We start from the raw sequence: 144,179 nt of genomic DNA on the forward strand, positions 1-144,179 counted from the left end.
AAAGTATGAACTATGATCTCGATTCTTAGGTATAACAATATCCAAATTGTATTAATGTCTACTCAATATTAGAGGGAAATTCATTAATTTATTTATTCAAACATTACTATATACTTTAGGGCTTTGTTGGAAGCTTTTTCACCCCATGCCTTGCTTAATACAATGTGTGTGTGTATTCATTTCCAAGGAAATAATGTGTGCTCTCCTATTGCTTCTAACTAAGACATTGTTGTTATAATATGATATTCTATTATATCAATGGTGACTAGGTTGTTAATCCGAATGCAGCTACACCACTACCATGCTGAGCTGGAAACAAGCATTCAGGGGTAGAGCATACCTCCTTGGTTTGATATTTAGGTCCAAAACTCCATCATCATCATTACCATCCATGACAATTTTCCAAAACATAATTAATTCCAACTCTAGAAGCTCCTTCTGTCTACCCACAAATCTTGCATTTATTGAAAATGGATACTCATCACCTTCGATCCCAACCTTCCTTAACTTCTCTCTCTTTGTGAAACTCCTCCTCCCTAGCATGGTGCCCAATAGGATAACTGTCCTCATAACACAAAGCCTCCAATTCCCAGTATGTGCTTCCAATTCGTACTCATCAACGACCCTGGTTAGCCCCTCCACAACCTCCTTCCATTCCTTCTTATCTCTGCCATACAACATCAATATATCACCCCCTTGATTCTCCCAAACCTCTCCTCTCTTCTCAATTATATCTCTGCCTAAGCAATCTCTGGGACCCAGGTCAACTAACAAAGGAACCAAATTCTTCTTATCCAAAAAAGTTTTCAACTCCACTATACTATATTGATTTGCAAAATAATTTATTCTCGGATAGGGAAGTAACCTGAATACAATTGTTCAAAGTATGAAGAGGTTTTCTTACATAAACAATTTTTTTGTAAGGTAATGAAGTCAATCAACATGGTACAATTTTTGTCTTCGTGTCTGCTCATAAAAAAAAAAAAAAACATAGTGCTGGAAAAATTAAATAACACATGGAGGGAAGGAATGGAAGAGGCAATATGATGTAGTATATTTTAGTTATTCCATTTTCCAAAATAGATAAAAATAAATAAATTAATTAAAAAAATGGAGGACTATGGAACCCATAAACAGACTACCTATGGCCTACACAAACGTCAGATGACACAAGAAGAGAGGATCCTCTTCTCTGTTTCACTGGTCTTTTATTTCAATTTTCTCCAAGAACAAAGTTGTTTTTAAAGACAAGCAAGTCAAACCTAGGTGTAGCACAATTAACACAAGAAATATGTTACCTAAATCATCTCTAAGCCATCAATAGAATATCTTGGGAACTCAAAATCTAAATCCAAATGAGGTTGAGTTCCAACAATTTCATATTCTTATTAAAATGTTTCAAGGAACAAATGGAAAGGAAATTTCAAAACTAAGTTAGCAACTTCAATTGTCTAAGCTAGAATTTTATCATTGGTGACTAGCTCAATAGTGATGCATATTATTTTTTGATGACACATTGAAAGGAAATCCCAATACTTCTAGCACAAGAGGGATCCTCTAAGATCCATATGGGCAAAACAATTTTTTTAATTCTTAGAGCATTGGTTTCTGCCTTTGCTACAATCACTGAAATTAGCGAGAGCTTATGCTAACAACTACACACTTGCTTGATTGTTTTAAAGAGTAAACCAAAAGGTAGCTCTTTTCCAAAATACAAAATTTGTCTCAAAATTTTGGCACTAATCAATCAAATAACAAAACTATAAAGGAAAAATATGAGGTGTTAAGCATAATGCATCAATAATTTAGAAATCTATTCGATATAAATTTGGTCCACTTTCCATTTCCATATTGTTCTATGGAATCCCAGGTGCATCAAAAAATAATCTCAATATCAGAGGTTGCCTTCATCACTATAAAATCCAAGGAAACAACATCAAATGTTGAAGAGCTTAAAACCATGCCAGTGGTGTCATGACTTCTAGGGTCTATGTAATGAGCCTTGTCAAAAAAAAATCAACCAATCTCATGCATCTCTAGCTCTGCACGAAGCTGTGAGGTGAAGAAAATAAGAGACACCTTTTGTCCATGCGTTACATTGTACACATCACAACTCCTAAGCCTTCCAAAGGATGACAAAGAGGTCGAGGTCCTTGTAAATGAAATATTCTTTGATGGGTTTCTTGTGTTCAATATAATTTTATGGACTGCAACATTGTCGAGGTATATTGGGCACCTGTCATTATGTGATACCAAATTGCTTTGTGAATTGTTCGATGAAGACTCCTTGTATAATGACCCAAAGTTTTGAGTATCATCCAACTGCTTTACTTTGATGAATGAAGGGCCATAGGACAAACTTGGTATGCCATTACTGATGTTTAATAATGAATTCTGAGGTAGAGATGAAATTGATGTTTGTGAAAATTTCTAATATTCAAGGGATGGGAGTCACTGTTGGAGGAACTCTGCATATCAGATTTGGTGTACTCAATTAACAAAGTGGAATGAGACTCATTGATTGTTTGAAGGAATATGAGGAGATTTTGGAGAATAAAATGGGACTAAGAGGTTGAAACAAATGTTGATACCTCTTTAGCCACTTTCCCATCCTCAACAGAGAATTGTTGCTGAATATATATCTTATTTTGTGAACTTCAAAGCTTGTTCCTTGTCTCTAATGGCTAGTGTCACTTTAGAGAAGATGGAAAACCATTTTAATGTTATCCAAATAAATGGAAATATATTTCAATTAAGTTGAAACAAATGACATCAATTTCAATCAAACAAAATAGATTTTTAGTGAAATCCAAAGAAATGAATGGATATCACTCAATTTGCCATTAAATATATAAGGACCATTCTTTTAAAAATAGGGGTAGGGCCAAACCTGCCAAACCCCAACCTATATATAGTATAGGACAAGATAAATCAAAATAGTCTAATAAAAACATTTTATAATGCTCTGCATAGGATTTTTTATAATTAGCATAGTAAGTTCTTACTTCCAGAACCCTCGGTCCTCATGGGAACCTCAGAGGCTAAGTGATTCAAGTAATAAAAAAATAAAGGTTGAACTATAATGATTTGAAAATGGGGCACTTAGGCTTCTTGTCCAACTTACAAGAACCTCTCCCACTTTCAAAGCTTAAATATTCCCAAGTCTTATTGATTAACTAATGCGGAATTAAGAAATGCTTGAAAATATAGGTGTATGCTGGTATTTGTTTTTAACTAATTATATGATTTAATTTCTGTTGTTGTGCTATAAGTTGATGTGATGAAATTGATATATAAATACATACAACAGTAAATAATGTAGTAGTAAAACAAGCATATAAGACAACAATTTAATTTGGAGTTCATCCAAAAATCTTGGGCTGCGTCTCCTTGAGCTCTAGTCAACTTGACCAGGCTCTCTGGGATTATGGCAGGTCCTTTTTACAAGCTCTGGGCTCAACTCCTACTATTTTTCATAGAATCAGTGGGTTCAGACACCATTTTATCCCCTGGCTCTTGAAGCTCTGGCTCTTGGCTCTGACTCTGGATCTTCAACTCTGGCTCTGGCTCTTGCTCGTTGGCTCTGGCTCCTTTCTTCTTTCTGCTCGGTTTCAACAACAACTCCAACAACAACCTCAGCAACCAACACCTTCTGTCTCTGTCGTTCTGTGGCTTTTAAGCCAAATCGGCGCTGTCAGTTCATTTTCCCTCTCGGGCTCCCTGTCTTCCGGCTTTTTTCTGCTCAAATCCCTTCTCTGAGCTTTATCAATCATTGCTAAATGCCCTCAGGGATGGTGGCCACCTATTCTGTAACGCGATGGCCTTTGAAATCCCCAAATTTTGGCACTCTCGGCTTACACAGGAAAATACACTAACACGGGAAAAATCCGTAGAGAACATTGTTCACCGAACTTGAAATCTTCATAAATGCGCACTATATCCCTGTCGGGTCCGCCTGAAATCGCTTATCGCAAGTCGCAATGCCCATTCCGTGGCTTCCCTTTGTATTTTTTTAATACGTTATAAACATTGAAAATATTACAAAAATGGCTTTATGCGGACTTGAGATAATATACATTTGTATTTAGGAACCCCTTCGGGTCTGGATTCATCGCGTTGGCGCATTCCTTCGCTTTTCGTTTATTAAACGAAATATGCGAAATTACATAGAAAATGCCTTTGGGCGGATTTTTAAAATATATCAATTACCGCTTATAGCCCCATCGGGTCTAGCTATCGCATAGCATATATATATATATATATATATATATATATATATATATATATATATATATATATATATATCCTCGCGCTGTTGCGTAACTTCGATGCGATATTGCGATGCGAGTTGTCGCAATTTCATATCGCATATACCTCAGCCATTTAATGTGCACTCCACTATAACCGCCAATTGCGATATCGCGATCGCACTAATCATATAACATGTTTCGATATTCGCTGACTGCCACCACCGATTGTGATTTTCCGATCGGATCTAGACCATTGATCGGCCAGAGCCGACAACTCCTGTTCATTGCTCTGTTGACCACCAATAGGCCCATTTTTCAATGTTTTCTCTATGGTTTTGCCTTCCGATAGTGTAATTCGATATTTCCAAAGCTTCTCCTTTTGCGATGGTTTTTTTTTTGGATTTTTTTTGAAGACTTTGAAGACTTAGAGGGTTATCCAGGATCCATTTTTGGATCACGCCTTCCCATTAAGAGAACTTCCGGTCTCCAAAAGACTGATATACTGATCTGAACAATAAATGAGAGTGACTCACCCTCTTATTTCAGCCTCCCTACACTTGCCTTTACATAGTGCCTCTGAACCAAAGTTTCTGACCACTTCCCTTCTTGGATGGGCAGGTCTTCCTGGGAAGAACTGTCTTCCTCCTTGCCTTCCTGCAGAACTCCTGCTGAAATGGTTATAGAAGGTAGTTTGAGCTTCTCTTCTTTGATCATTGATCCAAGGTGGCTCAACAAATGTGAAGTACATCTGCTCCACAAAACTTCCATTTGTACCTGTTTGAGAAGCTGCCAACAACATTTGTTAACAACAACAGGCATACAGATAACAACTGGATGGACTAAATTCCTGCTTCAACAAAGAAACAGATTTCACATCTTATGAACACCTCCATGTCTTACATTTGCATACAAATGATGGACTACACAACAAGCCCACAAAACATGCCTTTAAAACAAATGACCCTTCCAGTCAAGCATGTAGAAAAGGACCATTAGGACTCTTTTCAAAAGGTGAACATTTCATCACTATCTCCATCTTGGAGACTAAATCGAATTTTCTAAAGTCAATATTACATCACATGCATGTTTACAACAAAGCAATCAACCCTTTAAGTTAATTACTCATGCATGTTCAACATCCTTGTGTTCATGCACATCATGCTTATGCATGCATTTCATCCTTCAACTTTCACTTAAGCACACTGTACTTTTCAAGCTGAAATGAAATATAATGTTGTAGCAACAAAGTGAGTCTCCCACTCAATCTTTTCCATTCACCATCTTGGTAGAAACCTGCAACTTGCATCTCATCAACAAGAAATGAAAATAGATGCACCAATAGACATGCAATCCTTAATTGGGAAAGAACTCTAACCATTTCTTACCAATCCAGTCCAAAGGTCTTTCCTTTGTCTACACATCAGCATCAACATGTGAATCATTCTGGAGCACATCATTCATGGAAACTTCCTTTCCATTTTCTACCATCTTCCCTTTCCACTTTCTTCAGCTTTGGTGGAAGCATTGTTGGATTCAGAGTCCAACACCTTTTAGCAAGATGCCCTTGCTTATGGTAGTAAGTGCAAAACATGTGCATCCTCTTGACATCATGATTTGCCTTGTCCAATGGACCTTTAGCTGCTTGCTTCTTTTCCTTCAAAAGTTTCCTGTATGTGGCCATTCTCTTCCAACATCTAGAAACATGATGGTTATCCAAACCACAAAAAGGACATGCAATTCTTTTCCCATGCTTATGTGGAAATTTACCATGCTTTGCAAAATCAAAAGGAATATGATTAGAACTAGATTTATACCTTTCTCTTTCACCTTTATTGCCTTCATGAGGAAGTGAAGCAAATGAAGAAGTGGCTCCCTTTGGAACACCATCAATATTTTCAAGGCTGTTAGGGTTTCCACAACTCTCTGGTTCAAGTGTGTGCTTTTGAACACCTGCATCTTGAAAATGACGTTTCAAGCCATTACATTCCTCTTGAATACAACCTTCACATTCTGCAATGCAACCCCTTCTTGGAGCTGTTTCAATGGCCTTCATGGCAGCTTTTGAACTCTCTCCATAATACTGTCCATAATCAAGACCCAAATACTTAGGCCTTTCTTCAACCATTATTGGTTCAACAATACCTTGTGCATGCTTTCCCAAGCCCTTTCCTTCATAAGCCATCTTAGACATTAGCTTGGAACCTATGCCTCTAGTATGTTTTTCAAAAGAACCAATATAAGCATTCTTAGAAGAATTTGAAGACAAAATGGAATGGTTTACCTCTTCTTCAAGCTGATACTTGACCAAGGCTTCTTCGACAACAAAGAGTTGTGACTCCAACTTATGCATCCTCTTCATGTTCATATTTGCAATATGAAGTTGCCTCTCCAATTTCCTGCAATTTGTCAGAAAGCATCTGCTTCTCTTCCTTCATGGAATTCAATTGCTCTCTAAGTATGTTGCTCTTTTTTCCATCCTCATACATCTCTCTCACCTTGTCCATCATGATGAACAAGTCCTGCTTCAAGTCTCCATCAAAAAATCTTGTGATGAAGAAGGAAGAATTCGAGGATACACTTGAGGAAGTTGTCATTATGCTAATGAACAAAGAACTTCAAACAAGATTAACAAAGAGCTTATTTCAGCAACCTTTTGCAACAAACCTCTTATGCTTTAAGGATTGCCTTGAGGTCCTTGGGATAGAAGAATGCCTTCAGCCCTTCTTCCTATTTGTCCTTCTCAGACTGAGCTATCAGTAGCTTTCCCTTTACCTCCGCAAACTCAGAAAATAGTCAGTCTGCAAAACAAGCATACAATCAGCCTCTTACTGTTCAAACACCTTTCAGACAAGCAATCTTTGCTTTGTCAATCAAGCATTCTGATATAACCTTCTTTGAAGGTGGGTTTAATCAAACTTAGGCTCTGATACCACCTGATTTGAAAATGGGGCACTTAGGCTTCTTGTCCAACTTACAAGAACCTCTCCCACTTTCAAAGCTTAAATATTCCCAAGTCTTATTGATTAACCAATGCGGAATTAGGAAATGCTTGAAAATATTAGTGTATGCTGGTATTTGTTTTTAACAGATTATATTCTTTAATTGCTGTTGTTGTGATGTAAGTTAATGTGCTGAAACTGATAAATACATACAACAATAAATAATGCAGCGGTAAAACAAGCACATAAGACAGCAATTTAATTTGGAGTTCACCCAAAACTCTTGGGCTACGTCTCCTTAAGCTCTAGTCAACTTTACTAGGCTCTCTGGGATTATGGCAGGTCCTTTTTACAAGCTCTGGGCTCAACTCCTACTATTTGTCACAGAAATAGTGGGTTCAGACACCATTTTATCCCCTGGCTCTTGAAGCTCTGGCTCTTGGCTCTGGCTCTTGACTCTTGGTTCTGGTTCTTGGCTCTGACTCTGGCTTTTCGGCTTTGGCTCTGGCTCTTGCTCTTCGGCTCTAGCTCCTTTCTGCTTTCTGCTCGGTTTCATCAACAACTCCAACAACAACCTCAGCAACCAACACCTTTTGTCTCTATCGTTCTGTGGCTTTTAAGCCAAATCGGCGTTGTCGGTTCATTTTCCCTCCCAGGCTACCTATCTTCCAGCCTTTGTCCACTCAAATCCCTTCTCTGAGCGTTAGCAATCATTGCTAAATGCCCTCAGGATGGTGGCCACCTATTCTGTAATGGAAGGGGCCATTGGGCCTTTGAAATCCACAAATTTTGGCATTCTCGGCTTACATAGGAAAATACACTAACACAGAAAAAAATCCACAGAGAACACTATTCACTGAACTTCAAATATTCATAAATGCGCACTATATCCCTATCAGGTCCGCTTGAAAACGCTTATCGCAAGTCGCAATGCCCATCCCGTGGCTTCCCTTTTTATTTTTCTAATACGTTAAAAACATTGAAAATATCGCAAAAATGGCTTTATGCGGACTTGAGATAATATACATTTGTATTTAGGAACCCCTTCGGGTCCGAATTCATTGCATCGGTGCATTCCTTCGCTTTTCGTTTATTAAACGAAATATGCGAAATTACATAGAAAATGCCTTTGGGTTGATTTTTAAAATATATCAATTACCACTTATAGCCCCGTCGGGTCCGGCTATCACATCGCATATATATATATATATATATATATATATATATATATATATATATATATATATATATATATATATATATATATATATATATATATATACCTGCGTCGTTGCGTAACTCCGATGCGATATTGCGATCGACTTATCGGAATCGCATATCGCACATACCTTGGCCATTTAATGTGCGCTCCACTGTAACCGCCGGTTGCGATATCGCGATCGCACTAATCATATAACATGTTCCGATGTTCGCCGATTGCGATTTGCCAATCGGATCTGGACCGTTGATCATCCAGATCCGACGACTCCTGTTCATTGCTCTGTTGACTGCTGATAGGCCCATTTTCAATGTTTTCTCTATGGTTTTGCCTTCCGATAGTGTAATCCGATATTTCCAAAGCTTCTCCTTTTGCGATGGTTTTTTTTTTTGGATTTTTTTTAAAGATTTTGAAGACTTAGAGGGTTATCGAGGATCCATTTTTGGATCATATAAGCCAAGACAAAAATAAAAAAAACCAATTTCTTTATCCAAACAATTTTCCCAACCCAAAATTTTATTTTAAATAAAATAATTGATATTAATTTAAATATTCAATTAAATCACATAACATATCAAATCTTATTTCTTCTTTGCTACTCTTTCCTATGCTATCGCCTTACGAAGTTTCCTTTGCAACATCTCGTGAATTTGCTAGTAACTAATATATTTCAATATGAACTCTCTCTCTAGACATAAAGCGTGTGTGTCTATATATATATATATATATATATATATATATGTGTGTGTCTTAATGTTACCTTAGTAAAATATATTCTAAAAAGAGATTTGCATATAATGAGATTTGAACCCTCTCACTCTTGGTAGATCCTTGTTAATATAAATTTATACCGTTATTAAAATAAATTAATTAACGATATTAAAATGATTTATTAACATATCCAATTGAAATATGAAAATATGAATGATATCAACCTTATTTATTTTTTGTTTTAATCACTTTAAAAGAATTTTAAAAGTTATAAAATTATCTTACTTGAAATTCTATATTAATAAGAATTTAATAATTAGTTAACGATATTAAAATGATTTATTTACATATCCAATTGAAATATAAAAATATAAATGATATCAATTTTATTTTTATTTTAGTTTTAATCACTTTAAAATAATTTTAAAATTATCTTACTTGAAATGCTATATTAACAAAAAATTAATAATTAATTAATGATATTAAAAAGATTTATTTACATATTCAATTGAAATATGAAAATATAAATAATATCATTTTTTGTTTTTGTTTTTGTTTTAATTGCTTTAAAAGAATTTTAAAATTATCTTACTTAAAATGCTATATTAATAAGAATTTTATTTTTCAATTACTTTATAGGATGTAGACATTTATTTATTATTATTATTATTATTATTAGATGTAAATTGTTAACATTGAAATCATTTAATTAACATGACCAAACTTCATCTATGATGACATTGTCTACATTAAAATTTTTGTTTTTTATTAATATATTTTTAAATGCATTTCCATATTATTTTCAATCTTTTTATTTTTAATCACTTCTTATATTTGCGCATTGAAATATTTTATTGGGTTCATATATATATGTTTATATATTTTTTTCTAAAGTTGATATTAAAATAAATTAGTTAACATGGATATTAAAATGGTTTAGTTACTTATCTAATTTATCTAAATTAGTTTTTTTGTTTTAATTACTATAAATTTTTTAAAAGTTGATATAAAATTATCTTATTTAATATTAACATGGAAATATTTTATTTATAAAGGAGAGTAAGACATATCTCCTTTGTATTGGGTTGTAATATTAACAACCAATAAAGCAAGCATAGTTTACAACCAATAAAGCAAACATAGTTAGAATGAGACTACATTTTATAATACTTTTAGATAAAACTAACCAAATATGTATATTCATATTTTATTTTGAGTATAACCTATATTATTTTTAATGTAAAGAATAATTTATTTTTATTTTAAAAGAGACACTTGTCAACCCCAAGTTGAGCACATACGGAATTACACATTACCTTCTTATTGGGCTATAAAACTAGTATAGATCCATGGTTAGACCAAGAGGGATGAAATATCTTGAGGTGCAAACCTTTTTATAGTTCAATATAGTGCAAATCTTAAAAAAGTTGAGCGTCCAAATATCACATCCCTCTATATAATTTTTCATTTTTTAAATTCTATTTTTGAATGCATAAATGGTTTCTACCCCTTGAATACATAGAATAAATTAGGTTAAACATGCAATTCCAACAATTATTTGCTCCATTCAAAATTAACATTGAATAAAAAACATCAAGGTGTAAAATAATGATACTTGAAATGCTATGACAATAAGAATTTAATATTTCAATTACTTTATATTATGTATAGACGTTATTATTACTATTATTATTATTATTATAAACCATATATAATATACAAATTATTGACATTGAAATAATTTAGTTAACATTAATATTGAGATATTAGTTATAGATTACATTGTTCACATTAAAGTTTTTTTTCTTTTAATATATTTTTAAATACATTTCAACATTACTTAATTTTATATATTGAAATATTTTATTTATAATTAGCATTGAATTTTTAATTACTATTAATATTTTTTAAATATGACATCCATTTTATATTAAGAATTGAATTAATTACATATTTTTTATTATTATTGTTATAAAGAATTGAATCTATGTTTTTGTTTTAATTATTTGAAAAGTTGATATAATATCATTTTATTTGATATGGAAATGGAAATGTATTGAATGGGCAGGCCTTTTTTTTTAATCTAAGTAGATTTACATTAAAAATACAGCTGTCCAAATTAATCAATTAAGAATGGAGTTGTCTTGGAGATTTCGGTGACGGAATCCGGCGGAAGAAATTGAGGTTAAATCTTGATTTCTTGCAGTTAAAATGGTTTTTTCACTGCATATTTGGATTCAGCACCCTCGAAAACCCTGCGACGCTTTCATTGTGCAGAAACTAGCTATCAAACTTCGATTCCAATAAATTCCTGCCGGATTTCGACCGGAAAAACCCGCGGGAAAGACTTTCAAAAAGTTGCGTTATAGACTACACCTGGGAAGTATGCTCCAAACGGGTTTCCCCGTGAGGTTCGCGATGTGATCGATTCCCAAATAATCGAGCTCGTAAAACGTATTAATAAGTATTCCCCGTACCTCCATGCTCTGGTTAAGCTCCTCCTTGAAGAACCCCCACAGAGGATGAGAGTCCGGATCCCGCCACGCCACAGCCATGTCCGATTTGCGCAGCTTGAAGGTGAAGCTGAGATTGGGGACCTCGAAGAACTCCTCGTCTCCCTCCACACTTTTCTGCGGCGTGTGGTTAAAGATGGAGAGCATGACAGACATGCTGAAGGCCCCTGTCGTGTAGAAAACCACCGTGGGGATCCCGAACTTGGCTCCGGATGTTTGAGCCCATTCCGTACACATGTCGGTGATGATGCATGACACTGGAAGAGGAGTCGAAGGAGTGAAATTCTGAGCGCCCTCCTCATTATGACTACCCATCTGCTGATCCAGCCATTCTTTGAACACCCCAGACATCTTGTGGGATGAAGCAAAGAGTGCGTGGATAACATTGACGGGGGCATTGTCAGTGCTTTCAATTCCCGTGGGCACTCCCTCTATGGGAGGCAAAGGTAGAGACACCAGCCGGATGTCCAGATTCGAGCACTCGACCTGAGGATTGAGCCTTTTGGCGTTCCGCGGAGTCGTGACATATGAAACCGCCAGGCCCTGCGAGGCTAGTAGCTTGGCCAGTTCCAGAAATGGAATGAGATGGCCCTGCCCCAAGGATGGGACGAGTACCATATGGCCTTTGGTTTCTCCCATACGTAGAAGTGCAATAATAATAACTAGAACCAAATAACTGATGAAATTGATGCTCAGAACCTACCTGACCAGAGCCGGATCGGGTTCTCTGTATCGCTAACAACGATGACACAGAATTGTGGGGGAGGCATGTACGGAGGTGGAGAGGCGAGAATTGCGGGAAGAACTATAAATGTTTGGAATCTGGGTAATTTTTTTTTTTTTAAAACAGTGTTTCAATAGTATTTTTGATGGTGAAAATGGATTCAATACCATAAAAACATCTAAAATATTTTTAAATTTCTTTGAATTTACAAAAATTTTTACCTAATTTCCTTTAAAAAAATAGAAATTTCCATAACTTGGAAGACAATTTCTCATGCTGATTAGACTAATACCATTTAAATCCAAAAGCAGATCCTCCACAGAAATCAAATCAAATCCCGAGGATGGGATGAAGATCAAATTCCTACCGCAAATTCAAAGGCACATCATAGGCACTCAACTAAAGTCATTTCAAATATTATGAAATGTGGCTTCCTCAGAGTGGTCGTTGTATTTGTCGTAAGGTTTGGGCAATGTTGGTAATAAAATACACTAGCAAGAATTGTGTTATTCATGTGACATATAGCGAGACTGGTTACGAAGATAGAATATGAAATTTGGTTTGGTAAGGTAGGGTATGTATATATATATGGTAATGAAAGATATTTTTATATAGATTGTAAATTTTGAAAATATTTAGTTAGTAAAAGTTAATTATTTAATATTTTATTAATTATAAATTTATAATAGTTTAATTAGTAATAAAATATATAATAAAATGTATTAAAATCAAATTGTTGCTGCCTGTATGACATGACCTGTCAATCAAATTAATAATTCATTTATTATTATTATTATTTTAATTCATGTGTGATGTTTCAAAAATTTAACTGACTATATGACATGATCAGCGAATCAAATTTATAATTTATTTATTATTAATTTTCTTTGTTTAATTTCTGATTGATGTTTCAAAAATTTATGGGACTGTATTATTATTATTATTATTAAATTTCTGATTGATGTTTCAAAAGTTTTATTCCTTAAACATCACATTCCATTCCAAACTTACAATATACTCACATTATTATGCAACATTTAACATTACAGAAAGTGATATATAAGAAATCAGATTCCAGAGCCATTAAAATCTGACAAACTATATACCACTTACGCAGCGTGAATATTCAATACCAAAGGCCAGTAGCAAGAATTGCGTGACTTATTAGAAATATAGCAAATTTGATTACCTTTATTCGTACTGCAAAGTTCGAGGAACAGTCTGATAATTGACTTTCCAAGATACCATGAGATTGGAGCTTTACAACCATAAATACAATAGTTGCTTGCAGTTTAAAATTTCTGGTTTTTAACAAGTTGTGCCCCCTCCAAACTTCGTCCATAAGTGCCACCCCTAAACACGTGTCAACCACTCAATGAAAAGATGGATTACAGATCTCTTCAAGATGCCAATGACCATATTACGCATACCTCGTTTACTGTTGGCAGGCTAAAGGTGCTTAGGTCGAGTCTTCTTGGCTTCCCGACAGGAATGGCTAGCTAGATTGGTCGTCTATAAAGTCTCCTGATCACAGCTGGATTGACTCTGATCTTCTTGCCAGGATGGGACACAGTTATTTTAGAGGAGTCGGTTTGTTATCCCTATTATATAATACGTAACTGACTTCAATTAACTTTAGCTATTTTTAATTGGAGAAAACACACAAAAAAAAAAAATGTGTTTGTATGAAGATATTTTGATACATATTAAGGAATTTGAATTTTTTTTTGCCACTTAGTCCACAAAATGTGTTTGTAGGAAGATATTTTTGATACATATTAAGAATTTTGAATCATTTTTTTGCCACTTATTCCACAAACTGTGTTTGTAGAAGATAATTTTGGTACAAATTGAGATTTTTGAACCATCTTTGGCCACTTACAAATAAATTGTTGAAATTAAGAAGGAATTAATTATCTATATCTTTTTCTTCAAACCTCTATGCTCTTAAATCCCAAGTAAAATCCAAGATAGTGTTTTGATCCCCATACGCTGATAATTGCCATTGTTGTCATGGTCCCTAAAGCATTGAAACCTTCCAACTAACTTTGCAAGAATTTGCAGGCCCGCCCTATTTTGAACGCATTACCTATCAAAATCTACAAATAGATCATCTTATTTTACTCGTCACAATAGGTTGCACAACTACGAGGATAGAAGTAATGTGAACACATTACTTATCAAAATCTATAGGTACATCATCTTATTTTACACTTGTCACAATAGGTCACATAAATTGAGAGAGAAAATATATGATAATAATAAGAATATAATATTTTGGGTTAATGAACATGGGTGTGTACCTTAAAATGATAGTTAAAAGTAATATTGGGTACACTTTGTAATCTAGGCAATAGTCAAGGTTTCAATTTCTCTAAATGAAATTTATAAACAATAATTGGTCAATTTATTTGAATGTTTAAATTATTAAAAATGTCTATCAATCTATATGACATGACTATTAGATCCACAAGTATTTATCTTTGCTATTGTCCCTTGTGGCCAACTTCCTTTTGAAAGCTACTTGCACTTTAAACACAAGAAGCAATGGACTCGCTTGGACTTTATGATATTTAGAAATCATAAATTTTAAATATCATAAATAGAATTATGAGCATGGTCTTTCAAATTCAAAGGTGTTTACATATAATTCCTTCCAATTTAAAAATGTATAGGGATTCCCTATGACTAGTATGTGGAACCTTCACACAATTGATGAAATAAGCTCATACGGAGTTATTTGAGTTTATTCTCGTTATTTTTCATTTTTTATACCCTGTCATCTAGACAAGTTCAATGGTAAAGACTCTATGGTAGCTAAATATGCAACAACATTAGAAGCTACAAAAATGAGATTTCAAGTTATTCGTGAAGCATATTCAAGTATTAATTCCGAATCATTGGCAAATAAACATTATATTTTCAATAATTATTTATTTTTTCTTTTTAATCAATTGTGTTATAATCATGCATATTTACTTGCAATCTCTAGAAAATTAATAATGAAGGCTTAGATGATTGGTGAAGCTAAACAAATAGATACATGGAAATTTTCTTCCCATCAAGTTTAGGCGTTAGTTAAACCTAATTTACCATTGATTGTAGTGCAATGCAAAGATATTGACACAAATTTCTATGTTTTCGAGTTAACTAAAACTCATAGTATGAAACACGCAATCTTAGGAATTTCAATTGTGCTTTGGAGTGGGATTGTGAGATATGCATAGTTTACTTTTGTGAAGGGTAGTGGTCATAGTTTACTTTTGTGAAGGATTAGAAAAGACAAATTGTAAATGTCAAATTTGCAATATCTATGTTTACTACATTTGATGTGGAGGTGAAAAGAAACATGTGAAGGTAAAATTAAACTAGAAGAAGGACCAAGGATACAAAAACTAATTGCCTTTGGTGAAGACAAGCTAAAACTTGGAATTCTATACTAGGGGCTTTTCCTTCAGCTATTGAGATGCTCAAATTTGGCGTTCTATACTCAGTAATAATCCAATCTATATCTTTCCAGTGTGGATTGATCCAACGAGTCTTCTAAAATGCAAACATTATATACACAAGAATAATCTAGTCAATATTTTGAAACACAAACACTATACTTGGGGTTGATCTATTTTTTTTATACCTATGCTTCATTGATCTGGTCTATCCTCTGAAGGACACACATTCTATACTCACACCTTTAAACTTCACGACCTGCAATGGACACATAAAACCTGTGATGGTCTCCCTTCACGATTTTTGAAAAATCGTAAGTCTTCTTCCCTCTTCTTGATAGCTATATTGGCTCCTCAGATCTTGTAATCCTTCCTCGGCTTTGATACCAATCTGTTGGAAAGGCACAAAATTTCACACACACAAAACACATGAGTTTCGATTCTTTTATTGCTCACATACAACTTGATGATTACAATGCCCGGTGAGGGGTATTTAACCTTTTTCAACTAGCAACTCACTCAATATAGCTTCAACATGCACACACTCCAAATTTGACTTTGTCAAAATAAGATTGAACTCAAACGCAATCACACTTGACTCAGTCAATTGGCACTCTAAATTTAGACAACTTTGCATTGGGGAGTAATTAGCTATCTTTAACAAAACCAAATAACTGCTAAAATTGATGCTCAAATTAGACAACTCTGCGTTGGGGAGTAATTAGCTATCTTTAACAGAACCAAATAACTTATAAAATTGATGCTCAAATCTACCTGATCAGAGCCGGATTCGGGTTTCTCTATATCGCTAACAACGACCACGCTAAGATAAAATCAAGATCAAACTCCTTTGCTTCCACTAAAATAAAATCTGAGGATAAGATACAAGATCAAACTCCTATGAATCCAAAGGCATTTTATAAATACTCCACTAGAATCATTTCAAGTATGAAAGGTAGCTTTCTCAGACTAGTAAATGTATGTTTCGTAAGGTTAGGAAATGACGGTCATAAAATACAGTAACAAGAATTGTGTTATTCATTATAGCGAGCCTTGGTAGAAAAATAGAGTATGAAATTTGACTTCCTCTGACTGGTCATTGTTATTGTATGTTTTGTATGTGTGGTGGAGATGACAGGTATTAAAAACCATAGTGAAGAGGCTTGGAATTTCAAATTTGACTAAGTGTCTGAGAGATCAACGATGACGATGGTTTGCTTTTCATGTTTTTCATTTTAAGTTTTATGCCAAGGTTTATGAGTGTAAAATCCTTTTCTTTTGTTATATATAAGTCACATATAACAATATTCAATACTAAATATAATTGCAATAAAGTGAAAGATATCCATATCCATTTTTCTTGAAAATTTATCATTGCTTTTATTTTAACAATTTTTAAAATTCCAATTCTAAATAACATTAAGAATTTTTTTTTGAGAATGAAGTATAAGAAACAAAATATAATTGAAGATTCACTCATAAAATTTTTAGATTGATAGATAGAATAGTTGCTTCTAATTTCAATGACAATTAACTAAAAACATAATAAACCATTTTGAAGGAACTACTTCTTGTCATAACTAAAAATAATACTGTTAAACACACATGGGCAACCAGAAATATAAAAGATAAAACATGCAAGTACAATTTTTATTAACATGAGATATACATTTATAGTACAATACGTGACTCTTGGGTTTCAGATCCCAAGGTCTCTTGGACTGCTTTGGTCTATTCGGCTTCCACACTAACCCATTTAGGATTAGGTGTCCAACATTCCCCCCCCTAATCCGAAGGGTTATGTATGAGTCCAAGAAGAGAGCTGGAATACAAAATGTGCAAAAAATGCATGGCAGCACTAGGCTGAATGTGCTCTATGAAATGTTGGTATAAAGGGCAGTGGTTTAAGGATGACCACCAACACTGGAACGCTTAGTGCAGTTCCCGGAACTCTTCCAAAACTGGCAAGAAACTGAAGTTTTCTGCTAGAGGAAGTGATCCTATTGTTTTAAAGAGGGAAACCTTCAACCATAAAAGGGAGGTCCCACCCCGCATAAAAGGTAAAACTTCAACCTGAAAAGGGAAGTCTCAACCTGTGATGGTTTAAGGATAACCAACAACTCTGGAATGCTTAATGCAATTCCTGAAACTCTTCCAAAGCTGGCAAGAAGCTGGCGTCTTCTGCTAGAGGAAGTGTTCTCAATTGTGTTCCTGGAATTCTTCCAAAGCTGGCAAGAAGCTGAAGTCTTCTGCTAGAGGAAGTGTCTCAGATTGCCAACTGAAGGCATGTTCAGGCATCTTTGTCGCTGGCTACAACTCTGAAACTGGTGTGGCAGGTTGTGGCTCAGGCTCGCTTGATGTGACTTTGAAGCTTGTAGATGACCATCATTTCCCCCCCTGTCAGATACAAGGTGAGAAGATGGAGAAAACTCAACTGCAAGACTGTTCAATATTCTGGAACAAGTTCTGACATGTGTTTGGAATATCTTCTTGGCTGTTGATGCCCATTTCCAAGAAGCGATCCATCCAAGATGAATCTTTGTTCTTGCAGGACGTTTGTTTCTGAAGCATCTGTGTGAAGAATGGCTGGTTTTATGACAGTGCTTACATGGATGAAGATCAAAACAGTGATCTTTCAAATGGCCAACTCGGTCACAGTGTTGGCATTTCACGATCTATTGTTGTTGTTGTGGAAGAGGGGCAGAGTCTGGAACAACTAAAGCTGAACTGTCATGAAGAGCAAGTGAACTGTCATGAATGAATCCAGCACTCTGAAACTGAATGGGCTTGGCATAGTCTGGAATATGAAAGGACAAGTCCTTGTCATATCCAAGACCAGTTCTGTGCTTGTTGTGGACAAGCTGTTCCCAAGATCTGATGATGGGCTTGGGAAGTGCAGACTGAGTTTCTGCATCTGCATGTACAACTGCTGCTTTATTGGATTCTGGATCTGATTCAACCTCAATCTTACTAATTTCACCACTTGCTGGTTTAACCTTGAACAACATATTGTTTTGAGCAGAAAAAAATTTGGAATGACAAATCTGTTGGAGCTCATCTTGCTGGAACTGAGATTCTAGTTGCAAAAAATCAATCTTTTCTTGTGCATCATGCAGGCAGGTCTGAATGTCACAAAGAGTGTCTTTGCTAACATTTACCTTCCCACCAATAGTGGAGTGTATTAGTGTATTCAGTAACTCTAATACATCATCAAATCTAGCCATTGTCTCAACAAAGAAATGAACACTCAACAATCCTAGTGGAGACTATAGCAAGTCTAGACAAACCCCAGCTATTGAAGATTTCAAAAATTAAGAATACCAGTTTGAAAAATACATTGTCCAATACCAGACTTTCAGAGATTCTGTTCTTTAAATTCTGTAGAAATTTCACATCTGACTAGACTTTTTAAATTAAGTTGCGTAGCTGATTCCTTCAAACTTTATAGAACTTGCCTCTATATCCCTTCTGGAAGCTCAGGAATGCAAAAAGAATAAAAAATCCGCGAATACCCGCAATGGAGACCTCTTCCTTCAATAATAAATCCAAGAATCTCAACCCCCTTTTTTTTATTGGAAATGACCCCAATGATGTAAAAAACTTCACTGAAGGTATTCAAAAGGCACTCAACTAATTCCAGCTAAGAATTTAGCCAATCACTAATAGATTTGTGTCCAGCAAGAATGAGAGGCTCAAAGTCCTTCCAACACAGATACAATAGATATGTTTCACCCTTAAAATGCTCAGGTATACCAAGATACGCTTTGTATGGATGCACAACTAAATGACTTCTTCCTTCTTTGAAATTCGAACTTCAACTACAGGAATGGATTACATATACCTATGATATATCAACTCTAATAATAACAGAGATCTGAAGTAGAATATACCAACAAATGTTAGGAAGAACAGTGGCTGTAGATAAGTGTTATAACATCAAAGAAGCTCCATCATTACAGAGAAAACACCACAGTGGTAATATATGCAATGTATTCAGCTCCAAGACAGAGAAATAAATATGGAGTGTCTTCCATATATATACAACCACACATCCAGTGATATGAGAAAGTTTGAGACCCTCTACAGCAGAGGTACATCACCAAACATCACTTCCAATAGTCTATACTCATTAAGATTTCAAGCACAGGTACAACTGAAACAACCACAGAAAATACAAGTTTGTAGCCTCGTGTTCAATGCGAAGGGTTCAAGCCCAAGAGCATGTTGTTGCCAGAGGGCAAGTAGACCACATTAGGGCTCCGAGAAAGGTTGGAAGCAATCTCCTTGGCAGCCTCGATACGCCTGAGTCAAAGGGCAATAAATTTCTGTTGCTTCTCTCTCGATATCACCGACGATCACCACAACTTCATTACCAATTCCATTTTGCACAGTAACTCTCCACTCGCTCTTGGCATATTTAAAGAGAGATAGTGGGCACCTTTGCCTTTTGGCAAAGTCTGGTAGTCTTATATTCGTAAATTGGCATGTACTCCTTAGTCAACTTAACAAGTATGTCCGAAGTGATGGCGAAGAAATTCTCGTACAAAGAAATTAGGACAATTACAAGAAGTTTTGGTAAGGTCCTGGGATCCGGCGGGTTCGGAACAGTGTATGAGGGCGTGCTTGAAGATGGGACTATGGTAGCAGTCAAGAGGCTCGAGATCGCTAGGCAAGGTGAGAAGGAATTTTACTCAGAGATTGCGATATTGGGCACAATCCATCACTGGAATTTGGTGCAACTCTTGGGTTTCTGCTCGCAGGGATCTCACAAGATCCTCATCTACGAACACATGCCCAATAGCTCCTTGGACCGATGGCTTTTCGACGAGAGTAAGATAAGCTTCCTGACTTGGCCCATTAGATTCAATATCGTATTGGGCACTGCTCGTGGCCTGGCTTACTTACATCAGGAATGCCGGTATAAGATCATTCATTTGGATGTAAAGCCTCAGAACATTCTTCTCGACGAGAATTTCGTGGCCAAGGTCTCTGACTTCGGGTTGGCTACGCTCATGAGCCGAAAAGATAGCGGCGTGGTGACCACCATGAGAGGCACTCCCGGTTACCTTGCCCCGGAGTGGCTTCTGGAATGCGCCATCACTGAGAAGAGCGATGTGTACAGCTTCGGAATGGTGGTTCTCGAGATTGTCGCAGGGCGCAAGAACTACACGAAGGTTGCTGATTCTGATAAGTGTTACTTCCCTGCTTGGGCGCTTTCAATGGCTGTTAATTGCAGAGAGATGGGTTCGAGTTCGCCTGCAAGGAGCACGCAGCAGCAGACTTATGGTGGATGAGCACAAAAGAATGTTAAGAAAAGAGTCCCTCGATGATGAAATCCTTGCTATTCCTGCTTGCGGTTATGATAGGCGGTGTGCTGTTGTTGATGCTCAGCACCGATGGAATGAACAACATCCATGGAATGAACAGCGTTCAGTTTCAATCGTTCTCATGTATAATTGTCAGACAACGTTCAAATGTCAGACAACGTTCCTTTCAAGACAGTAAGGGTAGCGCTGGACAGCGTTCCTTTCAGGACAGTAAGGGTAGCGCTGGACAGCGTTCAATGTCAGACAGCATTCCTTTCAGGACAGTAAGGGCAGCGCTGGACAACGTTCAATGGAATGAACACACAACGTTGAAGGGTATAATGGAATGAACAGGCCAACGCTTAAACGTTTCAAACCAGGTCAGGACAGTAAAAGACAGAGGGCGCATGTAAAGAATGGCACAAATAGCGCTAGGTGAAGGAGCGTTTCGTATGCGGAGAGAAACGTATTAAATGCAGGTGGAGCAGCTACAGGAGCAGCGTAATTATCATGAAACGCTTGGCAGTCAGGATAGCCAATAATAGTAAATCGCAGATGGATCAGCGCTTTTAAATGGGGCATTTATGGACAGAGCGCAGTGGTGACAGAGGCGTTATAAGGCAGCGCTTGAAAAGAATATGGCAGAGGGCCAGGACTGCTCACAACAGAGGAATGGCAGCGCTGATAGAGGTAACATCCTCTATTCTAAGAAATGCTCAGAAAAATATAATCAAGAGGAGAGCATTAGTTTACAAAGGCCACAGAAATAGGTGGCTCACAATGGAGCAGGGTAGGAGATCGCCCACTCTGATACCATGTTAAACACACATGGGCAACCAGAAATATAAAAGATAAAACATGCAAGTACAATTTTTATTAACATGAGATATATTTATAGTACAATACGTGACTCTTGGGTTTCAGATCCCAAGGTCTCTTGGACTGCTTTGGTCTATTCGGCTTCCACACTAACCCATTTAGGATTAGGTGTCCAACAAATACTTTGCTTGGTTACAAAAAAAATTGTTTTTATCTAAAATCAACTCAATTAAACCTATACATTTATAATTAACCATTAAAATATTTTAATTAAATATATACAATCAAATTTATCAAATTCCAACCCTAATTGTGAGAAATATTCACATTACTATGGGACATTTAATGTTGCCAGAAGTGATATATAAAATATCAGAGTCTAGAGGAATTAAAATATTACAACTATATACGAGGCCGCTTGAATATTGAATACCAAAAACCATAGCAAGAATTGCGTGATTTATGAAAAATATAAAAAATTTGGCTACCTTGATTTTGTATTCCAAATTTCCAGCTGATAATTCACTTTCCAAGATACAATGAGATTGGAGCTACTCGTCGTCGGGGCTCCCATAGCAAGGTCTAATCCAAGAGGCTAGGTACCTCAAGGATCCTGCCCCTATTTCAGCCTTCTTGGGACTATCACTTCACATCGCCCCACCTCTCACCTAGAGGTATGGCTACATGTGATCCCTCAACCCACTTGGCTCGAAATTTCCCCTACTTGAGGTCTCTGCATGAGTGGATGCCTCCACTCTATCTCCTCTCGGCTTCCCCAGTTGTGGCTGCTCCACAACCTCTTGAAGTTGCTTCACCAATCGTGGCTCCTCCACAATCGTCTGAGACTTCTCTTGTGGCTGCATGTTAAGACGTAATGTACTCTCCCTTTTAACCACCAAGTCTCTAACAGTTTCCTTGCTCCTCAAGGCTTTGCATGCATCTTGAACCTCAAGAGCATACAGGTTCTTGACTCGTGAACCAATCTTCTTCACCTGTCTAGTGGTGATGTGTCGAAGGAAAACTTTTCCCTTAATGAAGACTACATCATAACCTTTGTCTTCCAAAATTGCGATCGACACCAAATTTCTCCTCAGTCCTGGTACATACTTGACATCAGTCAAGGTAATGCGAGCTCCATGTTCCCTCTGAAAAACAACCATGCCTACACTTGAGACACTATATTTTTCATCATTACCCATCGCTATGGGTATATGGAGATCTTTCTCCTCCAAGGTGCTGAACAAACTCTTGTCGTCGGTCATGTGGAAAGAAGCTCCATTGTCAAGAAACCAACCACATCCCACCATGGATGAAACCATGCATGCGAAGAGAGTGAAATCCAACTCGAACTGTGAGGCCAATGCCTCACCTTCAGATCATTCCTTGGATCCCATCTTGGATTTCTTCAGTGGGAAATTTGTAGCAAAATGGCCCACCTCATGACTATGAAAGCATCGCACTTTCGATTTGTCAAACTTCTTCCCACCATGGGAAGAACTCGATTTGGGATGAGAATCCTTCTCCTTCCCTTTCTTCGCCTTACTCTCTAAGGCGCAATTTTCTTCATCCTCCTTAGATGAAGAACCATCTTTGGTGCTTCTTCTTATCTCCTCCTACATAAGATCCAACCAAAGTCGTTCCTAATCTGGCAGTTTTTCTCTTCCATTTACCGAGTCTTAGTAGCTATGCCAGCTCTTAGGAAGACCGAGGAGCACAAGACTCACCATGTCATCATCGATTGTCGTGATCCCTACGCTTCCAAGCTCATCCCTGCAGGTGGTGAGCTTGTTCAGATATGTAGAGATCGTGTTGCCCTTTTCACACTTGATTTTCCGAAGCTTGTCTTTCAGCGCCAGCTTCCTCTGATCGCTGTTGTTCTGATATAGATCTTTCAATGTTTTCCACATCGAAAACGGTGTCTCCTTCCCATGGAGACTTGAGACTATGTGGTCTCGAACTCCCTCCAGAAGGATTCTCCTTGCTCTAGCCACACATTTCTTCCATTCTGCCAATTCTGTAGCATTAGCCGCTGTGGGCTTGGGGACTTCTTGATCAATGAAGTCCTTTAGACCGTTATCCTCTAATACTGCTTCCATGCGATCCTTCCAGGCTATATAATTCAAGCTGCCATCAAGGGCATACTCGAGTCTTAAACCGTTGAATGACATTGGTGAAATTGAGATGTGATAAGAACTCGATTTCTATATTCAGGAATTCCTTTGATCACCTTTGCTCCAATACCATGTATAAATTCCCACTGGAGATCAACAAATTATGCAATATACTAAAGCAAAATACAAGATCTACTTCTACAACAAACTTGCGGAAGCTTAATCGATTATGAGCAAGATCAAATAGAGCACATATAACTAAGAATGAGAAAGAAATCACACATGAACACAAAATAATACTCTGGGGAAAGCCTCAGCTAAAAACCCCGATCTCTATAATATCATACAAGTGGAAATATGTTCGGATTATAGAAAGCTTTAGCTCACAAGCTATCCAGCTCTCAGTACAATCTTACCATGTTGCTCATAAATAATCAAAGGCCTCTCACAAACCTTCTCCTCTGCCCTCTAAGCCTCCTATTTCCTTGCGCAATTTTTCCTGGGGTTCAATGCTTCCACTTGTGTGAATTCCCACCTCACAGTGCTCACTTGGCTCAGTAGTAACTATGCAATCCTGAAGGATATAATTCCTTCTACATGGATGAGTTTCTTATATAGGAAAATTTCTCCAATTGATAGTACATTGTCCCTTCCTTTGATTTCAACTGGGTCTCTGACTAAACTGACATGCATGCGTTATTTATGAGAGAATATTCAGTTATCTGGAGAGCAGCAGTTACATTCATGCAAGCATTAATTAACTAAACTCACAATTAATTCTACAAACTGTTAGAACTAATCTAACTGGACTTAACTCAGTTAACTGAGCTAACTAATTACAACTCGACCTGATCTCCTTTAATCAAGGGATAACTTCCTCAATCATTGGAGAAACTGTTGCATGTCTTCACATAGACTTCATGTTTGATTTCCTACAACTAATTAACTTAAGATGAATTAATTAATTATTAATCAAATAGCTGCTAAGAACAAATTCGAATTTTACTTCTCAATTCTAGTTCAGGGACTAACTAAAGTTGGAATCCACCCCGAGATGCTATTTATAGAAATTCTATTTTTAGCACTTCCATTTTTCATTCCTTATTGCTATGTTCAACACTGGTACCCGAATTTCTATTTATAGCAATTCTATTTTTAGTATTTCTATTTTTAGCATTTCTTGTTGCAATTTTCAACACTAAGCATTAATAAGAAAAGAAACAAGTGGAAAAGCCATAACACATGGCTATCTAGGAAACAAAAAGGCAAGTCTAAAACCACAGTCAATGCATACATATATCCATGCTAATGACAACACATAACCAGAGAATCACATGTATATACTATGCATCTAGAAATCAACAAGGAAAATCACACATGCAACCTATTACCTGCAAAGAAATCTAGCTATAGCTGTCGATCCAATTGTTTCATTGCACTTTCTTACTTTCCCTTTCCTTCTTTCTCCAATCCAAATGAATACTAGAGTGCTCCAAGAATTCTATAAGTGTGCAAGAGTATGAGACTATGAGAGAATGAAATGACAGCTCCAAAACTGAACTAACAAAAGCTGACCAAAAAAATTTGTGAACTGATACTCAAAAGTATTTTTATCATTGAGGCCTCTATTTTCTTCATTTTCCTCCGTTTTCCCTCTAATTTCCTTAGCATGAAAATTTGTGTCCCTTCACCTTCCTTTTCTCCTATTCATCAAATAAGTCGTTGATTTCCTTTAGTTGGCAATGGTAAGGAGTCTCCATAACAATCTCACTAAAGTCTCAAAGGAATCTCGATATGGGATTTGGTCCCAAGTTAGATTAATTATTATGCCACGTTGATGACCGTTTAATTGACTGATACATGCTAATATTTTCTTTGATAAAAAGGATTTGTGATTTATTTCATATGGCTTATCTCATGAAAAGGAGAGAAAATATATATTTTTTATAAATAAGTTTATTTTATGGAAAATCAAATTGAGTTGAAGTTAAAAATGGCATATTGTTTCAATCATAAAGTCAAAAGAATTAAATTTTTACGTTTAAATAAAATATGTTATATGTTTGTTGGATTAATTTTTGGAATAGGTTAGAAAAATTAAAACATTATTTTGAGTTAAGAATTTTTTCCTTAAATTTTATGTTATTTTTAAATTTATAAGCATCTAGATTTGGTAGGAAGAAATTAATTGCAATTTAGGAGTCAAATTATGATGTTTTCTTTCTCTTACTGTTTTTCGCATATACATTGACAACTTAGATTCTTGTTTAGTAAAATAATTTGTATTGGCCTGAATTTCTATTTTGTAGCCACCATCCTTCTTTTCATGCTAATGATATTGCTCTTATGATGGTGAGTCCCTATGATTTTGATACTACAAGTATAACTCTTAAGAGTGAGAAAATGGAGGTTATGATTAAATCTAAAATGATCATTTATGCTAACTTTGTGTATGACAATGATAGCTTGGAGAGAGTGACTTTATAAAAGTTTCTCATAATTGATCTAGTTCACAAGCTTAACTAAAACAATAACATTGAGAAATGGTTAAGTGGAGACTAGAAAGCATATTATGGACTTGAGAACAAGTGTAAGTAAGTGGACCATTGACTATATGAGTTAAGAAAAAACTTTTGTTTAGGACCCTCATCACTCCTTTTATCTTATATGTTTGTTAAATTAGTAATTGTAACATCTCTAGATAATCACAAAGAAATATAAAACAAATCCAATTTTTATATGTTATAATATCAAAATTAAAGGCAATACATCCTATACTATCCTCCTCATAGAAGGAAGCCTTAGGTATGTAATGTAGAAGAACAAGATAAACAACCTTAAAGACAAGAGGCTTCCTAATATTGCTTATAGTGAAAACTACTTGTGACTGAAGCAAAGTTGGCCTAAATATGTCAAGTCTTACCTAAATATTTAGGGAATAAGGGAAGAGGTCAATCTACATAACAACAATAATATTAACGCTGATATTGCATCCAAATTTTAAGGATAAATTGTTGAGTGGTAAAGAATTAAGGGATACAGAAATAAGATATTAAAAGGAGATGATCAACCCAATGTAGAAGAACAAAATTACCTTTCTATTTTGATTAGCAAAGAAAGCAAATCAACAATTTTTAATAGAAGAATAAACATATATGAGCTCCATAATGAAAGAAGGCAAGTCGGCATCAGATGTGGCTTCTGGTTAATGTTTTAAGCTCAGGGGGTTTGGATTGACGGTGAATGGGTACACTGTTAAGACACTCCTTGCAATAGGTCACTGGTTCAAATCCCCGTGGGTGCTTACCTACCCAAAAAAAAATTATTTAAAAGAGCCCGCAGAGGTTTGGTCTCATGGCCAGCAGACGATCTATTAAGTCGTTTGTGCCACTGTGCAGGTCACGAGTTTGAGTCTCATCTTACCCGAGGGTCGTACTTGCGTGCTGGGCAATTCCTCCTAGAGGTTATAGTGGCAGCTGATGGGATTCGACCCCGTGTAACGCGAGTACGATACCACCACCATTGCCGATTCCGCTAGTCAACAAAAAAAGAAGAAGAAAGAAGGCGTTAGACAATTCCTAAAATGTCATGAATAGAAAGAGTTTGTCATCTTTATAAAACTAGAAAAATCAAAATTGGGAAAGATGCTCTTATAATATTCTATATACACCCACATTAAATCACAATCTCTAAATATTTGTTAACACTAACCTTACTAACCTTTTAATTCATCAAATTATTGAGTTTTACAAAACCACCTCTTAAACCATTTAAAACACATAAATAGATTTTGAAAAAAAATTAATATATCCTTATATTCCTAAATGTTTGATGAACCAATTTGATTTCAAACCATATTAACAATCCTCATCATTATCTCAATGAGTTTAATAAACATTAAAAATTGTTTTTAAAATAATTAAAAATATTTATAACTATATATACCAATTATAATATCCAATTGTTTTTAAGTAATGATGATGATGGTGATTATTAACATCCACTAAGACTAATGCGGTCTATAGAACTTCAAGAAAAGAAAAAAAATCTAATTGTGATTCTTCAAAATCTTGTTTCTGTGATAAAAAAAAAGAAAAAAGAAAAAGATTTCCAATTCATCGTCATTATAAAACATATTTTATTAAAAATAAATAAATTTTAAATTTAATACTATATATTTCAAATTTATAAAATATTTTATTATGATATTTTTAAAAATATTTAACATACTTTAAAGTTTGATTTTTTTAATATTGAAATTTCAATTTGTATTTTAATTTTATTTAACTAATATCAAAGTTATAATTTACATTGTAACATTAAATTAATTTTTATATTTTTAATTTAATTTATAATATATGGTAAGGATTTATTGAAGGGTTTTTTAATTTGAACAAGTTTCCACATAAGAGATAAAAAGAAATATAACATATTTGTTATAGCATATTAAATTTTGTAGAATAAGTTTTTATTTATAATAGAATGGTGTTTTTGATGGGATTATTTGATTGAATATGTCATTTTACTAACTAGGAAAGTTTATCTCATTTTTCAACTCAAGAAATCTTTACGGGTTCTCTAGTCTTCCAAACCAAGATCCAAACTGTCATAATGTGCTTGAGATTCTTGTACCCAACACCCCTCCAGTGTCCGACACCAAAATCTACCTCTCTTTCATTGCCAAAACTTCACACTCCTAAGTGCTAAAACCAAAATTCCACCCCAAATCCCCACAAAATTGAATCAACTAAAAGTTCCCTATAAGAATTCCCTCTCTCCCAAGCTTCTCACACTTATCCCTGCCCCTCAAGTCAATGCCACCCACCCCACCATTAATGTCACCAATTTCCATTCCTTTCCTTGAGCCACTCCCACCTATCCTCTTATCTAAGAGCCCACCTATCCTCTTATACAACACTAATTTTGAGGAAGACATAATAATCTTGCTCAAAATTGTTTTGAGTGATTTTAACATATATATATATATATATATATATATATATATATATATATATATTTTCATCTATTAGTTAAACTATGCCATATTAATAAGTCCATCGAGCTAGGGTGGACACCCCACACATTTTCCAACCAATATAGGGACCCAAACACGTTCTAAACTTAGTTCACATATATAAAGAGATGACTTGTGGGTGGTCGTGCTAGATCAAAAGTATAGTAGTAATCTCACTGACTGAATCCCAAGTCTCCTCAGTGAGAAGCGACATGTATATAGATTCTAATAATAATAATAATAATATCATTTTTAACGTTAGTTAACTTTATAGATTCATAAAAATTTTATTAATTTAAATATTAAATAATGACATTCAAATATAATTTATTAATAATAAATTAAGATTAAAAATTAACCAATCACTAATTATAATTAACTTAATCAAACTTAAAATTAATTATAAACTTAACCATTAATCAAAATTAAAATTAATTTTAACTTATTTATTTTATCAAATTTGATTATTTATCTAGCATAATAAATTATAAAACACTAGCATATTCTTGCAAGTTAGGGATATCTAACTAACACCAACATACATACTTTGTATGTATACTAATATTATCTATAAAAATCAAGAACATAAATTAATCACTCAATATATATGTTAATAACATAATATGAAATAATAAGGTTGAGGAGGAAACATTACACAAAACTCCAATAATAAATTTAATTTTCTAAAATTTATTTAATTTTATTATTATTTAGTAAAAAAATTAAATACATTTAACAACAATTTTATATAAGCAAAATTAATAAAACAATAAAAAAATTAATATTTTTAAATATAATTGAAAATATTAAATAATATAATATTTAATAAATTTAATTTTAAAATAAAGGTTTTAATTAATATTAAAAACCATTTTTATTTATTATTATTTGAGTGGTCTAATTAATAGATAAAATAATTTTTTTCTAAGTATTTTTTGGTTAATCTTTCTCAAAACTTGGTAGAGTAAGAATAATAAGTTTAAATTGTTTGACTTGCAATTTTTTTAAGGACCTAAATTTATTTATACATTGAAAAGTGCATTTTATATAACAAGAAATCATAATATGACTTTATATAAATATTTTCGGAAAAAATCACATCATAAAATCTTTGTGGACGCATTTGGGACCAACGACAAAGATTTTATGAGGTGATTTTTTCTAAAATTATTTCTCTAAATTCAGATTATGGATCATAGAAGCTTAAATTCAAATAAGAAATCATAATGTTGCTCAAAATTAGTTATGGCCAAGAAGTCATTTCATCTATTAGTTGAAGTGGGCTATTATTAATGCTTCTCTATTGGAATAAGACTTCCAAATTTTTGGTAATTTAACTATCAATATATTAGGTGGATGGTAGGAATTAATCTCCATGGAATATTCTAAATTTTTCTCAATAATAATAACAGATTAAAAATTAAAATTTATTTCAAACATAGTTACACAATTTATGCATTTTAAATTGATTAATTAAACAAAAATATTATACAAAAAAACTATAATATTATAACAAAATCTAAATATATAGATATACTATAAAATATATTAAAAATTAATACTTACCAATATTTATCAACTATTAAATTTATATCAATAACATAATAGTAACTAAACAACCAACCAAACTTATAACAACTAAATTTAACTCAGCTAAGAAAGAAAAATAGAATAAAGGAAGTTTAGATTCCAAAATTTGAGAATCCAAGGGACCCGCAAAGTCAATGGAGGCTAAGCGCGCTGGACGACATGGGCACCTTGTCATGGAAAGCGAATTGGATTGTGAAAATGCCAACTTCTAAATCCCCATTTCTTAATAACTAGTTTACCGAGCGGAGGGCAATGCCGGAGGAATTGCTCAGAAAGTTATGGAAATTCTTGTTATATTAAAAGAAAATTTGGCAAGGATTTTTGTAAATCTAAGTTATAGTTGTTAAACTTCAAAATTTTTGGTGTTTTAGATGTTTTTGATGGTGCTGAATTCATTTCCACCATCAAAAACACGATTCAAACACGGCCTCTACAAGATTTTTTGAAATTTTTTTGCTCAGATTCCGACTACTTTTAACCATCTGGGCACTTCCTCGGCCTCGATAGAAACCTCCTTTCTTAATAGAGTAGAGAATCTCATAGATTCCCATATAAATTTTTGAATGAAAATTATAATCTAATTTTTAAATAAAACTCACCATCATCGGAAGGAACTATTCAAAGTTTCAAACCTATAGAGTTCAGGTTTCCTAATTTCCTCTGCCCCACACTGACTTTTCATCCATGTTTAAACTTTAAATGTGCATTAAACAATTTTGGGAATTAATGAACATTCTCGGTGCAACACATAAATATTAAGATGTTAATAGTCTATATCTCGATTTGGAGTCTGAAAATCACAAATGAGATGGATTCCGTATATTCCGGGATATGCCAGTCAGACAAATTCCCGACCATGGGAATTTGTATTTATATTTATATTTATATTTGACCATGGGAATTTGTATTTATATTTATATTTATATTTGACCATGGGAATTTGTATTTATATTTGACCATAGGAACACACAAATACTTAGGAAATATTTTGATGGGAAAGAAATGATGTAGATCTGAACTTTATTCAAAGATGGGACGACTACAACATGGGGGCTTTGTTTTCTCCCATATGCAGAAGTGCAATGACGAGCATCTTCATGTCGATTGTAGATTTATTGAGAGGAGAGGAGTGGAGTCTCGTGACCATCGAATTTTGGGAATATGTAATTGACATAAATTCAATTAACAATGATAAGTATTAAAAACTAAATTACAATTAAGAAGTTGAGGAATTTTAAATTTTTGAATATGCAATCGAAAGGAATTTCAAATTTTTGAATATGCAATCGAAATAGATTTAACTTATGAGAGGCTTCAAATTTCAAATTCGTTTCACCAGTTTGAGAGGAAAAATTTGATGATGGTAGTTTGTTTTTTATGTCTTTCATTTTAAGTTTTATGTAGTCATATCACTATCAAATTTTTTTCTTTTGTTGCGGTATATAAGTGACCTATGATAATATCCAATTTTAAACATAGTTGATTAATGATATTTAATTTTAAACATATTTGTGATTAAGTGAATCATGTTCATTTGTTTGAGATTCATCATTATTTTGATTTTTAAAAATTTCCAAGTTTTAGACTTACAACAACTTTAACAAATTTTCAAGAGAATAAAGCATAAGAAACTAAATATAGTTTAAGATTATCAAATGAGAAATTTTAGTAGATAAACACGATAACTTTGCCATTAATATATATGAGATCTGCTTCTCGCCTTTTAGTGGTGATTGATGAGTGACATAATAAGCTATTACAATTAGCCATTAAAATTTATGATGACTAAATATTTTTAATATTGTTATCATAATACATAAAAAGTTATTTTTTTGAAACTATTATGGAAACTACTATATGTATAAATGAAATTTTAATATTTATTATCTAGATTTGAAATGAAGTTGAAATGGGTGTAGTGATATGAAATATTTGAATCATTTCAATGATGCCCAAAAACCCATTAGGTTATTTCCACCATGTTTATAGTAATCCTGTGTATCTCAATGTCAATTGAAATCTTCACTACTTCACTTTCTCTTCGAAACTTGTTCCCTATTATCTCTCACCCACATAATGTTTTATCAAATTAAGAGTAGCATCTCATAAATGACTACAAATTTTTGAGGTGATGACCTTATCATGCAATTTGGAGCATGGATCTCATATGAACTAATATTTTATAGTCTATAATTGAGTTGTTCCAATTACTAGTCAAAATGCTCTGATAAATAACAACAACCTTCACTTCCTTTGTCCCAATAAACATTTGGAAAATAAAAACACCAATTAAAATTTATTTAGTGATAAACAAGAATTTCATAATCCCAATCACATCCTCTCATCATGTATGTTTACATTTAGTAGAATACCTTTCATGATACTCATTTTCCATTTAAAAAAAATCTTAATTTTTGAACAATATAACCACTCTTATTCACTTCAGAGTTTCCCTTTACTTATTTAAGGGTATGCTTGTGTGTATAACTAAAAAGTAATTTATAATTCCTTTTTAAAGTCACTTTAATAAAGAAACTATATATTAATGACACATCAAGATTAATAGTGGATAGTGAACACAATTAAGGATCACCATCCATTAATAATAAACAAATTGAAAATAGATTAAAAGTAATGTATTGTAAAGGTCAAAATTTCAATATCTATGTTTATTAAATTGCATGTGTAAGTGAAAATAAATTGTAAAAATAAAATTAAACTAAATAAAGACCGAGTATATGAAGTCTAATTATCTTTCGTGAATACAAGCTATATCATTTTATACTTGGAATTCTATACTAAGGAATACTCCAATATATCTTTTTTCAGTTTACGCTGATCTAATCCATTTTCTGAAATGTAAACATTATAATCCAATATATCTTTTTTCAGTGTAGGTTGACCTAATCCATTTTCTGAAATGTAAACATTCTATACTTGAGGATAATCGAGTCTATCTTTTGAAACAAAGACACTCTATACTAGTGTTTGATTTAGATTTTTCTTGCATATGCTAGGTTGATCTCATCTATTCCTTAAAGGCAAGCAATCCATATGGCAAGATGATCCAATCCATCTTCTATAATTTAAGGTACAATCTATATTACCCGATGATCCAATCCATTTTCTATAATTTACTTACCTTAATAAATGAAGTTAAAAATTGAACAAAATTATGTAAGCATTATAATTTGTTTAAGTTTTAAACGTAATGTAATAGAATAAAAATCTTAAATAAAACATGGATATGTGTTTGCATTTCTCAATGGTAAGAAACAACATGCACATAACATAGTTTACAAATAAAATTCACATATATGAAAATAATTAAATTTTTATATTTATGAAATAAATTAAACAAAGTCACATCTAGATTCTAAAATAAAAATAAATTAAACAGAGTTACATCTAGATTCTAAAAGCAACCTTTAGCAACCTTTATTGCGCACAAAAAGATTATAGCCCTAAAAGACTATGGTAGATAAATCCAAGCAAGAAACAAATGGATTAAAAAGGCTTATTCTATATGCAATTGTTCATCCTCTATGAACAACAAGAAAAGGATTCAACCATGTCAAATTCACTAATGCCAATTATTAAAACAAAAAAAATCAACCATGCCAAATTCACTAATGCCATTTATTAAATAATAATTTCAATAAATAAGTAATACATACATCTATGAACTCCATAAATAAAAAAATGGTGTAAAAAATATCATAATTCTTTTTTTAAACTAATATGATAAAGAGAAAAAATCTAACATTATTTTTTCATTGTGAAATAAAAATGATTAATAATTATATATCTAAAAAAGAAAATTAATACAACATTTTATAGAAATTTCTTTTACCCTTCAAATAAAAAACAAGAAGTGATTTTTAATATTAATTTTAATTTGATGACCCACTGAAAAGTTTTTGAAAAATATTGAACATTTCAATTTTGATTTGATCCTTGATCCCATCTCTTAATTAAATAAAAAATATGAATAATTTTTTGAAATAAAAACTATAATCTAATTTTTAAATAAAACTCACCATCATTCACATAACACTAATCATAACACTAAGCTAAGGTTTTCTGAATTCCTTCGTTCCATCTTGATTTGATTTTACAAAAGTGAGGTTATTTCATCATGTTTAAACTTCACATGCCAAGTGCGTTGAACTTTTTTTGTTTTTGTGAATTAGAGTCTTTTAATTTAACTGAAGTTTTCGTCACAACGCATACTTGAGTTAGTCAAGATACTAAAAGGTAATAGTTTGACTTCTTGATAGTCTCTTGATTTTAAGGTGGTCCATAGGGTGTTTATCCAGTAAAATAGGTGATCTTATCTGGATTTGCAAGTAGAGCGGCAAAAATGAGACAGATCTCAGATATTCCTATAAATGCAAGTTAGACAGATGCCAGGTATTCTAGTAAATGCAATTGAAATAAAGATGCCCCAAATATAATCGAAATAAGGAAAAAGAAATGATGTAGATCTGAACTCTATATACATACATAAATCTCCCATCAAGGAGATTAGTTTTGCATCCATCTGTGAGGTGTAAAATGTGGTCTATAATGTTCAGAATCCTTCAAAATCTGTCACCCCAACTCTACTCTTGTGCAGCCGTTGCACATAATCAACAAAATCCTGCAAGTTCTTATAAGAAGATCCTTCTTTACTCACAACCATTTTTGCAAGCTTCCTCAGCTCCTGAGCTTTCTTTCTCATGGCTTCTCCTGCTTCCTCAACCAAAAGCATAGTGACTGCTCTTCTCACTTGCTCTTCATCGAGCACACCATTCACATCCACACATATACTTATTGCCATGCCTAGGCGTTCCACCAGGAGATTCGAGTTAAAAGGCTGATCTCCCATCATGGGTGTAAGGCCTTTAGAGATGTGCGACGCGGTTGGGTGCCAGGCGACCGGGCGCGCGCACATCGGCGTGTGTTGGAGGTGCGACGGGCGGTCGTGCACGACCGAACGATGGTGCGACAACCGGTTATGCGATGCGACGGAGGACCTTGCGACGATTTGCGACAAAGACTTGCGAACACTTGGTGAACGACAAGTGTGGAGCGTGGTTTATACCCATGATTGGAGGCTTTGCGATGGGGGTTGGCCGACATGCCATGGAGGGCGGGGCCGACTTAAACAATCGTTCAAAGGACATGTGTATGGCGTGTGTGGGCGGTCGGCTGGGCAGCCCACCCACATGCCATGGTGCATATATATGTGGAGCGTTGGGCGTTCAAACATCAACAACTTCGCTCATTCGATCATACACACTTCGCTCTAAGGGAAGAGCTGTCTTGTGCGCAGTTTTGAGGAGAGCTAAGGCACATAGCTCATGCGCTCTCCTTGGTAAATCGCACTTGGAGAAAACGCTCACGGTGAAGGGTGAAGACGTTGGGCAAGGCATGCCCGGGGTGATCGTGCGGAGGTGTCATTTGTGCGACGACTTGGCGTGGGTGTCTTGGCGACTCAGGAGAGCGCCCGCCCATCGTGCAAGTGTGCACGAAGACTTGTTGGAGTGTTGGTTTGTGAACAGAGGTGTGTCTCGGTTGGAGGCGCCCGTGTGTGGCGACTTGGAGGCACACCCAAGTTGGGCAAACGACACGAGAGTGCGACGAGGTGAACGAAGGGTTGGAGAGTCGTGTAGCAACTGTGCATAGGTGCCGACGAGCTAAGCAACTTAGTTTGCCGAAGTTGTGAAAATTAACTAAGTGTAAATTTGGGGTTTCCCAAGATTTAGCTTGTACATTGTAAAAGTGAAGATTATATAATATATTGATTTGGGCAGACTCATTGTTCAGGGAGTTGCCCCTCCCTTTATACTGTGCAATTGTGTTCTTGTTATAATTGCTGTTGATAATGAATGAGTATGGGTGTTCATTGGTATAAAGGCTAAACATAATAATACTTGGTTGCGAAACACAAACTAAGTAGGAGGAAGTGAATTAGGCGTAGTCCACGAACACAAGTATTGGTGAAAAGAAAGTGTTTGGTGGTGCCGCACCTCGCTATAAGCGGTTGAAAGACTACCGCAGGTGTAGGGGCGTGATAGTTGGTATCAGAGCTGGTACGTGATGGAGTGTAGGTGTGGATGCACTTGACAGTTGATGACAATGGAAGCAGGTACTTGCAGGTGAAGGAAGCTAGTTTCACATACAAGTGGAACAAGGGTTGGTTCATGATTGTAGGGGCCTTGGTGAAGCTGGTGAATGAAGCAGGTTTAGCAGGGGTGAAGCTTAGTGCTTGGGCCAAGCTGAACGACAAGACATGGCAGGTTTGGAAGAATGCGAAGGGAAGCTCTTGCTTACCTTATACAAGTTGAAGAGGTTGAAAGAAGAGAATCCTCAGATTCGAAATGAACTTGAAGTCTTAGAAAAGAATGTTGAAGACGAACTTCTTCAACTTGGTTGGAAAATGGAGCAAGGTGAAGTTGTAGGTTGTGCTATCAAGGAAGAGGAAGCCGTGATGACCGAGGATGTTGCAGATGTGACAACGATGGAGGATGAACTTGAGATTGATCAAGTTGGACCAGGATCGTGCAGTTTGCAGACATGGATGGATGAGGATACGCATATGGAGGAACCTCATGATGGTGATGTAAGTACTATTGGTACTTGTGTTTCACTTAAGCATTTGGTAGATGGACTGTATGCAGGGAAAGGTAAAATCAGTTTGTCGGTGCTAGGAGGGATCTTACCATGGATGTCTATGACGAGACCTTTTATGGAGAAGCAAGGATCGTTGATTGTTGCAGAACTTGTTGGGGTTGTTTGTGACCTTATGGTAGAAGGTGCAAAGGCCCGTGACAAGGGAGGAACATGATGATCGTTGTGGATGAATGGGTCATGCTTTAGCCACATTGGCTAAGTGCCTGGCATGAATCATGGATAGATTGAAGGGCACACACTTGAGGTACGATGATGCTTGGGTGGACTTCTCATGGCCGAGACCAAGAGTAAGTCTTGGTGGAACCTTCAGTGGTGGAGCTATGATGGAAGGGACTTGTGATGATGATGATATGGTTGGGTGACCAAGTTCACTAGACTGAAGATTGCAGACTTGGATGAGGATGATCGATTGTTGTGATGAGTCTACTTGGTTGGACTACATGGGCAACTTAGTCATGGACATCAGGTTGGAGACATGGAGCATGGCAGTATTATGCAGGAGCACTTGTAGAGGTGTCACTTATGGGCATCCAATGAGGAGTGCCAAGGCAGGGATGTTATGCAGGCAGATTTGTGTTTAGTCAATTTAGTGTTATCTAAATTGCTAGTATTTATTGTCAACCCGGGGCTCGTAAGCTGATGAAGTGAGGGTGTACTATATGTACTTAAGTAACCTCTTAGAGTTTTTCTTATCGTTGGGGGTGTTGTTGTGGTTAATTATGTTCCTAAGATGGAGTGAGAATTTATAAACAAGTGAGTGATGGTGTGTGTGTAGAGTGAATCCTAAATGAGTGAAAGTGTGTGTTGAGTGATCTCTAACTATTTGCTTGAAAGGAAATGCTTGAAAAGAAGAAGTGAACTGAAATGACTTGAAATAAACTTGAAAGCAAATGACCACTACCAATGGCACTAGACACCGTTCAAGTTGCTGCTAATAAAAGAAAAGAGAGTCACTTTTAAAACCCAAGAATAAAGATTATCTCTCTCTAACTCGATACTTCAAAGCACATGTACTGTGTAAAGCACGGAAAGAAAGTAGCTTAAGTGGAATTAGAAAAGTGAGAAAAATATGCTTGAAAGACTAATGATAATGATTTGCTATTTCTAATTCTCTACTTCAGCCATATGTACTATGGAAAGCATGATTAGAAAGTAGTGAGGAAATAGTCTAGGAAGCACTTTAAAATCAAAACTTCTACTTTAAAGACTAGTGGTAATGATTTACTCTTTCTAACTCGATGCTTCAAAGCACATGTACTGTGTAAAGCACGGATAGAAAGTAGTGAAAGAACAGTCCAAAAAGCACCCAAACTAGCTGCAAATTAGTGATATTTTGATCTTAAAAGATAATAGTTTATGATGAAGATCATTCATATATGTTAACAGCTCTTTGAGAAATAAGATTAAAAATCAACTATAAAGACAAAGGCAGCACTTGAATTGTCAACTTCAAATACCATTAGCTTGTAAAGCAAATACACACATATAAAAATAAATCCCGGGCTAAAAGAAACCTGCAAAGAAATAACACTGATCAGCTTGAAAGAAAGGAAAACAAGTAAATGAAACTATACATGCTTAAGGAAATAAATAAGAAAATAACGAAATACTGCACATAAAATACTTTACAAAGGCTGAGATGAGCAGGGGCCCTCTGTTCATTCAGCCACAAGAAAACTCAGAGATCTGGAAACTTCAAAACGGTGCTATGTCTATTCCTCCATTTGCAAAAAGTATACAAAACAGAGTGCTGGAATAGCACTAGAAAACAGAGTTCACAAAGCTCTTAAATTCAACACAAGTTCAGAAAATTACAACTAATAAAAAGTTCTTTGAGCGTACGCAGACGCAGCAATTTATAGGAGTTTCTAAGATAGCCTACTCGTACAGCTAATTAACAGAAAAACAATAAACAGTCATGCGTATTTATGGTCCCTTGACACATCACGGCTGCGTGGACGAGTTTAGTGGTTCTGTCGTCATGGATAATAAATCCCATGTTGGATTGCGTCCCCTGCCACCTGTAGAACATGGACAAATCACCATTTAAGATGACGTGACCAAGCAGCTCTCAATCACCGTTTAAACAGCCTTGAGTTGACCGTAACTTAACCAGCTTTGACCATGGGTGAAGATGACGTGGATGGCTGGAACAATGGGACAGGAACCTCGAGCACGTTGATACCTGAGTGCCCATGTGGCTCATCTAGCAAACCGACACGTGGATCATTGTGTTTAACAAAAAGGCTGCAGGATCTTCAGATAGCTGCGGGATCATCAGATAGCTGCGGGATTCCTGCAAGTAAGTCAAAATCTAAACAAATAGTCATCCATTAGCAAAACTTGCTTGATCATGCTTATTGACACCTAATGTAATGATCTGAGAGGTTTTATGGTGAAAATGAGGCAAAAGTGAAGGAAAGATAAGGAAGAACTGAGGAAAATGGTAGACAAGTAGGTGTAGAATAGAGGCTCTACATACCCCCACTCCGAGGGTATTGCATGTCCTCATGCAATGAAAACACAATTCAGTCCATCTGCTGGGATGCCTCAGCTAGGACATCCAATCTCCTTCTCTTCCTTTGTGTAGAAACATTAACCTTTGGCCTCTTGAACATGCATCTGAATTTCAAATTGATTAAGGCTCTGTTCAGCCTTCTACATCTCTTCTTGAGTCTGCTGTGTTTCTTCTGCCACATGCTCATGTGAAGAAAGGTGTTATCTTGGATTGCTTTGGCAATTTCAGCTTGCTGCTTCATTTCTTCATTTCTCTGTTTAATGTGACGGTTTAACACTTCAAGTTCATAGATTTCTTGTTTAAGTAAATCTATTTGCTGCTCATGAGGTATGACATTACTTGGGCCAGCAGTGTTTTGCTCCAATGTTTCAAAATAGTTGTACACCTCTTGTTGAATTGGGTCAACAATTGGTGACTTCCTTGGACTATATTCATGCTCAATTTCAGTTTCAAACTCCGGCTGAAATGGACTGTCTTCTCTTGGAGGAGTAGCTGCCTCACGTGATGGACTATCCTCAAGGTCTGCTTTTGTAGCACCCTTCTCAGGTGTGCTAAGATCAACGAAGAGTGTCCTTGTGGCTTTCCTTTTATTCTGCAATCTACTACTCCTTCTTACAGTGGCAGCACTCTGTGTTTCTTTTTGTGCCTTTTCCCTTGGTTTTTGAACTTTTACTTTCTCAGAGAGGGCAGTTTTCTCATGGAGTTTAGCTACCCTTTGTGCTAAGGGCTGGTTATCCCTTTCTTCATCACTAGAATGCTCTGGGGTCTGATCAGTTTCTTGGATTATAGATTTTCCCTTGTCTTGTTTTTGTTTCTTTTTGTCTTCTCTTCTCTTCTTGGTAGCTTCCTTGGCAAGTTCAGCGAGGGTTTCTGAGATGACCTCTTGAGCACTGTCTTCAGTGGGTTCAATCTCAGGTTCAGGATGATGGACTTCTATTTCCTCTACAGTTTGTCTTTGAACAGTTTCCTCTAAGATGTCAGTCTCAGAGATACTTTCTTTTCTCTTCCTTCTGCTTTTTCTAGGTATAGAAGATTCTCCAGGTTCTGCAAAATGATTCCTTACAAGGAATTTCTCCCATGTGTCTTGTTTTTCTTTTAACTGTTCTTCTATCAATAACTTTACAAGACCATGGTGACAGAGGTAAGCTTCTACGTTTCGTGGATTTCGTTGAGCCATGGAACACATTTTCCTAAGGCTTTGGAATAGAAAGTAAGGAAGATTTATATCATGTTCTCCTTGAAATTGCAGCATAATTTTACCATGATAAACGTACAACACTCCAAATCTCCCTTCACACGTGAAAAATTTTTGCACTAACAACAATAGAATTTTCCATTCTTCTTTAACATGGGAGATTGGAATTCCTTTGGTGAAAACACTTGTGTCCATACCTGGGTTTTTAAAAATCCGCTTCCATTGTTGATCCTGGACTGCCCGGTTTTTGAACCAACGTTCACCGGTTTGTGGAAGAGAGGTAGCCCTTGCTATGCTTCCTTCGCTGACTGTAAATGTTAAATCACCCACTTCTGCTTGACTGTCTTTGTCCTTAAATGATCTTGCAAAGGCTTTTGTTACTTCTTTGTGGTAGCCCTTAAACTTCCTGATGCACTGTAGCCAATTAGCTTTTTGTAATGCTTCCTCAACCTGAGGGTATGCCTCCAAGAATTTCGAACCTTCTGGTTCAGCCCTTAAAAGCTTTCCCATCGACTCCTCAGCTCTGTTTAAAACACGAATTTGATGGTGACCTTACACAGTAACCCCGTCACTTTACACAGTAACTCCTCGGTTCCTGTTCAGACTTTGTGGAACAGAGGGTATACGGTGCATCAACAGCCTCAGACACCGAGAATTCACGGCTTGAATTAGAGTTAAGCGGAGGATAACAGCGTGGACACAGTGAAACGGTGACTAACAGTCGTAATACGACTGTATCACAGGTTTACTGGCTATACGGCAGAGGGAAAACAGAGGATGGTTTATGGAGGTAATCGTAGTGAGTGAAACGGAATAAGGGAGATGATAGCGAGGAATGGAGTGTTATGAGCATAGAGAGTTTCGAAATGATGAATGGAACGGCTATATTCTCCGATTCGGCTGTGGATTGACACATGGCTGCGGGACGAGAACTGAGAGACGTAATACGGTAGGTTACGTCATTAGGGTACAAGACCTTAATGACAGAAACAGCCATATGTGATTTCAAAAATCGTGGTTATTATGAGCTGGTAGACGTGGAGGATTCGTAGATTTGTGGTCGCATGGGAAAAGAAAATGGGTAATCATTACGATTAGTGGCCAACAAAACATAACCCAGAAAATTCCGCATAATGAAATAACCATAGGTTTAGAGTTTTAAACATACCTCGGATCCGCATTTGATTTGGCTTCTGATGATTTGCTACTAACCTTTTGTTAACTTTATTGCTAGCACATGATTTTTCCTCCTTGTCTTTGATGATTTTGAACTGTAAATATTTTCTTCAGACAAACTGTGTTTCTTGTGCAGGTGCAGAAGGCTGCAGGAAGGCTAAACAGCTGCAGAATTGTTAAATAGCTGCAGGAACTGTAATGAAGTCTTCCAGCTGCATAAAGTACTTTAGTTGCCTAAAAAAACTTTATTAATGAAGTGAAATGGAATGAAGGAATGAATGAATGAGTGAGTGGAAAGCAGTGAGGTGAAGTGAGGATGGTAAGATGGAAGGAAATGGTGAGATGGAATAAATGAGATGAAAATGAAAGAGAGAGATTTTTTTTTTTTTTTTTTTTGGAAAACATGAGGTGTCAGGTGACCCTGATTTTCACCTTATGTTTTCTGCATGAGACTGCCAATCAGAGATTGGTTTTCAGGCTCATACATTTATTCATTTTTTCCTTTTTTTTTTTTTTTTTTTTTTTTTTTTTTTTTTTTTTTTTATTGAAATTGAAAGAAACAGAGATTAGGCTGATGGAGGAGAAGAATTCTTCTCCACCAGCCTCATTTCAGAATCGCCTTGGAATAACTTAACAAACTCCTCTTTTGAGAGTGGCTTGTGGTAGACTTTTAACCGGTGGCCATTCACAATAAAGGGAGTTTGAAGTTCATCAATAGTCTTCACTCTAACTGCTCCATTATTAAAGACTTCATCAATCTCATATGGCCCAAGCCAATGAGTTTGAAATTTTCCTTTGAAGTCCTTAAATTTTGAATCAAACAAGAGTGTCCAATCACCCTTTTGAAACTTCTTTTCTTTGATATGTCGATCATGCCATTTGCTTCTTTGGTGCTGAACTAGATCGGTTCTTAGAATTGCATCTTGTCTCATTTCATCTAGTTCATTTAACTGGTCCATTCTGTGCTTCTGGGCTTCTGATAAGCTCATCCCCAATTGAACTGCTGTCTTGAAGGTCTTGATTTGGAACTCAATGGGGAACAGGACTTCCTTCCCATAAACAAGTTCATAGGGAGAATGTCCTGTAGTGTTCCTCCATGTAGTTCTATAGGCCCATAAGGCTTCAGGAAGCCTTTCTGCCCAATCTCTTCTATGAAGATGAACAGTCTTTGTGATGATGCTTTCAAGAACTTTATTTGTAGATTCTACTTGACCATTCGCTTGCGGATGGTATGGAGTAGATGTTCTATGCTTAATCTTATATTCCTCCATCAGCTTTTCCACCATCCTTGATGTAAATTGGCTTCCCTGATCTGTTACAATTTCTCTTGGGACACCAAAACGAGTGAAAATATCCTTGAAAAGAAATTGAACAACTGAATTTTCAGTAGCAGAAGTTAATGCTATAGCTTCTACCCACTTGGTAACATAATCAGTACAAACCAGTATATATCTATTTTGCTTGGATGGCGGATTAATTGGTCCAACAAAATCTAGAGCCCATTTCTCGAAAGGTTCGATGCATACCTGTGGCTGTAGTGGCATTTCATTTGAAAGAGTTGGTCTCCCAGTTCTTTGACAACTGTCACACCTTTTAACATATTGCTTTGCATCCTTAAAGAGAGAAGGCCAATAATATCCTGATGAAAGGATTTTATAGGCAGTCCTCTTATCAGAAAAATGTCCGCCACAAGGTTCGTCATGACATGCCTTAAGGATGTCAGGCATCTCATCCTCCCGTACACATCTTCTGATCATCAAATCTGGCCCTGTTCTGAACAATTCATTAGAAATCCAAGAATAAAGTGAACTATCCTGAATGATTTTCCTTTTCTCATTAGGAAATAAATGTAAAGGTAATTTTCCAGTAACTAAATAATTAGCAATATCAGCATACCAAGGGGTTTTGGTAGTTACTGCAAACAAATACTCATCTGGAAATTTATCCTCTACCGGAGAGTCCTCATTAGTGTTTTGGATTCTAGACAAGAAGTCAGCTACTGTGTTCTGTTTACCTGGTCGATCTAACACAGTTATGTTGAATTCTTGTAAAAGCAAAAGCCATCTTGTAACTCTACCATTAGTGACTGGTTTGTTCATGAGGTATCTAATGGCAGAGTGATCAGTGTGGACAAAGGTTTCATAGCCGGTTATATAGTGTCTAAACTTGTTTATAGCATGAACAACGGCTAGAAACTCCTTTTCAGTAACAGTATAATTTAACTCAGTAGGAGTCAAATTCTTACTCGTGTAATAAATGGCATAAGGGATCAAATCCTTTTGTCCCAAAACAGCTCCTAAAGCTGTATCTGAAGCATCAGTAGAAATGTGGAAAGGGAGTTTCCAATTTGGACCCCTTAAAATGGGTGCTTCAGATATTCTAGTCTTTAAAGCTTCAAAGGCAGATTGACATTCAGGATCCCACTTAAATTCACAATCTTTAGTAAGTAATTTGAAAAGAGGGGATGCTATCTTAGTGAAGTTTTCAATGAATCTCCTGTAATAACCAGTAAACCCAAGAAAACTTCTAACATCTCTTTGACAATTTGGAACAGGTAACTTAGAGATGACTTCTACTTTAGATCTATCAACTTTGATTCCATCTCCTGAAATATGATGTCCCAAAACAATCCCTTCAGTAAACATCATAAAACACTTTTCATGACTTAAAGAAAGATTTGTTTCCTTACATCTTACCAGTACTTTTTCCAAATTTGCCAAAGCTTCTTCAAATGTATTACCATAGACTGTGAAATCTTCCATGTATACCTCTACACAATCATGAATCAGATCTGAGAAGATTCCTAGTACAGCCCTTTGAAATGTAGCTGGTGCATTGCACAAACCAAAAGGGAGTACTCGATAGGCAAAAGTTCCCCAAGGACAAGTAAAGGTGGTTTTGTCTTGATCTTCAGGTGCTACCTGAATCTGATTGTAACCACTAAAACCATCCAAGAATGAGAAATACTTTTTACCTGCTAAAGTGTCTAATACCTGATCAATAAAAGGTAGAGGAAAATGATCCTTTAAGGTTGCCTTGTTCAATTCTCGATAGTCAATGCAAACTCTCCATTTACCATTCTTTTTGGGCACTATAACCAAGGGAGAAACCCATTGGCTATCTGAAATGGGGTAAATGAAGTTTACCTTGAGCAATTTCTGAAGTTCTTCTTTCACAATTTCCCTAAGATTTGGATTCATCCGTCTTTGTGGCTGCCTAATAGGTCTGCTGTTTTCTTCAATATAAATATGATGAATACAAGTCTTAGGGTCGATTCCTTTCATGTCAGTATATTCCCATGCAAAGGCAGTGGAATGTTTTTGCAACAGTTTAGTTAATTCTTCTTGTTGTAGTCTTTCCAAGTTTTTATTAATGTTTAATGTTTTTCCTGGAAAGATTTCAACTGTAGAACTACCAAACTCTTCCATTGAGAAGAGAGACATCTGTCTAGAGGAGAGATATTCAATATCTGCATCTAACTGGAACTGTGAAGAGTCATATTCTGAGGATACCTCAAAATTTTCTAATGTATTTAGAATTTGACTGTCCTCACTGATTTCAGAGATGGTTAGAACAGGTTGAAGAGTATCCTCATCATTAATCCACTCATCTTCTCCTATTTCTGTTATTGCCTTTGCGGGAGGATACAAGTTGAATTTCTTGGTAGAATTACCATCTGATATATACATGTCTCCCGACCTACAACTTATGAAAGCATCAGCTGTGGCCAGCCAAGGTCTTCCTAGAATAAGAGGATGTCCTCCTAGATTGTTCTTGGGAGTTAAAATCATAAAATCAACTGGATATTCCCAAGAGTCTAGTGAGACTGGAATGTCTTCCAATACACCATCAGGTTTAATGATTGATCTGTCTGCAAGTTGCAGCAAAGTAGGTGTAAAGAGAAGGTTAGGAAGTTTTAACTGATCCATGGTCTGTCTACTCATAATGTTGATAGCGGCTCCTAAGTCAATCAAGGTATTTGGGATTTCAACCCCATTAATATGAGTTTTAACAATAGGGCTACCGGGATCTACATATTTTTGCATGGTAATTTTACCCATCATAATGTCTGCAATTTTTCCAACTAGATGTATCCTTTTGGTGTCTCTGGTTCTTTTTATTGTTTTTTTCAAACTCATCTCCTTTATTGTCTTTGCTAGAATGGGAATCTCCTTAATGGCTGTTAACAAGGGAATCTTGATACAGACATTTTTCAATTCATCTAGAAAGCTATAGTCAGGCAACCAAATCTGCTTCTCCACTCCTTTATCAATTTGCAATCTTTCAGGAAAAGGAGGAATAGCTGAAGATGTGGGTTGCTCTACTAAGGGAGTTGATTCTTTTTCTTTTTCTTTAATGCTTGGGTTTTGAAGGGATACTTCAGAACCCTTATTGGCTTTGAGAGATTCTTCCTCAGAAATGCTTGGTTGTTGAGCACTTGTAGAAGGTTGGTCTAAGATTCTACCTGATCTGAGTTGGACCTCATTGAGAGGGACAACCATATAGGTAGGGAATGGTTGACCTTCCATAAGTGGTTGACCTTCCATCACATAAGCACTTTGAGGATTCCTATTATTGGGGTTTGGTTGAGGTTGAGAGGGAAGTTGATTTGGCCTCTGCTGAGATTGTAACAAGAGTTGAGAATTTTGATTTTGTGGAAGAGGTTGTTGTTGTTGAGGGAATGGTAATGACAATTGTTGACCTTGATTTGGAAGTTGGGGAGCTTGCTGATTCTGAAAGGATTGAGGATATTGATAGAATTGGGCAAATCTCCCATAAGGATTTTGCATTTGCATGCTTTGCAACCATGCTTGGAAAGGATTTTGTGGTTGTGACCAAGGTTGTTGCCAAGGATTCCAATTTGGTGGGGGCTGAAAATTCATAGAGTTATTAAACCCTTGATTTTGCTGCCCCTGCCAAGGTCTTCTTGCAACAAAACAAAGGGATTCAAGCGTACTTGGATCTTCTTGAAAGACTGCTTTGAGGCCAGGGATTGAAGGACATTCCTTGGTCTCATGGGTTTCTGAGCAAATTACACAGGTTTCCACAACTTGTGCTTCCAAGGGACATTCCCTTAAAGCATGCTTCTTTCTACACTTCGGGCAAAAGATGGTCATAGCCTCGGCTTCTGCTTTTTGTTTATTCTGAATCTTAAGGGTATCAATTTGTTCACTAAGACTCCCTAAGATGTCAGTTTTAAATTCATCTAGCATATTACCGATTTCAGCCCTACTCACTGATCCTGTTGCAGATTTATTTGCCCTAAGGAGAGAAGGATCTCTAGGCCCTTTTTGAGTTTTTGATTTGCCCCTTGAGAGATGGATACAAAGTTCTGCTATATCATTGAGAGAAAGTTGAGAAATATCCCCTTTCCCCATCATGTTTAAGATATCTATCCATTCATCCTTAATGGCTTTTAATAAGAGGGCTTTTAAGGTCTCTTCATCCAAGGTACTCATTTTTGCTCTTTTTAAATTATATTGAAATCTCTCAAGTAAATCTTCTAGGCTCTCATCTTCTTTTTGCATCATTTTAAAAACCTCATCCTTATGATTAGTAGGCATACAATAGTCCAAATACCTATCCAAAAAGGTCTGTTTCATTTCATCCCAGGTCCTAATGGACTGAGTAAGTAACCCCATGAACCATTTCAAAGCTTGATCTTTTAACGTTGATGGGAACAGTTTGAGTTTCTGAGTATCATCCAGATAGTCATAAGTTCGACACACAACTTCAAATTCAAACAAGAATGTTTCAGGGTCCTCAGTTCTTAATCCATGAAAATTTGGGAGGACGGATGGTGATATGTTTTTCATGGTGGCTCGGGAGTCCTCATCAACAATGGGAAACCCAAATGTGTTATCCCCATCTCTATTTCCTCCAATGGGACCTCTACCTCCTCCATTGTTATTGTTATTTCCTCCTCCTCCTCTACCTCTACCTCTACCGCCTCCTTCTTCCTCTGCCATGATGATTCTCCTAGGGATTTCAAAATCTTCTGGTTCTTCTACAAAGGGTGAATGAGAAGAGATTTCTCCTTCCTCTTCAGGTGAGTCTATTTCCTCAATTACAATTGGTTTTCTGGTAGGAGAAAGAGAAGAGTCTCTTCCTAGTTCAAACTCAATAGAAGGTATAGGAGAGTCAACTCTTGGCTCTTGAATTTCAGGACTAGGAGTTTCGGTTGGAGATAAGGGAGGTGTCTCTTGTCTATCTCTTGAAGCAGATGGACTTGTAAAAATTGAACTTCGAGCTCTAGCTAAAAACCTTCCCCTAGAATCTCTAGCTCTATGCATGTCATTTTTATTTTATCTTCAAGTTAAGTTAAATAGTTCTTTTTCTGATCTTCCAGTTCACTCTAGGTGCAAGAAGAGAGCATACTCAAGAAACTATTAAATCAATAACTTTCTCCTTTCTGATCCTCCAGATCACTTCAAAGTGCAAGAGGAGAGCATACTTAGATAGGTTATTAACTTCTTTTCTTGAAGTTTTTTTTTTTTATATTTTTTTTTCTTCTAAGAAGATGGCTACTTAATTTCACTTCCCCGGCAACGGCGCCAAAATGTTTAGTCAATTTAGTGTTATCTAAATTGCTAGTATTTATTGTCAACCCGGGGCTCGTAAGCTGATGAAGTGAGGGTGTACTATATGTACTTAAGTAACCTCTTAGAGTTTTTCTTATCGTTGGGGGTGTTGTTGTGGTTAATTATGTTCCTAAGATGGAGTGAGAATTTATAAACAAGTGAGTGATGGTGTGTGTGTAGAGTGAATCCTAAATGAGTGAAAGTGTGTGTTGAGTGATCTCTAACTATTTGCTTGAAAGGAAATGCTTGAAAAGAAGAAGTGAACTGAAATGACTTGAAATAAACTTGAAAGCAAATGACCACTACCAATGGCACTAGACACCGTTCAAGTTGCTGCTAATAAAAGAAAAGAGAGTCACTTTTAAAACCCAAGAATAAAGATTATCTCTCTCTAACTCGATACTTCAAAGCACATGTACTGTGTAAAGCACGGAAAGAAAGTAGCTTAAGTGGAATTAGAAAAGTGAGAAAAATATGCTTGAAAGACTAATGATAATGATTTGCTATTTCTAATTCTCTACTTCAGCCATATGTACTATGGAAAGCATGATTAGAAAGTAGTGAGGAAATAGTCTAGGAAGCACTTTAAAATCAAAACTTCTACTTTAAAGACTAGTGGTAATGATTTACTCTTTCTAACTCGATGCTTCAAAGCACATGTACTGTGTAAAGCACGGATAGAAAGTAGTGAAAGAACAGTCCAAAAAGCACCCAAACTAGCTGCAAATTAGTGATATTTTGATCTTAAAAGATAATAGTTTATGATGAAGATCATTCATATATGTTAACAGCTCTTTGAGAAATAAGATTAAAAATCAACTATAAAGACAAAGGCAGCACTTGAATTGTCAACTTCAAATACCATTAGCTTGTAAAGCAAATACACACATATAAAAATAAATCCCGGGCTAAAAGAAACCTGCAAAGAAATAACACTGATCAGCTTGAAAGAAAGGAAAACAAGTAAATGAAACTATACATGCTTAAGGAAATAAATAAGAAAATAACGAAATACTGCACATAAAATACTTTACAAAGGCTGAGATGAGCAGGGGCCCTCTGTTCATTCAGCCACAAGAAAACTCAGAGATCTGGAAACTTCAAAACGGTGCTATGTCTATTCCTCCATTTGCAAAAAGTATACAAAACAGAGTGCTGGAATAGCACTAGAAAACAGAGTTCACAAAGCTCTTAAATTCAACACAAGTTCAGAAAATTACAACTAATAAAAAGTTCTTTGAGCGTACGCAGACGCAGCAATTTATAGGAGTTTCTAAGATAGCCTACTCGTACAGCTAATTAACAGAAAAACAATAAACAGTCATGCGTATTTATGGTCCCTTGACACATCACGGCTGCGTGGACGAGTTTAGTGGTTCTGTCGTCATGGATAATAAATCCCATGTTGGATTGCGTCCCCTGCCACCTGTAGAACATGGACAAATCACCATTTAAGATGACGTGACCAAGCAGCTCTCAATCACCGTTTAAACAGCCTTGAGTTGACCGTAACTTAACCAGCTTTGACCATGGGTGAAGATGACGTGGATGGCTGGAACAATGGGACAGGAACCTCGAGCACGTTGATACCTGAGTGCCCATGTGGCTCATCTAGCAAACCGACACGTGGATCATTGTGTTTAACAAAAAGGCTGCAGGATCTTCAGATAGCTGCGGGATCATCAGATAGCTGCGGGATTCCTGCAAGTAAGTCAAAATCTAAACAAATAGTCATCCATTAGCAAAACTTGCTTGATCATGCTTATTGACACCTAATGTAATGATCTGAGAGGTTTTATGGTGAAAATGAGGCAAAAGTGAAGGAAAGATAAGGAAGAACTGAGGAAAATGGTAGACAAGTAGGTGTAGAATAGAGGCTCTACATACCCCCACTCCGAGGGTATTGCATGTCCTCATGCAATGAAAACACAATTCAGTCCATCTGCTGGGATGCCTCAGCTAGGACATCCAATCTCCTTCTCTTCCTTTGTGTAGAAACATTAACCTTTGGCCTCTTGAACATGCATCTGAATTTCAAATTGATTAAGGCTCTGTTCAGCCTTCTACATCTCTTCTTGAGTCTGCTGTGTTTCTTCTGCCACATGCTCATGTGAAGAAAGGTGTTATCTTGGATTGCTTTGGCAATTTCAGCTTGCTGCTTCATTTCTTCATTTCTCTGTTTAATGTGACGGTTTAACACTTCAAGTTCATAGATTTCTTGTTTAAGTAAATCTATTTGCTGCTCATGAGGTATGACATTACTTGGGCCAGCAGTGTTTTGCTCCAATGTTTCAAAATAGTTGTACACCTCTTGTTGAATTGGGTCAACAATTGGTGACTTCCTTGGACTATATTCATGCTCAATTTCAGTTTCAAACTCCGGCTGAAATGGACTGTCTTCTCTTGGAGGAGTAGCTGCCTCACGTGATGGACTATCCTCAAGGTCTGCTTTTGTAGCACCCTTCTCAGGTGTGCTAAGATCAACGAAGAGTGTCCTTGTGGCTTTCCTTTTATTCTGCAATCTACTACTCCTTCTTACAGTGGCAGCACTCTGTGTTTCTTTTTGTGCCTTTTCCCTTGGTTTTTGAACTTTTACTTTCTCAGAGAGGGCAGTTTTCTCATGGAGTTTAGCTACCCTTTGTGCTAAGGGCTGGTTATCCCTTTCTTCATCACTAGAATGCTCTGGGGTCTGATCAGTTTCTTGGATTATAGATTTTCCCTTGTCTTGTTTTTGTTTCTTTTTGTCTTCTCTTCTCTTCTTGGTAGCTTCCTTGGCAAGTTCAGCGAGGGTTTCTGAGATGACCTCTTGAGCACTGTCTTCAGTGGGTTCAATCTCAGGTTCAGGATGATGGACTTCTATTTCCTCTACAGTTTGTCTTTGAACAGTTTCCTCTAAGATGTCAGTCTCAGAGATACTTTCTTTTCTCTTCCTTCTGCTTTTTCTAGGTATAGAAGATTCTCCAGGTTCTGCAAAATGATTCCTTACAAGGAATTTCTCCCATGTGTCTTGTTTTTCTTTTAACTGTTCTTCTATCAATAACTTTACAAGACCATGGTGACAGAGGTAAGCTTCTACGTTTCGTGGATTTCGTTGAGCCATGGAACACATTTTCCTAAGGCTTTGGAATAGAAAGTAAGGAAGATTTATATCATGTTCTCCTTGAAATTGCAGCATAATTTTACCATGATAAACGTACAACACTCCAAATCTCCCTTCACACGTGAAAAATTTTTGCACTAACAACAATAGAATTTTCCATTCTTCTTTAACATGGGAGATTGGAATTCCTTTGGTGAAAACACTTGTGTCCATACCTGGGTTTTTAAAAATCCGCTTCCATTGTTGATCCTGGACTGCCCGGTTTTTGAACCAACGTTCACCGGTTTGTGGAAGAGAGGTAGCCCTTGCTATGCTTCCTTCGCTGACTGTAAATGTTAAATCACCCACTTCTGCTTGACTGTCTTTGTCCTTAAATGATCTTGCAAAGGCTTTTGTTACTTCTTTGTGGTAGCCCTTAAACTTCCTGATGCACTGTAGCCAATTAGCTTTTTGTAATGCTTCCTCAACCTGAGGGTATGCCTCCAAGAATTTCGAACCTTCTGGTTCAGCCCTTAAAAGCTTTCCCATCGACTCCTCAGCTCTGTTTAAAACACGAATTTGATGGTGACCTTACACAGTAACCCCGTCACTTTACACAGTAACTCCTCGGTTCCTGTTCAGACTTTGTGGAACAGAGGGTATACGGTGCATCAACAGCCTCAGACACCGAGAATTCACGGCTTGAATTAGAGTTAAGCGGAGGATAACAGCGTGGACACAGTGAAACGGTGACTAACAGTCGTAATACGACTGTATCACAGGTTTACTGGCTATACGGCAGAGGGAAAACAGAGGATGGTTTATGGAGGTAATCGTAGTGAGTGAAACGGAATAAGGGAGATGATAGCGAGGAATGGAGTGTTATGAGCATAGAGAGTTTCGAAATGATGAATGGAACGGCTATATTCTCCGATTCCGGCTGTGGATTGACACATGGCTGCGGGACGAGAACTGAGAGACGTAATACGGTAGGTTACGTCATTAGGGTACAAGACCTTAATGACAGAAACAGCCATATGTGATTTCAAAAATCGTGGTTATTATGAGCTGGTAGACGTGGAGGATTCGTAGATTTGTGGTCGCATGGGAAAAGAAAATGGGTAATCATTACGATTAGTGGCCAACAAAACATAACCCAGAAAATTCCGCATAATGAAATAACCATAGGTTTAGAGTTTTAAACATACCTCGGATCCGCATTTGATTTGGCTTCTGATGATTTGCTACTAACCTTTTGTTAACTTTATTGCTAGCACATGATTTTTCCTCCTTGTCTTTGATGATTTTGAACTGTAAATATTTTCTTCAGACAAACTGTGTTTCTTGTGCAGGTGCAGAAGGCTGCAGGAAGGCTAAACAGCTGCAGAATTGTTAAATAGCTGCAGGAACTGTAATGAAGTCTTCCAGCTGCATAAAGTACTTTAGTTGCCTAAAAAAACTTTATTAATGAAGTGAAATGGAATGAAGGAATGAATGAATGAGTGAGTGGAAAGCAGTGAGGTGAAGTGAGGATGGTAAGATGGAAGGAAATGGTGAGATGGAATAAATGAGATGAAAATGAAAGAGAGAGATTTTTTTTTTTTTTTTTTTTTGGAAAACATGAGGTGTCAGGTGACCCTGATTTTCACCTTATGTTTTCTGCATGAGACTGCCAATCAGAGATTGGTTTTCAGGCTCATACATTTATTCATTTTTCCTTTTTTTTTTTTCTTTTTTTTTTTTTTTTTTTTTTTTTTTTTTTTATTGAAATTGAAAGAAACAGAGATTAGGCTGATGGAGGAGAAGAATTCTTCTCCACCAGCCTCATTTCAGAATCGCCTTGGAATAACTTAACAAACTCCTCTTTTGAGAGTGGCTTGTGGTAGACTTTTAACCGGTGGCCATTCACAATAAAGGGAGTTTGAAGTTCATCAATAGTCTTCACTCTAACTGCTCCATTATTAAAGACTTCATCAATCTCATATGGCCCAAGCCAATGAGTTTGAAATTTTCCTTTGAAGTCCTTAAATTTTGAATCAAACAAGAGTGTCCAATCACCCTTTTGAAACTTCTTTTCTTTGATATGTCGATCATGCCATTTGCTTCTTTGGTGCTGAACTAGATCGGTTCTTAGAATTGCATCTTGTCTCATTTCATCTAGTTCATTTAACTGGTCCATTCTGTGCTTCTGGGCTTCTGATAAGCTCATCCCCAATTGAACTGCTGTCTTGAAGGTCTTGATTTGGAACTCAATGGGGAACAGGACTTCCTTCCCATAAACAAGTTCATAGGGAGAATGTCCTGTAGTGTTCCTCCATGTAGTTCTATAGGCCCATAAGGCTTCAGGAAGCCTTTCTGCCCAATCTCTTCTATGAAGATGAACAGTCTTTGTGATGATGCTTTCAAGAACTTTATTTGTAGATTCTACTTGACCATTCGCTTGCGGATGGTATGGAGTAGATGTTCTATGCTTAATCTTATATTCCTCCATCAGCTTTTCCACCATCCTTGATGTAAATTGGCTTCCCTGATCTGTTACAATTTCTCTTGGGACACCAAAACGAGTGAAAATATCCTTGAAAAGAAATTGAACAACTGAATTTTCAGTAGCAGAAGTTAATGCTATAGCTTCTACCCACTTGGTAACATAATCAGTACAAACCAGTATATATCTATTTTGCTTGGATGGCGGATTAATTGGTCCAACAAAATCTAGAGCCCATTTCTCGAAAGGTTCGATGCATACCTGTGGCTGTAGTGGCATTTCATTTGAAAGAGTTGGTCTCCCAGTTCTTTGACAACTGTCACACCTTTTAACATATTGCTTTGCATCCTTAAAGAGAGAAGGCCAATAATATCCTGATGAAAGGATTTTATAGGCAGTCCTCTTATCAGAAAAATGTCCGCCACAAGGTTCGTCATGACATGCCTTAAGGATGTCAGGCATCTCATCCTCCCGTACACATCTTCTGATCATCAAATCTGGCCCTGTTCTGAACAATTCATTAGAAATCCAAGAATAAAGTGAACTATCCTGAATGATTTTCCTTTTCTCATTAGGAAATAAATGTAAAGGTAATTTTCCAGTAACTAAATAATTAGCAATATCAGCATACCAAGGGGTTTTGGTAGTTACTGCAAACAAATACTCATCTGGAAATTTATCCTCTACCGGAGAGTCCTCATTAGTGTTTTGGATTCTAGACAAGAAGTCAGCTACTGTGTTCTGTTTACCTGGTCGATCTAACACAGTTATGTTGAATTCTTGTAAAAGCAAAAGCCATCTTGTAACTCTACCATTAGTGACTGGTTTGTTCATGAGGTATCTAATGGCAGAGTGATCAGTGTGGACAAAGGTTTCATAGCCGGTTATATAGTGTCTAAACTTGTTTATAGCATGAACAACGGCTAGAAACTCCTTTTCAGTAACAGTATAATTTAACTCAGTAGGAGTCAAATTCTTACTCGTGTAATAAATGGCATAAGGGATCAAATCCTTTTGTCCCAAAACAGCTCCTAAAGCTGTATCTGAAGCATCAGTAGAAATGTGGAAAGGGAGTTTCCAATTTGGACCCCTTAAAATGGGTGCTTCAGATATTCTAGTCTTTAAAGCTTCAAAGGCAGATTGACATTCAGGATCCCACTTAAATTCACAATCTTTAGTAAGTAATTTGAAAAGAGGGGATGCTATCTTAGTGAAGTTTTCAATGAATCTCCTGTAATAACCAGTAAACCCAAGAAAACTTCTAACATCTCTTTGACAATTTGGAACAGGTAACTTAGAGATGACTTCTACTTTAGATCTATCAACTTTGATTCCATCTCCTGAAATATGATGTCCCAAAACAATCCCTTCAGTAAACATCATAAAACACTTTTCATGACTTAAAGAAAGATTTGTTTCCTTACATCTTACCAGTACTTTTTCCAAATTTGCCAAAGCTTCTTCAAATGTATTACCATAGACTGTGAAATCGTCCATGTATACCTCTACACAATCATGAATCAGATCTGAGAAGATTCCTAGTACAGCCCTTTGAAATGTAGCTGGTGCATTGCACAAACCAAAAGGGAGTACTCGATAGGCAAAAGTTCCCCAAGGACAAGTAAAGGTGGTTTTGTCTTGATCTTCAGGTGCTACCTGAATCTGATTGTAACCACTAAAACCATCCAAGAATGAGAAATACTTTTTACCTGCTAAAGTGTCTAATACCTGATCAATAAAAGGTAGAGGAAAATGATCCTTTAAGGTTGCCTTGTTCAATTCTCGATAGTCAATGCAAACTCTCCATTTACCATTCTTTTTGGGCACTATAACCAAGGGAGAAACCCATTGGCTATCTGAAATGGGGTAAATGAAGTTTACCTTGAGCAATTTCTGAAGTTCTTCTTTCACAATTTCCCTAAGATTTGGATTCATCCGTCTTTGTGGCTGCCTAATAGGTCTGCTGTTTTCTTCAATATAAATATGATGAATACAAGTCTTAGGGTCGATTCCTTTCATGTCAGTATATTCCCATGCAAAGGCAGTGGAATGTTTTTGCAACAGTTTAGTTAATTCTTCTTGTTGTAGTCTTTCCAAGTTTTTATTAATGTTTAATGTTTTTCCTGGAAAGATTTCAACTGTAGAACTACCAAACTCTTCCATTGAGAAGAGAGACATCTGTCTAGAGGAGAGATATTCAATATCTGCATCTAACTGGAACTGTGAAGAGTCATATTCTGAGGATACCTCAAAATTTTCTAATGTATTTAGAATTTGACTGTCCTCACTGATTTCAGAGATGGTTAGAACAGGTTGAAGAGTATCCTCATCATTAATCCACTCATCTTCTCCTATTTCTGTTATTGCCTTTGCGGGAGGATACAAGTTGAATTTCTTGGTAGAATTACCATCTGATATATACATGTCTCCCGACCTACAACTTATGAAAGCATCAGCTGTGGCCAGCCAAGGTCTTCCTAGAATAAGAGGATGTCCTCCTAGATTGTTCTTGGGAGTTAAAATCATAAAATCAACTGGATATTCCCAAGAGTCTAGTGAGACTGGAATGTCTTCCAATACACCATCAGGTTTAATGATTGATCTGTCTGCAAGTTGCAGCAAAGTAGGTGTAAAGAGAAGGTTAGGAAGTTTTAACTGATCCATGGTCTGTCTACTCATAATGTTGATAGCGGCTCCTAAGTCAATCAAGGTATTTGGGATTTCAACCCCATTAATATGAGTTTTAACAATAGGGCTACCGGGATCTACATATTTTTGCATGGTAATTTTACCCATCATAATGTCTGCAATTTTTCCAACTAGATGTATCCTTTTGGTGTCTCTGGTTCTTTTTATTGTTTTTTTCAAACTCATCTCCTTTATTGTCTTTGCTAGAATGGGAATCTCCTTAATGGCTGTTAACAAGGGAATCTTGATACAGACATTTTTCAATTCATCTAGAAAGCTATAGTCAGGCAACCAAATCTGCTTCTCCACTCCTTTATCAATTTGCAATCTTTCAGGAAAAGGAGGAATAGCTGAAGATGTGGGTTGCTCTACTAAGGGAGTTGATTCTTTTTCTTTTTCTTTAATGCTTGGGTTTTGAAGGGATACTTCAGAACCCTTATTGGCTTTGAGAGATTCTTCCTCAGAAATGCTTGGTTGTTGAGCACTTGTAGAAGGTTGGTCTAAGATTCTACCTGATCTGAGTTGGACCTCATTGAGAGGGACAACCATATAGGTAGGGAATGGTTGACCTTCCATCACATAAGCACTTTGAGGATTCCTATTATTGGGGTTTGGTTGAGGTTGAGAGGGAAGTTGATTTGGCCTCTGCTGAGATTGTAACAAGAGTTGAGAATTTTGATTTTGTGGAAGAGGTTGTTGTTGTTGAGGGAATGGTAATGACAATTGTTGACCTTGATTTGGAAGTTGGGGAGCTTGCTGATTCTGAAAGGATTGAGGATATTGATAGAATTGGGCAAATCTCCCATAAGGATTTTGCATTTGCATGCTTTGCAACCATGCTTGGAAAGGATTTTGTGGTTGTGACCAAGGTTGTTGCCAAGGATTCCAATTTGGTGGGGGCTGAAAATTCATAGAGTTATTAAACCCTTGATTTTGCTGCCCCTGCCAAGGTCTTCTTGCAACAAAACAAAGGGATTCAAGCGTACTTGGATCTTCTTGAAAGACTGCTTTGAGGCCAGGGATTGAAGGACATTCCTTGGTCTCATGGGTTTCTGAGCAAATTACACAGGTTTCCACAACTTGTGCTTCCAAGGGACATTCCCTTAAAGCATGCTTCTTTCTACACTTCGGGCAAAAGATGGTCATAGCCTCGGCTTCTGCTTTTTGTTTATTCTGAATCTTAAGGGTATCAATTTGTTCACTAAGACTCCCTAAGATGTCAGTTTTAAATTCATCTAGCATATTACCGATTTCAGCCCTACTCACTGATCCTGTTGCAGATTTATTTGCCCTAAGGAGAGAAGGATCTCTAGGCCCTTTTTGAGTTTTTGATTTGCCCCTTGAGAGATGGATACAAAGTTCTGCTATATCATTGAGAGAAAGTTGAGAAATATCCCCTTTCCCCATCATGTTTAAGATATCTATCCATTCATCCTTAATGGCTTTTAATAAGAGGGCTTTTAAGGTCTCTTCATCCAAGGTACTCATTTTTGCTCTTTTTAAATTATATTGAAATCTCTCAAGTAAATCTTCTAGGCTCTCATCTTCTTTTTGCATCATTTTAAAAACCTCATCCTTATGATTAGTAGGCATACAATAGTCCAAATACCTATCCAAAAAGGTCTGTTTCATTTCATCCCAGGTCCTAATGGACTGAGTAAGTAACCCCATGAACCATTTCAAAGCTTGATCTTTTAACGTTGATGGGAACAGTTTGAGTTTCTGAGTATCATCCAGATAGTCATAAGTTCGACACACAACTTCAAATTCAAACAAGAATGTTTCAGGGTCCTCAGTTCTTAATCCATGAAAATTTGGGAGGACGGATGGTGATATGTTTTTCATGGTGGCTCGGGAGTCCTCATCAACAATGGGAAACCCAAATGTGTTATCCCCATCTCTATTTCCTCCAATGGGACCTCTACCTCCTCCATTGTTATTGTTATTTCCTCCTCCTCCTCTACCTCTACCTCTACCGCCTCCTTCTTCCTCTGCCATGATGATTCTCCTAGGGATTTCAAAATCTTCTGGTTCTTCTACAAAGGGTGAATGAGAAGAGATTTCTCCTTCCTCTTCAGGTGAGTCTATTTCCTCAATTACAATTGGTTTTCTGGTAGGAGAAAGAGAAGAGTCTCTTCCTAGTTCAAACTCAATAGAAGGTATAGGAGAGTCAACTCTTGGCTCTTGAATTTCAGGACTAGGAGTTTCGGTTGGAGATAAGGGAGGTGTCTCTTGTCTATCTCTTGAAGCAGATGGACTTGTAAAAATTGAACTTCGAGCTCTAGCTAAAAACCTTCCCCTAGAATCTCTAGCTCTATGCATGTCATTTTTATTTTATCTTCAAGTTAAGTTAAATAGTTCTTTTTCTGATCTTCCAGTTCACTCTAGGTGCAAGAAGAGAGCATACTCAAGAAACTATTAAATCAATAACTTTCTCCTTTCTGATCCTCCAGATCACTTCAAAGTGCAAGAGGAGAGCATACTTAGATAGGTTATTAACTTCTTTTCTTGAAGTTTTTTTTTTTTTATATTTTTTTTTCTTCTAAGAAGATGGCTACTTAATTTCACTTCCCCGGCAACGGCGCCAAAATGTTTAGTCAATTTAGTGTTATCTAAATTGCTAGTATTTATTGTCAACCCGGGGCTCGTAAGCTGATGAAGTGAGGGTGTACTATATGTACTTAAGTAACCTCTTAGAGTTTTTCTTATCGTTGGGGGTGTTGTTGTGGTTAATTATGTTCCTAAGATGGAGTGAGAATTTATAAACAAGTGAGTGATGGTGTGTGTGTAGAGTGAATCCTAAATGAGTGAAAGTGTGTGTTGAGTGATCTCTAACTATTTGCTTGAAAGGAAATGCTTGAAAAGAAGAAGTGAACTGAAATGACTTGAAATAAACTTGAAAGCAAATGACCACTACCAATGGCACTAGACACCGTTCAAGTTGCTGCTAATAAAAGAAAAGAGAGTCACTTTTAAAACCCAAGAATAAAGATTATCTCTCTCTAACTCGATACTTCAAAGCACATGTACTGTGTAAAGCACGGAAAGAAAGTAGCTTAAGTGGAATTAGAAAAGTGAGAAAAATATGCTTGAAAGACTAATGATAATGATTTGCTATTTCTAATTCTCTACTTCAGCCATATGTACTATGGAAAGCATGATTAGAAAGTAGTGAGGAAATAGTCTAGGAAGCACTTTAAAATCAAAACTTCTACTTTAAAGACTAGTGGTAATGATTTACTCTTTCTAACTCGATGCTTCAAAGCACATGTACTGTGTAAAGCACGGATAGAAAGTAGTGAAAGAACAGTCCAAAAAGCACCCAAACTAGCTGCAAATTAGTGATATTTTGATCTTAAAAGATAATAGTTTATGATGAAGATCATTCATATATGTTAACAGCTCTTTGAGAAATAAGATTAAAAATCAACTATAAAGACAAAGGCAGCACTTGAATTGTCAACTTCAAATACCATTAGCTTGTAAAGAAAATACACACATATAAAAATAAATCCCGGGCTAAAAGAAACCTGCAAAGAAATAACACTGATCAGCTTGAAAGAAAGGAAAACAAGTAAATGAAACTATACATGCTTAAGGAAATAAATAAGAAAATAACGAAATACTGCACATAAAATACTTTACAAAGGCTGAGATGAGCAGGGGCCCTCTGTTCATTCAGCCACAAGAAAACTCAGAGATCTGGAAACTTCAAAACGGTGCTATGTCTATTCCTCCATTTGCAAAAAGTATACAAAACAGAGTGCTGGAATAGCACTAGAAAACAGAGTTCACAAAGCTCTTAAATTCAACACAAGTTCAGAAAATTACAACTAATAAAAAGTTCTTTGAGCGTACGCAGACGCAGAAATTTATAGGAGTTTCTAAGATAGCCTACTCGTACAGCTAATTAACAGAAAAACAATAAACAGTCATGCGTATTTATGGTCCCTTGACACATCACGGCTGCGTGGACGAGTTTAGTGGTTCTGTCGTCATGGATAATAAATCCCATGTTGGATTGCGTCCCCTGCCACCTGTAGAACATGGACAAATCACCATTTAAGATGACGTGACCAAGCAGCTCTCAATCACCGTTTAAACAGCCTTGAGTTGACCGTAACTTAACCAGCTTTGACCATGGGTGAAGATGACGTGGATGGCTGGAACAATGGGACAGGAACCTCGAGCACGTTGATACCTGAGTGCCCATGTGGCTCATCTAGCAAACCGACACGTGGATCATTGTGTTTAACAAAAAGGCTGCAGGATCTTCAGATAGCTGCGGGATCATCAGATAGCTGCGGGATTCCTGCAAGTAAGTCAAAATCTAAACAAATAGTCATCCATTAGCAAAACTTGCTTGATCATGCTTATTGACACCTAATGTAATGATCTGAGAGGTTTTATGGTGAAAATGAGGCAAAAGTGAAGGAAAGATAAGGAAGAACTGAGGAAAATGGTAGACAAGTAGGTGTAGAATAGAGGCTCTACAATTTGCTGGTGTGACATGGAGATGTATTACTTATGAGCCGATGGAGAGGTTGTGCACTCTTGTACAAAAAGACCATGGACTTGGATAGAGTTGTGAGTAGACTATGGAGCATTCCTACTACATGGAGAGCTGAGGCATCTTGCAGAGACCTTTGGGCCGAGACTTGTATGCTTGCCGAGATGTTGGTTGGAGATGACTCATGGAGCTCATGATGACATGAGGTTGTGACTTTTGGGGACTTCATGTATGGTGGACTTGGAGGATCTGATGCATTGAGGAGCTGAGGTCAGAGACTTTGATGTAGGATGGGGTGCATACTTTCAAGTACATGTATAAGAATGGCTTGAAAGAGTGACTTGATGTGGAGGATCGATACGAGACACTTTGGAGTGATGGAGTTACAACGATGATGATGCCTTGGTGGCAACACTTAGGCATGGGTTGAGCCGAGACTCAACTACTTTGACACATGGGAGCTGATTGACCTATGATCATGGGTAGCACATGGATATATGAGACAGGTGCATACTTGTTTCTATGGCAGACTTTAGGGATGACACATTGCAGATATGATGGAGGTTGCTTCATGGACCTGGATGTGGCACATTGAGAGTTAGAGATTGATGAGATGATCTCTTCATATGGAGGAGATACACATATGGATGATGTTGGGATATATGTGGCTGATTTCATGTAGCACATTAACACCAAACATCATCAACAGCATGTTGCAGATGAGATGAGGATTACTTCATGGACCTGAGCATGGCTTACACTCGTATGGAGATGGATTCTTGATCGAGTTGAGGATGTGACGGGATGTTCTGAGAAACAACTGATGGTGGCATGAGGATGTTCACTCTCATGATTTGAGCATGACAGTTGGACTGATCACCCGACTAGTTCAGACATGGGGGCATGCAGTGAGCAGAGATGTGTTAGCATTGTGTTGAAGTATCATGGCAGCAGTTCACATGATGACACATGATGAGGTCGACACGAGATGTTGCAGTGGGCATGTAGCTTGGATGGAGGGGCCAACCTTCCATGATGGATAGCAGCATGTGGAGATTGTGACAGGGTGATCGATGGTCATGGATTGAGATGATCTCTGATGTATGACATACTGATGAGGTGTATACCTTGGTATGGTTATCTTGGTGACGGATGGTTGCTGAGGTGAGACATGGTGGAGATGGTAGTTCTACATATGATGCAGAGATGTTTGCAGTATGTGGAGGAGTTGACATCATGGATATTGATGATCTTGGTGGATGGCTACCAGGATGATATGTTGTCGAGGACGACAACGACTTCAGGTGGAGGAGGATGTAAGGCCTTCGGAGATGTGCGATGCGGTTGGGCGTCGAGCGACTATGCGCGTGCACACGGGCGCGTGTTGGAGGTGCGACGGGCGGTCGTGCACGACCGAACGACGGTGCGACAGACGGTTATGCGATGCGACAGAGGACCTTGCGATGATTTGCGACAAAGACTTGGAACACTTGGTGAACGACAAGTGTGGAGCGTGGTTTATACCCATGATTGGAGGCTTTGCGATGGGGGTTGGCCGACATGCCATGGAGGGCGGGGCTGACTTAAACAAGCATTCAAAGGACGCGTGTATGGCGTGTGTGGGCGGTCGGCTGGGCAGCCCACCCACATGCCATGGTGCATATATATGTGGAGCGTTGGGCGTTCAAACATCAACAAATTCGCTCATTCGATCATACGCACTTCGCTCTAAGGGAAGAGCTGTCTTGTGCGCAGTTTTGAGGAGAGCTAAGGCACATAGCTCATGCGCTCTCCTTGGTAAATCGCACTTGGAGAAAACGCTCATGGTGAAGGGTGAAGACGTTGGGCAAGGCGTGCCCGGGGTGATCGTGTGAAGGTGTCATTTGTGCGACGACTTGGCGTGGGTGCCTTGGCGACTCTGGAGAGCGCCCGCCCATTGTGCAAGTTTGCACGAAGACTTGTTGGAGTGTTGGTTTGTGAACGAAGGTATGTCTCATTTGGAGGCACCCGTGTGTGGCGACTTGGAGGCGCGCCCAAGTTGGGCAAACGACACGAGAGTGCGACGAGGTGAACGAAGGGTTGGAGAGTCGTGCGGTGACCGTGCGGAGGTGTCAACGAGCTAGGCAATCGAGTTTGCCGAAGTTGCAAAAATTAACTAAGTGTGAATTTGGGGTTTCCCAAGATTTAGCTTTTACATTGTAAAAGTGAAGATTATATAATATATTGATTCGGGCAGACTCATTGTTCAGGGAGTTTCCCCTCCCTTTATACTGTGCAATTGTGTTCTTGTTATAATTGCTGTTGATAATGAATGAGTATGGGTGTTCATTGGTATAAAGGCTAAACATAATAATACTTGGTTGCGAAACAAAAACTACGTAGGAGGAAGCGAATTAGGCGTAGTCCACGAACATAAGTATTGGTGAAAAGAAAGTGTTCGGTGGTGCCGCACCTCGCTATAAGAGGTTGAAAGACTATCGCAGGTGTAGGGGCGTGAAAATGGGTTGCGTGATCATGAGAACTCCAGCGCTTACGCTTTCCAGAGTAGAGTTCCACCCACAGTGACTCAGAAATGCACCCACAGAGGGATGCGAGAGAATCAGGAGCTGAGGTGCCCAACCCCAAATAATCAGACCTCTCTCTCGGGTTCTCTCACTGAATCCCTCGGGTAGTCCTACGCCAGTCCCTTTGGGGTTATTGTCGGCCATAGGGCATTTGATAGCCCACACAAAACACTGCCCGTTGGCCTCTAAACTCGCCGCCAGCGCACCGATCTGCTGGTCGTTTTGGAAATAGAGGCTTCCCAAACACACGAACACGACGGACTACGGAGGTCTAGAATCCAGCCACCGCAAGCACTCATCCTCGCCAATGTCTGCCGCCTTACCCCTGCAATTAATATTTTCACGATCGATCCCCACCTCATCAAAAGCTGCAGGAGGAAGTATGGGACCTATGCTCCAAACGGGTTTCCCCTTAAGGTTCGCGATGTGATCGATTCCCAAATAATCGAGCTCGTAAAATGTATTAATAAGTATTCCCCGTCCCTCCATGCTCTAGTTAAGCTCCTCCTTGAAGAACGCCCACAGAGGATGAGAGTACGGATCCCGCCACGCCACAGCCATGTCCGATTTGTGCAGCTTGAAGGTGAAGCTCAGATTGGGGACCTCGAAGAACTCCTTGTCTCCCTCCACACTTTTCTGTGGCGTGTGGTTAAAGATGGAAAGCATGACAGACATGCTAAAGGCTCCTGTCGTGTAGAAAACCACTGTGGGGATCCAGAACTTGGCTCCGGATCTTTAAGCCCATCCCGTACACATGTCGGTGATGATGGATGACACTGGAATTGGAGTCAAAGGAGAGAAATTCTGAGCACCCTCCTCATTATGACTACCCATCTGCTGATCCAGCCATTCTTCAAACGCCCCAGAAATCTTGTGGGATGAAGCAAAGAGTGCGTGGATAACATTGACGGGGCCATTGTCAGTGCTTTTGATTCCCGGGGGCACTCCCTCTATGGGAGGAAAAGGTAGAGACACTAGCCGGATGTCCAGATTCGAGCACTTGACCTGAGGATTGAGCCCATTGGCGTTCCCCGGACTCGTGACATATGAAACCGCCAGGCCCTACGAGGCTAGCAGCTTGGCCAGTTCCAGAAATGGAATGAGATGGCCCTGCCCCAAGGATGGGATGAATACCATATGGCCTTTGGTTTCTCCCATACGTAGAAGTGCAATAATAATAACTAGAAACAAATAACTGATGAAATTGATGCTTAGAATCTACCTGTCACGCCCCCAATTCTTTTTTTGTTAAATTGGCTGGGTGTGGCACAGCCTAAGTAATTAACATTCACCATTGTTACATTACTTTACGAACTGTGCCTTAACATTCATCATTAAACATGAATAACATATTAATGTGCGTAATCCATTAATATAAAACATCAACAATGTAGAACGGCAAGAGAACAACAGCACATGTAAAATCAATCTTTTATTATGTGAGAGAATTTTTACAATGACCGAGAGTGTAACTCGACCGACGTTATGCCCAAGTCGGGCAGCCACCCGTGCAAGAGCGCACAGTGGTCTCACCAGGACTTAACCGATTAACAACACAAGTTTTCTTTGCCGAACGAGCGAGCGCACCCATGCACGACCCACACCCAGCACAACCCAAAACTGGTTCAACGTTCTAGCGGGCGAGCACCCTAGCGCATCCTCCACCCGCACCCCAACCGAACATAACCGCATGCAAACTTTGTGTAGGCTGCCTGGCAAGCGGGCACATAGACCTGCGCCTTTGCCGCGGCTCCTATCTCCCTTTTGTGCACTTCTATCTTGTTTGATCGAGCCAAGTTCGATGGTGAAAATGCCATCCTCATCCGTTTGTTTATACGCCAATGTGTGGAGAGGTCGAGCGCTTGGGCGACCCTCCGTTCGCTCCACCAACCACACGTGTTTGCAATACTTCATCGTCCCATGTGTGGTCGGCTCACCCATGGTGCGGGACCGCCCACCCAACGCATCCATAGTTTGCATTTGTCCACGATCGGCTAACTCGGCAAGTCCTCCAACTTGCCATATAAATGACGGAGCACCAACTCGCCCTCATAAACATGTTACGCCCTTGGTTTCCCGTCGCACTTTTCATGCCTTAGGTTATTCGGTGAGTAGGTGGAGCGCGCGCCCGATTGCCTACCAACCGTAGGGCGTTATATCCTCCCTCACTCGAAATCATTGTCACCCTCGACAATCCCGACTTCCTCAGAAGCTTCCTATCATACTTCTCAATCTTCTTCTTCCATCTCCAAAGTGAGTCCTCTGATTCCTAGCTTTCTTCCTCTGGTGCATTCTTCCATCTGACAAGAAATTCCTGCTTCGTGTGGCAACCAATCCCTGTGGTTCTGAAGCTCAAAATCTTCTCCAACTCCAATCCTGGCTTGTCCACAATCCCGGCTGGTCCTCTCGGCGGTTCAGCTCTCTTTGGATGATCAACATCAAGTCTGCATCTCTTCAACTGACTCATGTGAAAAACCGGATGCTTCATGTGCATATGGTGTGGAAGCTCCAGCTCATAAGCAACTTCCCCCACTCTCTTTTTCACTCGGAATGGTCCCTCATACTTCCATGTCAGTTTGCTCGCAGTCCCCTTTGCTGGCTGAAACTGCTCCCCGGTAATCTTGAGAAACACCATATCTCCCACACTGAAGTGCGCATCTCGTCTTCCTCGATCAACCCATTTCTTCATTCTGCTCGCAACTTCGTGCAAGCGCAACCATGCCAACTCCAAGGTCTCATCCCAAGCCTTCATGAATTTCTTCGCATGAGGACTCCTCAAAAAACTTCCTATCGCTACAGTATGTAGTGCAACTGGCATCTGTCCATTCACCAACTCAAATGGACTAAACCCTGTCGTAGAACTCTTTTGAATATTGTAACTGAACTGAGCAATATCAAAGAGTTCAGGCCAATTCTTTTGATCAACCGTCACATAATGTCTCAAGTAGTCCTCCAACAATGCATTGATCCTCTCGGTCTGTCCATTTGTCTGCGGATGGTAAATCGAACTCATCAACAACTCTGTCCTAACTAATTTGAACAATGTGGTCCAAAATCTTCCTGTAAAACGTGGATCTCTATCCAACACGATGCTTAATGGCATCCCAAATACTTCACAATGTTCTTAAAGAACAACTCCGCAGTCCGCTTGGCTCCACAAGGTATCTTTGTTGGAACAAAGACAACATACTTGGAAAAATGATCAACCACGACCATTATCCCATTATACCCCTGAACCTGTGGCAACTGAGTGATGAAGTCCATCGAGACACTCATCCATGGTCTCTCAGGAATCGGTAAAGGCTGCAACAGTCCTCCTTGCCTCTGAGTATCCGATTTGTCCTGCTGACAAATGATGCACGTATGTACATACTCCTCTACATCCTCTCGCATCTTCTCCCAAAAGAATCCTCTCTCCAACAATGCCAAAGAATGACGCATCCCTGGGTGGCCAGCCCATGGCGAGTCATGGCACTCCTTCAAAAGGTGCCTCCTGAGCCCAGATGACTTTGGAACATAGAGTCGGTTTCCAAAGAACAAGAACCTGTCTCGTAGAAAGAACTTTCGTGTCTTCCCCTCCTTTATCTGCTTCACTATATTCTGCGCCAAAGTATCGGTTTCAACACTTTCCTTGAGCTTATTCTGCATTTCTTCTGACATCTGAATCCGACTCCTACTCCTAGCTACCCGATCTTCTCCTTCCAATGCTGCAAGTTGTCCCTTCTTTCTAAGGGCATCTGCTACCAGATTGTGTCTTCCCGGTCTATACTCAATAGTCATGTCGAATTCTGCCAAGAAGTCCTGCCAACGAGCTTGCTTTGCAGAAAGTTTCAGTTGTGATGCAAAATAACTTGCTGCAACGTTATCCGTCTTGACAACAAACGACTTCCCAATCAGGTAATGCCTCAACACATGAAGATAGTGAATGATTGCAGTCATCTCCTTCTCATGAACCGGATACCTCCGTTCTCTATCCTGCAATTCCCGACTCTCGTACGCCACCGGATGCCCATCCTGCATAAGAACCCCTCCTATGGCAAAATCTGAAGCATCTATGCGTACCTCAAACGGTCTCTCGAAGTCAGGCAACTTCAGTGTCGATACTGTAACCATCCTCTTCTTCAAGTCATCAAATGCCTTCTGACGTTTATCCGTCCAACTCCACCTCTTGTCTTTCTTCAATAGGTCTATCAGTGATGATGTTACCTTGGAGTACCTCTCTACGAACTTCCGTTGGTAGTTGGTCATGCCCAAAAACACCCTCATCTCATGGAAATTCTTCGGTTCAACCTAGTGCTCGATCACCTTCACTCTGCTCGGCTCCATCCGTATGTACCCTTGACCAACTATATGCCCAAGGAACGGAATCTCGGTCTGAGCGAACACACACTTAGACTTCTTCAAGAACAACTGATTTGCCCTCAATGCCTCGAACACCATCGCCAAGTGCTCCTTATGATCCTCCATGTTGTCACTGTACACTACTATATCGTCCAAGTACACTACTATGAATGAATCCAAGTATGGTTGTAGGACATCATTCATTAAAGTGCAAAATGTAGCAAGAGCATTACACAACCCGAATGGCATAACAAGGAACTCAAAACTACCATACCTTATTACTATCGCGGTCTTCTTCTCGTCTCCTTCAGCTATCCGCACCTGATAATACCCATGCCTCAAGTCCAACTTGGAAAACACTCGGGCTTTCGCAAGCTTATCACAACAATCAACAACCAATGGCAAAGGATACCTGTTCCTTACTGTCTGCTTGTTCAATGCACAATAATCACAGCACATCTGTAGCTCATTCGAATCCTTCTTCCGTTGGAACAATACCGGAGCTCCATAAGGGGACCTTGAAGGTCTGATGAAACCTGCATCAGCTAACTCCTTTAGCTGTCATTTCAATTCCTCCAACTGAGGTCCTGACAACCGATAAGGTGCTTTAGCTGGGGGTTTCTTTCCTGGCTCAAGCTCAATGCTATGGTCCATTGCACGCCTTGGTGGAAGCTTCTTTGGTAGCTCATCAAGCATCACATATGCATATTTGGTCAGCACCTCAGAAATCTCGGCTGGAACAGGCGTCCCCACTCCATCTCCTTCGACTCCCTTAAACATCACCGCATATGTCTCCATATCTGATTCCTTCATAACCTCCTCCAAACTCAGTGTAGAAATATGTTGCACCTTAACTTCCCTCCTTTACCTATGAGTGGGCAAAGTCCAAGTTTGTGACTGTCCAACCAGCACCACCTCCTCACAGAAGGGGACAACAATAGCCCTGTTGCCCTTCAAGAAATCTTGTCCGAGTATCATATCAAAGTCGTTCATCTCCATCACTGTGAAGTCCAACTGCCCCTTCCAGTCTTTTATCTGCACAGGCACTTCGTGTGCCAAACCCGCCACTTTAGCTCTCGAGTTCATTGCCTTGACTTCCACATTCGAGGGGAAGATCATCAGTCCAACCTCTTTTTCTAACCGTATCATCATGAAGTTATGAGTGGCCCCCGTGTCCACCAGAGCTTGAATGGTCTTGCCATGAACCATCAAGTCCACGAAACCCAGATTGTTCATCCACGATTTCTCCATAACGTTTCCCTGCATACATGTCTGTTCTCTGCGTTCATCAAGCAACGGCTTCACTCCATGTGAATCTGCTCTGATACCACCTGTCACACCCCCAATTCTTTTTTCGTTAAATTGGCTGGGTGTGGCTCCGCTTAAGTAATTAACATTCACCATTGTTACATTACTTTACGAACTATGCCTTAACATTCATCATTAAACATGAATAACATATTAATGTGCAGAATCCATTAATATAAAACATCAACAATGTAGAACGGCAAGAGAACAACATCACATGTAAAATCAATCTTTTGTTATGTGAGATAATTTTTACAATGACTGGGAGTATAACTCGACCGACGTTATACCCAAGTCGAGCGCCCACCCGTGCAAGAGCGCACAGTGGTCTCACCATGACTTAACCGATTTACAACACAAGTTTTCTTTGCCGAACAGGTGGGCGCGCTCGTGCACGACCCACATCCAACACAACCCAAAACTGGTTCAACGTTCTGGCGGGCGGCTGCCCTAGCGCACCCTCCACCCGCGCCCCAACCGAACACAACAGTGTGCAAAATTTGTGTAGGCTGCCCGGCAAGCAGGTGCATAGACCTGTGCCTTTGCCGCGACTCCTATCTCCCTTTTGTGCACTCCTATCTTGTTCGACCGAGCCAAGTTCGATGGTGAAAATGCCATCCTCGTCCATTTGTTTATAAGCCAATGTGTGGAGAGGTCGAGTGCTTGGTCGACCCTCCGTTCGCTCCACCAACCGCGTGTGTTTGCAATACTTCATCGCTCCATGTGTGGTCGGCCCGCCCATGGCACGAGACCGCCCACCCAATGCGTCCATAGTTTGCGTTTGTCCACGGTCGGCTAACCTGACAAGTCCTCCAACTCGCCATATAAACGACGGAGCACCAACTCGCCCTCATAAACATGTTACGCCCTTGGTTGCCCGTCGAACGTTTCATGCCTTAGTCGATTCGCGGAGCAGGGGGGAGCGCACGCCCGGTTGCCTACCAACCGCAGGGCGTTACACTACCTGACCAGAGTCGGATCGGGTTCTCTGTATCACTAACAACGATGACATAGAAGTAAAGTAAGATCAAACTCATTTAAATGGAGTCGTCTACTGAGGCTAAGTAGTGGTCGAATCTGGGTAAAAAAATTTAATTTTTTTAGAGACAATGTTTTAATCGTGTTTTGATGGTGAAAATGGATTCAGCACCATCAAAAATGTCTAGAACACTTAAAATTTTAAAATTTAACAACTATATTTTGGATTTACAAATATTTGAATCATTTCAATGATGCCCAAAAACTCATTAGGTTATTTCCACCATGTTTATAGTAATCATGTGTACCTCAATGTCAATTGAAATCCTCGCTACTTCACTTTCTCTTGGAAACTTGTCCCCTATTATCTCTCACCCACATGATATTTTATCAAATTAAGAGTAGCATCTCATAAATGACTACACATTTTTTAATTGATGACCTTATCGTGCAATTTGGAGCATGGATCTCATATGAACTAATAGTTTCTAGTCTCTAATTGAGTTGTTCCAATTACTAGTCAAAATGCTCTGATAAATAACAACAACCTTCACTTCCTTTGTCCCAATAATCATTTGGAAAATAAAAACACCAATTAAAATTGATTTAATGATAAACAAGAATTTCATAACCCCAATATCACATCCTCTCATCATGTGTATATTCATGTTTACATTTAGTAAAAGACCTTTCAAGATACTCATTTTCCATTTAAAAAAAATCTTAATTTTTGAAGAATATAACCACTCTTATTCACTTTAGAGTTGCCCTTTACGTATTTAAGGGGTATGCTTGTGTGTATAACTAAAAAGTAATTTATAATTGCTTTTTAAAGTCACTTTAATAAAGAAACTATATATTAATGACACATCAAGATTAATAGTGGATAGTGAACACGATTAAGGATCACCATCCATTGATAATAAACAAATTGAAAATAGATTAAAAGTAAAGTATTGTAAATGTCAAAACTTCAATATCTATGTTTATTAAATTGCATGTGTAAGTGAAAAGAAATTGTAAAAATAAAATTAAACTAAATAAGTACCGAGTATCGAGTATATGAATTCTAATTACCTTTTCTGAATACAAGCTATATCATTTTACACTTGGCATTCTATACTCAGGAATAATCCAATATATCTTTTTTCAGTTTAGGCTGATCTAATCCATTTTCTGGAATGTAAACATTATAATCCAATATATCTTTTTTTTTTTTTTTTTTCAGTGTAGGCTAATCTAATCCATTTTCCAAAATGTAAACATTCTATAATTGAGGATAATCGAGTCTATCTCTTGAAACAGATACACTCTATGCTAGTGTTTGATTTAGGTTTTTCCTACATATGCTAGGTTGATCCCGTCTATGCCTTAAAGGCAAGCAATCTATAGGGCAAGATGATCCAATCCATCTTCTATAATTTAAGGTACAATCTATATTACCAGATGATCTAATCCATTTTCTATAATTTACTTACCTTAAGCAATGAAGTTAAAAATTGAACAAAATTATGTAAGCATTATAATTTGTTTAAGTTTTAAGCCTAATGTAATATAATAAAAATCTTAAATAAAACATGGATATATATTTGCATTTCTCAATGGTAAGAAACAACATGCACATAACATAGTTTACAAATAAAATTCAGATATATGAAAACAATTAAATTATTATATTTATGAAATAAATTAAACAAAGTTACATCTAGATTCTAAAATAAAAATAAATTAAACAGAGTTACATCTAGATTCTAAAAGCAACCTTTATTGCGCACAAAAACATTATAGCCCTAAAAGTCTATGGTAGATAAATCCAAGCAAGAAACAAATGGATTAAAAAGGCTTATTCTATATGCAATTGTTCATCCTCTTTGAACAACAAGAAAAAGATTCAACCATGTCAAATTCACTAATGCCAATTATTAAAAAAAAAAAAATCAACCTTGCCAAATTCACTAATGCCATTTATTAAATAATAATTTCAATAAATAACTAATATATATATTAACTCCATAAATAAAAAAATTGGTATAAAAAATATCATAATTCTTTTTTTAAACTAATATGATAAAGAGGAGAAATGTAACATTGTTTTTTCATTGTCAAATAAAAATGATTAATAATTTTATATAGAAAAAGAAAATTTCATAAAAATAATATGAAATACAACATTTCGTAGAAATTTCTTTTACCGTTTAAATAAAGAAAGAGGTTTTTAATTTTAATTTTAATTTGATGAGCCACTAAAAAGTTTTTGAAAGATATTGACCATTTCAATTTTGATTTGATCCTTGATCCCATCCCTTAATTAAATAAAAAATCTGAATAACTTTTTGAAATAAAAACTATAATCTAATTTTTAAAAATCACCATAATTCACATAACACTAATCATAACACTAAGCTAAGGTTTTCTGAATTCCTTCGTTCCATCCTGATTTGATTTTACAAAAGTGAGGTTATTTCATCATGTTTAAACTTCAAATGCCAAGTGCGTTGATTTTTTTTTTGGGTGAATTAGAGTCTTTTAATTTAACCAAAGTTTTCGTCACAACGCATACTTAAGTTATTCAAGATACTAAGAGGTAATATTTGACTTCTTGATAGTCTCTTGATTTTAAGGTGGTCCACAGGGTGTTTCTCCAGTAAAATAGGTGATCTTATCTGGATTTGCAAGCAGAGCGGCAGAAATGAGACAGATCTCAGATATTCCCATAGATGCAAGTTAGACAGATGCCAGATATTCCAGTAAATGCAATTGAAATAAGGATGCCCCAAATATAATCGAAATAAGGAAAAAGAAATGATGTAGATCTGAACCCTATATACATACATAAATCTCCCATCAAGGAGATTAGTTTTGCATCCATCTGTGAGGTGTAAAATGTGGTCTATAATGTTCAGAATCCTTCAAACTCTGTCACCCCAACTCTACTCTTGTGCAGCCGTTGCACATCATCAACAAAATCCTGCAAGTTCTTATAAGAAGATCCTTCTTTACTCACAGCCATTTTTGCAAGCTTCCTCAGCTCCTGAGCTTTCTTTCTCATGCCTTTTCCTGCTTCCTCAGCCAAAAGCACAGTGACTGCTCTTCTCACTTGCTCCTCATCGGGCACACCATTCACATCCACACATATAGTTATTGCCATGCCCAGGCGTTCCACCAGGAGCTTCGAGTTAAAAGGCTGATCTCCCATCATGGGCCACGTGATCATGGGAACTCCAGCGCTCACGCTTTCCAGAGTAGAGTTCCACCCACAGTGACTCAGAAATGCACCCACGGAAGGATGCGAGAGAATCAGGAGCTGAGGCGCCCAACCCCAAATAATCAGACCTCTCTCTCGGGTTCTCTCGCCGAATCCCTCGGGTAGTCCTACGCCAGTCCCTTTGGGGTTATTGTCTGCCGTAGGGCATTTGATAGCCCACACGAAACACTGCCCGCTGGCCTCTAAACCCGCCGCCAGCGCACCGATCTGCTGGTCGTTTTGAAAAAAGTGGCTTCCCAAACACACGAACACGACGGACTGCGGAGGTCTAGAATCCAACCACCGCAAGCACTCATCCTCGCCGATGTCCGCCGCCTTGCCCCTGCGACTAATATTTTCACGATCGATCCCCGTCTCGTAAAAAAAAGCAGGAGGAAGTATGGGACCTATGCTCCAAACGGGTTTCCCCGTGAGGTTCGCGATGTGATCGATTCCCAAATAATCGAGCTCGTAAAACGTATTAATAAGTATTCCCCGTCCCTCCATGCTCTGGTTAAGCTCCTCCTTGAAGAACCCCCACAGAGGATGAGAGTCCGGATCCCGCCATGCCACAGCCATGTCCGATTTACGCAGCTTGAAGGTGAAGCTGAGATTGGGGACCTCGAAGAACTCCTCGTCTCCCTCCACACTTTTCTGCGGCGTGTGGTTGAAGATGGAGAGCATGACAGACATGCTGAAGGCCCCTGTCGTGTAGAAAACCACTGTGGGGATCCCGAACTTGGCTCCGGATCTTTGAGCCCATCCCGTACACATGTCGGTGATGATGCATGACACTGGAAGAGGAGTCGAAGGAGTGAAATTCTGAGCGCCCTCCTCATTATGACTACCCATCTGCTGATCCAGCCATTCTTCGAACGCCCCAGACATCTTGTGGGATGAAGCAAAGAGTGCGTGGATAACATTGACGGGGGCATTGTCAGTGCTTTCAATTCCCGCGGGCACTCCCTCTATAGGAGGCAAAGGTAGAGACACCAGCCGGATGTCCAGATTCGAGCACTCGACCTGAGGATTGAGCCTTTTGGCGTTCCCCGGAGTCGTGACATATGAAACCGCCAGGCCCTGCAAGGCTAAGAGCTTGGCCAGTTCCAGAAATGGAATGAGATGGCCCTGCCCCAAGGATGGGACGAGTACCATATGGCCTTTGGTTTCTCCCATACGTAGAAGTGCAATAATAATAACTAGAACCAAATAACTGATGAAATTGATGCTCAGAACCTACCTGACCAGAGCCGGATCGGGTTCTCTGTATCGCTAACAACGATGACACAGAATTAAAGCAAGATCAAACTCATTTAAATGGAGTCATGTACGGAGGTGGAGAGGCGAGAATGGTTGGGAGAACCAAAAATGTTCAGAATCTGGATTTTTTTTTTTTGTGTAAAACAGTGTTTCAATAGTATTTTTATGGTGAAAATGGATTCAGCATAGTAAAAGCATCTAAAATACTTAAAATTTAGAATTTAATAACTATATTTTATTTAGAATTTAATAACTATATTTTGGATTTACAAAATTTTTTGCCTAATTTTCTTTAAAAAAACAGAAATTTCCATAACTTGAGGAACAATTCCTCCATGCTGATTAGACTAATGCCATTTAAATCCAAAAGCAGATGCTCCACAGAAATCAAATCAAATCCCGAGGATGGGATGAAGATCAAATTCCTACCACAAATTCAAAGGCACGTTATAGGCACTCAACTAAAGTCATTTCAAATATGAAATGTGGTACTCCACTAAAATCATTTCAAATATTATGAAATGTGGCTTCCTCAGAGTGGTCGTTGTATTTGTCGTAAGGTTTGGGCAATGTTGGTAATAAAATACACTAGCAAGAATTGTGTTATTCATGTGACATATAGCGAGACTGGTTACGAAGATAGAATATGAAATTTGGTTTGGTAAGGTAGGGTATGTATCTATATATGGTATGTCTTCAGGCCTCTCGTGAACAGTGATTTTATTTGGGAGGTTTTTCAAAAGAAAGGTTGGTATGGTTTGGGTAGATGCGTCATGTGCCAGAATGCGGCTGAGACAAATTTCCATATGTTCTTCCAATGTGCTTCATCTCTCTATATCTAGTATGAACTTTCTTTGTTTTTTGGTTTTCTTTAACTGGTCTTTTCCTCTATTGAGGATGGCTTGAAATGGTGGAGCGAGCAGAGTTTATCCCGGCGAACTTTGTTTATCCTTGTCTGCTGGTTCTTGTGGAAATGGAGGAATGCTAATATTTTTCAAGATTCAAGGGGGCCTCTGAACTCTATTCTGTTGCGAATTTTGGCAAGTCACGACTTAAATGGCTGATTTTGGACCTTGATTCTCAATTATGTGTCTCTTATCAGGGATTGTTAATATGTTTTGTTTTTGAAAGCGTTTCAATCTTGTAAATCTTTTCAGTTTGGCCTATTAATATGTGCTGATTGGTCTAAGACAATTCTGAAAGTTTTTGGACTGATATAATATTATATTTTTGGTATCTGGTAATTAGTTATTTGGAATACCTGATACTCTTCAGTGTATTTGGAAAATTTGTTTCCAACATATCTATGTATTCAGATCATTATATTCTCTTAATATAAGCTATGATGGTTTTTTCTCTCTGAAAAAATATATATATATATATATGGTAATGAAAGATATTTTTATATAGATTGTAAATTTTGAAAATATTTAGTTAGTAAAAAGTTAATTATTTAATATTTTATTAACTATAAGTTTATAATAGTTTAATTAGTAATAAAATATATAACAAAATGTATTAAAACCAAACTGTTGGATCCTCATTTGGAATTTCAAATTTGACTGGCTGTATGACATGACCTGCCAATCAAATTAATAATCTATTTATTATTTTTTTTTTTTAATTCATGTTTGATGTTTCAAAAATTTGACTGACTGTATGACATGATCAGCGAATCAAATTTATAACTTATTTATTATTCATTTTCTGTCTTTAATTTCTGATTGATGTTTCAAAAATTTGTCGAACTGTATTAATATTATTATTATTTTTCTTAAATTTCTGATTGATGTTTCAAAAGTTTTATTCCCTAAACGTCACATTCCATTCCAAACCTGCAATATACTCACATTATTATGCAACATTTAACATTACAGAAAGTGATATATAAGAAATCAGATTCCAGAGCAATTAAAATCTGACAAACTATATACCACTTACGCAGCGTGAATATTCAATACCAAAGGCCAGTAGCAAGAATTGCGTGACTTATTAGAAATATAGCAAATTTGATTACCTTTATTCGTATTGCAAAGTTCGAGGAATAGTGATAATTGACTTTCCAAGATACCATGAGATTGGAGCTTTACAACCATAAATACAATAGTTGCTTGCAGTTTAAAATTTCTGGTTTTTTAAAAGAATTATATACTTTATACAATATTTATTTAAAAAAATTTAATTACATTCAAGGCATTATTTCAACAAGTTGTGCCACCCTCCAAACTTTGTCCATAAGTGCCACCCCTAAACACGTGTCAACCATTCAATGAAAAGATGTTACAGGTCTCTTCAAGATGCCAATGACCATATTACGCATACCTCTTGGCAGGCTAAAGGTGCTTAGGTCGAGTCTTCTTGGCTTCCCGACAGGAATGGCTAGCTAGATTGGTCGTCTATAAAGTCTCCTGATCACAGCTGGATTGACTCCGATCTTCTTGACAGGATGGGACACAGTTATTTTAGAGGGAGTCGGTTTGTTATCCCTATTATATAATATGTAACTGAATTCAATTAAATTTAGATTTTAATAAAGATAGAAATAGAACTTTAGCTATTTTTAATTGGAGAAAACACGAAAAATAAATGTGTTTGTATGAAGATATTTTTGATACATATTAAGGAATTTGAACCATTTTTTTTGCCACTTACTCCACAAAATGTGTTTGTAGGAAGATATTTTTGATACATATTGAGATTTTTGAACCATTTTTTGCCACTTACTCCACAAAATGTGTTTGTAGAAGATATTTTTGACCATCTTTGGCCACTCACGAATAAATTGTTGAAATTAAGAAGGAATTCATAATCTATATCTTTTTCTTTAAACCTCTATGCTCTTAAATCCCAAGTAAAATCCAAGATAGTGTTTTGATCCCCATACGTTGACCATAATTGCCATTGTTGTCATGGTCCCTAAAGCATTGAAACCTTCCAACTAACTTTGCAAGAATTTGTAGACTATGAGGATAGAACTAATGTGAATGCATTACTTATCAAAATCTACAAATAGATCATCTTATTTTACTCTTGTCACAATAGGTTGCACAACTACGAGGATAGAAGTAATGTGAATACATTACCTATCAAAATCTATAGGTAGATCATCTTATTTTACACTTGTCACAATAGGTCACATAAATTGAGAGAGAAAATATATAATAATAATAGGAATATAATATTTTGGGTTAATGAACATGGGTGAGTACCTTAAAATGATAGTTAAAAGTAATATTGGGTACACTTTGTAATCTAGGCAATAGTCAAGGTTTCAATTTCTCTAAATGAAATTTATAAACAATAATTGGTCAATTTATTTGAATATTTAATTTACTAAAAATGTTTATCAATCTATATGACATGACTGTTAGATCCACAAGTATTTATCTTTGCCATTGTCCCTTGTGGCCAACTTCCTTTTGAAAGCTAATTGCACTTTAAACACAAGAAGCAATGGACTGGCTTGGACTTTATGATATTTAGAAATCATAAATTCTAAATATCGTAAATAGAATTATGAGCATGGTCTTTCAAATTCAAAGGTGTTTACATATAATTCCTTCCAATTTAAAAATGTATAGGGATTCCCTATGACTAGCATGTGGAACCTTCACATAATTGATGAAATAAGCTCATACGAAGTTATTTGAGTTTATTCTTGTTATTTTGCATTTTTTATACCATGTCATCTAGACAAGTTCAATGGTAAAGACTCCATGGTAGCTAAATATGCAACAACATTAGAAGCTACAAAAATGAGATTTCAAGTTATTCATGAAGCATATTCAAGTATTAATTCTGAATCATTGGCAAATAAACATTATATTTTCAATAATTATTTATTTTTGCTTTTTAATCAATTGTCTTATAATCATGCATATTTACTTGCAATCTCTAGAAAATTAATAATGAAGGCTTAGATGATTGGTGAAGCTAAACAAATAGATACATGGAAATTTTCTTCCCATCAAGTTTAGGCGTTCGTTAAACCTAATCTACCATTTATTGTAGTGCAGTGCAAAGATATTGACACAAATTTCTATGTTGTCGAGTTAACTAAAACTCATAGTATGAAACACGCAATCTTACGAATTTCAATTGTTCTTTGGAGTGGGATTGTGAGATATGCATAGTTTACTTTTGTGAAGGGTAGTGGTCATTGGACCTTGAGATGTTTTCTTTGTGGGTTGTTGTGGTGACATGGGAGTAGGAGATACTAAAGGGGTTTTGATGGATTCTAGCTATCCTATTGATCATCTATAGATAAACTAGAATGTTACTCTTTTTATAAAAATTGACTTAAACTCAATCTTTCTTTCTAAGGATGTTGTCTCTTCAAGGGGAATATCTCTCTTTGAATATGTCATCTTTTGATCTTGTATAGAATGCTAGCTTTAAAGTAGTGGATTGTTGAGCATGTTTCCATGTGGTAAGATGAGTTTTTTTATTGTTCTAAAAAATTGAGACATGAGGTCCTACACATGGACTTGTCATGTTTCCTTGATGATTATAGTAAGTAGAAATCATGTAGGTTATATATTTTTCTAATTTTTGGACAATAAATCGGGCTACAATCATGTGTATTTTGATTTCTAATATAAATATCAAATGTAAAGATTTTTTTTCTTGAAAAAAAACTAGAATGTCACCCCCTCACTTCTAGATAAATATTTTTAATAGTTTTATCATAGTATTCAAAAAGTCGTTTTTGAAACTATTAAAGAAACTGCAATATACATCATTGATCTTTTATATTTATTATCTAGCTTTCAAATGAAGTTGAAATGGGTGTTATTGATATAAAAAATTGAGAATTGTTTTGGATATTTTGAGTCACTTTGATGATGCCCAAAAATTCATTAGGTTATTTCCACCATGCTTATAGTAAGCCTATGTTCTTCAATGTCAATTATAATATTCTATCAATTTCAGACCTCACTTTTTGTTGAAAACTCGTCGCCTATTATCTTTCACCCATATAATATTTTATCAAATTAGGAGTAACATCTCATAAATGACTACAAATTGTTGAGGTGATCACCCTCTCATGCAATTTGGAGTATGGATCCCATATGAACCAATGATTTATAGTCTCTAATTCAGTTGTACCAATGACAAACGAAAATGCCATCATAAAAAACCACATCCTTCTTTTCTTTATATTTAAATAATCTTTTATAGAATAGGAACACCAATTGAGTTTGATTTAGTGATGAACAAGAATTTCATGACCTCAATGTCACATAATCCCATCATATGTCCATTCATGTTTACACTTGCTAGAATATCTTCCAAAGTACTCATTCTACATTCAAAACCAAAATTCCTTGCTATTTGAACAATATAAGCAATAGTATTCACTTGGGAGTTCCCTTTTCTTTGCTTTGGGAGTGTGCATGTCCATCCATATATATATATATATATATATATATATATATATATATATATATATATATATATATATATATAGATAAACTAAGTTGTTTATAACTATATATTTTTAAATCACTTTAACAAAGTAGCTATATGTAACACTGACACATCAACACTAATAGTAGATGGTGAACACCAGTAGGGATCACCATCTATTAATCATAAAAAAATTGAAAAAAAGGATTAGAAAAGACAAATTGTAAATGTCAAATTTTCAATATCTATGTTTACTAAATTTCATGTGAAGGTGAAAAGAAACATGTGAAGGTAAAATTAAACTAGAAGAAGGACCAAGGATACAAAAACTAATTGCCTTTGGTGAAGATGAGCTAAAACTTGGAATTCTATACTAGGGGCTTTTCCTTTAGTTGTTGAGAAGCTCAAATTTGGCGTTCTATACTCAGTGATAATCCAATCTATATGTTTCCAGTGTCGATTGATCCAACAAGTCTTGTAAAATGCAAACATTATATACACAAGAATAATCTAGTCAATATTTTGAAACACAAACATTATACTTAGGGTTGATCTATTTTTTTTTTATACCTATACTTCATTGATTTGGTCTATCCTCTGAAGGACACACATTCTATACTCACACCTTTAAACTTCACGACTCGAAATGGACACATAAAACCTGCGATGGTCTCCCTTCATGATTTTTGAAAAATCGTAAGTCTTCTTCCCTCTTCTTGATAGCTACATTGGCTCCTCGGATCTTGTAATCCTTCCTCGACTTTGATACCAATCTGTTGGAAAGGCACAAAATTTCACACGCACAAAACACATGAGTTTCGATTCTTTTATTGCTCACATACAACATGATGATTACAATGATCCAGGTGAGGGGTATTTAACCTTTTTCAACTAGCAACTCACTCAATATAGCTTCAACATGCCAACACTCCAAATTCGACTTTGTCAAAATAAGATTGAAATCAAACTCAATCATAGTTGACTCAGTCAACTGACACTCTAAATTTAGACAACTCTGTATTGGGGTGTAATTAGCTATCTTTAATAGAACCAAATAACTGATAAAATTTATGCTTAAATTAGACAACTCTGCATTGGGGAGTAATTAGCTATCTTTAACAGAACCAAATAACTTATAAAATTGATGCTCAAATCTACCTAATCAGAGCGAGATTCGGGTTTCTCTATATCACTAACAAAAACCACGCGAGATAAAAGCAAGATCAAACTCCTTTGCTTCCACTAAAATAAAATCTGAGGATAAGATACAAGATCAAACTCCTACGAATCCAAAGGCATTTTATAATTATTCCACTAGAATCATTTCAAGTATGAAAGGTAGATTTCTCAGACCAGTCATTGTATGTTTCGTAAGGTTAGGCAATGACGGTCATAAAATATAGCAACGAGAATTGTGTTATTCATTATAGCGAGCCTTGGTAGAAAAATAGAGTATGAAATTTGACTTCCTCTGACTGGTCATTGTTATTGTATGTGTGGTGGAAATGACAGGTATTAAAAACCATAGTGAGGAGGCTTGGAATTTCAAATTTGACTAAGTGTCTGAGAGATCAACAATGACGATGGTTTGCTTTTCATGTTTTTAATTTTAAGTTTTTATGCCAAGGTGTATGAGTGTAAAATCCTTTTCTTTTGTTATACATAAGTCACATATAACAATATTCAATACTAAATATAATTGCAATAAAGTGAAAGATATCCATATCCATTTTTCTTGACAATTTATCATTGTTTTTACTTTAACAATTTTTAAAATTCCAATTCTAAATAACATTAAGAAATTTCTTTGAAAATGAAGTATAAGAAACAAAATATAATTGAAGATTCACTCATAAAATTTTTAGATTGATAAGTAGAATAGTTTGCTTCTAATTTCAATAACAATTAACTAAAAACATAATAAACCATTTTGAAAGAACGTCATAACTAAAAATAATATTTTATTTGGTTACAAACAAAAAAAAATTTGTTTTATCTAAAATCAACTTAATTAAACCTATATATTTTATAACTAAGCGTTAAAATATTTTAATTAAATACATAGAATCAAATTTATCAAATTCCAACCCTGATTGTGAGCAATATTCACATTACTATGGGACATTTAATGTTACCAGAACTGATATATAAAATATCAGATTCTAGAGCAATTAAAATATTACAACTATATACCAGGCTGCTTTAATATTGAATATCAAAAACCATAGCAGGAATTGCGTGATTTATGAAAAATATAACAAATTTGGGTACCTTGATTTTGTATTCCAAATTTCCAGCTGATAATTCACTTTCCAAGATACAATGAGATTGGAGCTTTTCAAGTGTTTGAAGGAACGAGAGATTGCACCTTTACAGCTGTTTTGAAAGCATATATACAAGAGTAGTTTGCAGTTTAAAATCTGTATTTTAAACTATATAATTTGTAAAATATTATTAAAAAAAATTAATTACACCCGGCATTCTTTTAAGATGCAACCCCTTCAAACTTGGTCGATCAAGAGCTACGAACTGAATAATCAAGCTCTACGAAAGATAGAATATTTTAGTAATATTGTAAATTTAAGTGGTTTAAAATGTATTAATTTTTAATTTGAAATATTTTATAAAATATATTTTTAAATATATTAATAATTTAATTTTTAAAAAATCTTTGTAATATTTTATTTCTATTTTTGAAATTTAAAATTACAAAAATTTTATGTTAAATTTTAATTAAAATAAAAACACATTTTATGTTAAATTTCAATTAAAATGAAAACACAAAACTATTTAGGGAAAAAAAATATTATGAAATCAAACGTGCAATTGTCAATCTCATTCAATCTCTAAAATAAAAAAACTAATAAACCAATTATTAAATTATTGCATAGGAAGATTTTATCGAAATAGGTCGTTAAAGTCGTGGTCATTGCGACCACTGCCACCAATGTCGCTTTGCTTACCTCACAAGAATGCTAAAATCCAGGCAAACGACACTGAAATCGTGGGAATGCATTCAATTCGAAGTCTTATTTTTAGGCCGATAGGCCTTCCTCTGAATGAGTTTAGTCGTCTACCTTTTGATTCTCTGATTGACATCTGGCATCCAATTGGCATCTGGTTTAATTGACATCTGGCATATGTTCTGGGACTATTCTTCCCTCACCAAAACTGCTTTCCGATTTCTGCTCCTCCTGCTTTCCGCTCTCTGCTCTTCCACTGCTCTTCCGTGACCTACTGCAATAATGTTTTAGGGCTCTTTTATGACCTACTGCAATAATGTTTCCGGTTTCTGCTGTGCACGACCTGCCATGCTGCCTAACGATGAATTTAGCTCTCGGTTATTCAGTGGTGATCCTGCTATACCCTGCCATACTTGACCTTTTAAATACCCATCCCAACACCGACTATCTCCTCAAATCTATTCTTTACATTCATCTGCTCAGCTGCTTCTTCTAGGTGAATCAAATTTATTTCTGAGTGTTGTGAAGAAGAGAAGATGGTTAAGGAAGTAGGTCGGTTTAATGTTTAAGGATGGGCTGCTAGAGACGAGTCAGGCATTCTCTTGCCCTTCAATTTCACTCGCAGGTTCCTCCTTGCTTTACTCTCATAACTGCTTTTATTGATACCCATTTGCAAAAAACTTACATTTAAATTGCCTTGACAGGGAAACTAGGCCGCATGATGTTACTTTCGAGATTGTATACTATGGAATCTGTCACACTGATTTACATCAAATTCGTAATGAATGGAAAGGTTCCCAATACCCAATTGTTCCGGGGTATTGTCTTCATAATCTTCAACACTGCTTCACATCAAATAGCAAGACAAAAAGAGTATATGCTTATAAATTCACGCTCAATTTTAATTTACTCGCAATTCTATTTTTGCAGCCATGAAATAGTAGGTGTAGTAGTTGAAGTTGGTTCAAAAGTGAAGAATTTTCCTATTGAAGATCGTGTGGGCATGGGCTGTATGATTGGAAGTTGCCATCATTGCGATTCTTGTAGCAAAGGGCAAGAACAATACTATGAGAAGGTCATTTGGACATATGGCAGCACCGATGTTGAAGGTTTTATCACTTTTGGAGGTTACTCATCCTTGATGGTTTGTAACCAAAGGTAATTAATCATTATCCCAACTCATGCAACCATTTTTGTTTTAGGGCATATAGGCTAAACTTGCCATAAAAGGCTTCCTTTTCTATCCATATAATCCTGTTCATGTTTGGAACGAGATCAACGAGTTTCGGGAATCTCCCAATTGACTCAAAACCTCAGAAAATTTAATTGCGCCAAGTTCCGGCAGGCCTTGCCGAGACGGGTGGTTTATCTCTTTTATATAAAACCAGAGACAAATGGCATTAATATTTTTTCTTTATATTGGTTAAATAGGGTTTTAATAATTTGGGTGGTTTGTGGGTTGTAAGCAGCTTTGTGGTGAAGGTACCAGAGAATCTGCCCTTGGATGCCGCTGCACCATTGCTATGTGCGGGAATAACGGTGTACAGCCCCATGAAATATTTCCAGATGACAGAGCTTGGAAAGAGCCTGGGCGTGGTGGGGCTTGGTGGTTTGGGACACATGGCTGTCAAATTTGGCAAAGATTTTGGGTTGCAAGTGACGGTGATAAGTACATCGCCTAGCAAGGAAAAGGAAGCGAGAGAAATTTTAGGAGCAGATCACTTTGTCATCAGCAAAGATGAGAAACAGATGCAGGCTGCAGTCAAGTCTATAGACTATATTATTGACACAGTCTCTACTAATCATGCTATGGATCCCTTCCTTAATTTGCTAAAGGTGAATGGGAAGTTGGTCATAGTTGGTTTGCTAGAAAAGCCTGTGCAATTTGCTACTCCGGCTGTTGTTATGGGTAAGTCCTTCGTGCCCTTTTGTCCTGTAGATAAAAGATATGAACGAAATTATATTTCAATCAAACTGAGAGTGTCAAAGGCATCCACAGCTTAGGCAGATATGCTATCTCTAAAGTTTGGATTTCTCTACTGTTTCCTTGAACAAGAATTTGGGTGTTAATCACATGGAAGTTAGGATTTAATTTTAATTTTGGTGTGTGCAGCCCGTCGATTTGTAGGGGGAGTTTGATTGGAAGGGTGAAGGAAACTCAGGAAATGTGTTATAGTTGGTGAGAAGCTTTTAGCTCTCATAGAAGAGTAGGTTTATGGCTGAATGAGGATGTGAGAAACTAGGAACTGTAACTTGTAGAATGTAATAGATGCCCAAAAGCTTGAACAGTTTATTCTAAATCTCCAGAAAATGGAAGTGAGGAAAATACACAGTATTCATGAGCCACATTACCTCTGAAATTCAAGAGAACTGACAAGTGGGCACTTCCTCCAAAACCTTCTTTTGTGGCTGCAGTATAGAGTCTAAAAATTTGGTGGTTAAAGCTTGTAACCTTTCTCACTTGGATCAAGTCATTGGCATGGCTCCCTACTCCATATTAGATACTTTTGAAATGTCGTTGAAACTATGTTGGCCAACCCCAGATTGTCTAACCTTATTGAATGCCATATCTCTTGCAGAATCCAAACCATGATCCTCAACTAAATATTGATGTTTCTGCAAACTAGGTTTGTCACATCAATTTGTCTGAGCATAATAATGGGGAAAACAAGGATTAAAAACGTTTTTCCTAAATCTATATGCCTATACTTGTGAAATCTGTGATCCACTAATAGTTAGGTAGCATATGCAAGCAAATTGAGAGATACACCTATATCATTATTCTCCTGGCTTCCAATGTTTTGATTTCCTGAACCAAGATTGGATCTACTTAAATTTGATCGACTTCTACTTTTGTTATCATATATATGAATACTTCTATCATAAAACTGAGTGTTTGCAAGAGGTTGCATAGATTTCAGGGAGCCCATCTATTAAAATAAGAGTAGAATGGGTACGCAGTAAAGAGATAATTTTGATAAACAACATTTCACACATTGAAGGTCGAGATAGAAAGAGAGATTAGCGTTTACCTCAAGGGAATGTAAAGATATAATGAATTCATTTCTGCCCTTGAATTATTTGTAGGGAACAAATGTTACAGGCCGCCTAAATTGGCCTGTAAAAGATTTGGGCCCTTGGTCGAAGAATCCATTTGTGGAGAAGAATGAGCATTACTGACTTATAATCAAGTTGGGGAAACATCCATTTTTGAAATTTGATAAACTAGAATACTACTTAGTCCATTTCCTTACTTGAAGTCTAATGTGGGTGTCAAGCATATTTGGAAATGAAGCATAGTTCTTGCTGTCTATACCTTATGGCATCCCTAGAGGCCTTGATATCGTCTTATCGAACTCACAAATTTCTGTAAATGATGAATTGGGCTGCAAGCAAAGTATTCATGTCTAGAAACGTTAGAATTGGGTTGATCTTCGAACTGACCAAAATGTCAAGTTCAGGTAACCATTATTGTTATAGAAGTTGTAGACTAAGAATAGGAATGACATGGCGAAAAGTAGGAATATGAAAAGAAACAAGAAGACCCCTCATGTCTACCTATGCAAGGTCTCAAACACCATGCCCATCTTTGTAAGTATTTCTTTGACTTTAAATTCGTGTTGTAGCTAAGGAAGTTTAATCTATGCTTGTGCTTTCAATAGTCCTAGAAAATAAAGGGAGAAGTGGGCTTCCACCTTTAAAATAATTATTTATAAAGAAACAATGCCCTCCTCTTGTGGATCTATGAACTTTGCTAAAAATGGATAAGGACTAGGCATGGAAGTTATATGTTCCAGGGTACATGTAGGACTTAGCATGGTTGTTACATCTGCCAGGGTATTGTTCTTGTAGCCAAATGGATTGTGAGCACTATGTGTAATAGATTGAATTCCAATAGCTGATAAGATGTGCTATATATATTTCATTGATGGAAGACTTTAAGTGTTGTTTCTATCCTTCTGAAATTTCCAGGAAATATATTAAAAGAAAAACAAAAAAATATTACAATGTACACATTTTACATTGCCTTTTCATTTCTTTATTTGTAAAATTTTCCTGCCATTTATACTCATGTGAATTATATTTAAAGTATTTCACAATGATGGGAAACAATTAATTTATTAAACAAAATTCTAAGAAAGGGTTGAGATGGAATATACTAGATGACGCTTGCAAAGTTTTCAAACAAATGATAGAATGAGATGTTTGTTCTTGGACTACCATGATTGAAACTTATGCAAGGCATGGACCTGCTGAGGAGGCATTGAGATTGTTTCAATTAGTGAAATATAAAGGCCTCCGTCCTAATCAACTCACGTTTACCATCCTTCTTATGATGTGTACCCAATTAGATTCTGTACAAAATACAACTACCTACACTTTAAGCAGCGGTTGTGATCTCAAATGCCCAAATAACTGCTTTGTAAATGTCCAAAATTGAACAGTGATCACAAATTACAATTATTAGTTTCTTAAGTAGCCATGGACTTAAATACCCAAATAGCTGCTCTTAATTGTTCAAAAGTGTAGAATGTTTGCAATGTCGCTATCAATGAAGGAAGAAGGTGATATTTATTCCCAAAGAATGTGAGCAAGCTCTTCGAATATTCCATAACGTCTAAGAGGGAAAATTAGGTGTTTTAATCACCATTATGGGATGTATTGTGGAGTGGGGATAGATTCCCATCTTCTGCTACTGTTACCATCTATTTGTTGAAATTTCAGTATGTAGTTCATGTGGTTTTCTAGATTTAAGCAATATTTGAAATGTCTGTTAAATTTGCCTCTTTTGGTTGATTTTCAATGGAAGATTGAACGTTTATGTAACTCCTCTGGTTGATTTTTAATGGAAGATTGAATGTTTATGAAACTCTAATTTTCTTGTTGCTTAGGACCTCCACCTGGAAATTGAAAACGTTGTTGGTCACATGAGTACAACGATGAGTAATTGTTTTCTTTCCAACTGATTCTACAAATTAGTGTTCAGAGTCCAACAAGTTGAGCACATTTAAATCAGAGTCTAATGAGCACATTAAATCATGAATGGTTTCAAGGTTACCAGATTCTTACTCCACAGTTGCAAGCTTTCTCCCACTTAAGGACCTTTACAGTCTCCCAAGTGAAATCAGGATCATCCCAACCCAAATGGCCATATGCAGCTATTTTTTGGAACCTCATATTGCCTCCCCGTTTTAGGTCAAGATTGATAGAAATCATGCTAGGGCGGAAGTCAAAATTTTCCTTGATCAACTGCAGGATTTCAGTATATAGAATCTTTCCAGTTCCATATGTGTCAACAAACACAGAGAGTGACTCAGGCACACCAATGGAATATGAAACCTGCACAAGGCAGCAACGTTCTAGCCCGGCAGCAACAACACTCTTGGCAACTTGTCTAACAATGTAGCCACCACTACAATCCACCTTGGTGGGACCCCTTCCAGAAAAGGCTCCTCCATCATGAGCACCCCAACCACCATATGTATCAATAATAATTTTCCTCCCAGTGAGTCCAGCATCCCCATGGAGTCCTCCAATTACAAAATGCCTAGATGGGTTGAAATGGAATATTGTATTTTCATCTAGATATTGAGAAAGAACAACCGGCTTAATGACATGCTCCTTGAGATCAACTACAATCTGATCATTGATAACAGTTCCATCATGTTGAGTAGAGATGTGAACAGTGTGAACTCTTAACAGGACCATTGCCCCTCCCTCATTTTTATACCATACAATAACTTGGGTCTTTCCATCTAGTCTCAACCAAGGGCAGGTTCCATTATTTCTTACTTTAGTCAACTGTGCTCCTAGCTTTGTTTCCAGCACATGATTGAGAAGCATCAACACCAAGGTATCATCTGTAGCATACCCAAACATGTGGCCCTTATCTCCTGCACAAATCTCTTTAGGATTCTTAGTAAGATGGCCATGGACACCCTGTGCAATGTCGGGGCTTTTTTTGTTCAATGTTCACTAGGACCTTGCAATTATCTGCATGCAAGCCAACATCCATTGACATGAATTGAATTCCTCTACAGGTGTTCCCCTCACTATCTTCTCAGAGTCTATATTAGCAATTTCTCCAAATATCATAACCATATTTGTCTTTGTGCACATCTCACATGCAACCTTGCTTTCAGGATCTTGCTCCAAGCAAGAATCCAAGATGGCTCCAGAAACCTGATCACAAAGCTTGTCAGGGTGTCCCTCATTGACAGAATCTTATGTGAAGAGAAAGGTGTCCATCTAAAACATACATGCACATAAAAAGATTAGCATGCAAGAAAAAATATGACCAAACACTTGACTTAACATGCAAGAATCACCATTTAATATAAACTGTTAAACAACACATAGTTAGCCAGAAAACTGAAAATTGACTGTGGAATGAGAACAACTAGTATTACATAAGTGCAGAAGTGTATATGCAAAATATTTTATGCAATATGTTGATTGCATGGATATCCTTCTTATCACTAGAAAATATTACTAGAGACAAAAATTCCTATGGAGAAGTTGTTGCAGACCAAATGGTTGGAGGATACTGTGATTTACTACAATTCTAAATGAAACTTAGTGAAAAACATGTTGATTCTTTGGGTAAATTTTTGGCCAAAGCCCAACCAGTCCAGCACCATTTCAATGCATTTTGATTCTTCAAATATTGTCTTTGATAAGGATGCAAGAACAAAAGATGCGCTAATAAAAGGGGTTTTGAATTGGATCCATTTCCTAGGAGATATGAAACTAGGTTTAAACAGGGTTGTAAAGGAATTAAAGGGCTTCAAGAACTCGTACATAGCAGGCAAGGTGAAAGTAGTTAATTGGCATAGATATATGTTGCTAAGCATGTCAATACCCCTCCAAAAATGTTTATAATAGAGTCATCTAGCTTATAAGATGCTTCCTTTGCAAAAAGCAGGATGGATACAAAGGACCCCTAAGCGTAAGTAAGGAAAGTATGTCAGCAATGTTTTTTTCAAATGTGAGAATACAAATACAAAGTATTTTATTTTATTTACAGAAATCACCCCATTTCTGGTCCAACAAGTTGTATACTCCAGAGACATGTTGGTTCAGGGATTCTCAAAGTCCATACAACAATGCGCTGAGAATGTATTTGTGGTAAACTCCGACATATTTACAGATTTAGATCTAATTAATGTAGAAAAAATAAGATCCAACGTGCTAACCTTTCGAATAAATAGAAACAACCAAGGAAACCTAAAGAAAAACCTAGCCTCAACAGAAGCAGCTTGAGGGATTTTAAAAAAAGACAATTAGGGAAAAGTGCAAAAAAAAAATTATTTGTGATGTATTGGACAGAGAAGAATTTGTTTCAGCAGGTTGGCAACCGTTGAAACCTCATATAAACATGATGTCCCTAAAAACCTTCCCCAAAGTGAGCTCAAATGTTTAAAAATATTAAGTATTCATCTGATTAGTTCATGTCCCGAAAAAGGAAAAAAAAACAAACAAAAGGTTCATTAAAAAGAGATCTTCGCTGAAATGGTACCTTAGCTTAAGACATAGATGAATGGTATCCCCTCTTTTCTCCTCCTGTGCATAAGGGCCAACAGATGAACAAGAGAGTGCACTGATAGAAGTAGAGGATCACTCTCTGCTTTTATCGTCATCACTTGTAGCATGAGTTCAATGAATCTGGACGGAATTTGTTGCTACGGGAAACGAGGAAAGGATCCCTCTTGTAGCAGAGTGGGTTTTCCTCCAATATTGCCACTCCAACCATTCTTTGCACCTCGTTCAGAATCGAACTCGCTCTAGGGATTTTAGGGATTTTAGGCATACACATAGAAGAGAAATAATACACAGAAGAAAAAATAACTGAATGGGAAACTGAAACAAATACATAGCAAGAACACAACAATAGTGTTGAATGCTAGAGTGTTTTTCTTATTCAGTCTTGACAGAGAAAAATCTAAAAACAAAATTACACAACAATAGGACTTGAATTCTGTCGGAGAATGACAGAAAATTTCTGCCTCAATTTCCATGCTTAAACAACTTTAGAGATCAACCCTGATTTCTCTGCATAAAAGTGCCAGAAATCACTTTGAATCTCTTGCAATATTATGTTGTTAATAACAACAATCTGCACTTGAAAGAGGCCAGAATTGGCAAATAGTGTCTATTTTTTTTCACGGAAGAGGTCTGCCACATTTTTTCTCACACATGGAAAGATTTATAAGACATATAGTTGGGTACCTGGTTGTCTTGGAGAACTATAAAATGTCTTTAAAGTTTTTTGATAACAGAGAAACCATTTGGATGCTTAGGAGGTTCATTGTACGATCCCCTTAAAAGTCATTCAAAAATAAAGTTAGTCAAGCTTGATGGCTTAAAACTTAAAAGCTGACAGCATTTAGAAATTTCATATTTAGAAATTTCACTTTTCTTTAAGAACTACAACACCTGGATTACTGGTTAAAGATTGGCTCAATCACACTTGTTTTACATCAAGTAAAACAAGAGAATTCATCTGAACTATTGTTGTAAACTTCTTCTATGGCAGTGAGTCATTAAGAGAATTCATTGAGTATTGGTAAGGAACACAAGGCTTATTTTTGACATCTGAATTCTCTTAGCAATGAATATAAAACATTATTTTGTTCTTTCTTGTGGCAGATTTTATACAAATTTGTCTAAAGATGACTTCATCATTGTGTATTTTTACATGAACATTTAATGGTATGCTAAGATAAGATTTTGAAATATTTTGATAGAGATATGAAAAAGGAAATTTTTTCGAAATTGTTTACTGAGGAAATGGGAAAGGGATTTTTTTTCCAATTTAACAATCTTATCGGCCTCTCTTTGCACCTTTTGGGGCAATTGCTAGTCTTATTCCTCTCTATTTTCAATATGTTACAGTGGAATTTGTCCACAGACACCCAAAAAACTGTCAATTTCAAGTGGATTGAGCATCGAAATTTTAGGGGGTCAACATCCGCTTCAAGATCGATCCAATTTAGGGTTAACATCACACCACTGTGATACTATTGTGATGTTGGTCTTTACTTAAGCAATGGTTTTTATTGAATTAAATGTTATGATGCATTTTATAAAGTATTTAAAAAAAAAATTGAGCAAATGAGAGTAAGTAGATGAACAAAAGTTATTTTCAATAAAGAAATGAGTGAAAGAAAAAAATCATGGAAAAGGTAAATAACAAATAGATGTAAAAATGGGATAATTATCTTAATGCATGTCCTACAAATAGCAAGGAGTTCAAGAATTTTGTTATGGAGAAGTTTCATAAGGGTATATGGGGAAAAGAGTTAGGTAGGAATAAGAAGTACTATGTTCAAGAATTCAACCCACTTGTGATCTCTAACAAAAAGAGTACATTGGAGCTAGCATTTCATGGAGAGCAAAGATTCTTATTGCTCAATTAAGAACTAACTCGCATCAACTTTGGTGTGAAAAGGCACAGTGGAAGAGACCTAAAGAAGCTTGGTAAGAACGAATGTGTACTTTTACTTTGGTGTGAAACAAGATTGTGGAAGAAAAGCATTTCATTTTAGTTATGACAATATGTTAGCATCAATTTCTTCACGTTGTCTTTTCAATCAAAAAATTGTTAAAAAATTAGATAACTCATCATCAATTCAAATAAGAAAAAAATTAAATTACAAAATACAAAAAAACAATAATAATCCTATAAACTATTTTTAATCTCATAAACATTCATTCTGATTACAAATATAAATTATAAAACCTCAAAAAAAAAATAAAAATAAAAATAAAAAATATCCACATATATGCAAGATAGAAGCACATAACCGCATTAAAACATCCCTCACGTCTCCACCATATCACACAGTCGCGATTGCACAATATTAAAATATTGCACTGGAAGACAAATGGACGAATGAATATATAGCTTTGTATGCGGTCATAAATGGCCACCAATTATTTTTTATTGCGATTTATTTGTTTAATTTCATGGTTTTAACTGCATTGAAAGTATTCTTTTAACGGGGTGAGCTTATGATCATTGATAATTTTTCATTTTTCTAATGGATAAGTTTTCATTGTCTTGCAATATGTTGTTTTTACTTAGTTGCTCTGTTATACTCGAATTGGTTGTTTTTAAGGATTGGAAACTTATTTTAATGGTTTTTAGGTGGGAATTTTGAATTGTTTTTTTGAGAAGGTATGTATAGAAATACGCTAAATTGCCCACAAAACATGAGTCTAAGTTGAAACTTTTCCAAGAAGAAAGGTCAAAGAAATCCTCAATTAAGAAATTCGAGCAATCTCTTGATGGGTTAAGGAAGTGTGTGGCACCTTGATGTAAGGGAGATCTTTGGAATGTCATGCTGATGAGTAATTCTTTTGTTGTTTATGTATATATATGACAGAAGATTGTGTGGTGCATATTGTATAAAAATTGTATTGTATAAAAATTGTTCCTTTGTATTTTTAAGCCAAATTGTTTCAAACACTAGTCATGTGTCATAATAAACTTAACATTTTAATATATATATATATATATATATATATATATATATATACATAAAGGAGAGATTTAGGGAGAGAGACACCCAAAGAATATATTTATATATAAAGAGATTCTATTTTTATTATTTATATATTTAAATTGATTTTAATATTTGAATATTTTGATTCAATATTAATTTTGATTATTATATAAATTATATAATTAAAAAAATATTTTTTGAATTTTTATTATATAATATTACCACTTCCGATTAGCCATTTCCTGTCAATTTTGGAGAAATTTCTAGTTGTTCCACGTACCCAAATTTCGGGGTTGGAGAAACTCATACAACATAACTTAATTATCATAATCATCTAATGTAATGGATGATATTATTATTGTGGAAATGTTATTAACTAATATAATTATATAAATTAAATGATTTGTAAAAATTGATAGTTAATAATTTATAATAACCAACAAAACACTTATTTTATTGTATATTTCATCTTACTAAAATAAAATTTAAAAAAAATAAAAATTAACATCATTATTATTATTATAAAAAAATCAATATATATGTATATATATATATATATATATAATACATATAACAATTAGGACCGATCTGTAGCTAGAAAGGTCAATTGAGGCGGATTGGCTACTTGAAGAGGCCGATTGTGAAGGATGACTTGGACGTGGAGGCAGATTGGGAGCATTGTGGAGCAGCAAAGTACTACACTAGCGAAGTACTAACAAGCTGAGTGGTGGCAAGTGGATCAAGGCCTTGGCGAAGGGAACGACAGATCGACGGCGAGAGAATTGGTTAAAGTCAACTTTATAATTGAATACAGATCGACACAGATTCCACGAAGCGAAAATTGTGCTGATGTGGGCAAACTTACAACTTGTGAAATTCCGCAATGCAACGCACGAGCTTGGCATCGAAAAAAGCACAGGTTAGTTTGACTAGAAAATTACTCTGCCCATTGAAAGGTGCGGCTTATTGTATGGCTTTTGTAATATGGTGGTGAACCATTTTTTAAGTATAGTTTTTGCCCCACACATATATATATAAGGTGCTAAAAGTGACATCACATTAAAGAAATGGTTGGATTTGTAATGAATTTTTATTACAAGTATATAAATTTATTCATGGTTTGGATTTATAGGGGACATATTTGTATCTCAAATATATTGAGAGTTTTCGAAGGTGCTTATGAAGTGAAAACATGAAGTGTGGAGCAAGAAGCAAGGTAATATTGAAGATTGAGTTTTTTTTGGTAAAATGAAAAATCCATTTGTAGAGATATGTTTGAATTTATGATATTTTTTGAATTAGAAACTTTCCTTATCGCTATGTTCAGAAAAGAAAAAGCGCACTCCAAGTTGGTGAAGACATGCACTCTACTTGAGCGCACTCCTTCGAAACGAAGAAGTGCACCCTCCTTGAGCACAATCCTTCATGCTTAACAAGTGCGCTCTCCATGAGCGCACTCCTTCATGATGAAGACATACGCCCTTCTTGGATCCATGCATGTGTCATCTTGTTGCATCTGGGTGCACTCCTAGAAAATAGGAGCCCACTTAACTTATCTTAACTAATCCTTTCATGCGATAACAAGTGGCGCTCATGCATGAATCAGTTTTGTAGGTAAACTTCTTTAAATCAACTCATTTAATCATTCTTCTTGCATAACCATTCCATTTGAGTTGGGCGCACGGCTAGATATCAAGAGTCTCTTCATCAACCTGTGTAATAAGTAAGTTTTGCATGTCAAATATATTCATTTCCTTTTATGATTTCATTTTTATTCTCTCTTTCCTTGTTGTTGATCCTTTTTTTTTTTTTTTCAGTTTGTCTATTGGCGTTTATGCTGAATCTTCATGTTTCAAGTGTTAAACTGTTGTCGCAGGTAGAAACTCTTCACATTCTTGAAACCTTTCATCTTCCACCTTGAATGAAACAACATCTACAAATACTTGAAGATATTTTTTTCCTCATCTTAGCATCAAATCTTGTTGTTCAAACTTGTTTATTAGCTTCCAATAGGTAGAGCGCACTTCTTGAGCTTGAAGCTCAATCAACTTAAAAAATTTCGCCCTGTTTGATCAAGTTTTCCTCTAGAGCGCCCTTCTTCACCACGAAATATTGCTTGCTTTATTTAGCGCATCATGAAGACATGAAGCACCTTAATTTGGCCCTTCGACATGTGACAATTCACCCTCCTTTGCCTTGAGTGCATGGGCACATTGTGAAGGCCCGAAGACCTGTCAACCCCTTCCTTCATCCCTTCATAGTGTGACAATGCGTCCTCCTTGTCTCCTTGAGTGCATGAGTGCATAGGGAATATCCAAAGGCCCAACATTCCATCCCTTTGACCCTTCGGGGTGCACCAATGTGCCATACATGTTTTTTTCTAGTTGCTTGAGCACATGAGCACACTGTAAATCCCTGAATGACCCTGTATGTCCCTTCATGCTTTGAAAGTGCACCCTCCTAGTTTGCATGCTCATTTTCTCATGCATGCAAGTTATTTTGCATTTACGTTCACAATTTTTCATGTTTTATCATCTGTGATGGCTCTTTCTACGTGATTTACAAGTATTGCAACATAAGTAAGTTATTTGAAGCTAATATTGTCACTATGAATGTGTTTCCCCAACTAGGTGTTCGTGCCACAAGTATTGCCACTTTGTCGTCATTTGTTGGAGCCATGCCACCTCACAAAGTTTCCTCCAAAGAAATTTCAGAAGCAAGCGTTGATGAACCTGTGCAGAGGTGATTGAATGGATCATAACACATATGGATGATTCTCATCTTGTGTTACGCAGTGAGAGTGGCAGTCAGCTCGCCACCTATTTTGGTGAAGATATGCAAACATATTATAAGATTCTCAAGCCCAATGAATATTCAAATGAAAACTTCTACATGATATGGGAAACCCTCGACACTAGTGACATTATCAAATCATGGTGTCCAGAGTCTACCAAGTTTTCCCATCACCCATTTGTAGTATATCTGACAAAGATTCTCAAAGATGCATATTAGTACTTGATAGCCATGTATTATTGGTTATATGGGTGCAAGAATGATGAGGTGTTTGAAGAGAATTGGATATACACACTCGACTTAGTGGTGACGTATGGTAGAATTTTCAATTGGGTGAATATCCTTTCATTTAATTTGTAGCGTCAGGTGGGGCAGGCAAAAGCATCTTTACGGAAAAAAAAGCACCAAAATTTTACATGTTTGCATTTCTCTTAGATAGAATTTGTAAACAATACATGTTCCAGAGAATGAACTGAAACTAGACTCTTGAGGAAAAGTTCCTAGTTTACATCCATTATAGAGTGTTATCAGAAGCAAGATTCAGAGGAATACATGAAAAATTGGTTGAACACTTTTTTACAATTATCTTTCACATGATATTTGAGATCGATCCTCCTGCATGACCGTTTAGGTAAAGGAGTGACTTCGAGATATCGAGGATTGATTTGCAGCTCCTAAGGCTACATACATCCGGTGCTTAGGTTGTCATATATCCCCTCACCTTATGCCATGATATGTGACCAACAAGGTGGTCATGCAAGAAGTTGCAAATCAATTGGACAAGGGATTGCCGGGAATTCTTCTGAGGAGGAAGAAAGCCCCTTGGCCTATCTTTCTATTGAGGATCAAACTGTATGAGTTAAAGATCCAAAAGATGAGAAAAACAGAGATACAAGTGTTAGATCACCTACATTTCACTACTAAAGACTTCCATGGATATGATCTCAGAAAAATTGTCAGGCAACATTATCAAAGGATTAACCACGATACAGGGTACTCATCGATGTCCACAACAGAAGATGAAAAGATAAAGAAATGGTACAATGTCAACATGAAGACACATCTAACAATCGAGATCAGTTCACCCTGGGATCCACCATCTCAAGACTTGCAAGTGTAGGAGGAAGAGGAGATAACACCTCAACCAAGGAAAGTAGCTCTCAAGAAAAGGATTAGGTATTCCTCAATAAGTGAGAATAGTAAGAAATGGAAATTTGATCCTTTAAACTCAGGAGCTATTCAAGCAGAGCAGGATATGAGAGAAGCAGGATAAGAAGAGAGGAAGAGTGAGAAGGATGAGTTGTTGGAGAAGCAACAAGAAAAAGAAGAAGAGAGGAGAATAATAGAAGAAAAAGCAGTCCTTGGAGGAAGAAGCAACAAAAAGATTGGAAGAAGAACAATTGACTCAAGAGTTGGAAGAGGAACAGTTCGAGGAAGAAGATATTATCCATCCAGTGGAAGAAGAAATAGATACTCTAGGAGAACATCCTCTCACAGGTGGTCATCTTCCATTTGGAGAGATGGGGATTACACCTCCACCAACAAACAAAGTCATGGATGTATGCAATGTAATGTTCGATCAGCTTAAGAAGAGGATCGTGAAACAAAGACATAGATATTTCCTGAAGGATCCTCAAATCCAGTCTCAATTTCTATAGAGAAGGTGATAACTGCCAATACCAGAAGGAAACCTAAGGCGGTCATGGTGAAAAATATTGCATTCGCTACAACAACACAGGATAACTCCGAGTACTTGTTGAATGAGAATATCAGGCTAAGAAGAAAACTTGTTGTGTTGAAGCAACAGGTAGAACATCTTGCAGTGGAGAATCAACAGTTGTCATCAAAAAGCTTCAACCCCACAGAATGGAAGTTAGTCATGCAAGAAGAGTTGGGGTCAATGGAAGACACCATGGCGTGACTATATGATGAGATAATACTTATATAGCAGGTCGCAACTCCTCTCATTGGCATTCAGAAAAACACATAGGAAGTGGTGAAACTCCTAAAGATAGCAAAAAAAGCATTTGACCAAATGTAGGAGTGGGATGCCAAATATTTGGATGCTTTGCAGCATTTGGAAAATAAGGACAAGATTGCCACATAGATAGACAAAGTACAGTTGAGACTCCACCTATAGAACTACTTGCACCTTGGAGCATAGTCGGTGAGAAATATGGTTGTGTGAAATCAACTTCATAATGGGTTTGAGTCTCTAACACAAAAACATGGGATTCCCACCATCGAACCTATTGAAGCAATAATAGGCAGAGAAGTCATCTTCCAGGAGATCAGGGAATTTATTGAAAAAATAAAACATGCAATAAAATGGGAAGGCTTGGAGGTTACCAAAGACATTATTCTATAGTACGTATTTGCACCATTCAAAGTTCATATGAAGCTCTCATGGCTATGGAATAATGTACAGTCAAACTCTAAGAACATATTAATGAAGGCACTAGAGGTGAAGATGCGCTACAAAGGGAACTTGCCAATTCAGGTCGAAGCCATCATAAAGGAGTTCAGAGCATGACACACTTGCATTACAAGTGAACTCCGTGAGGAAGCAAATGATTTATCCATTTTATGAGTCTTTGAACCATTGACAATTTTGACTTATTAGGCCACCGTCTCATTTGTAAATTATCTTATGTAATAAATGTTATCAAATTAAGTCCAAGGGACACATGTGGAATATGAATAGCCAAACATGGAATGTAATAAGTTATGTATATAATATGAACAATCATAGAATTCTAAGAGTCACAGGGAAGCTCAAAGGTCGTTGATATTTAAAGATGCACGAGAAAGAAAGCCAATCACTTGTAATTATGTTGAGTATTATGAGTTAGTTCATAGTGCCTTAGGGCTTGTTTTGTTGTGTCAACTTGATAATTGGAGTTTGCAATAAAAGTCTTCAAATCTGAGGCATAAGGCAATGAACCAATGGGTGATAATGGATCAGAAATAAGGCTACACAACCTTGTAGACCCTTTCCAATGGCTGATGTATAAGCTGTAGAGTCAAAATACCAGCATTGTGACCACATATCAGTGGTATAATCTTCATAGAAATCAATGTCAACTCTACATTGACAAATAGTTAGCCCACAAAATATTATAATATCAAAATTTCAATCAAGATTATAATAGGCTTTTAGCTTAATTAAATTATAAGGTTTGATATAAAATTGCAGTAATATATTATAATTGGTTCTTTGCACTTGGCATCAAATTTGCATTCAGTAATTGATCTTGGCTAACCTAGTGTTTACAATTGGCTTATATTGTCTTGTAATTGATATTTTTTAGCAGTGCTCCAATTTCCAGCAGTTCGACTTGGTAGTTTGGTTTTATTTTTAAATACTGCAAGTGTGGGTGGTTATCACTAGAATTTGAAGCACGAGGAGAAGGCCCTAAGATTCCAGTGATCTGCTGCCATATGTAAGGTCAGTCAATTAGTTAGCCAATTTTCAGTCAGTCAATCAGTTAGCTAGTCAAGGTGTAGGAGGCAGATCAATTGGTATAACATATGTCAGCGAGAGGCTTGCTTCCTCATAAAGGCATATACACCTCTCTTGCTATGGGATATTGTAAATGAGGAGAATATGACCATGCCCTAGATCTTTTAAAATCAATGAGTGAAAATGGATTTGAATATTTTCCAATCAGACAAGTTCAAGTGTGGAATCTTATCATTTCCCAAATCACAAAAGTCCTTGATACATAATTTTTCAAAATATCAAATAAGTGTAGTCAGACACTTTCATAGTTTGACAATTATGCTTAGCCCTAGGAAGTTCATACTATCTCATATCATCAACCATGATAATATCAAGAACAAAGAGTTGTGTAAATACATTACCATCCAACACAAACAGGTAAAGCCTTTGCATAACTATGATTTTTGGATAAAACATTTATAAAGAGAAAGCTCCTCATAACTCAAGCAAAGGGATTTTGGAAGGCTTAGATTCTAGAGGTCTTTCCTTGGCTTCTCTTGTAATACATAGGAGATAGATCATTCTTTGGGAGAAGCAAGTTGTGGCTTCATATTTCCACTATTTGATATAGTGTTTCATTCATGTAAAAGTGTACCTAGGATCTTACACTCTTAATCATAAGCTCAATGAGCCGACACTTCTTCATACATGTATCGTAGATGTAGTTGGACTATTATGACTATGTTTATGGTATATGCTGCTTCACTTACATACTAAGTTAATGAACTAATTTATTGCTTAGTTATGGCTATTAATGAATTAGTGTTGTTATGCATTAATGATTGTTGCTTATTATGTGGACTAATCTACAAGTATTAAAGTAGTATTTCTCTTTATCCCCGAGTGCCCCTTTAGGATAGTATTATTAATTTTATAACCGGTGGCTCATTTCTCTCACCAACCATGGAATTATGTCTCGTAAACCTTACATTGGATGTCTCACAAAGCTCACATTCTTACTGCCCCCAAAGCGGTGTTGTGTTCTCTTGTGTTCGTTGGTAACCAAGGAATATTTTTAAATCATTCCAATGGTGGTTGTATCATATGACCGGATGGGACTCCTACACCAAATGGTGTGAGGTCTAATTTGGACTTCACATCAGGGATATCCTCTTACAATGTTGGCGAAATCTAGCACCATTAACAAAACCTTAAGGTTATCTCTTAAAGACTATGTGATGGATGATAAATGATATCCATAAAGCGCCATAAATGGGGTCATTTTTGTTGTAGTATGGAAGGAAGTGTTATAACACCATTTTACTAGAGGTAACCACTTGATCCATTATGTTTTTTTATTATATACAAAGCAACGAAGATATCCTTCAAAACATTTGTCTATTATCTCAGTTTTCCCATCAGATTGAGGATGATAAGATGAGCTATGAGCTAATTGAGTAGCATGACAAGAAATTAATTATGTTCAAAAATTTATAGTAAATATAGGATCTTTGTCACTTAAAATAATATTTGGGTTTCGATGTAGGTTTTGAACTATTTCCACAAATGCAATAACGACTCTACTAGCTCTAAAAGGATGAGATAGTGCATAAAAGTGTGCATTCTTGGTAAGTCTAACAACTACCACAATAATGGCACTCTTTCGTTTGGACATGGGTAGAGATATTATAAAATACATCAATACCTCCTCCCAACCTTAACTTGGAATGGTTAATGGTTGTAAAATACCCGGGGTCTTAATTATCTCAACTTTATTTTGTTAGAAACAAAACATTCTACCACAAACTTTTGAATATATGATTTAAGGCCATCCCAAAAAAAATCCTTCTTGATCATGTGGTAAGTTTTAAAATTTATTGAGTTCCATCCCATAGGAGAGGTGTGAAATTCTAAAATAATATTTTAATTGAGTTGGGAATTCTTACATAGATATAAGCGATCTTTGCACCATAGTGAAATTGTTTTCTAGATAAATGTATCAAATGCACTTGGATCTTGCTGCAACTTTTGAGTGATTGTCCACACTTATTTGTCATTATTCCATTCCTCCCTTGCTTTAGTTAACTAATCAGGTTGGATAATACAAATGGAACAGAGCATTTCCTCCACATGTTCATCCCTTGTTTAGAGCACATCTGCAACAACATTTTACTTCCCTTTTTTTATAGATGATTTCAATGTCATAACCCAAAATCTTTGTGACCCATTTTTTCTTCTCTTCTGAAGATAATATTTGTTCCAAGAAGTATTTAAGACTATCATGATCTGCTTTTACCTTGCAATATCTTCTCATTAGGTAAGGGCACCATTTCTTAAGGGAATGTATTATTTCCAACATTTCCTTCTCATAAATAGGTTTGTTTAAATACTTTCCCTTGATAGGACGACTTTCAAAAGAAATGGGTATTCCTTCTTGCATTAAAACAACACCAATGCCATTTCCTGATGCATCACATTCCACTATATAGGTTTTTTTGAAGTCTATTGTAGCTAAGGCTGGAGCTCAACAAATTTCCTCTTTATGATGTTCAAATGCCTTAGTTTCTTCTAGAGTCCAAAAATATGAATCTTTCTTTAGTAATGTTGTTAGAGGTGTTGTTATTTTCCCATAATTATTAACAAACTTGTGATAATATCATGTCAACATAAGAAATCCTTGAAGTGCCTTAAGGTTGTTGGGGATTTCCATTCCTTTATGGATTATATTTTTTTAGGGTTTACCTTAACACCCTCATGAGATAAAATATGACCCAAATATTCCACTTCTTGTACCCCAAAGAAAAATTTGTAGGGTTTTGCATACAATTGTTTCTCCTCCAATAGTTTGAGCAACTTGTCAACATGTTGAACATGATCTTTCCAAGATTTTCTATATATTAGTATATCCTCAAAAACTACTAACACAAATTTTCTAAGGAAGAGTTTGAAAGTGGAATTCATCAAACCTTGAAATGTGAAGGTGCATTATTAAGGCCAAATGGTATGATAAAAAAATCATAATGGCCTTCATTAGTTCCGAATGTTTTTTTTTAATGTGTTATATATTCATTCTAATTTGATGATATCCTAAGTTACAAAGATCCAAATTGGTGAAGTAAATTGCTCCATGTAGTTCATCCTAAAATTCATCAATGATGGGAATGGGAAATTTATCTTTAGTAGTGAGCTTGTTGAGCTCTCTATAATCTAGACACATATGCCATAATCCATCCTTCTTGTGCACCAATACTACTAGAGAAGAGAAAGAACTTTTGCTACGTTGAATTATACATGGCTCTAACATTTATGCAACCATACATTCAATTTCACTCTTTTGGAAATAAGGATATCTGTAAGGCCTGATGTTTGGAGGAACACTTCCTGGAATCAAGTGAATAACACAATCATGATCGTGAATATGTGAGAGACCTTTGCGAGTCTCAAATACATTGGAATGATTATCAAGGACTCTTTGGAGATCTTGAGAAATGTATGACTTACATTTTTTAAAATATATTGAGAATAATTGTGAAATTACCCATCATTGTTCCTTTTTCAAAATCTTTTTCATGCCATTAGAGCTGATTATATTCCTAGGTTTCCTTGCGATACCCATCAATTAAAATTTCCTTTCCTTCCTAGAAAAAATTCAAGAAAATTTCTTGAAAATTAAAATCTATCATCCCCAAATATTGTAACCATTGGACTCCTAATACAACATCAACACCACCCATTGGAATGGAAATCGTTAGACTATTCAATACATATTTCCCCATGGTTAGATTGATATTATGGCTCTTCCTTGAGAAATTTATAGTTCCTCCATTTGCGACCATTACTTGACACTCCGGTGTTGTATATAGAAAGAAATTCAAATCCTTGGCTATCTTACAATGGATAAAATTATGGCTACTACTTGAATTAATCAACACTATTACCTTTTTATTCTTGATATATCCTTATATCTTGAGAGTTTGAGGAGTGGTAATTCCTACCAATGCATTACAAGATATGTTTAGATTCATTTCTTATTTTTTCAACCTCGAGGGTTGGTTCCTAGTGTATATCATCTTATTTTTATGTTTCTTGTTCCTTTTCTTCCTCTTCTTCACAATCTATGTAAAATAATTTCTTCTCAGCACACTTATGACCTTCAGTGTATTTTTTGTTATGCAACGAAGTCAGAAAACATAAGAAAAGATAGATCAATGGCTTGAAAAGTAGCCTCTTTGAGGGAGAAACCTTCTTTACATCACATAAATGAAAAATTATTATATGATACAAATTACAAGACCTCCTTGGTATGTATAGGAGTCTAAGGGGTCACAATATAATCAAGTCCTACATAAAAATAATAATGTAAGGGCACAACAATAACAATAGTGGGCTTCTATGGGGCACAATAATAATAATATGGGGGCTACATGGGTACAATAATAACAATAGGGGGCTACACCAACAATAACAATAAGGGGATACACTAATAATAAAAATAAGGTGGTTACACTAGTATTATAGGGACCTAACATTCCCCTTGATTTCGTAGCTGCTGGGTTCTTGTTTCTGTGACTACTTCAGGCTCTAATATGATTTTTCCTTCTTTGTCAAGTTTTGGCAATACTGTTTGAATTGGGAGCTTGTCACCAAAAAAATTCTTTAAGCATGAAACATTGAAAACTGGGTGTGCTCGAGAAGATGCAGACAACTCCAATTTATATGCCATAGTATCAATCTTTTGTAAAAATTTGTAAGGACCATAATACTTGGGCGATAATTTATTATCCTTCTTAGCTTGCATGAGGGACATTTGTTTTTATGGTTTTAGCCTTAAAAATACTGAGTCGCCTACATCAAAAATTCTTTCACTATGATGCTAATCTTCCTGTTGTTTCATTCGATTCTGAGCGAAGTGAGGTTATCCTTTAAGAGTGTAAGAACTTGTTGTTGATGTTCGATGTGATATTCCACTGATTGAACCTCAGAATTTTCTCTTAAAGATGATGTGATGGACAATGGATTATATCCATAAAGTGCAATAAATGGAGTCATTTTTGTTGCAGTATGGAAGGAAGTGTTATAGCACCATTAAGCTAGAGGTAACCACTTGACCCATTGTGTTTGTTTATCAAATACAAAGCACCAAAGATATCCTTCCAAACATTTGTTCACTATCTTAGTTTACCCGTTAGATTAAGGATCATAAGATGAGCTATGAGTTAATTGAGTTCCGAGAAAAGAAAATAATTTCATCCAAAATTTTCCAATGAAAATGGGATATCTATCACTTACAATAAACTTTGGGTTTCCATGTAGCTTTTGAATTGTTTCCATAAATGAAATAGAAACTATACTGGCTTTAAAAGGATGAGATAATGCACAAAAGTGTGCATATTTGGTAAGTCTACCAATTACCACCATGACAGCACTCTTTCCTTCATATTTGGGTAAACCTATGATAAAATCCATTGAGACATCCTCTCAATGTTGACTTGGAATGGCTAAAGGTTGTAACGAACATGGGGTCTTAATTGTCTCAACTTTGTTTGTTTGGAAAACCAAACATCCTGCCACAAAATTTTGAATATCAGATTTAAGGCCATCCCAAAAGAATTCCTTCTTGACCTTGTGGTAAGATTTTAAAAATCCTTAGTACCCTCTTAAGGGGGAGGTGTGTAATTGCAAAAGAATATTTTTTTTGAGCTGGGAATTCTTACATAGATATAAGTGTTATTTGTACCATAATAAATCATTTTTCCATATAAATGTATCAAATGTACTAAGATCTTGCTGTAACTTTTGAATGCCTGTCCACACCTATTTGTGATCCATAAACTGTCATGGATATTCCATAGGACAATTTGTCACAACATATCTAATAATATTTGATGAGCGCCAGCATTGCAGCAAGGGTGCTGCAACTCTTGGGCTACCAAATTTACTTATCAACCTGGGGTTTGTACAAACTTCGAGGTGACAGTGTTATATGCACAAGTAGAAGTGAATGTCCTGCCTGTTCTCGCTTTTTCATCTAGCAAGAGACCCCAGGGGTTCCAAGCCAGACTTCTATAGAGTCAGAAGAAGATTGATTCTTTGATGTAAGAAGAGCAAATATATTCTAAGAGAGCTACTCTATTGTAGTAATGAAGAAAACAACATGTAATGCTAAATCACGCCATATCCTAATTAACCATTTAAATAGCTAAAACTAAGTAGAATTGATAAATCAACACTAACCTAATGATGCTATCTAAGTTACAGAAGTAAAGAGCATCAAACAAAACTAAGGTGTAAGCAAGGAAAATAAACTAAGTCTGTTTGAGTCAAGCGAAAGAGCAAGCGAAGATCGAAATAAGTGAAAGGAGGACATAATGAAGCGGAAGTGCATAGGAGCTGTTGGATCGATCAACAAATAGTAAAAATGGAAGATGAGCGGTGAAGATCTTATTGTAGGAGATTGTGTGAATAGATGGACAAACATGACTAATGGAAGATGAATGGCAGAGATCTTATCGCGGGAGGTTAAGTCAATAGATGGACGAACAAGACTAATCGGAAGATGAAGGGCGAAGATCTTATCGCGGGAGGTTAAGTCAAGAGATGGACGAACATGACTAATCGGAAGATGAATGACAAAGATCTTATCGTGAGAGGTTTAGTAAATAGATAGATGAACAGGACTAACGGGAGATGAATGGCAGAGATCTTATTGCAGGAGGTTAAGTCAAGAGATGGACGAACATGACTAATCGGAAGATGAATGGCTGAGATCTTATTGCAGAGATGAAGTGAATAGATGGATGGATCACATCAAGTCATGTGGCGACAGAAGGGTAAAAAATGTGCAAAATGGCGGGTTCCATAGGTGGTAAGCAGTTTCTCACGTGCATTCATCGTTGTAAGTGGAATTATAAAATTTTGTGTGATTAGCCTAAGTGAATGACACGTAGCACGGGAAAACCACTTTTCTCACGTGCTCTCGGGCGGATATTGACCATGCAAGAATTCGCGTGAGATTGCGCAATAGCCGTTGGATCATGCGGGGTTGATCAACGGTCGAGATCGGCTAAGCTAGTTGGTGATCGGGTGACGTGATAGCCGTCGTATTAAGCGAGGCAGATCAACGGTGCAGATTATCACGTCAAGTCATGAGGCAACAGAAGGGTAAAGAAAACATGTGGAATGAGGGAGCAGGTTTTCGTAGGTGGTAAGCAGTTTATCGTGTGCCCTCAAAGCTGTAAGCAGAATTCTAAAATTTTACATGATTAGCCTAACTGGGTGACACGTAGCATGGGAAAACCACTTTTCTCGCGTGCTCTCGGTCGGATATCGGTCGTGCAAGTATCTGCGCGAGATTGCGCGATAGCCGTTGGATCAAGCTAGATAGATCGATGGTGGAGATTTGGAGCGCGTAAAGTATTGAGACGACGCAATAGCCATTGGATCAAGCTAGTTAGATCGATGGTGGAGATTTGGAGCGCAAAAAGTCAAATGTTGGAATGAATCAGACGGTAATTGGTCAGGTTTTTTTGGATCAGACGGTAAGGAGATCTACGGGTATAATCCAACTAAGACGTGATTTATTGGCTTCCGCTTAAGCATTTTGTGCTGAAGGAAATGAGAATATGAGCGAGATCTATTACAGAAAGAGAGTGATGGAAAGAGATGACGATGAAATGAACCAAGTACTGAATCAAAACAACAACTCCAAAGCTCATGTGATAACTAGAAATCTGAAACACAACTAATCTACTCTACACTAATGTAATGGAAATGCAGCTACTTAAGAAAATGAACGATTAAACCATGAATCTACGCTAGCATATAGGTACAATAAAGAGGATATTTAGCTGCTAGGGTTGGGCCCTAACCCAAGAGCTTCAGCCTTTTGAGTTAACTCAGTGCTGGCTCAAAACAAACTCATTCTTATTATCAAAACAATGGATTACATCAAAAACTGTCACAAGTCTTGCAGCTCGAAAACAGAGTAAAGTTTTATAATCAAAAGTTCAAATCCTACTGAGGTCCTAGGCCTCTCTACTTATACGACTGAAGTCTCCAACGACTTCCTTAAAATTAGGGAGGCTCAGCTCCCAAACTCGAGATAAACTGGTGCTTGACTTTCACTTACTCGGCTGCCTTCTAGTCCTCATGATTTGGCTGTTTGCACTTCGAGCTGATGGAGGAATATTCGAATGGGGGGGGGGGGGGTAGTTAATGAGGAGGATTTATCTCTTATAATTCCTCTCCATTTTCCCATTCGAGTTTTGACCAAGGTCTTTGCCAAAATTCCTTCCTTTTATCCTTTAATCTTGCATTTCATGCACATTAGACCACAAAGCAAAATATCCAACTCTAACTCATCTCATAAGCAAAATATAATCAAAAGTATGTAATAAGTTGTGAGAATAGTTGGTTTGAATAAGCTAGGAGGTGAATTAAGGCCCATATAATTACCAAATGATGAGGCTCATCATCACCCCCTACTGAAAGTGTTGCTCATCCTTTGAGCAACTTATTCAATGTCCACGTCCTTCATGGCTCTAGTAGCCTCTCTGACATGCCATGCCTCTGTTGTGGTCTCTTCTTCTTGTCCATAGAAGCCTACTTTCCTTTCTACTTCTTCCCACTGCCTCTTTTCCTCTTCTTCTTTTCTCTCTTCGAGCATCCCTAGGAGTAGTGGTGGATTGAGTTTTAGTCATATCCACTTGACCTTCAACCTTTGCATTGATTGCTTATACATAGGTGTCCTGTTGAGTGCCTCTCTCAACCTTTGAGGGGAGTGATATTATCTGATCTTCAAGCTGTGTGGCAGTGTGTTCCATCTCCTTGAGCAGGCATGTATACTATCATCTCCTAGCAGCCTAAACATATCCTCAAAATGTGAAATTTCTTGCTCTTGGGAAGCAAGATATCTAGGTTCCAGCTGAGGATCATTTGCAATTAGATTATGGTTGATCATTATGGCCATGGGATTTGATTGTTCAACTCTGATGAAAAGAGGTTCATTTTGCTCTCTGGCCAATATTTTTTTCATCTCTGCAGTCCTTAACTCTTCATGGTTCATCTATTGGGTCCCTATAATACTAGTGATTACCCCATTACTATTGTAGTTATACCCCTTATTAATATTTTTGTGCCCCTATTGTCCCCATATTGTTATTACTGTGCCCCATAGAATCCCTCTATTGTTATTTTTGTGGCTTTATATTATTATTGTTAGGTCGGCTAGGTTATATTGTGACTCCTTAGACTTCTATATATAGAAAGGAGGTTTTGTCATTTGAATCATCCAAGAATTGTTCATTTATGTAATGTAAAGGAGGTTGCCCCCTCGAAGAGGCTGAATTCTAAGGCGTTGATCTATCTTTTCTATCTTTTCTTGAGCTGGTTTCCTAACATTTGGTATCAGAGCTTTGGATTCTAGGGTTTCGCTGCTCCAAACAGGTCATCGTGGAATTTTCGCTATAACTTTTTTTCTGCGATGTTTCAGAAGTTGAAAAAGAAACCCATTTGAGAAAAATTCACGTTAAATCTAGGGTCCAAATTTTATAGCTTTTTGCGCTATATTTGCGGAGATATGATCTGAGGAAGTTGGTCTTTTCGCAGACTTCTGAATTACATTCCAAACAGGTGACCTGGGGAAAATTGTCATAACTTTTTCTCTGAGCATTGGATTGAAATTTCGTAAGAAGGTGCAGAAATAGGACGGACTGTAGTTTCTTCTATATATTTTTCAGAGCTAAAGGTCGAAACAGTGACTTGTGGCACGTCGTACAAGTTCGCTCTACTGAACTAGTCTATAATCAGGTCACTGTGGGCGATTTCGCATAACTCTTCCTTCGAGAATCCAATTTGGATCAGACTGGTGGCATTGGAAAGAGGACACAGAGGGATAACACAGGTTGCAATTTCACCACTGGATTTTCTGAAAGTACAAAGATACATCGGAGGCAATATTGAGCTCCTACAAAGTGAAAAAAAGGTGTGTAGATTCTTTTAATTTTTTGCTTAAGATTGGTTTGAAAATTTATTTTGAAGGAATTCAAAGGGCTAGTAGAGAATTATTATCAGTAAATGATGCCATAAGGAAAGAAAATGCAAACACCTAGTAAGAAACCTGAAAGCTCTAGCATGACTCATGAAGAAGAGGAAGAAATGCTACATGATATATCAAAATTACAAGAACAAGTGCAACAAATGTCATGCTCACAAAAGTTAACAGAAGCTAAGATAAATGGCGTGGAAGCTAAGATGAATGGCATGGAAGCTAAGATGGACAATTTTAAGATATATTTGAACACAAATTTGAGAACAGGCATGGCAGATTTGAAGACAGATATGACAAATTTTCTACAAGAAATACTTACTAATGGTGAAAAGGTAGTAAAGGAAACTCATGATGCGAACAAAAGAAATGTTAATCATGATATCATAGACTCTAATGTGGGATCGAAGACCCACCATATTCCAAAAATCGATATGAGGAAGTTTGATGGCAAAGATCCCGCAACATGGATATTACAGATGGAGCAATTTTTCGATCTCAATAATGTGCAAAACACACAAAAGGTACGTATTGCAACTTTATATTTGGAACCAAATCAGTTTGTATGGTATCAATGGCTTTGCTCTCGTAAAAAAATTATCACTTGGGCAATTTTTACGGAAGAATTGATAGCACATTATGAGGATACAAAAAGCAACACTTTTTTTAGTCAATTGATAAGTCTCAAACAAAAGGGTTCAATAATGGAGCACATTGAGGAGTTCCAAAAATTGAACATAAGGGTAAAAGATATTCTAGAGGAGCATAGGATTGATGTGTTCATAAGGTCTTTAAAGGATAATATCCAACATGATGTTCGCCTTTGGGAACTTGATTCATTAGAGAAGACATTCAGGTTAGCAAGAAAAATGGAAAGCAAAATTATGGTAACCAGGAAGCATACCACTCACAACTATAAAGACGGAAGTGTTGTTGCCCCTAGTCTTCCACAACCTATAAGGTTGACACCACAACAATTGGAAGAAAAATAGAAAAAGGGCTTTGTTACAGTTGTGATAGCAAATACACTAAAGGTCATAAGTGTGCTGAGAAGAAATTATTCTACATAGATTGTGAAGAGGAAGAAGAAAAGGAGCAAGAAAGGTCAAAAGAAGAGGATATACTCCAAGAACAAAGCCTAGATAAAGAAGAAATGAATCCAACCATATCTTGTAATGCATTGGCTGGAATTACCACTCCTCAAACCATCAAGATAGAAGGACAAATCAAGAAGAAAAAGGTAATAGTGTTGATTGATTCAGGAAGCACCCATAATTTTATTCATTGTAAGGTAGCAAAAGAATTGAATTGCTTCCTATATCCAGCACTAGAGTGTCAAGTGATGATTGCAAATGGAGGACCAATGAATTGCTCTGGAAAGTGCCATAATATCAAGCTATCCATGGGAGAATATGTATTGACTAGCCCAATGCTTTCCATTCCAATGGGAGGTGCTGATTTTGTACTAGGAGTCCAATGGCTACAATCCCTAGGTACAATAGCTTTTAATTTTCAAGAACTTTTCATCAAATTTTCTGCGAAAGGAAAGGAAGTTGAATTAAGGGGTATTGTAGGGAAACCAAGAAAGATAATCAGCTCTAATGGTATGAAAAAGCTTCTAAAAAGGGAACAAATAGGTGTAATTGCACAATTATGTTCGCTAGATGTTTCCATATCGGAATCATCTATTTCTCCAGATCTCCAAAAAGTCCTGGACAATCATTCCAAGGTATTTGAGACTCCCAAAGGTCTCCCACCTATGCGTGATCATGATCATGCTATTCATCTGATTCCAGGAAGTGTTCCTCCAAACATCAGGCCGTACAGATATCCCTATGCCCAAAAGAGTGAAATTGAACGTATGGTTGCAGAAATGCTAGAGGATGGTATAATTCAACCGAGTCAAAGTTCTTTCTCTGCTCCAGTAGTATTGGTGCACAAGAAGGATGGATCATGATGCATGTGTCCGGATTATAGGGAGCTCAACAAGCTCACTATTAAAGATAAGTTTCCCATTTCTGTCATTGATGAATTACTGGATGAATTGCATGGATCAATTTACTTCAACAAGTTGGATCTTCGTTCAGGATATCATCAAATCAGAATGAAGATTGAAGACATTCCGAAAACAACATTTAGAACTCATGAGGGTCATTATGAATTTTTGGTCATGCCTTTTGGCCTTACCAATGCACCTTCAACATTTCAAGGTTTGATGAATTCAATTTTCAAACCATTCCTTAGAAAATTTGTGTTAGTATTTTTTGATGATATAATAATCTATAGCAAGTCTTGGAAGGATCATGTTAAACATGTTGACAGGGTGCTACAACTATTGGAGGAGAAACAATTATATGCAAAAAGATCCAAATTTTTCTTTGGACTCCAAGAGGTGGAATATCTTGGTCATATTGTATCTCATGAAGGAGTTAAGGTAGACCCTAGCAAAATTAAAGCCATTAAGGAATGGAAAATCCCCACATCCATAAAGCATATGCGAGGATTTCTCGGGTTGACAAGGTATTATCGCAAATTTTTTAAGAATTATGGGAGAATAGCAACACCTCTAACAATATTATTGAAGAAAGATGCATTTTCATGGACTCCGGAAGCAACAAAGGCCTTCGAACATCTTAAAGAGGCAATGTTCCAAGCACCGGTCTTAGCTACACCGGACTTCACAAAAACCTTTATTGTGGAATGTGATGCTTCAGGAAATGGAATTGGTGTTGTTCTAATGCAAGATGAAAGACCCATTGCTTTTGAAAGTCGTCCAATCAAGGGAAAGTTTTTACACAAAGCTATTTATGAGAAGGAAATGATGGCAATACTCCATGCACTTAAGAAATGGCGACCCTACCTAATGGGAAGACACTTCAAGGTAAAAACGGATCATGATAGCCTTAAATACTTTTTAGAACAAAGATTATCCTCTTAAGAGCAACAAAAGTGGGTCACAAAGATGTTGGGTTATGACTTTGAAATCATCTACAAAAAAGGGAAGCAAAATGTGGTGGCAGATGCACTCTCAAGAAAGGATGAGGATGTGGAAGCATTGTTGTGCGCCATTTCTATTATCCAACCAGATTGGATAAACGAAGCAAGGGAGGAATGGAAGAATGACGAAGAAGTGTGGGCACTTATTCGAAAGTTACAACAAGATTCCAGTACGTCTATACATTTAGCTAGCAAAATGATTCGTTATGGTACAAAGATCGCTTATACCTCTGTAAGAATTCCCAGCTAAAACGAAAGATTCTTATGGAATTGCACACTTCTCCCTTAGGAGGGCACTCAGGATTTTTAAAAACTTACCACAGGGTTAAGAAGGAATTTTTTTGGGATGGCCTTAAATTAGATATTCAAAAGTTTGTGGCTGAATGTTTGGTTTGACAACAAAATAAAGTTGAAACAATTAAGACACTGGGTCTATTACAACCTTTATCCATTCCAAGCCAACGTTGGGAGGAGGTTTCAATGGATTTTATCACAGGTTTACCCAAGTCTGAGGGAAAGAGTGTCATCATGGTGGTAGTTGACAAACTTACCAAGTACACACACTTTTGTGCATTATCACATCCATTTAAAGCCAGTACAGTTTTTACTGCATTTATGGAAACAATTCAAAAGCTACATGGAAACCCAAAGATTATTGTAAATGACAGAGATCCCATTTTCACTGGCAATTTTTGGACAAAATTATTTTCTTGTCTTGGTACTCAGTTAGCTCATAGCTCATCTTATCATCCTCAATCTGATGGACAAACTGAGATAGTAAACAAATGTTTGGAAGGATATCTTCGTTGCTTTGTATCTGATAAACAGACACAATGGATCAAATGGTTGCCTCTGGCTGAATGGTGGTATAACACTTCCTTCCATACAACAACAAAAATGACCCCATTTATGGCACTTTATGGGTATCAGCCACCATCCATCACATCATATTTAAGAGAAAATTCTAAGGTTCAGGCAGTGGAACATCACATCGAACATCAACAACAAATCTTCCAACTCTTAAAGGATAACCTCGTGTTGGCACAGAATAGAATGAAACAACAGGCAGATCAACATTGCAGTGAAAGAAGTTTTGATGTAGGTGATTGGGTATTCCTACGGCTACAACCATATAAGCAAATGTCTCTCAAGCAAGCTAAGAAGGATAATAAATTATCACCAAAGTATTATGGTCCGTACAAGGTGTTGCAAAAGTTTGGTACTATGGCATACAAATTGGAGCTTCCTGCAGCTTCTCGATTGCACCCAGTTTTCCATGTTTCATGTTTAAAGAAGGTTATAGGTGACAAGCTCCCAGTTCAAACAATATTGCCAGAACTTGACGAGGAAGGAAAAATTATATTGGAACCAGAAGCAGTCACAGAAACAAGAACTCGACAGCTACGAAATCGATCAATTTTGGAGTATCTTATCAAGTGGAAGAACTTATCCGCTGAAGATTCCACATGGGAGGATGAGAATTTTATACAAAAGTATCCAGAACTACTCAATCGTTGAGGACAACACTTTTTTTGAAGGAGAGGGGCATGTTGGGTCCCTATAATACTAGTGATTACCCCATTACTATTGTAGTTATACCCCTTATTAATATTGTTGTGCCCCTATTGTCGCCATATTGTTATTACTGTGCCCCATAGAATCTCTCTATTGTTATTTTTGTGGCTTTATATTATTATTGTTAGGTCGGCTGGGTTATATTGTGACTCCTTAGACTCCTATATATAGAAAGGAGGTTTTGTCATTTGAATCATCCAAGAATTGTTCATTTATGTAATGTAAAGGAGGTTGCCCCCTCGAAGAGGCTGAATTCTAAGGCGTTGATCTATCTTTTCTATCTTTTCTTAAGCTGGTTTCATAACATCATCCATGATGCCAAAGCCATTAATTGTAGATCTCCTAGCTCGACATTAGGATCCAAACATTCATGTCTGTGAGGGACATGTTGTGCAAGTAAAACTCAACCATTTTGGCCCTATCCTCTAGTGTACTTTGATCACAAAGATCAATAAACTGCCTGTAGCCTTGAAATGGCATGGTGCCCCTTTGTGCTAGTGTTTTAATATGAAATTACAACCATTGTTCTCTGAGGTAAAGAGCATAGGATTTAGCTGGCATCCTACACTGGATGTCCTCCAAGGAGAGGCTGGCCATACATGCTAGTTGGTTTTCCCTTTCCTACAGCTGTCCTCTCAGCCATGCATTTTCCTTCTCAAGTTGATCCCTCATTATTTATCCTCTGTCCCTTAAGCCACTTAGCTCTTTGCCCATTTCCTTGAGCTTCTCTTCCATGTGCCCAATGTCTTCCACCCCTTTTTGAGGTATCACCCTGCCTCCTTCAATAACCCAGTAGTAGGAGTCTAGGTTAGGTTGGGGACTTGGTTCCCTTGTCTCAGGGTCTTCCTCTTTTGTTTCTTGCTGCTCCCCTACCTTGCTTTCCAATTTTCGTGCTTCCTGTAGTTTTTGCTGTGGATCTTGTAGGATGGCCTTACCCTTTAAGGAATTTGATCTGGTACTAGGCCTCCTTACAAGGTGATTGGTGACTTATGGGAAGGCATTTTGTCTCTTGGTGTAGGGGAATCTTCAATCTCAATAGGGATTTTTGTTGATATTTGTGGCTTCCCTTGTTTGATTCTTGTTCTTTTTCTTGTTCTGAACTATAGAGGGGTTTGCCTCCTTCTTTTCCCTTTTTTCTTGACTAGGGTGCTAAGAGCAATGAGGGAAGTTGTTGCCTCCCTTTCAGGGGCTTCTGGAGACACCCTAGGTGACTCCTCCTTGTGTTCTTCCCCTTATGTTTCAACGCCTTCTTCCTCTCTGTTTTTCTTATCTTCTTCCTCTTGCTGTTCTTTCTCATATCCATCAATTTCTTCCTTTGTTTCCTCCTCTGTTTCAGCATCATCCTCCTTCTCTTCTCCCTCTTCTTCTTCTGCTTCATCATGTTCCTCTGTATTTGAGTTGACTCCAACCACGTGTGAGAGGACACCTGGTTTTGTATGTGATGACTAAACGAAGGTGGCCAAGTTAACTGGTCACCTTTTCACTTATAAACTAACTACCTCATAACCCTTACAACTTTTGATCAAATGATGCATATGAGTGAGTGAGTGGGATACTTACCTGTGGTCTTGATGCCATGTTGTAGTTGTCAAAGATCAAAGGTGCTGCATTGTTTATTCGATGCATGGTCATTCTTCTTCCTCCTCTACTATCTATTGATGGTTTCTTGGCTTTTGCAGGTGTCCATGACTGAAGATCTCTAGGGTACCCAAATTTGCAGAATACATTCTCCCTTAGGAACTCAGCCACCTTCTCTTCTGTTGCTACCTTAATCACCTTGGTTTCAGTCCACTTAGTCAAATAATCAGTGCACACAATAATGTTCTATTTTTGCTTTGAAGGAGGGTTGATAGGCCCAATGAAGTCCATGCCCTAGGATTGACCAATTTTCCCTTTGGTACCAACTTGTTCTTGTTGGTTTCAGATGTTGGAGAGTACATGCATTCACTAGAGATATACATGGAGCAATTTTTTTTTTTAGGCCTACTAGCCGCCCCAATGAGGTTTTCACCTAGGATCTTCTTTTTTCTCTTTTTTTCTCAACCCATTGACCGCCTCATGGAGGTTTTCAATTAATGAGCCAATCTGAGGCCCCTCCAAGGAGGTTTTCACCTTAGATTTTATTTTTTATTTTTTCTTTCTCTTATTGTTATTTTATCTCTTTTTCTTTTTCTTCTACCCTACCCTACTTGAAAAAAAATCACTCTCAAGTATAAGAATACTTCCAATGGAGCCATGTGCACATCAAGATGTTAGACAAAATGATGTGGAGGCTTGAAATGTATGCTTTGACATGTATCTGGATTTTAGAGACCAAATGATTTGACTTTGAAAGGATCAAGCATAGTTGAGGAAGAGAGTGATGCTTCAACTTAGTGACTGTCTGGAACCATATTTCAATATAGTTGTGATGTCCTTGGTCCTTTTGCTGATCTGGATCATTCTTCATGTCTTCTTCTACCATGACCTTCAAATCTTCCACTTTTTGTTGATTGCTCTATTGAATACATGGAGGATTTGATGGTAACCATGAGGGAGTTCTCTCGATCTCTGATTTTGATGTCTGCTCTTCATCAATCATAGCCCATGGTTATGTGGCCTTCTTATTTGAATCCTCTTCTTTTGGATGTCATCCTTCAATGATATCAAGATGATCTCTTTTTTACAAGACTCTTCTTGAGCTATGGTGAATACCATTGATCTCAAGAGGAGTTGTTTGGAAGTGTTGTGCCTTAGCATTGTAAGTGGGCTGAGCTACTTCAATGTGTGGGTTTGGGAATGGTGGTATAGGTAGTTGAGTGGGAGTGTATATTTGAGATGGATGTGGATGGGGTTGTGGTTATGGTGGAAGCGAATGGTAAGGATAACATGGAGTTTGGTATGGAGGATATTGAGGAAAATACCAAGGATATTGTGGATGGATCCCATAAGTTCCTTGCTAACCTTGTTGCCAAGATTGGTTTTGGGGTTGAGATGGCAAATGTTGCCAAGGAAAGGGCGTGTTCCAATTACTTTGAGGTGGATGTGCATAAGCTTGAAATTGTGAATTAGGCTCTTGCATCATATCAGGATGAATAGGTTGCCATGGTCCTCTTGGAGCTACATAACATTTCTGCATTGACAATTGACTTGCTCGATTGTCCTCTTGGTAAACTTCCTTCAACCTTGGTAATGATGGACAATGTCATATCATGTGATTGTGCAACACAAATATTAGCATTTTCATTTCTTTCATCTTGCATTCTTAACATTTCCACTTGTTTTATTAGATTGCGAAGAATTTTTGTTTTAAAATCATCAAACAAATTTCCAAGTTTAGCTTGACTTACCGATCTTAATGCTGATTTACCTCCTCTTGATATGTGTTTGCATGTTTCACAAATTTCATCAAATGATAATTGATATACATCACCTCTACTTATGAGATTAAGGAGATTGATCCACTCATCCCTAATTGTTCTAAGTAAGAGGGCTTTTAGTGTGTTAGATCCTAAATGATGTAGTTTTCCCCTTTTAACATTGTACATGAACCTTTTTATTAGATCCTCAAGGCTCTCATCTTCTCTTTGATTCATTCTAAAGAATTCTTCTTTAAGATCATGATCTTTATATTTGTCTAGAAATATCTTTTGCATATAATTCCATGATCTTATTGAATTAGTCCCTAAACTCATGAACCATTTAAGAGCTCTATCCTTCAAAGTTGCTGGAAACAATCTCAGTTTTTGAGTTTTTAATAAGTAACCATAAGATCTACAAACAATCTCAAATTCAAAGAGAAAGGTTTTCGGATCCTCTGACCTTAGACCATGAAATTTTGGAAGAAAATATGGAGGGATGTTCTTCATGTGCACACTACCATCAGTATATTGAATGGTAAATCCAAGAGGATCTTCCTCATTTTCATCATCTCCATCCATTTCTTCTACATTCTTTGTCATCTTCTTCTTCTACCTGCAAAAGTGAATGGTGATATGGCTCTTACTCCACCATGTGATCAAATAGGGGGGGGGGTTGGTGTTGGAGAAATTTTGCTTTTTGTTTTTATGATTGAATGAAAACTCTAATGCAAGGCACTTTTCTATTTTTGAAATGAAATATGCCATGCAATTATGTTTTGTTTTTGCAACAAGTAAAAAGAAATGAATCAACTAGGAAAGGAAAGCAGATAATGACAACTGAAAGAAAGGAAGCTACTAGATTAATTTTGCAGAAATAAACTAATGGCAGAAAGTTGAAGACTAGAAATAGAAGAAAAGAGAGCAGGGATCACATTCTACTCTGACACCTCCCCAGCAATGATGCTAAAAAGCGATGAGCGCTAGCATTGCAGCAAGGATGCTACAACTCCTGGGCTACCAGCTTTACTTATCAACTCAGGGTTCGTACAAACTTGGAGGTGACAGTGCTATATGCACAAGTAGAAGTGAAGGTTCTGCCTGTTGTCACTTGTTCATTTGGAAAGAGACCCCATGGGTTCCAAGCCATACTCCTATAGAGTCAGAAGAAGCTTGATTCTTTGATGGAAGAAGAGCAAATCTATTCTAAGAGAGCTACTCTACTGCAGTAATGAAGAAAACAACATGTAATGTTAAATCACACTGTATCCTAATTAACCATTTAAATGGCTAAACTAAGCAGAATTGCTAAACCAACACTAACCTAATGTTGCTATCTAAGTTACAGAAGTAAAGAGCATCAAACCAAACTAAGGTGTAAGTAACAAAACTAAACTAAGTCTGTTTACGTCAAGCGGAAGAGCAAGCGAAGATCGAAATTAGTGAAAGGAGGACACAACGAAGCGGAAGTGCATAGGAACCATTGGATCGATCAACGAATAGTAAAAATGGAAGATGAGTGGCAAATATCTTATCGCAGGAGATTACGTGAATAGATGGATGAAGATGACTAACGAAAGATGAATGGAGAAGATCTTATCGCAGGAGGTTAAGTCAATAGATGGACGAATAGGACTAATCTGAAGATGAATGGTGAAGATCTTATCGTGGGAGGTTAAGTCAAGAGATGGATGAACAAAACTAATCGGAAGATGAGTGGTGGAGATCTTATCGTGAGAGGTTTAGTTAATAGATGGACGAACAAGACTAACGGGAGATGAATGGTAGAGATCTTATCACGGGAGGTTAAGTCAAGAGATGGACAAACAAGACTAATCGGAAGATGAATGGTAGAGATCTTATCATGGAGAAGTGAATAGATGGATGGATCACATCAAGCTACGTGGCGATAGAAGGGTAAAAAACATGCGGAATGATAGAGCGGTTTCCGTAGGTGGTAAGTAGTTTCTCGGGTGCATTCAAAGCTGTAAGTGGAATTCTAAAATTTTGCACGATTAGCCTATGTGAATGACATGTAGCACGGGAAAACCACTTTTCTTGCGTGCTCTCGGGCAGATATAGGCCGTGCAAGAATTTGTGTGAGATTGCGTGATAGCCATTAGATCATGTGGGGTTGATCAACAGTGGAGATCAACCAATCTAGTTGGTGATCCGGTGACGCGATAACCGTCAGATCAAGCAAGGCAGATTGACAATGGAGATTATCATGTCAAGTCATGAGGCGACAGAAGGGTAAAGAAAATGTGCGGAATGAGGGAGCGGGTTTTTGTAGGTGGTAAGAAGTTTATCGCGCGCCTTCAAAGCTGTAAGCGGAATTCTAAAATTTTACACGATTAGCCTAACTGGGTGACATGTAGTGTGGGAAAACCACTTTTCTCGCATGCTCTTGGTCGGATATTGGTTGTGCAAGTATCCGTGTGATATTGCATGATAGCTGTTGGATCAAGCTAGACAGATTGACGGTGGAGATTTGGAGCGTGTAAAGTATTGAGACGACATGATAACCATTGGATCAAGCTAGGTAGATCAATGGTGGATATTTGGAGCGCATAAAGTCAAATGCTGGAATGAATTGGACAGTGATTGGTCAGGTTTGTTGTGGATCAGACGATAAGGAGATCTACGGGTATAATTTGACTAAGACATGATTTATTGGTTTCCTCTTAAGCATTTTGTGCTCAAGGAAATGAGAATATGAGCGAGATCTATTATAGAAAGAGAGTGATGGAAAGAGATGACGATGAAATGAACCAAGTATTGAATCAAAACAACAACTCCAAAGCTCATATGATAACTAGAAATCCGAAACGCAACTAATCTACTCTACACTGTTGTAATGGAAATGCAACTACTTAAGCAAATGAACGATTAAACCATTAATATACGCTAGCATACAGGTACAATAAAGAGGAGCTTTAGCTGCTAGGGTTGGGCCCTAACCCAAGAGCTTCAGCCTTCTGAGTTAACTTAGTGCTGGCTCAAAACAAACCTCATTCTTATTATCAAAACAATGGATTACATAAAAAACTATCACAAGTCTTGCAACTTGAAAACAGAGTAAAGTTTTACAATCAAAAGTTTGAATCCTACTAAGGTCTTAGGCCTCTCTACTTATATGACTGAAGTCTCCAACAACTTCCTTAAAAGTAGGGAGGCTCGGCTCCCAAACTTGAGATAAACTGGTGCTTTGACTTTCACTTGCTCGACTGCCTTCTAGTCCTCATGATTTGGCTATTTGCACTCCAAGATGATGGAGGAATATTTGAATGGGGGGGTAGTTAATGAGGAGGATTTACCTCCTATAATTCCTCTCCCTTTTCCCATTCGAGTTTTGACCAAGGTCTTTGCCAAAATTCCTTGCTTTTATCCTTCAATCCTACATTACATGCACATTAGACCACAAAGAAAAATATCCAACTCTAACTCATCTCATAAGAAAATTATAATCAAAAGTATGAAATAAGTTGTGAGAATAGTTGGTTTGACTAAGCTAGGAGGTGAATTAAGGCCCATATAATTATCCAATAATGAGGCTCATCAATATTTTATTAAAAACTCCGAAAATGTTGCACTATTACAGTTTATTAAACTTTAAGATATGTGGATTTAACTACAATTAGTGCATGCATGCGAATGAAAATTATGCAGAAAAGTAGAGAACAATAAAAAATAAGTGCACACACACGCAAGACACACGATATTCTCTGTGGGAAATCCTTTTGGGAGAAAACCCAACTGGAAGGTGGGGTCGCTTCGCTCTCTTTCTCTGTCTAGAAATATGGCTGTAGGTATAAAGAAGTAATGCATGTGGCCTGTGGGATAATATAGTGCACAAATCCTCTCTGTTTTCTCTACCTCTATCTCTCCTGGCTATCTTTGCTAAGTTATTTGACAAAATTCTCTCGAAAGAATGGAATGCCTCTTCCTCCTAGTGCCCCAGTTATAACACAATCTAATAGTCTACAAGTGGTTAATTTTGACTACATTAACTCTTAAATAGAGTTACAATATAGACTCTTATAGAGTCTTTTACATCACAAACACGTGACTAGCCCCTTTTCCATAAATAATGGGCATTGACCCGAAATCCTCCTGAACTATAGGTGTGAAAATAGGATGGTCTCGTGAGTTGCTTCCTCCACGTTTTCCACTCCAAATTTATCGAGATGGATGACAAACATTATAATGATCCAATTTGGATCACATCTCTCCATTTTGGGAGGATTTTGGTCCCCAAAAGATTTTGTTGAATGAGGTGAGGAAATTTTTCCTCCACCTTCCCTCTGGTGTACCATTTAGCTTTGCCTAGAAGTTGTCCCTTCAACCCAATCTACCAAAGGTCATGCTTCCCTTGTCTTATAGTTCTAGACCACTTTTGAAAAATTGTATCCTCTGTCAACTCTACTGAGAAATCTTGTGTCCTTGTCTGAAATGATGCTCCTTAGTATCCCAAAGTGCACCCAGACATGTCCAAATAACAAGTTTGTTGCTTCTTGTCCTCTAATGGTATTTTTATAGGGCATTAGAACACACATCTTGTTGAACCTGTCAACTACCATGAACAGGTAGTCATGTCCCTTCTTGGTTGTCGGTAAACCTCCCACAAATTCCATGGAAATCCTTTCCCAAGGACAAGTGGGTGTAGGTAAGGGATGATATAGAACATGTTTCTTGTTGCTAGGCTTACTGGTACAACAAATCATGCATCCTCTCATGAACATAGCTACCGTCTCTTTCATCTTGGGCCAATACACATACCTTTGCAAGTTAGCCACAATCTTCCCTATAACAAAGTGCCCTACAACCTTGGAGGTGTGAGCCTCTCTAATCAGCTGTAATAGCTCACATTTAGGAACACATAGCTTATCCAACCTGTAGAGTAACCTATCCTAGAGATGGTAGTCAATGGTTTTGTATCCATTTTGCACATGAGTTTGACTCTACAACTATTGATACACCTCCTTGAAGTACTCATCTTTTGAATATGCCTCTCTGTATGTGTCATGGGTGAATGGCTCCATGTGCATAAGAGTCCCCAAAGCTATGATTTTTGATGTGGGTCACCTTGAAAGAATGTTGGCCAACTTGTTTGTACTTCCCTTCTTATACTTGATCACCAAATGAAACTTCTGTAAAAAAACCCATCGACTTGTAATGCCTAGTTTGTTGTAGCTTACTCTGGGCCTACAAGTATTGTAATTACTGGTGATATGTGTGGATTACTGTCACCTTTCCCATCAGATAGTGCTTCCACTTATTCATATCTTGCACCGTGACATAGAGCTCCTTGTCATAGGTAGGGTAGTTAAGGATTTCCTCATGAAATACTTCAGAATGGTAGCATACAATCCTTACTCCCTACATCATGAAAACTCCCATAGCATACCCACTCGCATCTGTCTCCACTTCAAAGGTCTGTTGCAAGTTTGGTAATTCAGGAAATGGTGCTTGACTAATCTTCTTCTTTAACTCCTTGAAGGCCCTTTGCTAACCTTTTCCCCATTGGAAACTCTTGCCACTTGCTCTTATAGTGTGGATCGGTGTGGTTACCACTAAAAATGAGGTTATGAATTTCCTCAGTTATTTTACTACCCCAATGAAACACCTGACCTCAGAAACATTAGTAGGCACCGACCATTTCATGATGGCCTCCATCTTGGAAGGATATTTGTTCAATTCTCATATCACATACCCCAGATACACCAAAAACTATTGTGCAAACTCACACTTCTTGAGATTTGCTAGCAGTTAGTGCTTTTCAATGTTTCTAGCACATGCGCCAAATGTGAAATATACTCCTCCTAGGTAGCACTATATACCAGTATATCATCAGGATAGACAATAAAAAATGAATCTATAAAAGAGCACAATATATCATTCATTAATCTCATAAACGTAGCTGGTGCGTTACATAGACCAAATGGCATGACTAACTAATCATATAAACCTTGCATGGTTTTGAAGGTGGTATTCCAAATATCTTCTTCTTTGACTCAAACCTGGTGATATCCAGACTTCAAGTCCAAGTTGGTGAAGTAATTTGCTTGTTGTAATTGATCTAGCAGATCATCGATCCTAGGTAGGGGGTATTTGTTCTTGAGCGCGATTTTATTCAACGCCCTGTAATATGTACACATCCACCAAGTCCCATCCTTCTTTGGCACAATAATGATGGGTGACCCACATGGTTATGTACTTAGTTGAATGAGACCTTGTTCTAGCAGTAGTTGTAACTCTTTCTTCACCTCACTTTCTTCTATAACATACTATCTGTAAAGCCCAATATTTGGCAATGGGGAGTCTAGTAATAGTAGGATCTCGTGCTCCACTTCTCTCTTAGGTGGTAACCCTTTAGGATCTCTGAACACATCATTATATGCCTTTAACAACTCCTCCAATTGTTGTTTTTGTCTCTTAGTACACTCCTCTAGGGATTCCTTGCCTCTTATTGATTCCTCTTCAGATTGACTTTCTGTTAAAAAACAATAAAACATACTTCTTACTGGAACTGATCAATTTCTTGTCTTAGTTGGTAGTTACGAGTGAAATTTTTGATTTGCCTTTGTGCACGTTGATGATGAATGATTTTCCATCCTTGATGAGCCAATATTTGTTAGCTCTCCTCATGGATATTGCATCACGCATGTACATGTATGGACTCCCAAACATGACTCCATGTACATCAATGGTAACCACATACAGATCTACTTCATCAATAAAATCAACACTGATAGTAAATCTAATTTTGCATTGTGTTGTTACCATCAACTCTGCATCCTTATTTACCCATCCTAGTGGATATGGGTTTGGATAATCATGAACTTCCAGCCCCAACTTCTTGACCACCTTTGCTGCAGTGAGATTCACTTGCGATCATGAGTCAAATAGAGCATCAATATTTGCCTTCTTGACCTATATCTTTATATGGAAGAGTTTGATCATTTATTTCTCTTTCTGTTACTGAAGGATACTCAAATTCACCTCCTTCTACACTGATGTATAGACAATCTTCTCATTCACGTTCGAGCTACTTTCAAGTTGGTTGCTCAAATTGGTGGCCATGAGATTATTATTCTTATTATATTTCTTCTTGTTCTCCGGGTTTAACTCTAGATGGAACTTCCAACACTTCTCCAATGTATAAGCTTCATGTTGATCCTTTTGCTTCGATCCACTTGATTGCGCTCTTTTCAGGCCTATGTTCTCTAATTACTGTGTCTGTACACCAGACTCATCCATCGATTCGGTCTTGAAAAACACCACTTGCTCATGCAAATATTCGTGCAAACCACCAAAGCATTGAGGGGTACAACTGGGTTCTTTGGAGAGATACTCAGCATTATAACCATCTTTCTAAATTTTGTGGTGTACTCCTACAAACTTTTCCACGGATCCACTGGTCCTCCACGTACCCAATGCGATAAAACTGTTACTTAATGAGGGTTTTGAAATCCCCCACTTAGTCACTGGATGTTCTCCCTCCAACCTTAGGGTTTCCGTGTGGCTCTCCCACCAAGTTAGTGCATGGCCCTCTAATTTCAGCTGCATGAATGAGATATTTTTCCCTTCCTCGATCTAATGGACACCAAAATAAACTTCTAGTTTCTGCAACCAGTGGTTCAACTTCAGAGTGTCGATCTCGCCATGGTACAACTTGATATCGATTTTGCTTCAATTTTGAATAGAGATTGATTCACAACACTTGAACTAGGCTGATCTTTTTTGGGTTCTTTCTTTAGCTGGTTCTCCGTGTCTTCCTGATCTCCCGATCCCCCTTTTGATTTTTCCTCTGCATTTGAACCCCCATCTTCTCCAAATATCCCCATCTTATTGCTTAGGGATTCCATGAGGAGGTTTACATTGCAATTTATATCCGCAACTTGTTATTTGAGCTGCGAAAACCTCACCTCTACAGGATCACGAGGTTTGTTTACAAATTCGTCTACCATGATTAGGGTTTTACGATTTTTGACCCCACCAACCTAGATCCCTGCAATCTCCACAAAATACACAAAGAAACCTATTCTGATACCAAATGATCTGTAAACTATCCATTGGAATATCCATGACAATTAACAGATCAATTCGTCATTCTTCCATTCATCCCTTGCTTCAATTATCCAATCAGGCTAGATAATACAAATGGCACAGAGCAATGTTTCCACATCCTCATCCTTTCTTGAGAGTGCATGTGCAACAACATGTTTCTTGCCTTTTTTTTAGATGATTTTAAAGTCATAACCCAATATATTTGTGACCCAATTTTATTGCTCTTCTAAAGATAATATTTGTTCCAAAATGTATTTAATATTATCATGATATGTTTTTACCTTGAAGTGTATTCCCATTAGGTAAGGTTGCCATTTCTTTAGTGCATGTAGTATTGCCAACATTTCCTTCTCATAAATAGGTTTGTGTAAATACTTTCCTTTGATTGGACGACTTTCAAAAGCAATGAGTCTTCCTTCTTTCACTAAAACAACACCAATTCCATTTCCTAAGGCATCACATTCCACAATAAAGGTTTTTGTGATGTTTGGTGTAGCTAACACCAGTGCTTGGCACATTGTCTCTTTAAGATGTTCAAAGGCCTTGGTTGTTTATAGAGTCCAAGAAAATGCATATTTATTTAATAATGTTGTTATAGGCACTGGTATTCTCCTACAATTCTTAACAAACTTGTGGTAATACCCTGTCAACCCAAGAAATCCTCGAAGATGCTTTAGGTTTGTGGAGATTTTCCATTCCTTAATGGATTTAATTTTTTTAGGGTCTACCTTAACACCCTCTTGAGATACAATATGACCCAAATATTCCACCTCCTATACTCCAAAGAAACATTTGGAGGTTTATGTATATAATTGTTTCTCCTCTAGTAGTTTGAGCACTCTGTCACCATGTTGAACATGATCCTTCCAAGACTTGTTATAGATTAGTATATCATCAAAAATACAGACACAAATTTTCTAAGGAAGGGTTTGAAAATGAAATTCATCAAACCTTGAAATGTGGAAGGTGAATTATTAAGGAAAAAAGGTATGACCAAAAAATCATAATCACCTTCATGAGTTTTGAATGTTGTTTTCAGAATATCTTCCGTCTTCATTCTAATTTGATGATATCCTGAATGATGATCCATCTTTGTGAAGTAAATTTATCCATGTAATTCATCCAACAATTCATCAATGAGAGGAATGGGAAATTTATCTTTAATAGTGAGCTTGTTGAGCTACCTATAATTTGGGCACATATGCCATGATCCATCCTTCTTGCACACCAATAATACTAGAGCAGAGTAAGAATTTTGACTAGGTTGACTTATACCGACCTCTAGCATTTTTGCAACCATACGTTTAATTTCACTCTTTTGAGAATATGGATATCTATAAGGCCTGATGTTTAGAGGAACACTTCTTGGATCAAGTGAATAACGTATTCATAATCATGAATAGGTGGGAGGCCTTAGGGAGTCTCAAATACCCTAGAATGATTGTCCATGAACTTTTGGAGATTTGAGAAATAAATTATTGCGATAAATTCGAATTTCTAGTGAACATAATTGTGCAATTATGATCTGTTTTTCTTTCTTCAAAATATTTGACATGCCATTGGAGATAATTATCTTCCCTGGTTTCCTTGTGATACCCCTTAATTCAATTTCCTTACCTTCCGAAAAAAAAATTCAAGAAAATTTCTTGAAAATTAAAAGCTATTGTCCCCAAAGATTGTAACCATTGGACTCCCAGTACAATATCAACACCACCATTGGGATGGAAAGCATTGGACTATTCAATACATATTATCCCATGGTTAACTTGATGTTATGTCACTTTCCAAAGCCATTTATAGTTCCTCCATTTGCAACCATCACTTGACACTCTGGTGCTTGATATAGAAATCAATTTAATTCTTTGATTATCTTACAATGAATAAAATTATGGGTACTACCTGAATCCATCAACACTATTACCTTTTTATTCTTGATATACCCTTCTGTCTTAAGAGTTTTAGTGTTAATTCCCACCAATGCATTGCAAGATATGTTCAGATTCATTTCTTCTTTCTCTGGGGTTGGTTCTTGATATATATCCTCTTCTTTTGATGTTTCTTGTTCCTTTTTTTCCTCCTCTTCACAATCTATGTAAAATAATTTCTTCTTAGCACACTTATGACCTTTAGTGTATTTTCTATCACAACTGTAACAAAGACATTTTTCTCCTTTTTACTCCAATTGTTGTGGCGTTGTTGTAGTATTAAAAAACCCCCCCATTTATTTTATTAATAGTTATTAATAAATAATGGGGTCCCTTCTTTCATTTTGATAAAACTCTTTAATTTTCAATAAAGATAGGAAATTTTTAAGTTTGTTGTAAAACTCCTTAGGTTTAAAATTTTCCATCATTGAAACTCATTTATCAGAGGCTTAACCCTTGAAATGTTATGGTAAATCAAAGTCCCAATAGGCCCTCTCTCCATAAAGTTAATGCATTATTGGAAGGTTTCCATCGAAAACTTATTATATCACAACTTTCCTTTTGAGAAAGTTATGATAAAGTTCCTCCCGATAAAGCTTTCCTGATGATTACTTTATTTATTAATAAGGATTTTGTCAAAATGTTTAATATAAGTCATGCACCCCCTTTTTTAAATGAATATTATAAGTGTTGTCGGCCCCACAACTACCATTTGGCATATCGGCTCTTCGCAGTGTTGTAACTTTCACAGTGTAAAAATTATGATACTCAACACTTTCGATATCTCCCCACTTTGATACCTTCCTCCTCTGATATCTACTACCTTCGATACTTGTCCCCTCCGATATCATGAGACAGCCGATATTCCTGTTTACAGCTTTTATCGGGACTTTTATATAGGGATCTTGTTCTTTAAACCTCCGATATAGATATCCCAATATCACTTCCCTCCTCTACTTAATAGCCGTTACTTAATCTGAATTCCCTTTATCGGAAATTACCATTATCATAACTTCTAAACGCATTTCTCCAAATCATTCCTCTGATACTTAGCTTCTAATATGATGAATTGGATAAACCCATGTGAATTCACATTTCCACACTTAATGTTTGAGAGTGGTGAATTTACGCACTTCTGATATGTCCCTCCTCTGATACCTTCCTTCTTCAATATCTACTACCACTGATACTCGTCCCCTCTGATACCACGAGACCCCTGACATTCCCGTTTACAAATTTTATTGGGAATTTCATATCAGGATCTTGTTCTTTAAACCTCTAACATGCCACCTCCGATATAGATATCCCAATATCACTTCATGCCTCTGCTTAATAGTTGTTACTTAATCTGAATTCCCTTGATTAGAAGTTACCATTATCGTAACTTCCAAATGCATTCCTCTGATATTTCTCTTCCGATATGATGACTTGTATAAACCCATGTGAATTAACATTTCCACACTTAATGTTTGAGAGTGGTGAATTTAATGTTTTTGAAATTATAAACATTTTCATTCATTACAGTTTGATTCTATCAAAATTCGCTTTTAAGACAAAGTTTGTTGTGTAAAATTCAGTATTTGCACTATGTCTTTTATGTGAATAACTTATCACTCATCATTGTTTTTCCTATTATAGGCTAGTCCCAACAATTGTAACATTGAATAAATGTATAAAGCAACAAAATCAAAGAAAAAACCCATTGCTCAACAACAATTTGCCACTACTCCAACTGAAAACGTTGTTATTCCAGGATTATTTTCTGACATAGTATGTTCTCCAGATTCTGGAAGTTACTCTTGGGAATATATCTATAAAATATTTGAGGATGAAGGACCCAGGTTCACACAAAGAACACTTACAGCCAATGATTCTACCCCACTCTCAAATACTACTTGTAGTGATGTGGCCAATTCATTCTTGCATATGATTGTAGCTTGGCCCAAAATTCTTCCTTATACAAACATGGTTCGCTGTGTCATTGACAACTTGAGAATTGTAGAAAGGAAGATCGTGACAATGAAGCATACAACAATAGGATCATTTACAGGCAAGTATTTGAGCGAAATGTACCATTTTCCATAACCTCAGTGCAAATATAACAAGCATTTTGTGGAAAAATTCATGAAGGAACACGAACATGGATCAAACCTATTAGAGCATGGAGTAGATATCCAAACAAGCATAAGCAAGAGGAATCGGTTAAGTACACAGTTGACTCCCTTGCTAATCCCTATTTCCATGTAGCCTTTATGATGTGTAGACTCTTTTCTTACCCTAATACGCAGAAGTTTATTGATCAAAGGACACCATTGGTTAATGGGGCTTCAGAGGGTTATATCTTTTACTGGGGAAATATACTTATAGATAACCTGGCTTCTCATATCCTGGCTTTTAGAAGCAAGTGAAAAGTATTAGAAAACATAATACCCCCTTTCTACATGAGTGCTTACATAATGGATGCCCTACGTTTTACTATGGACTTCACCTCTATGGAGTGAAAGTGTACTTTAGAAGAACCAACCCCTATCCACATCTACCACGATATTCTTTGGGATTCAAATTATCAGCCTCATTTTTATAAAAAATTTCATGGAGTAATGCTACCTATTTACATGATCAATTTTGATAAGAGAACTCCTAGGGTATCCCCATAAGCTGAAACTGACTTTCTTCGGATAGGAAACTGGTTCGACGAAGAGTTATTTAGCTATGTTTAAGTCTTTGGTAGTCTTTCTAACCCCCATGTATTGCCTCTATTTGTCCCTAAAAATATTCTTTCCCAAGAAATAGTATACTAGACCATAGGAAACGATATTTCAAAAGTCTTAAGGGAATCAAATAAGAAAATGTGGCATGTTTTTCCTGTTCCATGTGGTATATATGCTTTGGATAATTTCAAGCATGCAAGCATTAGAATTAATGCTATCCAAGAGCTCAATTTCCCCACCATTCCTAACAGACATTATGATCCCCATTAAACTATCAGAAAGGTTACCGCAACCTCAAGCATCAGGCTGTTTACTCACGAGCTAGACAAGTTTGATGATCTATTTGAAAAGGTTTCTACTTATTCAGCGGTTTTGAGAGAAGAAGAAGAACAACTGAATCCAAAAGAGACGATTCAATTCACCTAGTACAGAGCCACAATGCTAGCTAATTTGCCCATGGATTCATTAATAATTCCTCAGGAAAGGACAGTTCAGGATGACGTCATAGTTATTGGTTCCACACAGACTACTGATGTGTTTCAATCAAGAGAAATAGGTGCTTCCTCCTCTTCTTAGGTAGAAGGTCATATTCCTAATACCAAGCTTGTAGAAATATGGGAGAAATATAACCAAGTTCTAAAGGTCAATGAACCTCAAGTTTTAAAGACTCCCTTACAAGAGAAATTTCAAGACACTTTAAAAAGTCTTGAACAAACTCCGATAACAATAAAGTCCTCTAAAAAGCCTTTATGAGATGAAGACATTGAAATTATACCAATTTTCCCAAAATATGAGGTTGTGTTAAGGGTTGAAGAAATCCCTCCACTTGATATCTTTTATAGTCCTCAGCACAAGGACATTTTCAAAAGAGAGAGGAAGAAAAGAAAAATGGATCAGTTCGAGGCTTTAGTCCCTGTAAATGCTTCTTTTGATGTTGTATGTAAAGGCTCTTTGACCACTCCTATAGAGGAGATGGAAAGGCTCACTCAATTCACAAGATCCTATGTTTCAACAACAACGGATAAAGCCATAGAAGTACAAAAATTGTTAAAATAGAAAGAAGACAAAATTGTGCATTTGGAACAGAGTTTTGAAATTGAGAAACAAAATATTTCCATGTAATGGCAAGGATATATTACTGAACTCTAGAACAATTTTGATGTCTTTAAGCTTCAATATGATACTGATTTATAGACACAAGACATTCAAATACATGAATTGAAGAGCAGGATTGAACAACTAAGTCTTATTCTTGAATTGACGGAGTTCAAGAAGGAAGCAGTAGAGTGAAACACCCTCCTTGCTCAACAACAAATGTATTTTTTCAAAAGTTGGCAACTATTCATGATTTATGCCATACAACTAGTTCCCTAGTTGATCAGTTATCAAATATCGAAGCTTATTTTAATGACATTGAAGAGAAAATTACAGGCTTCCTCACATGGAAAGAAAAAGATGATGGAATATTAGATAATCTTCCTATAATTGAAGAATCACATAAGGAAATTGTTTTTAGAGAATGGGAGGTTCATCTTAAGAAAACAGAGGCAACAATGTTCCATGCAAGAGATATTTCTGATAATCTCATTGAGGCAGTTAGTGATAACTTATTTCAAGAAAATCTCATATCGAATTTCCCTGAAGGAGCTTTGCGAAATATTAAACCGCTCACTAAAATGTGGCAAGAGTCATCCAAAAAGCAAGCCAAAGTAATCAGTCAACTATCTAAAATCAACTTGAAAAGTCATTAGCAGTTTTTGGTCAAACCACACATTCAGTGGTTGATTCTCTGGTGTTTATCCAATACCACCACTCAGATGTTGCCAACATTAAGAGACGCAATCTTCATCAGCCAGATGTGAATTAAACCGAGGTCTCCACTTGAATTAAAGAACATGACAAATATCTACGGGCTACATCAACGAATGGGAGGGAAATATTCTTCACAGGCCTAGATAGTTTGTTACAACAAATTCTAAATTTGTCTCTTTTGGATCATTTTGGCTTCTTTTCTTGAAACCGGCTAAAGTTGTTATTATATTTTCTATATTTGTATTTTCTTATGAAACTATAAAGCCCTCCTTTTGTTATGTTAAGGGGTTCTGAATTTTTGAAAGAAGGCTCAAGATTGCACTATTGTAACTTCAGTTTTATTAATACATAACTAAATCATCGCCATTTTTCTCATGAGAATAGAAATAATATTTCGAGTACTATTATCTATGAATTATTCTTTTGTTTAAGAGTTGAGTGGAAATTTGATATTTTTCATTATATATGTGCTATAACAATCGTACATCATCACCAATGATATGTTTGATTGGATTAATAAATTATATTAATGAACAACGAGATCACATATATGTGATGAATTCATAAGATAATTTAATTAAATTAGTTATTTTTTTTAAATTCATAATTACACGATAATCTACATTGTCATGTTAATTACGAAATATTTATAGTCACATATACAAACAACTTTCTCGAGATAAATATTAAGTCATTAATCTTTATTTTCAGTTTTAGTTATATCAAAGCTTTATAATTTTATTCAATCTATTTCTTATAATTTTATTTAAATGGAAACTTGTACCATAATCCTAGTCGAAGCCACCATTCCAAACGGAAAAGGATATTCTCTAAGGTCCCGACCGGGTGGTTTTCCCCCAATGTTGAGGTAGACATTTCGGTCCATGAACATTTTTAGCACTAGAAGGAGGGCCATCAGACTATGAATGGAAACATGGTCTAATCCCAAATCAAAAATCCATACCAAGAGTCAATCTTCCTTGAAGTCACCACCAAGTTCAAGATTGCATTCTAAATATCTTGTTATGAAACCAGCTCAAGAAAAGATAGAAAAGATAGATCAACGCCTTAGAATTTAGCCTCTTCGAGGGGGCAACCTCCTTTACATTACATAAATGAACAATTCTTGGATGATCCAAATGACAAAACCTCCTTTCTATATGTAGGAGTCTAAGGAGTCACAATATAACCCAGCCGACCTAACAATAATAATATAAAGCCACAAAAATAACAATAGAGGGATTCTATGGGGCACAATAATAACAATATGGGGGAAATAGGGGCACAACAATATTAATAAGGGGTATAACTACAATAGTAATGGGGTAATCACTAGTATTATAGGGACCCAACATGCCCCTCTCCTTCAAAAAAGTGTTGTCCTCAACACTTGAGTAGTTATGGATACTTTTATATAAAATTCTCATCCTCCTATGTGGAATCTTCAGTAGATAAGTTCTTCCACTTGATAAGATACTCTGAAATTGATCGATTTCGTAGCTGTCGAGTTCTTGTTTCTGTGACTGCTTCCGGTTCCAATATAATTTTTCCTTCCTCGTCAAGTTCTGGCAATATTGTTTGAATTGGGAGCTTGTCGCCTATAACCTTCTTTAAACATGAAACATGGAAAATTGGGTGCAATCGAGAAGCTGCAGGAAGCTCCAATTTGTATGCCATAGTACCAATCTTTTGCAACACCTTGTACGGACCATAATACTTTGGTGATAATTTATTATCCTTCTTAGCTTGCTTGAGGGACATTTTCTTATATGGTTGTAGCCGTAGGAATACCCAATCACCTACATCAAAACTTCTTTCACTGCGATGTTGATCTGCCTGTTGTTTCATTCTATTCTGTGCCAACACGAGGTTATCCTTTAAGAGTTGGAGGACTTGTTGTTGATGTTCGATGTGATGTTCCACTGCCTGAACCTTAGAATTTTCTCTTAAATATGATGTGATGGATGGTGGTTGATACCCATAAAGTGCCATAAATGGGGTCATTTTTGTTGTTGTATGGAAGGAAGTGTTATACCACCATTCAGCCAGAGGCAACCATTTGACCCATTGTGTCTGTTTATCAGATACAAAGCAACAAAGATATCCTTCAAAACATTTGTTTACTATCTCAGTTTGCCCATCAGATTGAGGATGATAAGATGAGCTATGAGCTAACTGAGTACCAAGACAAGAAAATAATTCTGTCCAAAAATTTCCAGTGAAAATGGGATCTCTGTCACTTACAATAATCTTTGGGTTTCCATGTAGCTTTTGAATTGTTTCCATAAATGCAGTAGAAACTGTACTGGCTTTAAATGGATGTGATAATGCACAAAAGTGTGCATACTTGGTAAGTCTGTCAACTACCACCATGATGACACTCTTTCCCTCAGACTTGGGTAAACCTGTGATAAAATCCATTGAAACCTCCTCCCAACGTTGGCTTGGAATGGATAAAGGTTGTAATAGACCCAGTGTCTTAATTGTTTCAACTTTATTTTGTTGGCAAACCAAACATTCAGCCACAAAATTTTGAATATCTGATTTAAGGCCATCCCAAAAAAATTCCTTCTTAACCCTGTGGTAAGTTTTTAAAAATCCTGAGTGCCCTCCTAAGGGAGAAGTGTGCAATTCCATAAGAATCTTTTGTTTTAGCTGGGAATTCTTACAGAGGTATAAGCGATCTTTGTACCATAACGAATCATTTTGCCAGCTAAATGTATCAGACGTACTGGAATCTTGTTGTAACTTTCGAATAAGTGCCCACACTTCTTCGTCATTCTTCCATTCCTCCCTTGCTTCGTTTATCCAATCTGGTTGGATAATAGAAATGGTGCACAACAATGCTTCCACATCCTCATCCTTTCTTGAGAGTGCATCTGCCACCACATTTTGCTTCCCTTTTTTGTAGATGATTTCAAAGTCATAACCCAACATCTTTGTGACCCACTTTTGTTGCTCTTCAGAGGATAATCTTTGTTCTAAAAAGTATTTAAGGCTATCATGATCCATTTTTACCTTGAAGTGTCTTCCCATTAGGTAGGGTCGCCATTTCTTAAGTGCATGGAGTATTGCCAACATTTCCTTCTCATAAATAGCTTTTCTTAAAAACTTTCCCTTGATTGGACGACTTTCAAAAGCAATGGGTCTTTCATCTTGCATTAGAACAGCACCAATTCCATTTCCTGAAGCATCACATTCCACAATAAAGGTTTTTGTGAAGTCCGGTGTAGCTAAGACCGGTGCTTGGCACATTGCCTCTTTAAGATGTTCAAAGGCCTTTGTTGCTTCTAGAGTCCATGAAAATGAATCTTTCTTCAATAATGTTGTTAGAGGTGCTGCTATTCTCCCATAATTCTTAACAAACTTGCGATAATACCCTGTCAACCCGAGAAATCCTCGCAGATGCTTTATGGATGTGGGGATTTTCCATTCCTTAATGGCTTTAATTTTGCTAGGGTCTACCTTAACTCCTTCATGAGATACAATATGACCCAGATATTCCACCTCCTGGACTCCAAAGAAACATTTGGATCTTTTTGCATATAATTGTTTCTCCTCCAATAGTTGTAGCACCCTGTCAACATGTTCAACATGATCCTTCCAAGACTTGCTGTAGATTAGTATATCATCAAAAAATACTAACACAAATTTTCTAAGGAATGGTTTGAAAATTGAATTCATCAAACCTTGAAATGTTGAAGGTGCATTGGTAAGGCCAAAAGGCATGACCAAAAATTCATAATGACCCTCATGAGTTCTAAATGTTGTTTTTAGAATGTCTTCAGTCTTCATTCTGATTTGATGATATCCTGAACGAAGATCCAACTTGGTGAAGTAAATTGATCCATGCAATTCATCCAGTAATTCATCAATGACAGGAATGGGGAACTTATCTTTAATAGTGAGCTTGTTGAGCTCCCTATAATCGGACACATGCGCCATGATCCATCCTTCTTGTGCACCAATACTACTGGAGCAGAGAAAGAACTTTGACTCGGTTGAATTATACCAGCCTCTAGCATTTCTGCAACCATACGTTCAATTTCACTCTTTTGGACATAGGGATATCTGTACGGCCTGATGTTTGGAGGAACACTTCCTGGAATCAGATGAATAGCATGATCATGATCACACATAGGTGGGAGACCTTTGGGAGTCTCAAATACCTTGGAATGATTGTCCAAGACTTTTTGGAGATCTGGAGAAATAGATGATTCTGATGTGGAAACATCTAGCGAACATAATTGTGCATTTACACCTCTTTGTTCCTTTTTTAGAAGCTTTGTCATACCATTAGAGTTGATTATCTTTCCTGGTTTCCCTGCAATACCCCTTAATTCAACTTCCTTTCCTTTCGTAGAAAATTTGATGAAAAGTTCTTGAAAATTAAAAGCTATTGTACCCAAGGATTGTAGCCATTGGACTCCTAGTACAACATCAGCACCTCCCATTGGAATGGAAAGCATTGGGCTAGTCAATACATATTCTCCCATGGATAGCTTGATATTATGGCACTTTCCAGAGAAATTTATTGTTCCTCCATTTGCAATCATCACTTGACACTCTGGTGCTGGATATAGGAAGCAATTCAATTCTTTTGCTACCTTACAATGAATAAAATTGTGGGTGCTTCCTGAATCAATCAACACTATTACCTTTTTCTTCTTGATTTGTCCTTCTATCTTGATGGTTTGAGGAGTGGTAATTCCCGCCAATGCATTACAAGATATGGTCGGATTTATTTGTTCTTCATCTAGGCTTTGTTCCTGGAGTATATCCTCTTCTTTTGACCTTTCTTGCTCCTTTTCTTCTTCCTCTTCACAATCTATGTAGAATAATTTCTTCTCAGCACACTTATGACCTTTAGTGTATTTGCTATCACAATTGTAACAAAGCCCTTTTGCTCTTTTTTCTTCCAATTGTTGTGGTGTCAACCTTATAGGTTGTGGAAGACTAGGGGCAACAACACTTCCGTCTTTATAGTTGTGAGTGGTATGCTTCCTGGTTGCCATAATTTTGCTTTCCATTTTTCTTGCTAACCTGAATGCCTTCTCTAATGAATCAGGTTCCCAAAGGCAAACATCATGTTGGATATTATCCTTTAAAGACCCTATGAACACATCAATCCTATGCTCCTCTGGAATATCTTTTACCCTTATGTTCAATTTTTGGAACTCCTCAATGTGCTCCATTATTGAACCCTTTTGTTTGAGACTTATCAATTGGCTAAAAAAAGTGTTGCTTTTTGTATCCTCATAATGTGCTATCAATTCTTCTGTAAAAATTGCCCAAGTGATAAATTGTTTACGAGAGCAAAGCCATTGATACCATACAAACTGATTTGGTTCCAAATATAAAGTTTCCATACGTACCTTTTGTGTGTTTTGCACATTATTGAGATCGAAGAATTGCTCCATCTGTAATATCCATGTGGCGGGATCCTTGCCATCAAACTTCCTCATATCGATTTTTGGAATATGGTGAGTCTTCGATCCAACATTAGAGTCTATGGAATCATGATTAACATTTCTTTTGTTCTCATCATGAGTTTCCTTTAGTACCCTTTCACCATTAGTGACCATTTCTTGTAGCAACTTATTCATATTTATCTTCAATTCTTCCATCTTATCATCCATGCCATCAATTTTAGCATCCATGACATTCACCTTAGCTTCCATGCCATCCATCTTAGCTTATACACCTTTCTTTAAACAATCCATCTTAGCTTCTACACCTTTCTTTAAACCATCCATATTAGCTTCTACATCTTTCCTTAAACCATCCATCCTAGATTCTGTTGCTTTTTGTGCAAGTGACACTTGTTGCACTTGTTCTTGTAATTTTGATATATCATATCGCATTTCTTCTTCTTCTTCATGAGTCATGCTAGAGCTTTCAGGTTCCTTACTAGGTGTTTGCATTTTCTTTCCTCGGGGCATCAGTTACTGATAATAATGCTCTACTAGCCCTTTGGATTCCTTCAAAATAAATTTTCAAACCACTCTTAAGCAAAAATTTAAAAGAATCTACAAACCTTTTTTTCACTTTGTAGGAGCTTGATATTGCCTCTGATGTATCTCTGTACTTTTAGATCATCCAGTTTTGAAATTGCAACCTGTGGTAGCCCTCTATGTCCTCTTTCCAATGCCACTAGTCTGATCCAATTTGGATTCTCCAAGGAAGAGTTATGCGAAATCTCCCACAATGACCTGATTATAGACTAGTTCAGTAGAGCAAACTTATACGACGTGCCACGAGTCACTGTTTCGACCTTTGGATCTAAAAAATGCATACAAGAAACTACAGTCCGTCCTCTTTCTGTAGCTTTTGACGAAATTTCAATCCGATCCCCAGAGAGAAAGTTATGACGATTTTCCCTAGGTCACCTGTTTGGAATGTAATTCAGGAGTCTGCAAAATGACCAACTTCCTCAGACCATATCTCCACAAATATAGCGTGAAAAGCTCTGAAATTCGGACCCGAGGTTCAACGCGATTTCTTCTCAAATGGGTTTTTTTTTGCAACTTTTGAAACATTGCAGAAAAAAGTTATAGCGAAAATGCCACGATGACCTGTTTGGAGCAGCGAAACCCTAGAATCCAAAGCTCTGATACCAAATGTTATGAAACCAGCTCAAGAAAAGATAGAAAAGATAGATCAACGCCTTAAAATTTAGCCTCTTCGAGGGGGCAACCTCCTTTACATTACATAAATGAACAATTCTTGGATGATCCAAATGACACAACCTCCTTTCTATGTATAGGAGTCTAAGGAGTCACAATATAACCCAGCCGACCTAACAATAATAATATAAAGCCACAAAAATAAAAATAGAGGGATTCTATGGGGCACAGTAATAACAATATGGGGGCAATAGGGGCACAACAATATTAATAAGGGGTATAACTACAATAGTAATGGGGTAATCACTAGTATTATAGGGACCCAACATATCCTAATCTTGGATCTAGAGTTGTTGAAACAACCACTAAATCTCCTAGCACACTTCGAAAGTCAATCAGTCAAACTTCTATAGAATCACTTGCAGAGTCCATTGAAGTTCAGACTTTGATTCAGATATTGGAAGGAATTTTTATTTTTGGAGAATAATCTGCTCTGTCTAATTTATCTAAAGTGTTACTTCATACCTACAATCTTCTGGTGTGTTAACTAGATCTCAAAGTGAGAAACTTGGAGTCAAACATTTTTGAGTTTACAATACCCACTCGTCAAGAAAAGAAAAGTAGTCCAGAGACACAGTATTTTGCTAGTGGTATTACACCATCCTCCCCACCTCATACTCCTTATGTTGATCCCGCTTCTGCCCATACTCCTTTAATTTATTCTTATCATCCTTTAGTTCTATCTATTCACATTACTCAATCTAAATTAACTGGTGCTATTGTAATCAGTAGTGCTACAGGGGAAACCTCTTCAACTGCTCAATCTCCTACAACCTCTACATCATCTGCAACTTCCTCTATTCCTAGTACTCCCAGAATGGAAAATAAACCATGGAACAACCTAGGGGTAGTTCAAATGACACCACCATTACATCCTCTTCCTAAACATCCAGAGAGATGGCTACCCAAGTTTAATCTAGATGATGGTTTTCCTACAGAGGAACACCTTCACAATTTCATGTTGGCCATCAATCTCAATGGAGTCACAAAAGAGGATTTTGTTTGCAGAATTTTCCCTTATACATTTGAAGGATCTGCAGGGACTTGGTACTTCTCCCTACCTACCAGATCAATTACAATCTGGGATATGTTTGAAGAGCATTTTTTGTTAAAATTTGGGGATGACCGAACAACAACTACTCTAATTAATGATTTGTCAAACCTCAAAACCAATCCAAATGAGAAAATTAAGGATTTTAACTCAATATTTAACAAATTGTTAAATAAAATCCCAGACACTTCCAGACATGGAACTGATGTGCAGATTGAATGGTACATTAGCGCTCTTCCTTCAAATATTATTATGTTCATAGATAGATCTAATAAAATAGTACTACTCGACAACATGAAAGAAGCTTTATCTATGGAAAAGAGAGTTCTAGCTCTTGACAAGAAATATGCCATTGAAGAAAGAAAGCAGACCAAGAAAGTGAATTTTAAAGAGGAATCCAAGAAAAAGGCTCCTAAAGATCCTTATGATTTAGAAGGATTACAGAAGGTTTTGAAAACAATGTCAAATGAAATGGTTGAAATTAAGAAACAAGTTGTTGAATCTTCAAGGAAATCCTTTCAACCTTTCAAAAGGAATCAACCATCAAAACCTCCTGCTGATATATCAAACACAGAATTTGATGAAGATGATGAAGAAGAAGAAACATCTCTATCTGTTGATGAAACACAAGAAGAGGAAATAGTTGAAGCTCATGGTTTATGGGACTTCATCTTGACCACTTCAGAAAATGAAGAAGAAGAAGCTTTTCTAGTAAGTACTAGAAGTAAGGGACACGTTGATACTACTTCATCAAGTAAAACTCAAAATTCCCCCACTCCTACTAAAGACAAAGGTATGATAAAAAAGACTTCTACTCCATCTTTTGATTCTGCTCCAACTACTTCCAAATCTCTCTCATCATCTAAAACTTTGATAATTTCTAATAGCCTTGAATATAATATTGTAGAATACATGAAGAAGATCAAAACTAACATTTCCTTGTATGAGGTCAGTAAATTAAAGAAACAACAAAAATTATTACTCAATGAATTAAAGCCAGTCCCTACATCTCCATTACCTTCTACTGTTGTTACTGTAAAAGCCTCAAAAGGGAGAGGAAAGCCACCAAATGTCTCTATAGATAAGGTTGATTCTTCTAATGCTATTTTGATTGGAGATATATTAAATTCTCACACTCCTACTTTTCTCTTGAATTTTGAAATATTTAACAAGAATGTTCATAATTGTTTAGTGGATTCTGGTGCATCATCCAATATCATGCCTTATTCAGTTTGTCTCAAATTGAATATTTCACCTTAGAAATTTGTTGTTCAAATTGTTCAGTTAGATCAAACAAAAGTCAAAGTCTTGGGAGAGATGAATGCTATACTAATTAGTCTGTCTTCAAATCCTAAAGTTTGTCAAATAATTGATATATTGGTAGAAAATATCCCTGAATTTATGGCCTTATTTTAAGCAGGGTCTGGTTTGAGAAACTACATGGTTATTTTTCAGTTGATTGGTCACATCTTTGGCTTCCTTACAACGGAAAACCTAATCAAATTCGTGTTGATAGGGAAAAACATATGAAGTACTTTGTGACTAATTTGGATGAGAAAACTGAACCAGTAGTGTTCACAAACAATATTATGGGAAATTATTCTCTAGAATATTTCTTTGGCAATTTCCTAGCTCAGAGCTCTCCATTTCCGGTTGATTCTCTTTCATCTCACATAGAAATTTTTTCTCAAACAGATTCATCCAAATGTATCAATATTGTTGAAAATACTGTAAATAAGTGTGACAATTTGTTTTGGACTCTTTACTTTGATGGATCAAAATCTAATGATGGTGCACGAGCTGGTTGCATCCTAGTAAACCCTAATAGAGAAAAGACCATGATCGCATGCAGATTGGAATTTGACTATACCAACAATATTACTAAATATGAAGGTTTGGTACAAGGCTTGCACAAGGCCACTAGTCTTGATGTCATGTATCTTAAAGTTTTTTGTGATTCAAAGATTGTCATTAAGCCAGTCAGAAACAACATCCATTATGTTTCTAATCACTGCAAACATTATCAATCCTTGATCCAAGATTTGACTACTCATTTCACTGCATTCAATATAGCTCTAATTCCAAGGTTACAAAATGCTAGTGTTTATCTCCTATCCAATGTTATTTAAAATCTCTTTCCACCTGAAGATTTTAGTCCTGATAGATTTTCAATTGAGTTGATTTTTTGCCCCTCCATTCGAGATAACATAACTAACTGGCGTGTATTTAATGATGATAATGACATCCTAATTTTTTTAATTTCTGAATGGTCTTACTTTGATCAAATCATTAATGATTATGAACATGATAAGAAACTAAATAAGTCTTCTGAAGAGAAATATTTGCCTAAGCCTGTAGTGAAATTGGAAGACTTGTATGATTTGAAAGGTAGATTAAAAAAGGTTACCAATTGCAAACTTCAAAGTTCTCCTTTAAGATTCAAATTGGCAAAACATCAATTTAGGCCTTGGAATTATACAAAATGAAAGATCCTCTTTCATACATATGTTGAAAAGATACAAGGATGTATTTTCTTGGATTTATGATGATATTAAAACCTATGACACATCTCATTCAACACACCATACCTTTGTTTCCAGATGTAAAACAAATTCAACAAAAACTTAGGAAGATTCACTAAAATATAGAAGCTCAAATTAAGGCTGAGTTAAATAAGCTACTTAGAGCCAAAATCATTTTCCCAGTCAGACATTCCAAGTGGGTTTCAAATCTTGTGCCACTCAGGTAAAAGAATGGAGACATTCGAATTTGCATAGATTTTAGGAATTTGAATAATGCACGTGAAAATGATAGTTTTCATTTCCCTCTAATAAAACAAAATTTTCAATCTGTTGTAGGTTCTGAATTAATGTCATTTTTAGATGGTTTTTTAGGCTATAACTAGATTCTTGTGCATCCAGAAGATAGACTAAAAACCACATTCATAACCAAATGGGGAACATATGCTTACCAGAAGATGCCTTTTGGATTGATTAATGTTAGAGCTACATTCCAGAGAGCCATGGATATCACTTTCAAAGGTTTGATCAATAAATAAGTTTTTGTGTACTTAGATGACATTACAATTTATTCAAAAAAGAGGAATAATCATCTTCATGACTTAAAACAAACCTTTGAAAGTTGCAAAAAAATTGGAATCTCATTAAACCCTAAGAAGTCATTATTTTCTCTTAGTGAAGGTAAGCTTCTAGGCTTTATTGTTTCCGAGGAAGGAATTTTCATAGACCTTGAAAGAATTAAGACAATATCGGAAATCCCCTTGCCTCAAAATAAAAAATCCATGCAATCCTTTCTTCTCCAGATTAATTTTGTCAAATGATTTGTCCTAGAATTTTCACAAGTTTTCTTTCCCTTACAGACCATGATAAAAAATAAAGTAGTATACAAATGGGAACAAATCGAAAGAAAAATATTTTGAATCAATAAAGTAAGGCATCATAGATGCTCCTTCATTATCAACACCTGATTTTTCTAAAGAATTTGTTCTATACACTTTTGCTTCTGAACAATCCTATGCAACAATGTTGACCCAACCTAATGAACAACAAGTTGAAGCTCCCATTGCATTCTTTAGTTCTAATCTACA

General features: G+C 36.7%; 3 protein-coding genes and 3 pseudogenes across 3 annotated transcripts; 2 read left to right on the top strand and 4 right to left on the bottom strand.

The window, feature by feature from the left end:
* Positions 1-11,482: 11,482 nt before the first annotated feature.
* Positions 11,483-12,250, bottom strand: LOC149226110 (UDP-glycosyltransferase 73D1-like). The gene has a single exon (XM_089380109.1). The coding sequence runs from the start codon at positions 12,248-12,250 to the stop codon at positions 11,483-11,485; it is 768 nt and encodes a 255-aa protein (XP_089236235.1).
* An 8,075-nt stretch (positions 12,251-20,325) lies between these two features.
* LOC149226111 (G-type lectin S-receptor-like serine/threonine-protein kinase SD2-5) lies at positions 20,326-21,096 on the top strand. The gene has a single exon (XM_089380110.1). It carries the CDS (start codon positions 20,326-20,328, stop codon positions 21,094-21,096), a length of 771 nt encoding a protein of 256 aa, XP_089236236.1.
* A 14,119-nt stretch (positions 21,097-35,215) lies between these two features.
* On the bottom strand, positions 35,216-65,274 carry LOC149226112 (putative UDP-glucosyl transferase 73B6; annotated as a pseudogene).
* Positions 65,275-73,423: 8,149 nt separating this feature from the next.
* Positions 73,424-75,393, bottom strand: LOC149226113 (putative UDP-glucosyl transferase 73B6). The gene has a single exon (XM_089375218.1). The coding sequence runs from the start codon at positions 75,161-75,163 to the stop codon at positions 73,643-73,645; it is 1,521 nt and encodes a 506-aa protein (XP_089231344.1). The 5' UTR covers positions 75,164-75,393; the 3' UTR covers positions 73,424-73,642.
* An 8,762-nt stretch (positions 75,394-84,155) lies between these two features.
* Positions 84,156-85,802, top strand: LOC149226114 (putative mannitol dehydrogenase; annotated as a pseudogene).
* A 2,767-nt stretch (positions 85,803-88,569) lies between these two features.
* Positions 88,570-89,877, bottom strand: LOC149226115 (S-adenosylmethionine synthase 1 pseudogene; annotated as a pseudogene).
* Between the last annotated feature and the right edge of the window lie 54,302 nt (positions 89,878-144,179).

The sequence above is a fragment of the Pinus tabuliformis genome, chromosome J, assembly GCF_031772625.1.
Source record: "Pinus tabuliformis cultivar Carrire ecotype Pingquan chromosome J, CPIR1, whole genome shotgun sequence".
NCBI lineage: Eukaryota > Viridiplantae > Streptophyta > Pinopsida > Pinales > Pinaceae > Pinus > Pinus tabuliformis.

Excerpts from the sequence above, each read along its gene's own strand:
- LOC149226110 (XM_089380109.1), bottom strand. The coding sequence starts at position 12,250 with ATGGTACTCGTCCCATCCTTGGGGCAGGGCCATCTCATTCCATTTCTG.
- LOC149226111 (XM_089380110.1), top strand. The coding sequence starts at position 20,326 with ATGGCGAAGAAATTCTCGTACAAAGAAATTAGGACAATTACAAGAAGT.
- LOC149226113 (XM_089375218.1), bottom strand. The coding sequence starts at position 75,163 with ATGGGAGAAACCAAAGGCCATATGGTACTCGTCCCATCCTTGGGGCAG.